This window comes from Pan paniscus, chromosome 3, assembly GCF_029289425.2.
Source record: "Pan paniscus chromosome 3, NHGRI_mPanPan1-v2.0_pri, whole genome shotgun sequence".
Lineage (NCBI taxonomy): Eukaryota > Metazoa > Chordata > Mammalia > Primates > Hominidae > Pan > Pan paniscus.
The window spans coordinates 50,451,507-50,573,402 of NC_073252.2; the positions used below are offsets into that span (position 1 = coordinate 50,451,507).

The following is a 121,896-nucleotide window of genomic DNA, read 5'->3' on the forward strand; positions in this document are numbered from 1 at the left end:
GTTTGTTGATTATTCAAGAAAATACTTATAATTAAAGTCCTTAGGTTAGAAAGAAGTACAAATACTGGGGTCAAATTCTTTGATTAGTATGGGGGAATTGTAGATGACTGAAGCAGGGAGATGTAAAAACTACATAGTAAGATACCAAGGACTCCAAATGAAAAGGAGCTGTTACGTAAGATAAAAAGCAAAATGACTGAGAAATGATTAAGTACTGAAAAGACTGTTGAGTACCTATCAACTCACTCACTCTGGGAGGATCCAGCTCTCCAGGATGATGGTAAGATGTCCTTGACTTCAAAGTAGAGCACCTGGAGAATAAGTTCCACCTCTGTCCTGTCCTGGGCTCATGATTTTTTGGTGCCCCTTCAAGTAGCACTGTAGAGAAGATGGGAAGAAAACTGAGGTGTATACCTGCATGATTTGTATTTGGTATATCTGACCAGAGTCCTTATGAGGAGCAATGAGTTATCAATACACAGTGAATATTCCTTTCTTTTTCAATGTGAATGCTCTAGTTGATCCCTTTGATACAAATTACATTCTTACCCCTCTCTGAACTCATTCTTGTCTGTAGCACAAATTTCTCAAAGTCTTTCACAGATTTTGTCCAAAGCGGAGCTAGCCACTTGAGGCTGACCATAATTTACACCATCAGTTCCATATAGTTTGTTCTTATAAAATTCTAGTGCCATAAAAGGGGAAATTTTAAGCAAGGACAAATAAAGTCTTAGGAGTAATTCTTTTTACAGAAACATTTAAATCTACCTAGCTGGAAAATTATGATACTATTGGCTATCTTAATTCTTCTGAATAAAAGAATGTAAACCATCCCACTATCCTGCTTGTTTTCTCTCTTTATTTTCTCTCTCTTCCTCCTCAAAGCTGCTGATCTTCAATCCATAATTTGACTCTTGTTTTTATGAGATAATCTCTGTATCTTACACTTCCTATATAAGATATTCCCTCTCTGGTCAATGTTTGCTATTCCATAGTGTTCACTAACTATGCCTCATTTATCAATCTGTCTTCAGTGTGTATATTTACTGGATTGTGAGCTTTTCACATCAGAGCATATTATACATTGTGGTAAATTAATAGTATTAATAATTTTACTTAAGGCCCACCCTGAGTGCACACCTTGTGGTTTAATAGTTCATCCCACCTGAGCACAAGGACTGGCCATGTGACTTGCTTTGGCCAGCAAGATGTCAGCAAATGGAACAACAGCAGAGGCTTTAAAAATGTATGTGTATTTCTACTTGTGCTCCTAACAATTGAGCTTGCTCATTCTTATACCTGTCTCTTCATGAGCACATGTGAAGAAGAGTTGAGGCTATTCTAGACTAGTCATCAGCCACTGATCCCTAAATACATGAGAGCTCAGTCAAAATGAACGCAATGGCTTTCCCAGCACTCAGCTATTGGTCAGCACATACAGAGCATAGCTGAAACTACAGGAACTTTCCTGCTGATCTGTAGCCTTGTGAATAATAATAATCTGGTTATTGTGATGGCCCAGCACGGTGGCTCACACCTGTAATCCTAGCACTTTGGGAGGCTGAAGCGGGTAGATCACCTGAGGTCAAAAGTTCAAGACCAGCCTGGGCAACATGGTAAAACCCTGTCTCTACTAAAAATACTTAGCCGGGTGCGGTGGCACATGCCTGTAATCCCAGCTACTCAGGAGGCTGAGGAAGGAGAATCGCTTGAGCCCAGGAGGTGGAGGTTACAGTGAGCCAAGATTGCTCCATTGCACTCCAGCCTGGGCGACACAGCAAGACTCTATCACGAAAAAAAAAGGAATTAATAATAATAATAATAATCTGGTTATTGTTTTAAGCCACTGAGGTTTGGAATAAAGTGTAATGTAGCATTGTTGTGTCATATTGAATTGAACACTTAACTAATTACACATTTTCTGCAAAATTTAGTATTCCATAGGCATTGTTTTATTTAAAGATGAGTAAATAAACCACAGTCAGGTTTCAAGGTAAGTTAGATGTATGTGAATGAGACCACCATAATAGTATCTCATCGCTGACTCATTACATAACCAGAGACTACAATCCATTGCCAGAAAATGAGCTTTTCCGGAGCATAATCAATGCATTTTTTTGTATACCCAGTACCTAGGAGAGTGTCCGGTATATTCACAATATCATAGGCACTTAGTCAATAAGTGAATGAATAAAAAGACAAATTAATTAATTCTAGTCAGTTAGTTTTAAAATTGAGTACAATATTTATTTAATGAATGAGGGAATGAGGATTCAACATTGCTACACAGGAAGTTCTTTGTTTATTACAGTTGCTCCCTGAAATATGATTAAGGAATGGAAAACAATCCAATTAAACTAAGCCTACAAATAAAGAAATATATAGGAATAAAGGAGAGATGGGCAATCCTGAAGAATGGAACATATTTTGTAATGCAAGCATCACAGAGAAAAGAAGAGTTAGGAAGGAAAAACATTCTATTTTGCTAAAACAGCTTCCTCAGAACTTCTCATGCAATGTTTTCAAAATGAGTGTGCATAAAGTCTACCAATGACTTCTTATTTCTGTAACTTGGGCAACATTGCTTTAGAATGAGATGTACGTAGTTGTATTTCTTGTGATTTCAACCAAAACTAATTTTGTTGTTAGTGTCTTTTAAAAATAAATGCAAAAGCTTGCCTTTCCTTTTTCAGATTCCAAATAATAGCAAGATTTTAACAGTTATTCTTGGAGACCAAGTAATGTTGATACATTACTATGCAGATAGCTCCATGTTGCAGCAGTGATGTTTGTGCTTGGATGATAATAACTGTCAAAATGCAAGGGGTTAGTGAACAGGACCCATGGGGAATGGCAGGATGACACTCTATGCAAGACATTTTGCTAATAGGTCTGAGAGCAATTACTGTATGGTTTATGATCACAACACTTAACCCTCTCACTCTCAAATTGTGGGAAGCTTAGCCAGCAAACTGCTTGAGGAAATTTTTGACACTATATAATGTTTTATCAGTAAAGTCTGTTGAGGGAGCATGCTGTGAAGACTGCTAAATATGTCTGTATATCAGAAACATCAACTTGGTCTATAACATAGCTGCTGTACAGGAAATGAGCAAATCAGAGAAGATAGGGGTCTTTTTAATTTACTAGATCCTGAACTAGCTTATTCTGGTTACTTGCATTTATAACTTTAAGTTCAGCTGATCAGTTACTCTTTTCTCATTTTGATTAACTGCTCCTTCACATCAGCGTTAAGATCTCTTCGTGTCATACTTGAGTGTTGTTATGACATTTTGCTAGTTCCTGTTTCGTTTGAAGAAAATGTAATCACATGAGTTGTGTTTACGGAAGATACCATGGGCCCTTTACCCATCATTCAATATTCTTTCCAAAATATTCTAAATCTGCTTTCTGCCTTTCTGTCAAACAATAAGATACCTTGGCTTCTCAACCCCATCATTTTTTGTATACACCAACACATGTTCTGTTATTTATTTGCTCTTCATCTGCTATGAATAAAAAGGATCAAGTTATCTTCAGATTAAACCATAACTATGAGTGTGGGGGTCATAAACAAATGCGATTATTAAAAGGAAGCTTTATAATTTAGAGATCTGGCAAGATGGTAGAGGTTAAATGTGACATTAAGTCACTAAGTGATTTGGAGATAGGCTCTGAGCCCATAGCATTCAGATGTAATACGTTTCTAATTCCAATCAGCATGCCTTGCAGAGATTGACAATTTAAGTTGAAAAATTCACAAAAATTATATTCAAGTTTGATAATTATGTATAATATAGGCATTTTTATAAGTAGCTACTATGAGGTCCTTCTAAAAAATTTATGTTTGGATAAGTGAGAATATAGTTTTTTCCCTAAAATCTCATACAATAAACTTGGCATTCTTTTCTGCAATACTTATACTGCATCAATTTGCAAAATAGAAGGACAATTGCCAATAATAATAAGCTTCATTTTTAATGTTTATTAAAGAAAGTCATTTGACGTACCTAACCAATCAGTTCATAAGAACCTCAGCCAAGGCTTTTTGATACATGTGTGCATTTGTAGTCATTATACATATATAAGTACACTTATTATAATAAATTTCTAGCCTTAAGCAGTAAACTTTTGTTGAGAAATGAGCAGCTTTTTAGAGTTTACACAAAGGCACTGTTTAGTCCAGCAATAAGGGTGACATTTTCTTAGATATGATTTTTAACCCCAAAATGTGAAGTCTCCAGAAGGAGTTGATACTAAATGACTTTGCCTTCCTGGATAGAGCTGTTTGGCTCAGTGGAGGACACGTGCTCATGCCAGGCTGATCAGAATCACTCTCCTCATCCATTCCTACTTGAAATCAAAAGCTACAAGGTGGTTACTTTTTCCCTTGTGATGAAGTCAAAGAAGCTAATCTCATGAAGACAAGAATCATAAACCAATGAAGAGAGGAATAGGGAAAAGAAGGGGAGGAGGCATAGTATCTAACAGTTGGTTGGCTTCATTTTCAATGGTTTTCCACCTCCCAGCTCCAGGCACTTCTGAAGTCTGGCTATCTTTTGTTGCCATGGATTTTAGGAGATATGTACACATTATTTTAATGAAACAACTCCCTCCCATTTAAGAAAATCAACTTAGATTGAGCAGAGAATAGTAGCCTTATCAAGAGAAAAATTATGATATCTGAGATGGAAAAGAACAGGGTGTGATGAAAACCTACAGAAAAGACCTCAGACTCAAATTTGGGGAATGTGGTTATTTTCTTGGAGACAGTACCAACCATGGGGGGTAGAGAGATGGAGTGAGCCAGAAGAATAACAGAATGGACTCCAGAAAGAAAAAACAGTGTCATGAAGGCCATGGATGAGAAAGATCAAGGGGAGTTGAGGGAAGGGAAGTGGTTTAGGCTGGTGAAAGATGAAGCTGGACAATAAAACAAAGTTTAGATTTTAAGATGACTTAATAAACTGTCATGAAGAGTTTGGACATGATCCTGAGAGCAAAGGAGAACACCATAGGCAGGGGTCAGCCACTTAAGATATTTGTAGACTTGTGGTATTCATTATTTTTTATCCAAATAGCATGGGAAGAACAGGTGGGAATTTTAGGGAGAAATAGATACATCTAGTTAGAATTACTATAGAAATGTAGGAACTAAGTGATGAGGAAAAGCAGAAAAGGATAAAAGAAGATTACATGGTTATAAGAGATATTAGTAGATAGCAGACAAATTGGATATGAAGGGTTAGTGAGAGGGAAGGATTTTGAAGGAGAGCTGGCAGTATAAAATTTACCACATTATCAAGCAAAACTAGTGTCTTAGTTTATTTGGTGTTGCTATAAAGGAATACCTGAGGCTGGGTAACTTAAAAGAGGTTTATTTGGCTCACAGTTCTGAAGGCTGCACAGAGCATGGTGCCAGCATCTGCTTCTGGTGAGGGCTTCAAGATGTTTCCACACATGGTATAAGACGAAGCAGAGCCAATATGTGCAGAGATCACATGGAGAGAGAGGAAGCAAGAGAGGCAGGGGAAATGCCAGGCTCTTTTTAACAACCAGGTCTCATGGGAACTAATAAAGTGAGAATTCATTCCCCACCTCCTCACTGCAAGAGGGCATTAATCTATTTATCAGGGACCCCCCTCCACAAACCAAACACCTCCCACTAGGCCACATCTCCAACATTAGAGATCACATTTCAACACGAGATTTGGAGAGGAAAAACATCCAAACTATAGAAAACAGTGTGAGATTTTTATTTCCTTGAGAATCATGTTTTTCTCCCATTTATTCACTTGTATGTTGTGATGAAGTAGAAAAAACAGGAGCTATTTAAGATAAGACCAAAGGACCCAAATCACTATAGAACCTATTCTGTCTGAGAGCACCTGGCTAGTCCCAAAAACTATCCAAGGGGTGAGGTGATCTCTCGTCTAATATAGGGAGGTGTTAACATTCAGAAGCTGTGTTTTTTGTTTTTTAACAAAAGCACCCTAGTTTGAATTCACTTACAAGGCACTATGCTAGGCATTGGAGGATGTATTGGAAGATATATAGAAGACACGTCGGAAAACAAGGTATGAAAAGTAACTACCTTCATGGAGCTTATAGACTACTAGGAGAGACAGCCATTGAACAAGTAATTTAAAAAATTATTTATAGTTTGGGAACTCTATAACAGGTAGTTCTGACTAAACTGTATGTGTTTGAGAAACCTTGAGGAAGTAGTGCTTAGGTGGTGTTATGAACCAAATAGGGTTCCCCTTCCAAATTTATATATTGAAGCCCTAATCCCCAATGTGATTTCACCAGAAGATAGGGTCTTTAAGGAGATAATTAAGGCTAAATTAGGTCACAAGATTGGAACCCTCATCCGATAGGACTGGTGTCTTCATAAGAAGAGACATCAGGAGAGTGTGCACATACGGGAAAGACCATGTGAGGAAACAGAGAGAAGGCAGCATCTGCAAGCCAGAAAGAGAGGCCTCACCAGAAACCAATCCCACTGGCATCTTGATCTTGGACTTTCTGCATCCAGCACTGTGAGAAAAAAAAAAAAATGTTATTTAAGCAGCTCAGTCTGTGGTATTCTTTTATGGTGGCCCAGGAGGTCTAAGATGGATGGCATTCTGAGGGACGAGTAAGAATACACTTGTCACATGGGGGCAGCGGGGGAAGGAGTATATCCTGCCAAGGGAAGAGCATGTGCCTGAGGTGAGAGGCCTTGAGGGTGTTGCAGCGACTGAGCGATCTGTGTGGGAGCAAGGAGTGAAGCAGCAGGACAAGAATGGCAGCCTTGGAGCCCAGGTATGTTGATTGCTTTGCTTTTTATCTAAAAAGTATTGGAAAACCCACTGAAAAGTTTAAATTAAGGGAGTAACATAAACAGATTTTCTACGAAAAAAATGTAATCTTGGCTTCAGTCCAGAGAACGGGTTGGAAGAAGCCAAGACTCAATGCAGGAGGTGAGGTCAGAGGCCGGTGTAGAAATTCGGGAGTGACAATTGTGGTGGCAGTGCAGGGCAGGGGAGTGGATGGACTCTAGAGTTGCTTAGGAGGGGCCATTGACTTGTTTTGTGATTGGTGACATATTTTGGGATGAGCAGACAGGTGTTCAGAATGGCTTTTGGTTTGGGGGCCTGCTTACCTCAGTGGATGGCACTGTGACTTACTTAGGGAACCATAGAGGAAAATACTTTTAATGGGGAATATTCTCATTTTTGTGACAGGTGAAACCAAGAGTCTGGTGGGTCTGGGAACTATGTTTAGGAGCCACTGATTTTTGCATAACAGGAAACTACTGGCTGCAGATGTAGTAAACAAGATTCATCTGCTGAGAGCCAGGCAGCACTCCAGGTTCAGAAAGGGAGCAGCCTCCAAAGCAGGAGATCTTCTGTTACAGACACTGGTCAACATGGGAGTGTGCACTATGATAGGAAGAATTCGGTGCCCTGGGATCACCCTTCATCCAGATACCAAGTCTCTGGTAGCAAGATTCACTTCACCTTCAATCAGGCTGAGGTGTTGATATTCTTTATACCCTAAGCAGGACTCACTCAGCATCTACACCAAGAGAAGGTATGGGTAATGGGTGATTCCTCCTCCCTGAGCCTGCTCTCTCAACTTCCAAATGAATGAAAGTCCCACTCCTCTCTTGTAATTATTGGCCAGGAAGCAATAGTCAGGCAGCTGATGTATTTACATATGTCTGCATAAATTCTTATTTAACAAATGTTTATGCAGTGCATATGCTTGTAACTTATTTTTTCCTCACAAGAATCTGATGAGGTACATAATATTATTATCATCATTATACAGAAAAGGAAACTGAGTCATAGAGAAATCTGTGACTCTTGCTAACAAACTCTAGGTATTAAGAAGCATAGAGCTAGGATTTGTTTTCAGAATGTTGGTCTATTCTTACCATACCTACTACAATATTAATTGATTTTTCCCTTTAATGTGTTTAATTAACTGGAATAACATTGACAATTTATGTTATGGAAGACTCAGATGTAAAAAGGCCTGCATCTAGTCCCTTTTGGTTCAAATGAGCTCCCAGAATTGGGCCCCAAGTAGGTTCCATTATCAATCCCCACATTTTAGCAGGTCCTTCTTAGGTTTTGCAAAAAAAAAAAAAAAAAAAATGTCACATGCCCTTTTAGAGGAATCCCAAGAATAAACCATGGTAAATACAGTTGGTGCCAGACAGCCTACGCTAGAAACTGATTGTGTCTGCTTCGGCAGAGAACACAGACAGCCCTGGCAGAAAAGAAGTACAAGCTGTCCTCCTGTCGCCCCGGCAATGCATCCCAATTTCCACTACCTGCTGTTCCCACCTTCCTTTAGAAGGAGACAGAGAACTCTTGTCAGTCTTCTGCTGGGTTTGTCAAGTCAGGTTACAGAATAAAGCAGAAAACTCCCTTGCACTCCAGACTGCTCTGCAGCTCAGTTGTAGCTGCAGTGTGTGTGTGTGTTTCACACCAAGATGTGTCTCTTAAAGAAAGGCTGTGGCGAGGTACCATGAACTGTTAGTGGAGAGAAGGGCTAGGGCACCAACCATCCACACAACTATTACCCTTAGGGGATGTTAGCTTTCGGGCTGCTATTTTTAAAAGTAAAGTTAAAAAAGAAACTTAAAATGTAAGAAAGTACACAGTTATAATTTGCTCAAAGAGAATAATAGAAGGATAAAATTGTAAAAATCAAATAAAGAAAAAATAAAAACAAACAAAATAAATAATATAGATAGCATAAAGGTAAAAGAACTGTTAGACAAAATAAATCTGAAGCTTAATACAAGCAGCATGAGACGCATGGGTGAGGGCAGTTACAGAGAAATAAGGTATTCTGTACTTCCTCCCTTTACCACAAAAAGCACCTAAACCTGGTGCTTTAGGCCTTGAGGCATGAGACCCTTGGAAGGATTGCCTCAGTAGAAAGTCTCAGGCTAAAGCACTAGAATCTAGCACCCCTGCGTAATTCAGACATGTCTTCATACCCAAGGTTTTGAAGGAGGTCTAATCAACACCCAGATGCCATGGGGCCCCTAGTATCCAGCAGTACAGTAAATACTGATAAAAACCAAATGATCAAGCAGAAATGTCCATTGCCCTCACCTCCATCTGCCTAGAGTTTGCCTTAATTCCACTACTGTTGAAGAACATACGGTTTCCCTCTCAATATTCACTTAGATTTTCAGTAAGAAGGTTTAAAGCCACCTATCCTATCTCACAGACATCAAATTTAGCAATACTATTGTTGGTATTACTGATAATAACTGTGGCATTTGTTGCATGGTATTTGATTCTGTGTGTGGCGGGGGGCTGTATTTTGAACATATTTTTTATCTCTTTTTTTAATTAAATGGCACTGATTTAGGCAACTATGTAGGTAGATTATATTAGTGACCCTGAGTCTTCACCATTCCCTGTATGAAAGCCCTTTGCCATGTGTATTATTCAGGCTTTGATTTAAATATTAATCTCATCTAGAAACAAGCTCACAGATATACCCCGAATAACGTTTTACCAAATGTCTGGGCACCACATGGCCCAGTCAAGTTGACATATAAAATTAACTAGCCATGTGAGTTTGAAGTTACTCCCACAAAAAATATAAACTCTTCCTTCACCCTTTAACTTAGATTTGGCTATGTGACTTGCTTTAATCATTGAATGTTAGCTGGCATGTCATAACCTAAGGCTTTAAAAGCACTTTCATGTTTCTACCTGTCCTCTTGCATCTCTACTATCACTGTGAGATAACATGTCTGGGATAGCCTGCTGGTCCCAAGGGGAAAATGAGTGACTCATGAAGCAGAACTGAGTTGCCCCAGTTGAACCCAGTTCAAATCAGCCAATTCCAGCTAACCCATAGCCACATTAACTAAATAAAGCCTTATGATTATAAGACTCTGAGAATTTGTTGGTTTCATTATGCAACGTTATTGTGCTCCTAGTTAACCATTGCAGCATCCTTTTTTTAGGCCTTTTTAAAAATCTCTTCTATATGTTTAGTTGTTGTAAATTTTCTTATGATATCCAGTTCTTTCATCTGATTTTTATAACAATACCTGAAATTATTGATAGCACAGATGTTTTACATAGGTTTAATAGCAACCTCATCAATGGTATAATGCTCACTTTCAGTACTGAAAGTTATGTAGGACAAGTTAAACAAAGCCAGCCCTCTGTAAGTGTATAATATAAGGGAGCATATACTTTTATGCAAAGACCTAATGTCTGTAACACAGAGATGTAATCCTGTCAGCCTCCTGTTCAAAACCCTTTGATGTCTCTCCACCAGCTTGCAGAATAAAATCCAGAATTCTTAGTCCAGTAATCAGCCCTATGCCATTTCATCCAAACTCCTCTTTTTGTCTTGAGTAACCTAAATGTTGAAAAGAATTAATGAAATACAATTATAAAAGTAACTTACTTTTTAATCTTTCACCATCCCGTTAAACCTGTTTCATATGTGTACTCCTTCCCCTGCTCCTAGATGCAAACTTAGACAACTTCACGACCTTTTTCTTCCTGTTGGATTTTTTCTTTCTTTTACTCCTTTTAAGTTATATGCATAATCTAAATTCTGTGACTAAATTTTCCAGTAAAACAGATGAATCAAAGCTCAAAAGCTAATGTAAAGTCAAATCTCTTTTCTTTACCTATGCTGGATGCTGTGAGAAACTACTGCTTGCTGTAGAAAAGAGAGATCTTCCTTTTTGTTCATTCATTTCCTCCTTCACTAGTCAACTTCTGTTTCTGACCATGACAAGGTGGAACCTGGAGTAGGAAGGAGAGAGAGAGGGTAAGGGAAGTCTCACTGACTGACGCTAAAATAAGATGGCTTCACATTTTCTGGTCCTGGCCAATGTTTACTATTTCTTACTCATATTAAACCTCTCTGAATGCATTTAACCATGGGAGCAAGTCCTCTCCCCGAGGTGCGTCCCCCAGATTTCTTCCAGTTCCCAGTGGTCCCACATAATCTCTCACAGCTGGAGGTTCACTCAGTATGTAAGACTACCATCTTGGGTACAATCCCTTTCAAAGCAACTAACCCACTTTAGTTTCCATGGCCAGTCCTTCAAATCTGCATATATCTGACTAGCTATAAGTGGAGCTGTAACTCCCATTTTGCTGCAAAGACCACGGGGCCAGAGTTCGGTTGCAGTCTGACATATCCCTGATGACAGTATACACACATTAAAACCTCTGAGTGGCCCCCTATTGAAATTCTCACTAAATTGATGTGAAGAAGTAATAATGGAAAAGGGAGAGATCCACCAATGCAGGTTTCTCTCAAGAAATCCTTCTATCTAATTTTCCCACTTTTATTTTTCAATGCTTTTGCAATTTGATACACTGAGAAGTTCAAAAGAGTCAGCTAACTGGTTTTCAGCCAAATCCTTGGAAATGTTTCATCTGGTTCAGCATTCTATTGTATATGAACACCTCAGTCAAAACTTCCAATTTGTCACCTGTTTCACTTGTTTCTTAGTATTTCTCATGTGGCTTATTGTTCACTTTTACATGATTCTTGTGGTTTTCCAAACTTTTAAGCATTCATTCCCTCTTATGAGAGTGTTGTTCTTTTATCTGCCCTTTTTGCATAAGACTAAACTCTAGTCTTCTTTCAAAGATTCACATACTTGTTTTCTCTTTGATCTTCTGGTCAAAATCAATATTTCCTTCCATGTTTTCAGGACATGTTGCATCTTTGTTACAGCTCTTAATAAAGCATAGTTTATATTCGAGTTCTCAACCACCATATTTCATGAATTCTAGGATAAATAGATTTTCACACTAAAACATATTTGAAATTGACATGCATCTTTCAGTGAATACAGTGATACCTTATAATTACTTGGCAGTGTTTTGTTTTGTTTTTCTTCTACTCTGTGTTACATGAAATAATGGTGCTTCTCACAACTGATGGCACCTTAGTAGTTTGCGAATCCCTTAAATTTCAAACTTTGCCTCATTACATTGTATATATTGCCCAGCAATGAATACAGCACCTTGCATAAACTAGAAGCTAAAGATTTAAATGTTGAACAAAATGCGTGTTCTATATAGTGCTGGTATACTGTGATTTTCTTTAGTGTCCAAAACATTCCCTATTACAATTTCACTCAAATTAAAGAGGCTTTGATGGGACAGTCACTACCTAAAAAGTAACATTTATTAGTCTATGTGTTGTGATTGGAGCTATAATGTCATCAGGAAGAAGTTCAATTTGACTTCATTTTCACTCCATTAAAAACCTTGTAACAATGTTCATAAATTAGACCTCCAGAGTCGTAAAAGTATATGTCATAGTTCCAATCTGCACAATTTAGACCACATTGGATATTTAGCATAATTTTAGATTTGGAAATCTCTACCATTTATACACATTAATGTTTCTCATGATTTTAATGAGGGCACACAAATATATAAATTGTATAATTTTGGCCTATCCTGTTGTCAATGACATTCATAAACCAGGGACACGTTGCAGCAATTAGAGTTAATTTGTTTGCTTAAAATGAACACTTTTTTATTGTGAGCTCATCATAGGTTTGCCTTGCCTACATAGAATTATAATTAGATATCATAAATACAGTCAACTAGACCTATTATTTTAGGAAAAAATAAGACCTAAGGGAACAAAATAAACTGAAATAGGAGTATTATGGAATGATTGTGATGCTTAAATGTCTTCCTATGCCCAAACCTTAATTACCAAGATTCTCAATTTAAAATCACTCAAGAACACACACATTTACTAACTTGCAGGCAATTTCACTTGTTTAGACGGGTGTATGAAGACCTTAGAGTGGAAAAGGGAAAACAACAGTAAAGAGATGATAAGCCTGCAGCAATAGGTCACCGTACCATACCTCAAATGTTGCCTTTCCTGAATGCCAATATGAAAACATTTGGGATGGGAAAACGTATTTCATGCATATACCAAGTGAAAACCTTCTCCTATGCAAGTAAATATGTAGGTTTCCACTAATCCATTTATTTATTCTTTCATTAACTTCGTTCTTAAGTATTTTCTGAGTTTCTCAAGAAACAAAAATAAATTGTTGGAATTCTAATAAACTGTGAGGTAGTTCATCAAAAGATTGGTTACAGAAACAATAGTTCCTAACTAGAAAATTCATGTTCTATTGTATAAGGTTGTTGTAAAAGTCATTAGCCATGACTAAGAATAGTTGTTTCCTAAAGTGTCCTCTTTGCACATATATTAATCAATGTTCACAATAACCCTGGAAAAGGTGTTATCATACTCACTTTAGATTAACAAAATTGAGTCAGAACTAACATAGGGTGAAGCTAAGATTTGAATCTTGGTCTTGATGTGTCTCTGTCTTTCATTCAATTTCACCACAGATAAGAAATTTTGCCATAATTCTATTTGTTCTAGAGTAGAACTATTCTTAAGGTTAGTCTTAAGACTATTTTAAAAATTCAAATCCTGAAGGCATTGTGTTTAGACTACATTAGTTATTACTTGGTTTACCAGGATATGCTCTATGTAAAATTTTGCTTTCTTATATGAAAGAATCTTGTAATGATTTAGATAGAGCACTTCAACAATGGGATGAAAATAATTCTAATCCTGGGGCAGGGCCACTGGCAGAGTTGCAGAGTTACCCTGCTTTGGAAGAAAGTTTGGACAACTTAGATCTGTAAGGTCGTTTCTAATTTTCATGGTTCATGACAACATTATATAAAGTAGCTGTGATGAAGTAAAGAGGGTAAAGGAATGAGTCATAAGTTCTAGAGTCAATAGTCAAGAGATCAAGTTTTGGCTTTTCATACAAGCCTGTTTGAGGGTTAACTTATTGATAGCTCTCTGGGTCTCACTTTAGTCAACTAAAAAATAAAATGGGGGGCAGAATTGTGAAGTTCACATAGTCACTATTAAAATTCATTGAGAAGTTAAAAGCAAAATCACATAATAAACTTTAATATACTAGCCACCATACTATGTGTTGATATAAGGCATAGTGGATATAGTAATGCACCCAGAATTATTCTTTAAACTGATCTTTAATAGGAACTTGTCCATTCTCAAGAGAATTAGTCTGTTTCCATTATATAATCCTAAGCCTCTCATATGGTTTTCATCCATTTTTTCTTTTTCATTTACTATTTCAAGTAGAAAAGTCTGTTTTCTTTTTTTTTTTTTTTTTTTGTAGTACCATGTTTGAGATTTCTTTAGGAATACAATATGGGTGCCTTTTGTCAGAATAATATAAATTTCCTTAAAGTGTTTGCAACACATTGTTGTTTTTTTTTTTTTTTTTTTCAGAAGCCTCTCTTTGGGCCTGTGGCTCCATGCTAACCTACAGATAACACTAGAAAGTAACTGTTCCCTATCCCATTTTTACTTGTCTCTTCTCTGTCATGCACCTACTGTTTGAAATGACTTCTTGCTCTGTAGGGAGACCCCCTGAAACTATTGCTACGGAATAAAAGATGAAATGCTCGTGATTATTGTTAAATACAAAATTGCATGCAAGATTGTGTAAAGACAATGCCAGGTTGGGCTGCCAGAACGAGCCAACAGCACGTGATGTGCTTCCCCCTGCAGAGAGCCTATGAATGGACGTGCAGTCAGGGAGGTTTTACATCACCAAGATTCCTATCCCAGAAAAGCAGATGTTCATAGCTCTGGGAATGGAATGTGACCCTTGTGGAGAGCCTATAAACGGATGCATTGGGAGCGGGGGGGCGTCTGTCCATATGGATAAGATAGGGCTATAAACGCCCTCATCTTGCCACGGCTCTTCTAGGCCTCTTTAGGGTTAAGGCATACTCCCTTCTGAGAATTTCTGGTCTAACCGGTTGTCTAGCTTCATGTCCTGTTTCCATGGATTGTTTGTAACGAGCTTTTGTTGCAACTGTTACTGCTGATTAATATCTTGCTAATCATAGATTATGGAAAGATTGTGTTTCTGTTTTAAGGCTCTGTTAGAAATTACTAACGCACACACTATATTGTAAATTCTTATCTCTGTATACTGTACTTCTACATACAAATGTTATGTTAAAGAATTACTTCATCCCCATGTGACCATCTCACCTCATAATCAAATGACCCTAAATCTCTCACTAACCTATCCCCGCCCTCACTAAACTTAATAATAAATGCTGGTATATCCAGTGCATTGTTGGCACCGCAGGACCAGAAGGCGGTGACCCCCCTGAACCCAGCTTTCATTATCTTGTGTGTGTCTATTTTTTCTCAACCTGCCAATCTGCCTGGGAACAAAGAGAGAGCCCCGTTGCATTGTGGGCTGCTGGCCAGATCCCACAATATTGTTCAGTGTGGAATATACTTTAATGTAATGGTTAATTATAAAGAAGGAAAAGTAACTGTTATACCTGCCTATGCTTTAAAACAAGTATACTTTACGCTTAATGATAATTATTGAAATAAAAATTTCTAGCATTTATTTGCTGCCAAACATTATTTGTTTAGAGACCATGTAGGATTGTTTTCTGGATCTTAAGCCTACTCCACTTCTGATAGTGTAAGAAGGGTTTGTGGGGGAAAAAGAAGAAAATTTCTGGGCCTCATTTCTTCCCTACTTTTATATTTACCTAACTCTCATAAGCATTTTATAACTTACTAAAACTTATCTGAATAAGAAACTGAAATATTGTAAATAATAAGAGCCCACAATGAAGGTGTTCAGTCTGTGTGGCTCAACAGGGAATAGTCATTACAAACGAGCAGTGACAAGACTGGAGTAGTGGGGTCAAAATCAGGGCCAGAGCTTAAAGGGAAAAACTTAGCTTATGAGGTGTAGGAAAGCTCAGCAGTGGTCAGGATCAGAAACTCTAAATTGAAAAAAACAGGACAAAATGTCAACATTCCTTAACTTGTATAGAATAAAGCAACCTTGAGCCAGTGAGAAGATAGTACACAAAAGCTGGGAGGGAAACATGTGGGTCATGACAAATTATTAAGAATAGTGTTAAGTTCTAGCCCCTGGTCAACCTGCTTGTATTCACCTATCCAAGACTGTCAGAATCCCCCAGACTTTTGCAGTAGACTAAAACAGACGAAGGGAGCAAACAATATACTTGGATGTATAAAACTGATTATTCCAAGATAATGTCAAATCAGTTCTGCCTTGCCCAAGGGGAGACTGTATTGCTCCAGGAATAACATTCAATTGTGGCAGGGATAAGAGAATTCCCCTGATCTATTCCCCTGATCTATGACAGGCTGTGAGACCATGCACCCAAGTCTCATAAAGAAGCAAATTACCAACCTTAATTCTATATTCCTTGAAGCACTAAAATTAACATTTTCGGGGGAGGAAGAAAACTGAGTATCCTACAACAAAAATCTAACTTTTGTCCTTGCAAGAGCATGCTGACTAACAATTTCACATGCTAAGGAAAAAATTAGCAATAGGAATCTCTTTTGGAGTCTCATAGAACTAGAGCACATATATTCTTCAACCAACTTTATTAATATCTCTAAGGGAACAGTGCATGCTTGACATTGGTTTAAAATGTAGTATCATTAAGTTACTCCAAGTCGATTCTTTCTCATTTCTCTTCTATGTCATTAGTGGTTTGATGGAGCCTGCTAGAATTGCCACAGTGAACAGACTGTCCGAGTCTTAAAAATAAACTCTTGTTGGCAAGGGTTTATATCTGCAATTTGGGGTGGAATTTTGGCACTTGAAAGATCAGCTACTTAAGTGATTTTTTTTTTTGCATTTGTCTGCATGATAAATTTGTTGTACAGAGTTCTCAAATAGAGAGAGAATAATAAAGTGAAAGCCATGATCAGATCATTTGCCTATCTCAAAATCAGCTTTTTAGGATAATTCTTTATTCAGTCATAAATTCTTATACCAAAACATTTTACCACCTTCCTTTCTTTATATTGACATTTTTAATTGTAATTATTTGTGACCTCTTTTCCCTTGTCATTAAAAATACATGTACTTACAAACTGGATTTTGCTTTTAAAGATCTCTTATAGATTAGAATAAAATGTAGCTCTATATTAAACAAGCTTCTTCCACATACACACTTATATAGAAGATTATAAGTGAACTACTATTCAAGCTTAGTTAGTCCAAAATGGAAGCAGTAGTCAATGAAAATATAACTCATTTTATCATAATTAAAATTATATACACATATTAAATATACACATATAAATTATATACACATATTAAATACGCATATTATATATACACATAAAAATTATATACACATATTAAATATTTTTTCCAACTTTTATTTTAGGTTTGGTGGTACATGTGTAGGTTTGTTTCAAAGGTATACTGCATGATGCTGAGGCTTGGGTTACAACTGAATGTGTCACCCAGATATCAAGCACAATACTCAATAGGTAGTTTTTCAAACCTTTCTCTTTTCCCATCCTTCCCCGACTTGTAGGCCACAGTGTCTATCTTTAAGTCCATGTGTACTCAATGTTTAGCAACCACTTGTAAGTGAGAACATGCAGTATTTGGTTTTTGTTTCTGGATTAGTTCACTTAGGATAATGACCTCCAGCTGCATCCATGTTGCTGCAAAGGATATGACTTCATTCTTTTATATAGCTGCATGGTATTTCATGGTGTACATGTGCCACATTTTCTTTTTCCAATTCACCATTGACGGGCACGTATGTTTCCATGTCTTTGCTATCATGAATAGTGCAGTGATGAACATACGGGTATGTAAGTTTTTCTGGTAGAATGATTTGTTTTCCTTTGGGTATATACCCAATAATATTTGAATAATAAAAGGTCACTTGTCCAAGACTGGTCCCCAGCAAGCTGGCCTCTCAGAAAAGAAGCTGATCCCCTACAAATCTCCTAAAAAATTTACTACTGCCCTGTCCTTGAGGAAACAGGTCTTGGTCCAGCAAAGCCTGGGACCATCATCCTCCTCGTCACACCAGAGGAGGAGATAGAGCTTCCCGCAACATAAATGCGGAAGTGGCAAACCCTGCAGCAAGCTTCCCTTGTCATTCAGCTCCACTGTGCGCCTGGGACTGCAGCCCCCTGATTGCATAGTGTTGAGGAGGCTGGTGCTCCATCCTCCAAACATGTGCACTCACTTGCTAGAAAGATGAGGCTGGAGACAAGCTTCCTCCACAATCATACTGCTATTGCATCCCAGCCCCTGCTCAAGCCAGGGAATTGACGGAGGGTTCTGTAATTTTCCTGCTTAAGAACTTCCCCAAACAGAGGGACTAGTCTTTCTTCCAGGGTTGGAAGTCTGGCTCAACTAGTCCTCTGTGTCTGCCTGAGAATGCATAGACAACCAGAGTCCCATCTTAGAATGCTGCTCCAGCAAGTCTGATGTGTGTGCTGTCCAGCCACGTGCCTTGCTGACATGACATTAATAACAGTCACCATACAACTATTTACTGAGCTAAAGGCAAAAACCCAATGAAGTAATTAAATTGTCTTGAATTTAGAACTGGAATTAAAGTCAAAAAACATTAATTAACTTGCCCACATCTTCTTAGATAATATTGATGGGATCAAGTTTTAAACCCAGATTTGTCTTTAAAGTCTTTGCTCTGAATCTATATAGTATTATTTCCATGATTTATACTTTTCAAATAGAGGAAACTTAACAACTTTAAGTCCTAAACCAAAAATCTTTAAATCACTGTGGACTGAACATAAAATTTTCTGAAATGGCTAAAACCACACAAAATGTCCTCAGGGGATAAGTGTTTATAATTTTTCTTGAAAATATAAAGAGGCAGGTGCTCTCATTTGGGGGACTGGAACAAAACAACAAATGGAAAATGACATAAGACACATCTAATTTTTTAATTATATTTTATTTTTTCTGAAAACAGCAGGCCACATTTTACTGAGATCATGGATTTGTTACATGTTACGTTTTGGTCTTCTAATATTCTTCAGTGGATTTTATCTAAAGTAGGTATGTACAGAAAGAGTTGAATAGCAAAAGTGTAAATCATGTAATCATTGTGAGATTTTTGGGTTTGCCACAACTGAGAAATGTTGCTGACGGTGGATGGTCCTCAAGTGTGAAAATGTTCCTTGTGAATTGCTTGTATCCAAAATATACACACAGCATTAAGGGCTGGTTTTTATTTTTTATTTTTTCCAATCCTCTTTTCTTCTCAAGGTGTCCAAGTCACACAGAACCACAGAATCTCACAGGTGTCTCAGAATTCCTTCTCCTGGGACTCTCAGAGGATCCAGAACTGCAGCCTGTCCTCACTTGGCTATCCTTGTCCATGTACCTGGTCACGGTGCTGGGGAACCTGCTCATCATCCTGGCTGTCAGCTCTGACTCCCACCTCCACACCCCCATATACTTCTTCCTCTTCAACCTGTCCTTGGCTGACATTGGTTTCACCTCGGCCATGGTTCCCAAGATGATTGTGGACATGCAATCGCATAGCAGAGTCATCTCTTATGCGGGCTGCCTGACATAGATGTCTTTCTTTTTTCTTTTTTTTTTCAATTATTATTATACTTTAAGTTCTAGGGTACATGTGCACAACGTGCAGGTTTGTTATATATGTATACATGTGCCATGTTGGTGTGCTGCACCTATTAATTCATCATTTACATTAGGTATATCTTCTAATGTTATCCCTCCTTCCTCCCCCCAGCCACGACAGGCCCCAGTGTGTGATGTTCCCCCTCCTGTGTCCAAGTGTTCTCATTGTTCAATTCCAACCTATGAGTGAGAACATGCGGTGTTTGGTTTTCTGTTCTTGCAATAGTTTGCTGAGAATGATGGTTTCCAGCTTCATCCATGTCCCTACAAAGAACATGAACTCATCCTTTTTTATGGCTGCATAGTATTCCATGGAAGATATGTCTAATGTTTAAAGGTTGTAAATAAGGCAAATAACTCATAAATAAAACATGTCCTGTTCTCTTATCTTGATACATATACCTTAATAGCAACAAGATCAATGTATATACAAATGCATATGTATGCATAAAGCTATGTATTTTTATATGACTGCAAGCCAGTAAAATATCAAGAGAGCTTAATTTAATTATTATTGTGCTTTTCTGAATGTTCTCTTTAGGCCTGCTGTGCTCTAACAGATAATAAAATGAAGATACATAATTCACAAATACATGTTTTTAATAAATTTATGTTTACCTTCATTTCAGCAAAATCACCAATTATGTAGTTGTAATCACTCTTTTCACATAATTTGGCAATATTTACAGCAATTACAGATTAACCATTCTTTCTTGGAACATTGTAGCTCTTCGATGGTTTGTTTTAATAAGTTTTCATTTAGAGAAACTTCATTTTGTTAGCAAAGTAACACTTGGGATTTTTTAATGACATTTTAAAAGCATTCATTATATTCTGAAATTAACCATGAATTTTACAAATTATGTTTTTTCATTGCAATAGGGTAGAATTGGATGCATGATTATCATAGAATTTATTGCAAAACATTTTAAATGTATAAGTCACTATCACCTATGCAGCAATTTCACCTCCTCTTAAAGCAATAACTAGGTTCACAGAGTATTTAAGTTTGACTTTAAAATTTTTAAACACTGGAATATTATAAAGAAAATTATAAAATGTAGTATACAGCTATTTCTTTTTCAAATTTCTCTTTAATTCAAGAATACACTTGATATACAATGTCAAGAAAATAGTCTGTAGAGAAATTATTTGGGGGATAATTTGTATCTGATTCTACTCTTCACACTCGTATAAACGTTTTCATGTGCTTCTTACCTCTGCATATTTTAAAATAATGTCATGTGTGTTACTCGGTTTATTTGAAATTTTTTATGATTTAGGAAAACATTTATTTTCCAGATTTTTACAAAAAATCAATTTTTAAAAAGTGAAATACTCAAACTTATATCTGCTTGGAGTTTTTTTGTATTCAATAACTGTGAATAGAACAAATTCTAAATAAATTTTCTTTTCCATGAAAGACCATGATTTACTCTTTACTTGATGATCTTTTGTTATTTAGCTCAAGTATTCTGATATGCCTCATATCTTTTATAAGTTAAGTCAAATTAGTTTAACATTCATGAAACGACATTTCCTCTCATGTCCAAGAATCCTTGGGAAGAAACCCAGCAGGGAGCGAGTTAAGGGAAATGCCTTCATGGCCTGTTCTAGCTCTCCATTGGCCAAGGTTAGTGGAAGCCAGAAAGCACAGATAGAAGCTGTTGTTATGCAGCCCAGAGCCCTGAGATCCCTCTCAATGATATGGTTGGTGTGCTAATTCCTCAGTTGCTGCAGGTGCTTCTGCTATAGACTTACATCTGCATCCTTCTCAGAAGACTTGCCCTTAGGTGACTGAGGTCGCCTTACATGGAGGTGCCTGGGAATTATACATTCTTTCTCCATCTAGGGGCCAATGGCCCAGAACTGACTGGAGAGGTGCTGCAAAGTCCCTGTTTCCTTGTCCCAAGTTGGAAAAGACTCTGCATCAGAATTTACACTACAGAACTTTCCATGGGATCATGCCAAAGCTAGATTTCCTGAAACCACATTTTTCCATAGCTCCTTTTCATTCCATGTCTGCCTCCCTCATTCCCCTGAAGGTTGCTCCTGGGAGCACTCTCTCAATACATCATGTGTACTCAAATCCCCACGTCAGGATCTATTTCTAAAGAACTTGGCCTGGGAAAGCATGGTGGCCTGTGGAATGTAGCCCTGGAGATCAGCCTCCAGAGTAGAGAACAGAGTGAGAAGGGCAGAGAGTAGATCTGAAGGAGCACATGGAAGATTCTGACAAACTGGGATATTGTGCAGCTGTGGGAGGCACTGCTTGTTGCCATTTCTAAGTATGCTACTCCAGTCTTCCTTACTAACACTTTCTACATTTGTTAGAGAGTGAAACAGAAATAGCTAGGTGTCACAGTTCAGGTCAATGAGATGCAGGCAGAAATCTCAAGGGGGACGGCGAGGGGGAATTGTCTCTTCCTAATCAAACAAAGCTGCACTAGGAGAAAGATGTCTGACCCTTTTTCTGTTCCTCTTCTTCAGTCTGGAACACAGGAGCTGGAAGCCTGGAAGGGCAACAGCCATCTGGTGACCATGATCTGAAAAGCATGAGGACGAAAGACAAGATGTTAGGATTACACAATGAAAGAGATTTCAGAGTCTTTTGTGTCAGCCTGGACTGCCTACCCCTCAATATCTGGTCATGCAAGAAAAATAAACCCTTCTCTTTTTATACTACTCTTGGTCAAACTTTCTCTTATTTGTCATCATTTGTAACTTATTCCTATTACAGCAGCCATTAGAAGAATAAACTAGAGTTATACCAGAGACTCAGAGTTTTATTTTATTAGAGCAACACCCACCTATAACAAAAGATTCACACCTTTTACCTCTAAGCATTCAGTCCAGTTTATGGTTTCTGCACCAAGTGCACTGAAAAACAAAGCCTAGCACTCTGGTAGGACATATCAATGTTTTAATCAAGCATAGACTCTTGATTCTGTGGCCTGAGACAATCTATCTGGAGAGTATAAAGGCCACTCAGCATGCAGAACAATTTTAACAGGTGCAAGAAAATTAGCCAAATGGAAATGGGCTGAGGCTGAGGCTAATTCTTCATGTCTTATCCAAAAATTTGTCTGGGAATTATTGACCAGTACAAATGCTCCTGGCTCTGGTTTCAAATCTTGCTCAAGAGAGGAAATAAGTCTTGTCACAACAAAGTATCCAAGTGCCTTTTTGGCAGATATTGTACATGTTTTCCAGGAGGAATAGTTTTCTGGGTCAAGTAACATTCATATTACAGGGACACAGACACAAATGCCTTATTTAAACAGCAATGCACAATTTGATAAGTGCTAATACTTCTGACAAGTGTTAAAGTTTAGGATCTACTTTTTAAGCCCTTGTGGGTAATATCTCTTTGCCTCTGTGACATATATATAATTTTATAGTCAAGTACCAGAAGCTATAGCTCTGAGATTGAATTGAATAAATTGAGGGTAGGAGAATTATGAAAAATAATGAAGTAACAATAACCAAAACTAATTTATCACAGCCTAAATGAATATGCAAAAGATGTAACATTCTAGTTTTCCAGCAGAGGTGATGAAATTGTGTTTAGTCCAAAAAAGATGCTTTACAAGATGTTTTTATGTTCCAAAGTAGACCATCAGAATATACACTATACATACTACACATACATATACATACACACACACTTCATACACATATATGCACCTTATCCCCCTATAATCTTTCATTTATTTTATAGCTTGAACCTACTGTTCTCTCTAGCTTTGAACAGTTCTTTATGACTCCCATTGCTGAAAACAAAATTCAGCCAAAATTTGTATGGGGGAGAATCAACCCTGAATGATGTAAGAAATGTATTCCCAGATAAATTATAATTTCTGGATGTAAAATGTTATTATAAGGAGGAAATTTAAAGTTTATTCTTACCAACTACAGAAACAATGAGTCTGACTTCCTTAGAAGAGTGTACAAATCAAAACTCATTTGACTAATGTGTTTAATACAATCAATGACTACATGGACAAGCAATTGATGGAGAAACACTATTTAAAAAATATTTTCAACTTTTATTTCAGATTCAGGAGGTGCATATGCAGGTCTGTCACATGGGAACACTATGATGCTGAATTTTGGGGTAGAGATGATCCCATCACCCAGGAAGTGAGCACAGCATCCAATAAGCAGTCCTTCTGCCCTCACCCCTCTTCCCTCTGGAAGTCTCCAGTGTCCATTGCTCCCATCTTCACTTCTGTGAGAAATACTCCTTTTTGAGAAAAATGTTTGGTTTAGTTTTATGTTCTCAATACTCAGAAAGTTTTCATGCAGTGTGTAGATATTAGCGAACCACAGAAGAGGGTTCATCTTCTAGTTCAAGTGCATGGGCTACTTCATTTCCTGTTCATTCAGTCATTCGTTCATTCAAAACAGATATTGACTAATTACTGTGTGACTGGCTAGGTACAGGGCTTCAAAGACATAGATGGCAAAATTCCTGAAAGAGCTTACAGCCAACTTAGTAGCAAATGCAAATCTATAAGGGAACAATTACAATTATAAATATATGTACGATAGACACACACAAACAAGGCTGTGTCATTGTACAACTCCAGAGGGAAATGTAGAAAAAGAATGTCAAGAAAAGCTTCACAGAAATATTTAGGCAAAATCTTAGAGAATCAGTGAGAATTTGTCAACTTAAAACTGAGTGTAAGAAGAGAATACCAAATGAAATGCATTGCATAGAATATAAAAATTGTCATGGGAATAATTGTAAGCCTAAGTCTGTGGAGTGAGGCCTGGTCATTAAAATCCTTGTTGGTCACATAAGGATTTGGATTTCAATAAGCAATGGGGCCTTATGGAAGGATTTTAAGTATGTAATATGAGCATTTACGTATTTTAAGAGCATGACTTTGACAAAGGTAGCTATATTGGAGGGGTATGATGGTTGAAACAAAGACAGAGATAGCAGGGCAGTAAAAGAGTCACTTTTTGTATTCAATAACTGTGACTAGAACAATATCCAATAATATTTTAATAATAAAAGGTCACTTGTCCAAGACTGGTCCCCAGCAAGCTGGCCTCTCAGAAAAGGAGCTGATCCCCTACAAATGTCTTTAAAAATTTACTACTGCCCTGTCCTTGGGCAATAGATCTTGGTCCATCAAAGCCTGGGACCATCCGCCTCATCACACCAGAGGAGGAGATAGAGCTTAACTGGACTAAAACAGCTATTTCAGTGATAAAGTGGACAATGCTGTGAAATGTTTAGATGTAGAAGTTGGTGGGGATAAAAGCTGATAAATTATCTTAGATTTCTACTTAGGAGAGTTAGGCAGATAATGGAGCATTCAATAGTATAGGAAATATAAAGAAACAGGCACATGACAAAGAGTAAATAAGATAGTTCAATTACGGTTATTCAGAACACACAGGTACAATTTTCTGGTGAGTACTGGAAAATATAAATATGAACCTCAAAAGAAAGGTAGAAAATGGAAAATAACTTGGAGTAAGAGTAGAATTTAAAATAAAAGGATTGGATGCAATCTCCCTCATGGAATGCATTATTGAAAACAGAAGAGAATTAATGATAGATCCTTAGAAAATGTTCCCATTTAACGGTTAATCCAGGAATTAGAGGACGTTAATTTTAATTACATCATTATATCTACTTTACTTATGTCTTTTTGTGTGCCTTTATTATTTGTTTGAATATTTCAGTCTGGATGAAATTCCATTCAATTGGCCAGTATAATGGAAAAAAAGCCTGAATTTAAATTCCATATCAATAAATGTAATAAATATTTTCAGAGGAGTCTCATAAAATCAATATGAACCTATATTAAAATATTATGCACTTTTTTATTTGCATCAAGAATTTTGAGACTTTTGGAAGATAGAAGTAGCATCTGCATAGTAACTTTATACAGATATATATTTTAAATTTCTCCAAACTATTTTAAGACTCTAATACAGTGTTAACACAATTCTTTACGGTGATCAGACCTTAGATTATCAATTCAAGAATGAAAATCTGGAAAGCTGCCTAGGAGAATATAAAAAACATAGAAACCTGTCTATGAAAAGAATCCCATTTCTAGGTATATAAGTTTTAATGACTATTTACCACTGGGTTAATAGTCTTTTTCATTTTTTTTTTTAATTTTCAGGGTATCTTAAGGGAGATAAAATCTTAAGAAACTAAAGGTTTCCTATTTGGAGAACAATAAGAACAACAACAAAATACAGTGTCTCATTTATTAATTGAAAAAGAAAAAATTAATTGAGATGGTGATTTTGTATATATGACATCAATAAATGTTACTTTATTGACTTAGGACAATGTAGCTTTGTCATTGACAGAGAGTGATAGCTTTGTAAGAGTAACTACTGTCCCAGTTTTACTTTCTTACTGTTAAAGTAGTAGACAGAAGAGAACCTTAAGATTAACATATCTTCTGGCAAAACATTTTCTAAGCCTTAGCATTTGGCACTGTTTTCCAAGTATGTTTCTGCCCAAGAAAATTCAAGAAAATCATTTATAAATTTCCTTTTTATATGTATAGTTTTATATACCACATTGCCTCATTTGATACTCAAAACAACCTATAGCATAGACAAAGAAGATATAATTATTTCAACTTTAGTGATGAGAAGATAATAAAATAAATTAGTATTTTTTCAAAATGTAGCATGTTGCAAGCACTGTGCTATGAGCATTCATCTATAATTGATCTTATCTTCACAGCCAACTATAAGATTAATACTATTTTTAATTTTAGTAGCCAGAGGAAGAAACTGAGTTTTAGAGGTTTGGGAAGTTGTCCAAGGTCACATAGCTAGTGAGTGTTAAAAATGGGACCCAACCAGTTCTGCCTGATGCTAAATTCTATGTTCTTAACTTTTGTTCTTCTTACTGTATATGAAATGGCTTTGCAGAGTTCTTGTCAAAGAAGAGTATTTAGGAAGAGTTAGAGAATATGGATATTGTAGCAATTGTGAATCACTTTGAAACATATGGCTACTAAATGGAAGAATTGGAATTGAATTCAGGTTTCTGACTCCAAATCATGGGACCCCAAGTCTTAATCTCTGTAGGGTACCCTACATACTGAAACACTTGAGTTAAACAGATGACCAAGTTCACAATCATCCATTAACTCCTTAAATCAGATGGAAAAGTAATTGCCAACTTTGAATTTTAAATTTTCATATCATTATATGATTATCTATGCTGACACCTAGAGTAGTTAAATTTATTTAGCACTGATGTGTACTCTATCTAGGATTTAAGGACAGTTGACAAAATTTCACTTGAACACTAAACCCGGAAGAGTCATGGCAATAATGATGTCTTAGGAGTATTTTTTATGTTCCAGGCACTGAAGGTAATGATTTATCAACATTACCTTCTTTATTCTTAAAAGCATCTCCATTGTAAGTTTATTTTTTATATATTTGTCATGTTGTAAGTTTATTCTTTATATATTTAAATTTCAAGAGACATCAGGTTTTCAAGGGAACCAGTGTCCAGGAAATGAAATCAGGCTTCAAGAGTTAATAGAATGTCTAAGAGATTTCCAGAAGCAATACATGGAGTTTACAGCAGAATTTAGTGAGACCAAACTGGCTGTATGATTAAAATGTATTCTGGTCATTCCTAGACTGGGAAGGTGACTAGAACTGAGACATGTTCAACCAAATGTCTCAGCCCAGGCCTTCTCTGGGCAGAATGCATTTCACCCCTGTGCTGGCTGTGCTCGCTAACCAGAACCATGTTTTCTGTCCAATGACCCCCTGAGACAGTATGCTTTCAAGGCCTTCAGCTACAAGGTTTGGAAAGTCCTGCACTTTGAAATATATTGCAAAAATTACACCATTATGAAGAACAAAGAGAAAGCATTAGAACTCCATCCTATCACAAGACAAAACGTGCTGAAAACGTACATACAGGGTAACTGCCTGTTTTTATTCGGTTGCCAACTGTATGATATGAAAGAATCAGTTTGCTCACCTAGTGATTATATATGAAGAGGAGTAACAGCTTCCAAATTAAAATAATACTCTTCCTTTGGTGAGTGTACGTGAGCATAATATTTCATGGAATTTTTTCCCCAGACAGTTAAATTAACTCATTGGAAATGTAGCATACTAAATGATTCCTTCCAAAAAGTAACATGTAATCATTTCTTTTTCAGGCTTGATTAAATTTCCTCTGCCTGTACAAATTTTATATCTGCGCCCAAATTTTATGTATCCATTTCTGATCGTTGAACAGAGCACAGACCCTGCATGATCCATCTCTATTATTAGGCAAACTCAAGTAACAGCAGTTCTAGGGCATTGCACTGTAATTGGGGTTATGTTCTAAGGAATGCTATCTACATAGGCTATGTGAATGGCACATACTCCCCAACAATCATACAACAGGATCTCATTTTTATCTAGTGATAAGAGAGCAGTCTAACTAAAGCAGGTCTTTACTGTAAGTGAAATGCATAGCCAACTCAACCTTTCCCATCCCTGTCCCTAATGACCTTCTCAGTAATGTAGAGAAACCAGATATCCTAAATGATCTTATCTCACCTTATCCTTGATCTCACCACCTAATATTCTAATCCCAGCACTGCATGCTAATAATGTAAGTTGTCCATCAATACACTGAATTATTGTTATTCAGGTTTAATATACAGGGCATTCCTATGCAGAGCTGGAGACCAGAGCAGAATCTAAAGCAGATTCCAGTAGACAAGCTAGAACGAAAGGGAGATTCCAGTGATGGTGGCAAATTAAACCAGATTGGGAGCATTTACATTCAGAGAGTCACCACTTGTTCCACCAGCAACATAGAGACATGCTTAAACTATGAGGACAGGCACAGTAGCCGCCTCTGTGGCAATCCTGCCAGCCCTCCTTCTGTGGTCACTTCCCCAGTCACTGCACTGACCAGCTCTTCAGCCACAAGGGGAAGGAACTGGGGATACCACAGACCATTGCCAGAGCTTTGTTGTGGAATCATAGACAAGTGACAGAAATAAAAACTAAATGTGAAACTCTATAGCACTTATTATAGTTGATTATTGCCTACTCCTTTAGTTTGAAAGCATTACAAGCTATGTAGCAAGTTTATGAAACTCTTTAGCTGGTATATAAACTGATTTGGCATTTATTTTTACTCAAATATGTGTGAAAAACATTAGAGAAAAATCAGCAAAAAAGGATTTTCTCTCTTAAACAAAATTAAAATTAGGGATATTAGAAATTAGCCATATCCAAAAATCATTGTAGTTTAATACTCAGAAATAATGACTGATACTTTTATCTACACCTAACTTTCAGTGAACTCATAGTAAGAAATAAACGAAACCTCGGCGAAGCTATTAGGACATGTCATTTGAGAAAGCAATACCTGACCTTTGGGATTATATGAGATACTCCAGTGTCTTTGTAATAAAGTCCCCTTCTTCTGCTTAACTTTGTTTGAGTACAATTTGTCATTTGCAAACAAAAAGAATACCAACCGACAAACTGGAATAGTGAGATTTCCCATGCAGATTTCTAAGGTTTGGGTCATTTTTTTGAAAAGGGATTGGCACACAGTAGGCATTCCATAAATGGTGGCTGTTAATGGCAGAGTAAATTGATCATCCTAGGTTGACATTATGTGTTTTATCCTCAATGAAATAAAGGCAATGGCTATTTTGTAATGTTGGAACAACAGAAAGAGTGACAGATTGGTGAGGGATGAGGACATTGGATGTAGAAACAAAATTAATGCTGGTGGTCAAAAGATGGCAGATGTTAAAGCTGTGTCACTGTCATGTCCCAGTCAGCTATGCTGCCATGTTAATTCCAGGTGTAGCTGTTTAACAACACACAGTGCCTTCAACTACGGTTGGGGTTAAAGTTATGTACAGAATGAGACTCAAACTGAGTTTAATTCTAAAAAAATTTGATTTAATAAAGGCTCTCTTGTAAAATTTATATATAAAACTAATAAACGTTTAAGCTAACTTCCAAGAAAAATGTTAATTCTTTGTTAAAAATTGGAATAATTGGCATTCTAATAATAAACAATCTATTAAAAAACTCGTTTAGGGTAAGAGAGACTATCCCATAATAGGATTAAGCCAGTCATGTTGAAAATAACCGAACAATATTTCTATTTATTTATTTATTGAGACAGGATCTCACTCTGTCGCCCAGGCTGCAGTGCAATGGTGTGATCTCGGCTCACTGCAACCTCCACCTCCTGGGCTAAAACCATCCTCCCCGCTCCACCCCCCAAGTAGCTGAGACTACAGGCATGCACCACCACACCTGGGTGTATTTTTTGTAGAGCTGGGATTTTGGCATGTTGCCCAAGCTGGTCTTGGACTCCTGGACTCAAGCGATCTTCCTGCCTCAGCCTCCCAAAGTGCTAGGATTATATGTGTGAGCCAGTGCACCCAGCCATATTTTACTTTTATCCATTGATTTAAATGAATGAAAAGTTGAACTATAATTATTTTATAAAGACATGAGGTTAAAAATCAGGTATCTAAACTCAAAAGCAACTAAATATTAATCTTGTCTGTACACAGGACTTAATAATATGATGTAAATATGCATATGAAAATATAGCACATACAAACCTGTCCACATGAATTAGTTCAAACTGTCACCCCTAAAACTGTCTTTATGCTCTGAGAAAAAAAAGTATAAAATAAGAAATACACGCATAAGGGAAAAAATAATGTGTGATAAACCATGATAATAGATAAACGCGGTTATGATCTCTGTCACACATTCTCATCACAGTCATGTAGACATTTGTGGTTTAATTGTGTTACAATCATCTTTATATTAAAAGGTTGAAGACTGAGTGTAGATATTTTTAATCAAAGAATTTTACCTTAAATAGAAGGAATGACATATACTTGTATGCACATGATGACTGACATCTCTAGTTCCTTTCCAAAAATAAAGCATCTGCTGTCATAATTTGAAAAATAAATAAGCAAAATGTCTGGATTTTGGAGGATACATGAGCAACGCACTGAAAGCATCCCTCTACAGTTTACATCTAGTACAATTTCCAATCAGTAGAGGGCTCCCTCGTCTGTGCAAGGCCCACAGTAAAAATGCACAGTCTATATATGCAGCAGTCACACATCATGTGCATGTTCGCGCACACACACACACACACACACACACTCTGTCTCTCTCTCACACACACCATCTAGATTAATAAAGCTGTCATTTTTCATTGTTTTCAAATCACCTTTAATATCAGTTGAGTTTAAAGCTTAGGGGAAGGAACACACAGGCAGCACCCACTGGCAATATGTTAGAACATTCTCTACCTAAAAATACAGATAGGTGTTTACAAGTTTTCTTCATTTCGCTGTGACATTCCTCAGCTCTGATGTGCATTTGGCTGCTTTCCTGAATTCACACATCTCTCTGCTCATGTGCTTGTGCATTTTGCAGAAGTGTCACTACCCAAGCTTTGCAAAATAACGAACTCAATCTTATAAGTGACTTTGCTGAGGCTATGTCTTTATTATGCCCTCCAAAACTTGAGAGTCAAAAATAAAAATTAGAAAAATGAAGCAACTAGTAATGTTTGCTTTTGACTGAAGTCACTGAGTCCAGCTGTATTTTTCCCCACTGAAAAATAGATGAAGACATCCTAACTGGGTTGAGTTTTATTTGGGATTTTTTTCCCCTCTCCTTGGCCCGTAGGCTAGCTGATTCACTGATGCACAGTGAAAATGCCAAGAATACGCAAACCTCTCTGGGGTAGAAATTTGTAACAGAAAGGGAATTTCTGGCAGTGTAAAAGCAGGGCTGGAATAATCTCAGACTGTACCCCCAGGCCAGTTTTCATGATACAGTTAAAAACTGGTTGGGCCGCCGGCAGAATCAACTGTTTAAACATCTTGCTGATTGTTTATGGTAGTTGCCCAATAGATGCTTAAAAACATTGGTTTTCATGGACTTCTGGTGGAAACCTCTTATACCCAGCTGATCCTAGGTTATTATTCATATATTTGCTCAGTAGCCAGATCCAAGAATTCATCTGGAAACTCTCAAAGGAGAGAGAAGAGAAAGAGTCTATGATTTTTCAATTCTAGAATCACCATGTCTGAGAAATTTTTCTTGCTCACTCTTTAATGCTCCCCAGAAGGCCCTCTGCTTAATAATCTCACCAGTTTCTTTATATGTCACATATTTCCATTGTCTACTCTAGCCTGCAGTTTAAAATGGGGACATTTTGAAAGGAATGTGCTGCTTTTTGCCCTTTATCCCACTTGCTCTTGCTGAAGTTCAACCTTGAAATGCCTCATCCCATTAGCTATAAGTTTCCGGGCATTTCCAGAAGGCATCTCACATATGCTTGAAACAGGTCAGTCAGCTCTCAGGTGACAACTACGAGATATAACAACCACTTTGGTTCAGGATTAGGAAGCCTGATTATGCCACAGATCTGAACCTTGTTCAGCAATCCAAAACTCCTGCCAGTGAAGCAGATATTTTGATCTCCTCTCCAAAGCTTGTGTTGATCTCTCCATTGGTTTCAAAACTGGAGTGGAAGAAAGAAGCATGATTAATCCTAACTATCTTGGCTCTCCAATCTCAACAGCTATGTACTATGATCTTCATAAAGAAACTAAGATTCAGAGAGGTTAAGCAACATGCAAAAATCATCCATTAGTAAGCGGCAGCCCCAGAATTCAAATCCATGCTTTCTAAGTCTTAATCCTGTGCTTGTTTCACAGCTCCTGTAACATTAGATAAGAAGCTTACCCTTGCTCTGCAAGGGTTCATATAAAGATTAGTATACTTCTGCCTATAAAACATGAGATAAAAATATAATGGCCTCATAGACTGAAACGATACACAATTCTAAATAAAAATCAATTCTTTTGTTTTGATATTCAAAGTCACCTACTCTTTATGACCACTACCTTCATTGCAAATGCCCCTATTCTGATGTGCTTTTCCATTAAATAAGATTTGCACTATCCTTCTTTGGAGTCTTTGCTCATGCAGACCTTCTCACATTCCCTCTATTTTATTTCTCATTCATCCAATTCTCATTCATGCTTCAGAACCTTGCCTCTAACAACTTTCACCAGTTAGCTCAGGTTTTCCTCTGACAGCTATTGTTGTAAACCTCTCAATTTGCATTTATGCATTCTTCATGTTATTTGGGAATTTTGCAAGTGGATATACCATTTTCACATGTCTGGATAGTAATCTCTTGAGATTATGAGTAGTCTTCACTATATATGTAGATATTAAGTGAGCTTATTTATATCAGATATAGGCCATACAATCTCATCACTTATAGATGCTTTTTCACTGTATTGATAGATTAATGCTCCCCTTTAAACATACCTCTAAACTACTCAAACTCTATAAATGTATCTCCATATATCCCTGCAATTCTCTTTTTGAAACTAGAACAAATTAAGGGAATTGTTTCTAAAAATTTGAGCTTGAGGTAGAAAAGAGGAAGATGAAAAAATAATAAGTAACATTTTAAACTTTTTCTTACTCTGTTCTATATTCAGAAAATGTTTTAATGATACAATTTTGACATCAGTAGCAAGACAAATTTCCTTTCTTTTAATCACCAAGTCAAAGAATATTTCCATTGAGCTGGTTTCAATGAACAATGAACTCATATATTTCCACTGACTAACAAAGAAATATTGACATCAAACGTATATATTTAATTATGGATGAATATCAATACATGAGCATGGAGTCCTTAGGAAAATTACAAATGCCGAAGTACTTTGTAGAGTATTGCATAACTGATTTTATCAGGCAGAATAGCGGATGGATCTTATGCTCTAAATATTTAAATTTTGGGGACAACTTAACAAGTTTTCTTTCATGGTCATCATTTTTAGAAATCTTTCTATAACTTAGGGAAGTGTTATAAATAATACAGAGTGGGAATATCCTAGGGAGAAATGAGAATTTCTGATTCTAAGAGGGACAGTAAATAATTTCATCTCATGTACCAAATCTGAGTGGTTGGCAGTGGCTGTCGAGACTTTAGAGTGCTATGTTGATGAGGATTCTGGGTCTGGGGCCAGGCTCTGTCATGTCATGAGTGATTAGTAATGTTTGCAATAAATGCAGAATTGTAAGGGAAAGCACATGTCATATTTTGCCGCTGGTGCTGTATTGCTGAGATTCTGCCATTTTTTTGTTCTTCTTTGGTGTCCAGGAAGGGCTTAGACCCATGAATGTTAACATTATAATGCCGTATGGGGACATACAGTAAAAACACATGAAAACCTCCATGTTCGGGGTATGCCTATCCTGGGATATGAATGGTAGTAGATCCTAGGCAGTGTTGTGTGAGTAACCAGATTGCCAAAGTGATGGAGCGAGGGACGGGGAGAAGGCATTTGCTGGTTTCCATGCTGTAAAGACTTTTGCCCTGGCTGATTCCAAGCCACCAATGTGAGGTCATTAAACTCAGAGCTGGAAAGACATGTGTATAGCCCAGGCCAGTATGAGGAGGCTACAGCCAACCAGTAATTATAAGTGAACTTCTAGGGTTCAGGGTGCTGAGTAAACCCTGGGCCATAGAATGGAGGATGGACATAGGGATCCAAGGAAGGACCAGAAGGCCATAGACAGATCAGCTGTGTGCAGCTGGGGAACAGTATCAGCTATAAATCAGAGCTCAGGCCAACATTTCAAAGTTAAAACAACATAAGAATCAGTTTCAATGCCACCCTCCAAAAACATACATTTTACCTTATCTACCAATATAATCCATCTTCCAGGTCCATATGCTGAGACAGCATAGTATATCAGTAATGAGCATGTTTTTTGTTTTTGTTTTGTTTTCTTTTTTGAGAGGGAGTTTCGCTTTTGTTGCCCAGGCTGGAGTGCAATGGTATGATCTCAGCTCACCGCAACCTCCACCTCCCGGATTCAAGTGATTCTCCTGCCTCAGCCTCCCGAGTAGCTGGGATTACAGGCATGCGCCAACACGCCCAGCTAACTTTGTATTTTTAGTAGAGACAGGGTTTCTCCATGTTGGTCAGGCTGGTCTCAAACTCCCAACCTCAGGTATCTGCCCGCCTCGGCCTCCCAAAGTGCTGGGATTACAGGCATGAGCCACCACGCCCGGTCCTAAGTGCATGGTTTTTAGAGCCAGACACCATGGGTTTGAGTTCTAGCTCCACCATGTATTAAATATTAGCTCCGAAACCTTGAGAAAATTACTTAACCTCTCTGTGCCTCAGTTTTCTCATCTATTAAAATAGGGATATTAATAGTACCATCGAGTCATTTAAAATTAAATGACTTAGTAACTGTAAACCACATAGAACAACATGTGCATTTACTGCATGGAGACTGATGTGTAAGTGCATAATAAAGGTACATAAAATGTAGATTTGCAACTTTTATCAAAATATCATTTTCAGTATATAATTTGCCCTTGAACTTAGGACAGAGGCACAGGATAGCTATGATAAAAATGCTCACTAGTGTAACTGATTAACTCTACATTTATAAGCATAACAATTTCACTTGTCTTTCTATATCATCCCATTTATCTTGGGAAGATAAGTAGGAATAACAATTATAATAGCAAATATACGCCATTTTTAAAGTTCCATTTTATAGTAATTTAGATTTTTTATGGCAAATTTAGTAACAAGGCCAAAATTGAGATGTTTTTATTCTTACAGATTTCATTTTACATTGAAAAGTGGCACTGTTTTTCTTATGTTGAAGAGTTTACTGAAGAAACTTCATATCAGAGATTTAGTGTTTTAATCTACAACAGATTGTGCATATAATAAAGGACATTTTTTCCTATTGGAAATCTAAAAAATATGTCAATTTCTCAAACATAAATTCATAAAATAAAAATTCTGGCAGTGGTCAAGCTCATTATACCACAGTGATCCTGTTTTCCTCAGCAATAGATTTAACCTTCTAACTTTGTAAATTTCACATTTAGCCAAGTTTTTAGCTAAAACGAGTTGAAATACAGCAGAAAGAACCTTTCCTGCCAGTTCTATTCAGTAGCATGTTAATCATATTGCAGTAATAAGTATGAAACAATGCATGCAATTAGCAGTGGTTAATTTGAAACTACTTCATGTCAGTTTCTTTCAGAGCAATACGTTAGTAGAGTAATTATTTATTACCCTGAGGACATGATCAATGATATCCTTCCATAATAACGTCTGCAAAAAGAGTAGGCATCTTCATTTGCATAAAAAGGAAGCTATAGAAACTGTTTTTTTTTTCAGCTAAATAAAAGCAGAAAACTGTTTCTAAGCTCTTTCCAACCATTTCATTAGTAGTAATGGATAAGCAAATCATTTGTTACACTTCAATATTTTTATGGTAACATAATGGTGAGGGGAAAAAAACAGCATTAGTGATTTAAATCCACGAAGACTATCTTTACTGAGAAAGAGGAAAATGACCCATTTCTAAATGTCATTGTTGTCATTAATGTGTATGTGCTAGTCCCTTCCACACACATGATAATTCACTAGTTCCTTAGCTGGAGCTTGAGGATAGAATTTATGGCAAGCCCTAAGTGATAGCAAACACGTAGTCTACACAGCTGAGCCATGGTTGGGCAAAGGCAAGAAAAAGATGTCAGTTTAACCAGGTGGCCACAATTAGATGGAGCAGTTAAATAATCGGGAAGGTGATATTAGAGGATACCATCTTGGCTTTCAGAGTCCACTGTGTATTAGGCAAGAAATCCTGTATGTCTTCATATCCAATTAATTCATCTTATTATATAAAATACCCATCTTTCTGAGGAGGACAAGAAAAATATCTCACCTTTGGAAGTAGTTAGTCTGGACAATGGAAGAGAGGAGACTGAAAAATGGAATAGGCTGGAAAGGCCTAGTACAGCAGAAATTGTTAGAAGGATGCACAAGTCTGAGAAGGATCCTCCACATTTTACAACCCCAGGGGCCTCCATTCATTTGGAGAATGGCATTCTACCAGTTGGGCAGTTGACAGCCTGCACATCTACATGTGAGGGACCCAAACTGAGACGATGATTTGGGGCAGAGGTCGAGGTCAAATTTCAAAGTAGGAGGACCAAATGAAAGACACAGGCAGGTTTTAGAGTTCAAGTGAGGTAGAGGTCTACAAATTCTATTCAAGATGTCCTCAGTATTTAGCCATTTGTGGAAGGATTTGTAGCTCTAATAGAGTCAAAGACAAAGCTAAACCGGTGAAATTACCAGTCATATTGTACCTTATGTACAGAAAGTCAGCAGAGTACCATGTGTGGAAGAAAGAAATTTTCAAATGTATAAAATGAAAATAGCCAGGTGTGGTGGCTCACGCCTGTAATCCAGCACTTTGGGAGGCAGAGGCAGGCGGATCATCTGAGGTCGGGAATTCGAGACCAGCCTGACCAACATGGTGAAACCCCGTCTCTGCTAAAAATACAGAATTAGCTGGGTGTGGTGGTGCGCGCCTGTAATCCCAACTATTCGGGAGGCTGAGGCGGGAGAATGGCTTGAACCCAGAAGGCAGAGGTTGTGGTGAGCCGAGATCGTGCCATTGCACTCCATTCTGGGCAACAAGAGCGAAACGATGTCTCAAAAAAGAAAAAGTGAAAATAATAATCTTTAATAAAAATATTTGCTTTTAAAAGTTTTGAAAGGATTACATGAGAATTGTGTGCATGGTGCACTTCTATGTTACAACCGCTCAGCTCCTTTTTGTTTTTCCAGGAATAGTGTTCCCTTTCTATGAGAGCCATCCTCCTTCCACACCATCATTTCTGCTGGGTATTGTTATACTTGTATATTACTCAGGCAACTTGATCCTATATTATCAGTGTGGGTATGGGAGCTACCTGCCCTGTCAGGCTAGTTTGAATTCCTTTTTGCAATGTTTTGCATTCAAATAGGGAAAGAAAGTAGCATCTGGTGTGGTACCCGTGAAATGTAAAATGAAGAACTGTCAGCAGCAATGTTACCTATCATATGGAGGAAGATGGTCTGCAGTAGGACAGAGGAGAGCTGGCATGGAGAGTAGGAGAGAGAAAGTCCTGATGAAATTCAGTTCCCTATCATTTTATTTTTATTCTTTTAGGGACAGGGTCTTGTTCTGCCATCCAGGCTAGGGTGCAGTAGCATGATTATAGCTCACTGTAACCTCGAGCTCCTGGACTCAAGCAATCCTCCCACCTCAGCTTCCTGAGTAGGTAGGACTACACGTGCACACTACTATGCCCCGCTATTTTTTTTTTTTTTTGTAGAGATAGGGGTCTTGCTATGTTGCCCAAGCTCTTCTAGAACTTCAAGCAATACTCCCAACTTGGCCTCCCAAAATGCTGGGATTACAGTCATGGGCTGTCCACTTCATCGTCTTATACTTGAGGCCCAGTGGAACCCTTGCTCTTCCTGAAGTTTATTTAGTCAACTCTTCTTTCAGTATTGTTATACACTCCAGTGTCCTTTCAATGAATCACCTTCTCTCCTTAAGCTACTTTGAACTAGTTATCTGAGTAAAGCAGAAGGCACTATACTCTGCTTAGCATGAAACACATACTAGGTCTAAAGAAAAGAAAAGTTGAAGAAGAAAAATAGAAAAAAGAGCAACATATTGAACATAAAATCCTATTAAGCTTATAGATAGTTCTTTATAGATGAGTATTTAATTGCTTTCTAGTTGTTTCAGGTATATTAATCATGCTTTTCTAAATAGTATTTGACTCTTTAAAATAAGATAATATATATTGTATATTAACTTATCTCAAATAATATCCACTACAGTTCAGCCTAAAAATAGTGAACAAAAAAAAGTAATTAATTGATCTAATAATTTGCTTTTGTCCATTCACTTTTTAACTTTTCTAAGACTCTGGGTTACCATTTAATGCACCAGAAGTAATAACTTCCTAATGATGTGTCAATGATAGACAAGATCTAAGGTACCTTTGGGGAGCCATTACCACTTTTCCATCAGATTTGGCACAATATTTGCATGACTCCGTGTGTTACTAATTTGACAAGAATGGTTTCACTTCATGAAAACCTGAAGCATAAAGTAGAATTTGGGGCAGCCTCTTAGTTTATCCACCAGCCAATAAACTTAGTAAAAGCTAGAGTAATAGCCAAGTCCCAGACATCTAAGGAAAAAAGTCCTGAGAATCACGTTGTTGAGATTTTTTAGACTTCTCATCCAGTAAATGGGATAAGTACAGTTAGCTGCAATAGCGAAATGTTTCCTATTTGATTTTATTAAATGATAGATATGAATTAATGCATTAAGATATTTGATTGTGTCATAAAATGTGTATATGAGCATCATGATTCAATTTAATGTACCTATTACTGGTTGATGTGCCATTATATTAGGCTAAATTAAAATATTTTATGGAAAAAAATTACAATTAAAGACTCAAAATTGATTGCATTCATAACTTAAAAGAAGATATTCTGTTCCATTAATATTTTGAATAATTAAAATAATATATCAGAAAACAACGTGGAAAAATTGAGAGGTAGACAAGGTAAAACAAAAAGAAGTAGATATAAAGTCAAAAATAAAGTTCACTTTCTATGTTAAATCAATATTTTCTCTTTAGCTCAAGTTTTTAAGAATGAAAGAGTAACAAAAGTCACATGGTTAACTGCTTGTCTCAGCAAGTAAGTTTTAGGTCACATTGTCATAAAAGACATGAATATCCCTCCTTTCTTCTTCCAAATTACGAAACAAGTTGATTCCAAATACAGCATTTTAATTTTTTAAAATAATGTTGCCATAGATAATAAGATGATACTTTGAACAGACCATGAGAACTCTCTTAATGCAACACGTGCCTTATGAAGTGTGGCCATTTGTCTAGGACTGAGGGATTTCTGTGTCATGAGACTTTCAGTGTTAATATGAGGACAATCCTCCTGGCAAACTGAGGTAGTTGGTCATCCTACGTGAGCAAATTACTTAGCTTATTTGTAAACATAAGTATCCAGAAGCAGACTTTTTTTTTAATGTTGTGATTTACCCTTGAAGACTTAAATTTTCTTCTCTCTCATTTTAAGTAGATAAAGGCTGATTACTATAAAGATATATGGCATTGACATATTGGGATTTTTCTAAGATTTCTTATTTCTCTTAATTCTAAAGATCAGGAAATATTCTACTTTTCCTACTGGTAGTGTGGTCCATGGACCAAAAGCATCAGCCTGACCTAGGAGTTTATGAACAGTTCATAATAATAAAATTAAACCCAGGCATACTGAGAACACAGAATCTATATTACTAACAAATTCCCAGGTGATTCATATATGCAGTAAAGTTTAAGAGGCACTGATCTAAATTCTTTTAAGAATTTTCTAAATGGACTCCAATTTTTCTCTATTGTCAACTCTTTTGAATTCCTGTCTAGTCCACTACAAAGCCAATACAGCCTCATTAGCTCAGCTGCAATTAATTTGAGATGTGTAATCATTTGACCTGGGTTGGACTGACAATTTTGCCCTGCAACCCTTGCCCTACATATGAAAAGGAGTTATCTAAGTTAAGAGGCAGAGTTGGAAAAACCTACCTTTTTAACTTGTTAACAAATTAATTCTTCGCAAAGTATTGAATGCTATCTGGAAATTAAAATAGTCCTAACAGGACCTTTATTTGAAAACTTTTTGTTTGCAGGCAATTCAAATTAGTGAAAGAAAGAAAACTATATGGGATTAAAAAATATTTGCACAGCCATCCCCCAGTTGACCTGATGTTGTGAAGTTTGATTGAACATTTTAGCAACTCTTGTCTAATTAGTTAAGCTCATTTAACCTACTTTCCTGGTACATTATACTGCAAAATTGAGTCTAATTCTTGGAAGAAGCCATACTCTTTTAGGTCTCCATGTTTTCTTCGCCTTCTTGTTTTCTGATTAGGAATCCCCTCCCCACCATCCTCAAACCCCGTACCTGTTTTCTGACTGGAAAACTCATACTCATCCTTTAAATGTCACTTTAAATGCTATTTCCTATGTAATCAATCATCCAGGTTTAGGTTCTCCCCTAGTGTGTCACTCTCTTTCTGTCTTTGAACAACTTTTAACATTTATTACATTGAATTATTAAGGTTTGTATGTGAGAGATCCTCCAAATGGACTATTGAGTCCTGCAGGCAAATTACCTTTATAGGCTTAACAATCAACTCCGACTATGGGCTTAATAGATATTTGTTGAATGCCTGAATGAATGAGAAACTGAGTGAATGAATATGTTTTAAATGATGAAAGCTCACTGAGAGTGAACATTTTGAATGTTCTTATATGTTTATTTCAATGAATTCTTACTGTCCTAGAAGAACCAGAAGAGAGAGGAGATACAGACATGTGTGTCTAGAAATCTGATGCAGGTCCATCATTTCAGTACACATAAACATCTTATGGAAGCTGAAACTGAAGTAACTGATGCTTTTTGCATTATTTCTTCAAAGTTTTCTTTGTTTAAAAAGTCAGCCCATTTGTACCACAAGGCAGATTGTTCTATGGTTTGCTCCAATTTCCACTAGTCCTCTGCTATGATGACTGGGCACACACTGGCTTGGTCTTTCCAGTCTCACTGTAAGAAGATAGACCTTTAATCTCCTAATGCATTACCTGAATGAAGACTGGCAATTGAGATTTGTCGACATTGGCAAAAATGCCATTTAAAGTTTACAAAGAGCTATGAACTTCAAGGATGAAGACTGAAATTTAATTTTAAAGTAAATTACACTTTTGGAGAAGATTAATGCAAATCGTTAGATGTGAATTTAAGTCAAATGCTTGCCCATAGTTTTTGGAAAATACCTACCTATATGTATGTCTTAAAATTAGCAAAAAAGCACCATTCCGGATCAAGAAGTGTACTGTTTTATTTAGGAATCTAAATTAACTATATCTTAGTGTACTTACACCCTTGTGGATTTGGGAGCAGGGACTGAATCTCAAATGTCTTCAGAGAGAAGGCTGATAAAGTAAATGAGTGAAGTGAGCCAGGTGGGGCTTGAGGTAACCCAAGAGTTTATGCTTTGTTGAAGGGGTAACATTTACTGTGTCTCAACAGATTATGATCATGCAGAAATATGACTCTAAGATTGCCATATATTTTAGTTTTTCAAAAGAAGCTGATGTTCTAGACATTTATACAAAATATCCCATCATTAAAAGGTTGGCAAGTAATTCATAATTTTAAACCTATGTGAGTTAAATAGAATATGTCTGCTGAGTGGATATGGCTCACAAACTAACAGTATATACCCTTCGTTATGGAGGAATGTCTCTTTGAAATCTGAATTTAGACTGTTCTGACTCCATAAATAATTGGATGACCTTGCATGATAGAATGTGTTCTGCGAGTAGGTCTTTCCTAGTTGTAATGCCTAGTTGGAAAAGATTGCAGAAGGGTCGTGTAGACTCTGTCTGGAAAGAAACTAGTCAAGGATAAATGCAGTGCAATCTGAAATGGATGGGCGATACATTACCCAAGGTAATTAGTTAAAAATAAATAATCCACACTTCAAAAAATGTATTTCAAGACTCCAGTAATAGTTCCTCTGGGGACATCAAAGTCTGTGTGGGTGTTTCCCCTATGGAAAATAGTTGCTTTAAGTATGGCCACTTTTAATAGGTGATGAAAGTTTCTCTACACCACACTTCACATCCATCATCCCTGAGTCTTGTTTAAAGTTACAGCATGATCTATTTTGTGCTATGGAAAATTTAAAAGCACCTATACCATGTTTTAGGAAGAATAACTAGTGAAAGAGCTGTCTCCTTTCCCTAAGACCATATTGGAAATTCCAGCAATAGCTATCAGTGAAGAACTGTTGTACCCAGTAATAGAAATCTATTAATAGTAGGCCATAGCAAAGGCAGCAGCAAAACACAGCAATAAAAGGCAAGAGAACCCAATATAAAGAGTTTCCATGAATAAGCACACTGGGAAATCTCCCTAACCCCCAGATAACTGGGCATATATTGGCAATCTAATTTCTGGCAATAAAGCTTAAAGGGGAGTAATGCCATAATCATATGTATTTTAAAAATTGTTTCTTGTATTATACTTTTAGGATGATGAGGCTTAAAATATATGTTACACTCTACAACATAAATATTTCATAATATAATGCTCTGAATTTTGTGAAACCAAATTAACAATTTTATACATCTGCAATCTAATGTTGGTATTTACTAATATCAGCATTACTGCTGTCAATTTTACAAGAATAAAGTATAAAATATGTGGCTTGTCGCCCATGTTTGCTTTTTGCTCAATTCATTGGTGCTATTCTTACAGCTTAGCACTCTGATAAACCCAAAACATTCCTTCTTCTCCTTGCCCTTCCAGAACCTCCTCTATAGCATCCCATATGCAAATCTACAAGATCACTTTACTAAAATAAACTGAATGAATGTTATAAGCTATATGAATAGCAAGATATAATATAGAATCTGTCCAAATTAAATGATTTATTTCAAGATGTTGGCATCATCATCTTTTGCTTCTTAATAATCATAATATCCTTACAAAAGAAATCATCACAAAATGGGCACAAATACAGGATTTATATATTTTTAAAGATCATCTCTGTTTATTGCAAAGCACTCACTCTTCCAAGATCTTCCACTGCCTTGTTTCTCTAGCTCTTCTGCAGACAGTCATTCTGTTTTCCATTCCAGTGTATCAAAAGGAACTTGAACACTATTTCTTACATTTTCATAATTTCATAATACAAAACATTTCTTAGACTGACTCAAACAGACAAAGAAGAATTGGATGACCATGATTTTTAATGCTTTCTCATACGTCCACTTGGTCAGAATGCAATTTGACCAATGGACTCTTACACATATGCATGAATTTCTGCTATATTAAAAAATCTGTACAAGAGGCAGTATGGGATATTAACTCAACTTCTTTTTAAATCTTATTGTCTTTGTCTATATTGTTTTGTGATCTATTCTAATAGAAGATAAATAAGGCATCTCCAAGTTGTTATTCAATTAATTATTGTCTATTTTCATATCTTTAGAGAAATTCACTTTTGATGGCACTTTACTGAGAAGCAGTATATGGCTTTGGAAGAGGGAAGCCAGGAGGAACAGTCAACAATACTAGAGGGCTTTACCTCTTTAGAAAATGAGTAGGACAGGGAAAGACACATTCATTTCAGCTTGGATCATTACCACACTGGTTCTGTTCCTCTGTTTCTAGGTGATAGAAACAATTAAAATGGAAATCTGGTTCAAAGGAGATAAAGAAGAATAGGTCATTGCCCATCACTCTGAATATCCAGACACTAGTTCGGCGTGACTCATCTATCCACACTGTGAAACCAGTCTGGAGGGCTGAAGTTCTCACATATCTATAAATGATCATTTGTTTTATACTAAAAGCCTAGTATTATATCAGCTGTATTAATTACCACCCAAATTAAAGTTTAAATATTATTCTGTTTTCATTTTGATTGAGGGAGGGATGGCTGTGGGGTTTCTTTCTATTCTAGCAATGAAGAAAGACCAAGGTGACTTTGGAGAGGAAGTTGCCTTGTGATACTATCATTATCAGTAATTAGCCACAGTTAGTAAGCTTCTATTAATCAAATCCACATCTGGAAAGACTTTAACTAATTCTGTGAGATGAACAGTGTTTGCAAAATTTAAAGCATGGAAGGTAACATTGCATAATTTCGCAAGCCAATGCAGGGCAGAAAAGAGAAAAAACTCTATCATTAAAGCATAAATAACCTTGTTTAATTAAGCCTATTATCTATAAAATTATATATAACATTTATATACGTACATAGAATAATTATAACTATTCCCTTTAACAAAATTGGAAACTCAAAATAAAAAAAAATAACTTCTACATATATCCCTCTCATATATTAGTTAATGAGATGCTATAGCAAATGTCTAAGCATGTTGTAAATAAACAGGCAAAGGTAAAAATCTTAATTTTAAGGGACTGTGAGTGTAAATCCTTGGCATTTCTAGGCATGAGGGGAAATGTCCAAATTCTAAGGAAGAATGTAAGGGGTGAAGATGTGATATTACTATCCCTTTCCTCTGCCCTAGGAAAGGAGAGATGAAATATAAAGAGGAGGTTGGGCAGCTCCTACTCTCCTGTACCTTTAGCCAAGTGTTCTGGGGAAACCAGAGAGGTACCAATCCATTCCAGAAAAAAAAAAAAAAAAAAAGTCTAAAACTTGGAATTTTTACTTTCAAACACAGAGCAATTTTATCCCTGAAAAAAATCTCCCCATTTGACTCATCTTAATATTAGCCAGCTTCACAACCCATGTGTACTAGTCAGGGTTCTCTTAAGGAACAGAATTAATAGGATATATGTATATATGAAGGGGAGTTTATTAAGAATTGACTCACACAATCACAAAGTGAAGTCCCACGATAGGCCATCTACAAACTGAGGAGCAAGGAAGCCAGTCCGAGTCCCAAACCTCAAGAGCAGGGAAGCCAACTGTGCAGCCTTCAGTCTATGGCCAAAGGCCCAAGAGCCCCTGGCAAACTACTGGTGTAACTCCAAGAGTCCAAAAGTTGAAGAACTTGGAGTCTGATGTTCGAGGGCAGGAAGCAGCCAGTGTAGGTGAAAGATGAAGACCAGAAGACTTAGCAAGTCAGCTCCTTCCACATTTTTCTGCCTGCTTTATTCTAGCCACAATGGCAGATGATTAGATGGTGACCACCCACACTGAGGGTGGGTCTGCCTCTCCCAGTTCACTGACTCAAATGTTTATCTCCTTTGGTAACGCCCTTACAGACACACCCAGGAACACTACTTTGCATCCTTCAATTAAATCAAGTTGACACTCAATATTAACCATCATACCATGCTTTATTTAATTTTACTACCTCCTAATCCAAGACTTCCAAGAAACTATATTTATACCTAAATTAGCACAGCACCTACTGTATCTGCTTCCTGGTTTAGATGTAATGAAAAGAGCATAAAGTCTTGAGCCTACCATTTTCTAGTCAGGGAATATTGGGCAATTAATTAAACCTCACTGAGTCCTGTTTTTCTCTTCTACATTTTTTTGCAAAAGCCAAATCATTTTATGCTTTCTAAATTGCTCTACGAAGGAAAAATAGTAATAATTCTCACAAAATAGATACTGCGGGATGATTGTATTTGCTTATATATTTTTTCTTTTATTGTTCTTTTTTCCTTCTGACTCTATCTGAAACTTGCCTCTTTCCCTAAGACACTCTTTTCATCAGAGCATTGTCTCCTTCACTTTTTTTTGTCACCATGACCATGGAGGTATGGCAGATGTCTTCCTTGCTTCTTATAGCTACTTTCAGATTACTGTCTTCCCCTACTCCCTGAAATCCCTGGATTTTAGGCTTATACAATCAGAATATATCACTCCTATCCTTCCTAATAGATTTGCAGCACCTTGGTCCACTTGCCTTCATTCTGTAAAAATTTTAGTCCCCTATTCACTGTCATTTCTCTTAAATATTGCAGCTCTACAATCTTTGATTATTTTAAGATTCATAAAAACAATCTTTTCAATAACTTGTCCCTTCATTTATAAGTCAAATATTTGTTGAGTGCCTCAAATTTGTCAGGCCCTAATTTCAAGGTGGGAGATAGAGCAGGAAAGCAAAAAAAAAAAAAAATCACTGCTTTTAAGGAAATGGCATTCAAGTGGAGGAGATAGATAATAAATAAAACCAAAAAGTAAAAATACATAGTATTTCAGATAATGATAAAGGCTGAGAAGAAGAAAAAGATAAACCAAGAAACATAGCTATGTAATGTATATGTTTGGGGGTGGGGTGATGGGGGTTTGAAATTTTAAGAATGGTCAGAAAAAGTATCACTAAGAAGATGACTTCTGAATAAGGATATGAGGGAATTCAAAATACAAAGGCTTTTTAGCTTCTTGACCTTCTCCCCTCTAATAGTCTGTTACCTACCCTACCTCAGCAGTATGTCCCCATAGACACAACTTATATCTTCTCAATACTAAGAAATGTACCCTTCCGTTCTCTCAGTTCCAAGCCTGCCACTCTGTGATCACCACCTCTATCATTCCAACCCCTACCTTTGCGCATTCTAGCTCATACAGTCCTTCATTCCCACTGGATCTAGGGTTAGTTAGTTGTCTTACCAACTTTTTATTATTTCTCATCCCTCCTTTTGTTTTTACTTCCTTCCTTAATTAGTTGGTATTAATGGCCCACTACTAAAATCACTTTCTTGTATATAATATTAAGCCTCAACTGCCCTGCCTACTCCCTTTATTGTGCCCACTTGGCAGAATCCCAATCTTGATTAATCTACTCAATCTTGCATCTCAACAGCTAAATGTGATAATTACCTCATACATACTTCACTCTCCTCAAACCTGTAATAGTTTCTCTGACTCCCTCAAACTCCATTGAGGATTATGTGTCTTACGTTTCTGAGAAACTTAATTTCTGCATATTTCCAACATTACATTTACCAACCAACCCAAATACAGCTAATATACTCTGCCTTGTTGCTTCTCAGCAAGAATAAACTGTCCATGACTTATTTATTATTTATCTATTTATTTTTTTGAGATGGAGTTTTGCTCTTGTTCTGGTTGGAGTGCACTGGCGTGATTTTGGCTCACTGCAACCTCCGCCTCCCAGGTTCAAGCGATTCTTCTGCCTCAGCCTCCCAAGTAGGTGGGATTCCAGGTGCATGCCACCACACCCAGCTAATTTTTTGTATTTTTAGTAGAGATGGGGTTTCATCATGTTGGCCAGGCTAGTCTCAAACTCTTGACCTCAGGTGATCCGCCTGCCTCAGCCTTCCAAAGTGCAGGGATTACAGGCGTGAGCCACCACGTACAGCCCATGATTTTCTTTAGGATGAACTCCTCCTTTAATAGACATAAATTATTCTCTAATCACATTAAATCCCTCATTTTACTAAATCCCCCATCAGCACACAAACATACTATAATATTTTATATCAAGAGAGAGTCAGGCCTCTGAGCCCAAGCCAAGCCATCGCATCCCCTGTGACTTGCCGGTATACGCCCAGATGGCCTGAAGTAACTGAAGAATCACAAAAGAAGTGAATATGCCCTGCCCCACCTTAACTGATGACATTCCTCCACAAAAGAAGTGTAAATGGCCGGTCCTTGCCTTAAGTGATGACATTACCTTGTGAAAGTCCTTTTCCTAGCTCATCCTGGCTCAAAAAGCTCCCCCACTGAGCATCTTGCGACCCCCACTCCTGCCCGCCAGAGAACAAACCCCCTTTGACTGTAATTTTCCTTTACCTACCCAAATCCTATAAAACGGCCCCACCCCTATCTCCCTTCACTGACTCTCTTTTCAGACTCAGCCCGCCTGCACCCAGGTGAAATAAACAGCCATGTTGCTCACACAAAGCCTGTTTGGTGGTCTCTTCACACGGATGCGCATGAAATTTGGTGCCGTGACTCGGATCAGGGGACCTCCCTTGGGAGCTCAATCCCCTGTACTCCTGTTCTTTGCTCCATGAGAAAGATCCACCTATCACCTCAGGTCCTCAGACCGACCAGCCCAAGGAACATCTCACCAATTTTAAATCAGGTAAGCGGCCTCTTCTTACTCTCTTCTCCAACCTCTCTCACTGTCCCTCAACCACTTTCTCCTTTCCACTCTTCAATCTCTCTTCTCTTAATTTCAATTCCTTTCATTTTCTGGTAGAGACAAAGGAGACACGTTTTATCCGTGGACCCAAAACTCTGGCGCTGGTCACGGACTGGGAAGGCAGCCTTCCCTTGGTGTTTAATAATTGCAGGGACGCCTCTCTGATTATACACTGACGTTTCAAGGGTGTCAGACCACGCAGGGACGCCTGCCTTGGTCCTTCACCCTTAGTGGCAAGTCCCGCTTTCCTGGGGCAGGGGCAAGTACCCCTCAACCTCTTCTGCTTCACCCTTAGCAGCAAGTCCTGCTTTCCTGGGGCAGGGGCAAGTACCCCTCAACCCCTTCTCCTTCACCCTTAGCAGCAAGTCCCGCTTTTCTATGGGGCAAGAACCCCCAATCCCTTATTTCCACACCCCAACCTCTTATCTCTGTGCCCCAATCCCTTATTTCCGCACCCCGACCTCTTATCTCTGTGCCCCAATCCCTTATTTCCACGCCCCAACCTCGTATCTCTGCACCCCAATCCCTTATTTCCATGCCCCGACCTCTTATCTCTGTGCCCCAACCCCTTTTCCCACTTTTCTGGAAGGTAAGAACCCCCAAACCCCTTCCCTCTGTTTCTCTACTCTCTTTTCTCTAGGCTTGCTTCCTTCACTATGGGCAACTTTCCACCCTCCATTCCTCCTTCTACTGCCTTGGCCTGTGTTCTCAAAAACTTAAAACCTCTTCAACTCACACCTGACCTAAAACCTAAATGCCTTATTTTCTTCTGCAATGCCACTTGACCCCAATACAAACTCAACAGTAGTTCCAAATAGCCAGAAAATGGCACTTTGAATTTTTCCATCCTGCAAGATCTAAATAATTCTTGTCATAAAATAGGCAAACGGTCTGAGGTGGCTGACGTCCAGGCATTCTTTTACACATCAGTCCCTTCCTAGTCTCTGTGCCCAGTGCAACTCGTCCCAAATCTTCCTTCTTTCCCTCCCACCTGTCCCCTCAGTACCAACCCCAAGCGTCGTTGAGTCTTTCTAATCTTCCTTTCCTACAGACCCATCTGACCTCTCCCTTCCTCCCCAGGCTGCTCCTCGCCAGGCCGAGTTAGGTCCCAATTCTTCCTCAGCCTCCGCTCCTCCACCCTATAATCTTTTTATCACCTCCCCTCCTCACACCTGGTCCGGATTACAGTTTCGTTCTGTGACTAGCCCTCCCTCTCCTGCCCAGCAATTTACTCTTAAAAAGGTGGCTGGAGCTAAAGGCATAGAGTCAAGGTTAATGCTCCTTTTTCCTTATCCCAAATCAGAAGCGTTTAGGCTCTTTTTCATCAAATATAAAAATCCAGCCCAGTTCATGACTCGTTTGGCAGCAACCCTGAGACACTTTACAGCCCTAGACCCTAAAAAGGCAAAAGGCCGTCTTATTCTCAAAATACATTTTATTACCCAATCTGCTCCCGACATTAAATAAAACTCCAAAAATTAAATTCCGGCCCTCAAACCCCACAACAGGATTTAATTAACCTCGCCTTCAGGCATACAATAATAGAAAAAAGTTGCAATTCCTTGCCTCCACTGTGAGACAATCCCCAGCCTCATCTCCAGCACACAAGAACTTCAAAACGCCTGAACCTCAGTGGCCAGGTGTTCCTCCAGAACCTCCTCCCCCAGGAGCTTGCTACACATGCCAGAAATCTGGCCACTGGGCCAAGGAATGCCCGCAGCCCGGGATTCCTCCTAAGCCACGTCCCAGCTCTGTGGGACCCCACTGAAAATCGGACTGTTCAACTCACCTGGCAGCCACTCCCAGAGCCCCTGTAACTCTGGCCCAAGGCTCTCTGACTGACTCCTTCCCAGATTTTCTCGTCTTAGCGGCTGAAGACTGACACTGCCTGATCACCTCGGAAGCCCCCTAGACCATCACGGATGCCAAGCTTCGGGTAACTCTCACAGTGGAAGGTAAGCCCATCCCCTTCTTAATCAATACGGAGGCTACTCACTCCACATTACCTTCTTTTCAAGAGCCTGTTTCCCTTGCCTCCATAACTGTTGTGGGTATTGATGGCCAGGCTTCTAAACCTCTTAAAACTCCCCAACTCTGGGGCCAACTTAGACAATACTGTTTTAAGCACTCCTTTTTAGTTATCCCCACCTGCCCAGTTCCCTTATTAGGCTGAGACACTTTAACTAAATTACCTGCTTCCCTGACTATTCCTGGACTACAGCTATATCTCATTGCCGCCCTTCTTCCCAATCCAAAGCCTCCTTTGCGTTCTCCTCTTGTATCCCCCCACCTTAACCCACAAGTATAAGATACCTCTACTCCCTCCTTGGTGACCAATCATGCACCCCTTACCATCTCATTAAAACCTAATCACCCTTACCCCACTCAATACCAATATCCCATCCCGCAGCACGCTTTAAAAAGATTAAAGCCTGTTATCACTCGCCTGCTACAGCATGGCCTTTTAAAGCCTATAAACTCTCCCTACATTTCCCCCATTTTACCTGTCCTAAAACCAGACAAGCCTTACAAGTTAGTTCAGGATCTGTGTCTTATCAACCAAATTGTTTTACCTATCCACCCCGTGGTGCCAAACCCATATACTCTCCTATCCTCAATACCTGCCTCTACAACCCATTATTCTCTTCTAGATCTCAAACATGCTTTCTTTACTATTCCTTTGCACCCTTAATCCCAGCCTCTCTTCGCTTTCACTTGGACTGACCCTGACACCCATCAAGCTCAGCAAATTACCTAGGCTGTACTGCTGCAAAGCTTCACAGACAGCCCCCATTACTTCAATCAAGCCCAAATTTCTTCCTCAACTGTTACCTATCTTGGCATAATTCTCATAAAAACACACGTGCTCTCCCTGCCAATCGTGTCTGACTGATCTCTCAAACCCAAGCACCTCCTACAAAACAACAACTCCTTTCCTTCCTAGGCATGGTTAGCATGGTCAGAATTCTTACACAAGAGCCAGGACCACACCCTGTAGCCTTTCTGTCCAAACAACTTGACCTTACTGTTTTAGCCTTGCCCTCATGTCTGCGTGCAGTGGCTGCCGCTGCTTTAATACTTTTAGAGGCCCTCAAAATCACAAACTATGCTCAACTCACTCTCTACAGTTCTCATAACTTCCAAAATCTATTTTCTTCCTCATACCTGACGCATATGCTTTCTGCTCCCCGGCTCCTTCAGCTGTACTCACTCTTTGTTGAGTCTCCCACAATTACCGTTGTTCCTGGCACGGACTTCAATCCAGCCTCCCACATTATTTCTGATACCACACCTGACCCCCATGACTGTATCCCTCTGATCCACCTGACATTCACCCCATTTCCCCAAATTTCCTTCTTTTCTGTTCCTCACCCTGATCACGCTTGATTTATTGATGGCAGTTCCACCAGGCCTAATCGCCACACACCAGCAAAGGCAGGTTATGCTATAGTACAAGCCACTAGCCCGCCTCTTAGAACCTCTCATTTCCTTTCCATAGTGGAAATCTATCCTCAAGGAAATAACTTCTCAGTGTTCCATCTGCTATTCTACTACTCCTCAGGTATTCTTCAGGCCCCCTCCCTTCTCTACACATCAAGCTCGAGGATTTGCCCCACCCAGGACTGGCAAATTAGCTTTACTCAACATGCCCTAAGTCAGATAACTAAAATACCTCTTAGTCTAGGTAGATATTTTCACTGGATAGGTAGAGGCCTTTCCTACAGGGTCTGAGAAGGCCACCGCAGTCATTTCTTCTGTTCTGTCAGACATAATTCCTCAGTTTAGCCTTCCCACCTCAATACAGTCTGATAACAGATGAGCCTTTATTAGTCAAATCAGCCAAGCAGTTTTTCAGGCTCTTAGTATTCAGTGAAACCTTTATTTCCCTTACGGTCCTCCATCTTCAAAAAAAGTAGAATGGACTGAAGGTCTTTTAAAAACACACCTCACCAAGCTCAGCCTCCAAAAAGGACTGGACAATACTTTTATCACTTTCCCTTCTCAGAATTCAGGCCTGTCCTCAGAATGCTACAGGGTACAGCCCATTTAAGCTCCTGTATAGAAGACGCTCCTTTTTATTAGGCCCCAGTCTCATTCCAGACACCAGACCAACTTGGACTGTGCCCCAGAAAACTTGTCATCCCTACTATCTTCTGTCTAGTCATACTCCTATTCACCGTTCTCAACTACTCATACATGCCCTGCTCTTGTTTACACTGCTGGTTTACACTGTTTTTCCAAGCCATCACAGCTGATATCTCCTGGTGCTATCCCCAAACTGCCACTCTTAACTCTTAAATAAATAATCTTTGCTGGCAGGACTATGCTGAATCTCCTTAGGCAGTCTCTAATCAGATATCCTGAGTCATCCCAATTCTTAGACCTTTTATACCTGTTTTTCTCCTTCTGTCATTCCATTTAGTTTCTCAATTCGTCCAAAACCGTATCCAGGCCATCACCAATCATTCTATATGACAAATGTTTCTTCTAACATCCCCACAGTATCACCCCTTACCACAAGACCTCCCTTCAGCTTAATCTCTCCCACTCTAGGTTCCCACGCCACCCCTAATCCCGCTTGAAGCAGCCCTGAGAAACATCGCCCATTCTCTCTCCATACCACCCCCCAAAAATTTTCGCCACCCCAGCACTTCAACACTATTTTGTTTTATTTTTCTTATTAATATAAGAAGGCAGGAATGTCAGGCCTCTGAGCCCAAGCCAAGCCATCGCATCCCCTGTGACTTGCATGTATATGCCCAGATGGCCTGAAGTAACTAAAGAATCACAAAAGAATTGAATATGCCCTGCCCCACCTTAAGTGATGACATTCCACCACAAAAGAAGTGTAAATGGCCGGTCCTTGCCTTAAGTGATGACATTACCTTGTGAAAGTCCTTTTCCTAGCTTATCTTGGCTCAAAAAGCACCCCCACTGAGCACCTTGCGACCCCCACTCCTGCCCGCCAGAGAACAAACTCCCTTTTACTGTAATTTTCCTTTACCTACCCAAATCCTATAAAACAGCCCCACCCTTATCTCCCTTCGCTGACTCTTTTCAGACTCAGCCCACCTGCACCCAGGTGAAATAGCTATATTGCTCACACAAATCCTGTTTGGTGGTCTCTTCACACAGACGCGCATGAAAGAAAAGAAAGAGAGAAAGTGAAAGAAAGAGAGGAAGGAAGGATGGAAGGAAGGAAGGTAAGAAAGAAGGAAGAAAGGAGGGAGTGAGGGAGGGAGGGACAGAGGGAGGAAGGGAGGGAGGAAGGGAGAGAGGGAGGGAGGGAAATGCTTTTCAACTTCATATTCCTCTTCAACCACTATACCATATCTCTGCTTCCATTTATGGAAAAGCTTCAAAATAGTTGTGTGTACTCATTGTCTCCATTTCCTCTCCTTTTTTCACTCTGGAACCCACCAAAATTAGGCTTTTGTTCTCACCATTCCAACAAAAAGCTCTGGTCAAAGTCCCTGCAATGTCCATTTTGATAAATCAAGTCCTGCATTCATAATTTTTATCTTTAATTCAACCTATCTGTGCCTTCCACACAGTTGATCACTTCTTCTTGTAGTACCCTGTTCATTTGGCTTTCAGGACACTATTCTTGTTCCTCTTTCATCTTATTTACTGTACCTGGTTATTTTACTTTTCTGGTCTCCTATCATCTTATAATAATGAAATTTTCCAGGGCTTAATCATTAGACCTCTTTCCTCTTTTTGGCAAAACCCACTGACTTTCATTTCACCCTATGGATGTGAATACTATGCCTATACTGACACTTGCAAAAATTCATATTTCCATTCAGTACCCTTCCTTGAACTCCAGATTCTTACTTTCAACTAGTCACTTTACCTCTCCTCTTAGATATCTAATATATAACTCAAATGTAACAGCTGCAAAGGTGACTTCATTTATTTTCTTCTTCCTTCCAAAACTATTTTGTTTTTCCGAATCAGTGACAACGACTTCCTTTAAATTGCTCAAGTCAAATTTCTTGGGGCCATTTTCACTTTTCTCTTTCTCTCATACTCTAAACTGTGAAGGAAAAAAATGCTCTGGAGAGATTCATCAGGCAAGGAAAACTATTTGGTCCCAGAAATTTGGGAGGCTGAGGTGGGAGTATCACTTGAGCCCAGAAGTTCAAGAGCAGCCTGGGCAACAGAGTGGGACCCTGTCTCTTCAGAAAGAAAGAGAAAAAACAAACTAGCCAGGCATGGTGGCATTCACCTGTGGTGCCAGATACTTGGGAGGCTGTGATGGGAGGGAGGTTGAGGCTATAGTATTCATGTTCATGACACTGCCTTCCAGCCTGGGTTCAGAGCTAGGCCCCATCTCCAAAAAAGAAAAAGAAAAACTTTACTCAAAATTATTGCAATAAGGATCGAGTCCATTGCAAAAGGAGAGATAGGTTGAAACAAAAAGTAGGAGAGATTTTAAGAGATAGTGCAAAAGTACTGGAGAAAGTTAGCCAGGAGGTTGGTCAATGCCAATAGACCATCTGTGTTTGCTAATTGTCATTTATTGCCCCCCTTCCCTTTCACAGTGACTGGGAGATAAGGGCCCTGTGTTTCTAGCTTATTACATTTAAAAGAAAAGGTTTCCAGGTCTTTTGGAGAGACATTCCTTGGTTGTAGAAAATTTACATTTCAAAGAAACAGAGAAGGTATTTAAGATTGCAAAATTTCTAAAGGAAATGCTCAAAGAAAAGGGAGGTCAAGGGCCCATACTCAGAAAAAAACCTGTCTAAAGTTAAGTCAAGATGAAGGGAAGTCAAGGTCATCTTGGTCAATATACAATCAATCACATATCTATCCACAAAATTCACTTCTTACAGGTCTTTGCTCAAAGGTCACATGACTAGGGAGTTTTCTTGACCTCCCTTTATAAAATAGCAATCTCCCTCACATTTTTCCACTACACATGCATACCTGTCCATCTTATCACCCTCAAACTGTGGCATTTATTTATTTAGTTCATTTTTTCTACTTTATAAATTTTTATTTTATTTTAGATTGAGGGAGTATATGTGCAGATTTGTTACATGGATGTTTTGCATAATGGGGGTTTGGAGTTCTGTTGTACTCATCACCCAAATAGTTACCATTGTACCCAACAGACAATTTTTCAACCCTCATGTCTATCCCACCTTGCCTGCTTTTGGAGTCCCCAGCATGTATTGTTTCCATCATTACGTTCATGTGCACCTAGTTGTTAGCTCCCACTTATAAGTTAGAATGAGCGATATTTGATTTTCTGTTTTGGAGTTAGTTCACGTAGGATAATGGCCTCCAGCTCCATCCATGTTGCTGCAAAGGACATGATTTCATTCTTTTTCATGGCTGCATATTATTCCATGGTGTATATATACAACATTTTCTTTATTCATTCAACCATTGATGTACACTTAAGTTGATTCTATAACTTTGCTATTGCTATTAGTGCTATGACAAACATACAAATGCAGGCGTCTTTTTATATACCAATTTCTTTTCCTTCGGGTATATATCCAGTAGTGGGACTGCTGGGTTGAAGGGTAGTTCTATTTTTAGTTTTTTGAGAAATCTCCATACTGTTTTAAATAAATGTTTTACTAACTTACATTCCCACCAAAAGTGTATAAGCAAACCCTTTTTTCTGCATCCACAACAATATCTATTGCTTCATGACTTTTTAATAACAGCCAGAATGCAATTAATAGAAATTGCATCAAATCTGTAGACTGCTTTGGGCAGTATGATCATTTCAACTATATTAATTTTTTAAACACAGGATGTTTTTGCATTCATTTGTATCATCTATTATTTCTTTCATGAGTGTTTTATAGTTCCTCTTATAGAGATCTTTCACCTCCTCAGTTAAATATATATATATATATGTATTTTATTTACTTATTTTTGTATCTATTGTAATAATTGACTTTTTGATTTGGTTCTCAGCTTGAATGTTACTAGTGTATAAAATTGCTACTAATTTTTTACATTGGTTTTTGTATTGTGAAACTTCACTGAAGTTGTTTATCAAGCCTACAAGTCTTGGAAGAGTCTTCTGGGTTTTCCACATATAATAAGATTCTGTTATTAATGAACAGAAATAATATGACTTCCTCTTTTCCAAATAGGATGACTTTTATTTCTTTCTCTTACCTAATTACTTTGGCTAGGACTTCCAGTTCTATATTGAATAGAAATGATTAAAGGGGATAACCTTGTCTTGCTCCAATTCTTAAGAGAAATCCTTTCAACTTTTCCCTGTTCAGTATGATGTCAGCTGTGGGTTTGTCATATATGTCTCTTATTATATTAAGGCACATTCCTTCAATGCCTAGTTTGTTGAGGGTTTTATCATGAAGGTATGTTGGATTTAGATGAGTGCTTTTTTTCTGCATCAGTTGAGATGATCTATGGTTTTTGTTTTTAATTCTGTTTATGTGGTGAATCACATTTATGGATTTGTGAATGTTGAACCACCTTTGCATTCCTGGAATAAAACCCACTTGATCATGATGAATTATTTATTTAATGTGCTGTTGGATTCGGTTTGCTATTACTTTGTTGAGGACTTTTGCATTTGTGCTCATCAGGAATTTTGGCCTGTAGTTTTCTTTTTCTGTTATGTTCTTGTCTGATTTTGTTATCAGGGTAATAGTGGTTCCACGAAATAAGTTAGAGAGGAATACCTCCTACTTTATTTTTTGGAATAGTTTCAATAAGATTAGTAGCAGCCTTTCTTTGTATGTCTGGTAAAATGTGCCTGTGAACCCATCTGATCCTGGGACTTTACTTGTTGGAAGATTTTTTATTACTGAATTACTTTCATTACACATTATTGTCCTGTTAAGGATTTCTTTTTCTTCCTGGTTCAATTTGGGAGGTTGTATGGTTGCAGGAATCTATCCACTTCCCCTGGGTTTTCTAGTTTGTGTCTATAGTGATGGTCCTAGTAATCTATGATAATCTTTTGCATTTCTGTGGTATCTATTTTAATGTTGCCTTTATCATTCCTGATTGTACGTATTTGAATCTTCTCTTTTCCTCATCTTTAAACTAGCTAGTGGTCTATCAATTTTGTTTATCCCTTTAAAGAAACAGCTTTTTGTTTTGTTCATCCTCTTTATCATTTTGTCAGTCTCAGTCTCATTTGGTTCTAGTCTGATCTTTGTTATTTCTTTTCTCCTGCTAGCTTTCAGTTTGATTTGTTCTTGTTTTTCTTTGAGTTGTGACATTAGGTTGTTAATCGAGATCTTTCTATCTTTTTGATGTAGGCATTTAATGCTATAAACTTTTTTTAGGACTCCTTTTGCTATATCCCAGAGATTTTGCTATGTTGTGTCTCTATTTTCACTCATTTTGGAAAATTTTTTTATTTCTGCCTTGATGTCATTGTTTACCCAAAAGTCATTCAAGAGAAAGTTGTTTAGTTTTCATATACTTATGTAACTTTAGGATTTCCTCTTAGTATTGATTTCTAATTTTATTCCACTGTGGTCTAAGAAGATATTTGACATGATTTTGATTTTTTTGAACTTACTGAAATTTACTTTATGGCTAAGCAGATGGTCAATTTTGGAGAATGTTCCATATACAGATGAAAAACATGTATGTTCTGTTGTTCTTGCGTAGAATGTTCTGTAAGTATCTATTAGTTCCATTTGGCCTAGAGTCCAGTTTATGTCCAGAGTTTTTTTGTTGACTCTCTGACCTATCTAGTATTGTCAGAGGGGTGTTGAAGTCCTTAACTATTATTGCATTGCTATCAGTTTATTTTCTTAGGCCTAATAGTATTTGTTTTATGAATCTGGATGCTTAAAACATTAAGTGTTAAGTGTTGGGTGTGTATATATTTAAGATAATTAAATCTTCTTATTGTATTGAACACTTTATCAACATATAATGTTCTTCTCTTTTTTCTTTATACTGTTGTTGGCTTAAATTTTGTTTTGTCTTCTATAAGAGTATCTACCCCTGCTCACTGGTTTTCCATTTGCTTGATAGACCTTTTCCACCTCTTTACTTTGGGTCTTCGGTGTCCTTATGTATGTCTCTTTTAGGCAGAAGATTATAGGGTCTTGTTTTTTCATTAATCAGTTTGTGGCATTTAAAACTATCTGACATATTCAGATACATAATACATTTACTAATTTCTTTCATATTTATCTCCCCCTACTTGCCTGTAAACTTCATAAAGACAGGTACTGTTTTGTCTACTGCTGGTTCTCCAGTATCTAAAACAGTGTCTGATACATAGTATCCACTCAATAATTATTTCTGAATGAATTAATGAATGAAATGCCAGATTATTTCTGGCAATTAAATACAACTTATTTGAGCCCCAAAGTGCCAAATTTCACATTATAAATATCTTTGAAAAACCTGATGAAAACCGTATATTCTTTCTGCAGAATAATTAATACACATGAAGACACACTCACTTGATTTTTTGCTTATAATTTCAGAGACTAGTATGGATTTCATAAAGTCCTAGGGTTTCATATAAACTCTAGGATCTCACTGATTCCAAGGAAACCTCTCTGGACTACCGTGTACCTGTAACTGTCTAAACACTTTGAGTCCCAGCAATCACATAGGCTTACTAATTTGTACACAACATACTTCTACTGCAATATATTTCAACTTAGGAAACAAAGTAATGCATTGAAAGATCACACTCAAATCCTGCTAAATTGTCCACAAATGGGATGGTGTCAAGATTTCTTATAAACTGCTTCAGGAAAAAATGTTTTTAATATTCTAATACTTCGTAATATACTATTGATACAATGTCAAATAAGCATATTTTTTATTTTCCTCTTTGAGAAAAAGTATAGTACATGTGAGATTCTTAATTTCATGTCTATATCTTCAAAGAGCTGCGATCAAGGACAATCATTTCTATTGTACTATTTAATGCTGCTATTATAACTTAAGAATGTATGAAAAATGCACAAACATCAACTTACTGTTCATAAAGAAGAATCTGCTTTAATAAAAACACACCCAAATACGCATGGCTTAAATATCCATTTCCAGAATGACTATGTAATTGTGTCAAGTGACTCAGTATTTAAACTCATTTGTACAAAAGCCTACATTCACTTAATAAAGCCCTTTCTCTCAGTCTGCACACGAGTATTCAACCTGGAGAGGCTTTTGTTTATCTGAGGTACATTCTTTATTACATTCTTGGATAGCAACTTGATACTGATTTCAATAGGCTAGAAAAATAAATTATGGAATATTTAATCAGAATGAAGGTTATATGCCCATTTAAGAGTATGGAGTTGCGCAGGGCAAAATGATGTGTGTGAACAAAGAGGTTAGAGAAATAATGTTTAGGGTCAGTGAAGAACATCCAGGCTATGATACTGTTAAACATCAAAGGGGCCTGATTTTCTCTATTTGAACTTTGAACCAGTGGGTAAAAAGGAAAAATTGTGAAGCAGATACAATCAATGTATCACTTTTAATCCTAATAAAAGCTTAGGTTAGAACACACAGATTAAGTTTGAGACAATTAAGGACTTCCTAATTCTAAAGCCAAAAATTACATAGAATGATTTCCAAATCACAGGCTGTGCTTGACTTTGCCTGTAGGGACTTGATGCTATAAATGTATTACAATGAAGAAACTAACAAAAATATATGCCTCCTGATCAGGTAGGTCCCATGAAGAATAGAAAAAAATGCTTAGCTTTACTGCCCCAGTTTCTAGGACGAGGGAGGTATAGAAGAGATAATTAGCATTATATTAACGTATTCACAGAAAGGGACATCAGAAATGGGTGTTAACATTCACATTTAATTTGAAAGGAGGATTGTGCTATCTAACCAAGGTGGACCACCAAGAGGGAACTTGTAGAAAACAAGAATCAAGCAAAAAGAAACATGAAAACTTATCCAAGAATGAGGGTCAAGGAGATCACTGACAAGGTAGCAGCAGACTAGAACCCTCACCAAGATGATTCTATACTTTCAGGCAGCTTTTCACACATGGCTATGACTAGACCTCATACAACCAACTTTTTCTGCTAACATGTAACTTAGAAATCATTTATTTATTAGAATCATGTTTCTTATTTTGACACAATACTCCTTTGGCTAGAATTTTTATTTCATTCGCTTGTGATCTAAGATCTTTAGCATTCTTTAAAAGCTTCTCATTATACACTTGTTTTTTAAATACTCAAAAATTCTACTAGGTAGATTCATACTTTGAACCTAGGAGAAATAACTTCTATTTTACAGTTCTATCCTGTGTATGCCAATCATTGATTACTGCCAAATTATTTTATACCATTTTTAAATTTAAAGACTGACACAATGCAGTTAAGTGGGAAGACAAAGAAAGCCCAAATAAAGAAGAATATATGTATGCAATCAACTTCTCCACCAAAGGCAACCATTCTTAACATTTTAGTGTAGGTCTTTCCAGTATCTTTTTTGTTCATTATACTTTTTCTTTGAATCAAATGGTAGCACTTTTTAATATTTAATAGCAATATTCAGTATGTATTTTCTTATGATAAAACACATTTTCATTCACAGACATCTACAAATTCAACTAACATTTACTGAACTCTTTCTATATATCAGGCACTGGGTTAAGCACTGGGTCTATGAGGATGAGTGAGGAAAACAGGCCTAGGCATAGCCTTCGTGGTGCCTAAAATTAATGGAGAGAGACAGAATAAATAACTAAACAAACAAACAATCAACAAATACCCTGTGAGCCAACATGCTATTATATATGGTATGTTCTTATTTTATTTTCTTATTGTTTATTGAGAAATACAATTTATTTTTACATATATCTATTATTGGTGAATTGAAGATCTACATGTAATAAACAAAACAATAACTACCTGGTAAATGGAGTAAGTACAGTTTACCCTATCTCTTCTACTGAATACAGCTATGAAACTTGGACAGAATATGTGAAGATGAGAACTCTGAAAAGTAAATAATATAAGGCAGATGAGAAAGATGACCAGAATTTGAAATATCAAACTGGCAGTGGGTTTTACCCAGAAGGCACTGGATCACAGAGATCATAGTATGGAAATCACTGAGAGGGAAAAGTTTAGGAAAATAATCGATAAGCCCAGGCTTATGGATGCCTGGGCTCACTCTCCACCTGTGCATGAATGGATCTAAGCTTAAGCATACCAAAAACCTTGAGAATTAAACTAACAGATAGTCCACTGCCCAGATTCCAGACTGGCCACTGGGGCAGTGCACATAGAAGGAAACGTCAAAATGGGGCATTACTGTTTGTATTTAATCTCACAGTTAATATCGGAATGATACTGCAAAGGCTTTGAAACTGAACTGACAAGGGAACCACAGCCTACAGAAAGTGTGTCAGAACTGGTGAACTGACAAATCCAAATAGCTTGCCAATACAAAAATTATCAACATTCTGTATATAATTCAAACAAGACTCAGAGTCTCACATCATATGCAATGTATCCAGAATACAATCCACAATTACTCAGCATTTGAAGATCCAAGAAAAGCTCACAGAAGCCAGAAGAAAAATAGAACAAACTGCAAGAAAAGAGGTGTCAGCCAGGCGTGGTGACTCACACCTCTAATCCCAGCACTTTGGAAGGCCAAGGCAGGTGGATCACTTGAGCTCAGGAGTTTGAGACCAGCCTGGGTGACATAGTGAAACCTTGTCTCTACAATTTTTTTTTTTTAAAAGATAGCTGGGTGTGGTGGCACATGCCTGTAGCCCCAGCTACTCAGGAGGCTGAGGTGGGAGGATAGCTTGAGCCTGGGAATTTGAGATTACAGTGAGTCAAACGGTGCTACCGCACTCCAGCCTGGGTGACAGAGCAAGACCCTGTCTCGGGGGAAAAAGTAAAAAAGAATAGAGGAGAAAAAGAAAAAATCTATCAACTCAAAATTCCATATTCAGTAAAATCACTCTCTAGCTGAAATTAAGATACACTCAGATGAAGGACAAATAAGAGAATGTATTGCCATAACACCTGCTCACAATGAAGTACTAAAGGAATTTGTTTAAACAAAAGAGAAATAGTTCCAGAAGAAACTTAGAACATCAGGAATAAAGAAGGGGTAGATGTTCAATATATTGACAAATATAATAGCTTATCCTTCTCTTTTTGAATTTGAAAAATATATTTGATGATCAACTTCTAGCAAGACTTAAAAAGAAAATTCTGATGTACAAAGAAAAAACAGAAGACACAAATTACTAATATAAGGCATAAAACAGGGGATGTCACTACAGACACATCAGACTTTAAAAGAATACAAAGGGAATACTATAACCAATCTGTCCATATAAATTTAACAATGTAGATGAAACTGACCAGTTCATCATAAACCACAAACTACAACAGATAACATAGATAACCTGAATAAACCTATTTGTTTAATATCTTCCCCCAAATATCTTTAGACCTAGAGTATTATAAGTAAATTGTATGAAACACGTAGAAAGGAAATAAAAAAATAAAAAGTAGAAATAATAACAAAACTACACAATGTGTCTCAGAAAACAGAAGAAGGAAAAACACCTACTAATCTTCTTTATTTTATTTTATTTTTTTTGAGACAGAGTTTTGCTCTTGTTGCCCAGGCTGGAGTGCAATGACGCGATCTCAGCTCACCGCAACCTCCTCCTCCCGGGTTCAAGTGATTCTCCTGCCTCAGCCTCCCAAGTAGTTGAGATTACAGGCATGCACCATGCCCGGCTAATTTTGTATTTTTAGTAGAGATGGGGTTTCACCATGTTGGTCAGGCTGGTCTCGAACTCCCGACCTCAGGTGATCCACCTGCCTTGGCCTCCCAAAGTGCTGGGATTACAGGCGTGAGCCACCATGCCTGGCCAACATCTACTAGCCTATTTTATGAAGTCAGCACTACCCTGAGAGGAAAACCAAAGATAGTACATATTTTTTCATGAACACATATACAACAATTTTTGAAAAAAAAATCAAATTCAGCAATATAGAAAAAGCATTATACACTATAAGCAAGTGAAGTTTATCCATATTGTGCACTACTAGTTCAATATTCAAAAATTAGTTAACATAATCCACCATTTTAACAATCTGAAGAAGATATGATATCATACTCGATGGTGAAAGAGTGAGTCCTTTGCCTCTAAGATCAGAAACAAGGGAAGGATGTCCACTCTTACCATTCATATTCAATGTTAGATTGAAAGCAGTTTCAAGTTTAACAAAGCAAGAAGAGAAATAAGTCATACAGATTGGAAAGGAAGACAATGTCAAGGAACCTGAAAGCAAACAAACAAAACCCTAGGAATAATAAATGATTTTAGTAAAGTCAGAGGACACAATGTGAACACACTAAGATCTATGGTATTTCTATGCAAAATATTAAAAGAACACTTAAAACTCAACAATAAGAAAACAACCCCATTAAAAATGGGCCAAAGACCCTAACAGACAACTTATTGAAGAAGACATACAGATGGCAAAGTATATGGAAAGATGTTCAATATCATATATCATTAAGGAATTGCATATTAAAACAATAAGACACCACACACCTTTTAGAATGGAAAAGAAATGTAAACACTGATGACACCAAATGTTGGCAAGGATGTGAAGCAACAGGAACTCTAGTCCATTGCTTACCTTGTGATCCAGCAACCATGCTCCTTAGTATTTACTCAAATGAGTTGAAAACTTACGTTTACACAAAAACTTGCACACAGATGTTTATAGCAGCTTTATCTGTAACTGCCAAAATTTGAAAGCAACCAAAGTATCCCTCAGTAAGTGAATGAATAAGTAAATAGTGGTTCATTCAGACAATGGAGTATTATTCAGTGTTAAAAGGAAATGAGCAATCATACCATTTCCATGTAAAGACATGGAAGAAACTTAAATGCATATTAGTAAATGAAAAAAAGACAATCCGAAAAGACTATACAATTGTATGAGTTCAACTGTGTGACATTCTAGAAAAGGCAAAGCTATGGAGACAGTGAAAATATCAGTGGTTGCCAGGGGTTGGGAGGAGGGAATGATGAATAGGCACACTCCAGAGGTTTTTAGGGTAGTGAAACTATTCTGTATGATACTTTAGTGATGGATACATGTCATTATAAGTTTTTTTCAAACCCATGGAATGTACAAAAAGAAGAGTGAACCCCAATATAAACTATGAACTTTGGGTGGCAATTATGTATAAATGTAGGTTCATCAGTCTTCACAAATGCATCACTCTGGTGTGGAATGTCAATAGTTGGTAAGCTGTGCATATGTGGGGACAGAGAGTACTGTATATGGGAACTCTTCTACTGTTTTCTCAGTTTTGTATGGACTTAAAACTGTTTTAAGAAATAAAACCTATTAACAAAAAAACTCAATGGTCACATTAAGATTAAAAATGTCTACTCTTTGAAAGACATAATTAAGAAAATAAAGATGCAAGTCACAAAATAAGATAACATTCACAGTTTATATATACTTCTGTCAAATACATATATATAACTATATATGTTTCTGTCAAATATATATATATATTTGGCAGAAGACATATTTAGAACAGATAAAAAACACTTAAAAGACAATAATAAGAAAAGCAACCCTATAAAATGGGCAAGGGCTGGGCATGGTGACTCTTGCCTGCAATCCCAACACTTTGGGAGGCCAAGGCGGGAGGATCACTTGAAGCCAGGAGTTTGAGACTGGCCTAGGCAACATAGCGAGACCTTGTCTCCACAAGAAAAAATGAAAAACTAGCTAGGCATGGTGATGCATGCCTGTAGTCCTAGATTCTTGGGAGGCTGAGGCAGGAGGATCACTTGAGCCCAGGAATTTGAGGCTACAGTGAGCTGTAATTGTGCCACTGCGCTCTAGTCTGGAAAATAGAGTGAGACCCCGTCTCAATAAAATAAAATAAATAAAATGGGCAAAACATTTGAACAAACACATTACAAAAGAAGATAAAGTGCCCAATAAGCACATAAAAAGAGGCTGAACATCATTAGTCATCAGGATATGAAAATTAAAACCACAATAAAATATATCCCAGAATGGCTAAAATTTAAAAGGCTGACAATATAAAGTGTTCACAATTATAAGGAAAAATACTCTTATACATTGCTACTGGAAATGTAAAATGGTGCAGCTGCTTTGAAAATAGGCTAGCAATTTCTTATAAAGTTAACCATTTATGTATGACCGAGCAATTTTATTTCTAGATATTTACTCACAAAGACTTAAAAACAAATTTTCATAGCAGCTGGACTCAGAAGAGCTAATAAATGGAAAGAATCCAATGTTCATCAACAAGTAAACGGATAAACAAATTATGGTATATAACACAATGGAATATTACTTAGCAATAAAAATAAATGAACTAACAATATATAGAGAGCAACAGAGATGAGTCCCAAAAACATTATGCTATGAGCAAGAGACCAAACACTAAAGAGTATTTATTGTATGGTTTCATTTATGCGAAGCTCTAGAAGAGATAAATCTAATTTTTAGTGATAGAAAGTGAATCAGTGGTTGCCTATGGCTGAAAGTTGGGGGCAATAACAGGATAGGGGAGCAGGGGAATTTTGAGATATTAGATATCTTCTATGTTTCAATTGTGATAAGAGTTACATCAGTATATAAACTGGTTAAACTCATTGGAAATATGCAGAGTGTATGCATTTTATTGTATTTAAATCATTCTGCAACAAAGTTAATATTTAAAAACTCTCAATGGTTTTACCAAGTCTCTTGCTTTCATGATACTAAATACACTTTAAATTTGAGCAACAAAATAATTTATTGGCTTACATAGCCAAATATATACTTTATATACTCATACTATAGGAAAGGCAGGCGGGAAGCCTACCTCAAGTAAAACAAGAATCAGGAACTCAAGTATTGACAAAACTCTCTCCATTTCTCTTCACAGGACTATCTCTATTTCTGGCCTTGATTGCTCAAGATGGCAGAAACTAGGACAGCTGACAACTCCTGGACTTACATTCTCATGGATTCATCAACCAGATAAAGATCTTTCTTTGGGGGTCAAATTTGAAAAATCTGGAGAAGGACTTCAACTGGCTCCACTTGAGTCATGTGGCTATCTCTGGATGGACCACTGTAAGGGTTTAGGGTACTATGATTGGCTCAGATTGAGGTAACTGGTGATTTCCTAACCAAGCATTCTGATGAGAAAGACCAAGTTATATAAGAAGAAAGAGGAAGCTTTTAGAATATAAATTAAAACCAGAAGCAAAAGAGACTTTTTATAAAAAGAAAGAAATAGTATAAACAAGGCTACTGAATCATTTAAAACTAAAAATCCATTCTTATTTATTTTTCCGATAGTGAATATTAAAGAAAAATATTCTAAATTCTCGAAGCCTGTGTCTAGCTGAGACAACAAATTCATAAAGCATTTATTTCCATCTCTAAACATCTTATTTACTAAGAATCTGAATATTTTATACCACCAGAAGTTGATCAGGCTTTTTTACTCGTGTTATGAAAGAAGACAACAGTTGTTCCTATAATCATAAAATTGCTCAGTTCAAATAGAGAGATGAACCCACTGGGGACATCACTAAGTCCCTTCTTACGTTCATATTGTAACATTGTTACACTGTTGGATTCCTCTTCATAAGTTGGGTTACATTCACTGCAGATGGTACATCTGACTTTAGAGCAGGTGTTGTAGCAGGCCTGGCCCACAGCATCCTGATGCTTATCACCTGGACAGTTTCCAGCCACAGATTGGTCTTCGAGTTGTTGGGGAGATTGTCAGAGAGATTGATAGTGTGAGCCATACTGGAATTACCCATGATAAATGACACGATTTCCTCCACTCTTCTCAAAAGACAAGCTGTGAATCACAAGACTATTCAGCTAAACTTGATGAGTACCTCTTTCCACGTGGAAGTTGCCTAAAAACACATTTACATCCAGACTTGGGTCACCTGCACAAATCAGAGCATTTAAGATCCAATGACTCACTCTTGGAATATGGAAATCAACTAACTGAGTATAAGATTTGTAAACCTAAAAGATAGCTTTGGTAATTTTTTTGTTATTTATTTTGCCAACTATTACCTGTTTTATGCTTAGTACTGTGCCAGTTAGGTTAAGCTAAGCTGAAGTAACACATAAAGCCTGAAATATCACGGTTTAAACATAATGCAATTTGTTTACTCATTTAACAGTCAGATGATATTGCTGAAGTGGGAGGGAAGGACCAGTAGCAGAATCTACACCAACCAGTCATTCAGAGACATGTTTCTTTTAATCCTAATGCCTCTGAATTCAATGTGTCCCTTGAATAACTATCGGAAGAGGAAGAAGATGACAGATTATATGGGAGAGATTTTTATGGGGCAGATCTGGCAGTAATATTTACCATTTCTACCATATTCGTTGTCTAAATCTGGATTACACATTCCAAATTTAACTGCAAAGGAACAGAAAATGTGGTTTAGCTGTTTAACCAGGAAGACGAAGAATAGGGAAATAGATATTGGTGATTATTAGCAATCTTTGCTACACAGGCACTGCAGCAATGCAAATGGGAAAACAGTAAGTTGGTTGAAAACTGAAATTTACTGGAATGAAGTCAGTGATTTTTCATCTACAAGGAAGTCTCATACTTTTATTTATTTCTTTATTAATACTGGATAAAATTCTCTTCTTAGAATGGGTAAAACTATTTCTCAAACCACATAAGTAAAGTATATAAAAATCTCCAAAATTTCAATATTCTCAGCTCAGCTATCATAGAGAATGATATGTAATTTACCAACTTAAAACATTCTTTAAACAGAAGGCAAACTAAACTTCAGTTAATAGACTTACCAAGAGAGAAAAGGTTCATTTAGAAAATTCTCAATTGGGCTGGGCATGTTGGCTCACACTTATAATCCCAGCACTTTGGAAGGCGGGGGCGGGGAGATCGTTTGAGGTCAGGAGTTTGAGACCAGCCTGGCCAACATGGTGAAACCCCATCTCTACTAAAAAAACTAAAAAAAATATTAGCCAGGTGCTGTGGCCCACACCTGTAATCCCAGCTACTGGGGAGGATGAGGCATGAGAATCACTTTAGCCTGAGAGATGGAGGTTGCAGTGAACAAAAAAACCCAGAGAAACCAGTAATACCATTTTTTATAATAGCTAAATTACATATAAATTTACAAAAATTAAAAATAATCCACAATCAAGAAAAAATATCTGTATTCTTTACTTCTGTTCTCTTTATTGTCCCCTACCCCAACCCTCTGAAAGTAGCAGCATAGGCCGGGCGCAGTGGCTCACGCCTGTAATCCCAGCACTTTGGGAGGCCGAGGCGGGCGGATCACGAGGTCAGGAGATCAAGACCATCCTGGCTAACACAGTGAAACCCCGTCTCTACTAAAAATACAAAAAATTAGCCGGGCGCGGTGGCGGGCGCCTGTAGTCCCAGCTACTCCGGAGGCTGAGGCAGGAGAATGGCGTGAACCCAGGAGGCGGAGCTTGTAGTGAGCCGAGATAGCGCCACTGCACTCCGGCCTGGGCGAAAGAGTTAGACTCCGTCTCAAAAAAAAAAAAAAAAAAAAATTAAAAAAATCAAAGTAGGAGCATAAGTGATTTACTTATGGCTAGATATGGTGAGAAGCTAGGAGAGCAGTTTACTTCTGAAATGTCGGAGGAGACCTCGATCATGATTCCTGGGGCCTTGATAATTACATGGCAGTAATGTCCATCCTAGCCTGGACTTTATCCACCGTGGTCTTCCTGGACTCAAGAGCTAAATGGCTCCACTCATCCTCCCCATATCAAACCTTACAGTAATGTACTTTTCCTGGCCTGATAGGTAATTTACCAACTTTCATTCATTCATTCATTCATGATAAGTTGTGGGGTTTTTTTAAAAAAATTCAATTTTAGGAAAAAGAGAGAAAGAGGGAAAAAGAGACAGAGATACCAAAGAGAGATATCATTCAAGAAGTGTATATATGAATACATTACAGACTTAGATTTCTTATGCAAATTCAATCCACTACTAACAAAATACAACAGAGTATTATGCCATATTTACCAAGTGCTCATTTTTCAAGAAGCATTATTCTAAATGCTTTAGAACAGCAGTCCCCAACATTTTTGGCACCAGGGACTGATTTTGTGGAAAACAGTTTTCCAGGACCAGGTGGTGGGGGATGGTTTTGGAATGATTCAAGTGCATTACATTTATTGTGCACTTTATTTCTATTATTATTACATTGTAATATACAATGAAATAATTAGACAACTCACCATAATATAGAATCAGTGGGAGTCCTGAGTTTGTTTCCTGCAACTAGACGGTCCCATCTGGGGTTAATGGCGGATAGTGACCGATGATCAGGCATTAGATTCTCTTAAGGAGCATGCAACCTAGTTTCCTCGCATGTGCAGTTCACAGCAGGGTTTCCCCCACTATGAGAATCTAATGCTGCTGCTGATCTGACAGGAGGCGGAGCTCGGACAGTAATGTGAGTGATGGGGAGCGGCTGTAAATACAGGTGAAGCTTTGCTTGCTTTCCCGCCACTCACTTCCTGCTGTGCAGCCTGGTTCCTAACAGGCCATGGACTGGTACTGATCTGCAGCCTGGGTGCTGGGGACCCCTACTTTAGAATGTCTAACGTGTGTCTAACGTTACTTGGCATCACTATTATCTCCTTCCAAGGCCTCCCCTGAATGGCAGAAGTGAAGATGGGACATGTGTTTCCCAGAATCCTCCTTTCTGTAAGATTCCTGGTTAGAGTTTGTAAATTATAGGAAACTGAAACCAATTAGGAAGATGTAGGTGAAGAAGCTCTTAGTCTCCAAAGGCTGATCTACCCAGACTCATAGACTTCCTGATGAATCCTTGACAGCCACCTGCTTTGTTGCTACAGACAGAAAAATTGATAAAATATTCTCAAAGATTCTGAAGAATTGCAGCAACTTCTCTTAGAAGTTTTATGAGAACCACACTATTTGTTGCTTTAATATGAGATCTTCAATGATTGCTTCCCTGACATTGGAGGCAGCTTCTTGCACTTCTAGTGGGGGTTTGAGGGTCAACAATCATGGAAGTCTCTATTTTGATATTAAGCACTTATTATCCAGAAAACATGTGATGACTTCTGTTTTACTGACCACACATTACTTTGATACAAGTAATCAAAATCGTTTTGTAAGATAGACATATTAGCACATCATCTACATTTTTTTATATGAAACAAAAGCTTAGAAATGTAAATATCTTGTTAAAGTTTTCACAGCCAGAATTCAAACTCAATATGTTAACTCCAGAAATTATGCTTTTCCTTATAATGTTCTACTCTCAATAAAGTCAGCACCAATGAAAGATAGAATTTTGTAATAAAAGAATAACTCAACAATATTAAAGATGTACCTTCCTAATCAGCCACCATTCCTCTCCTTTTTCCTTAAAAAAATAAACCCTTTCTAGAGCTTCTTTTCCACAGTATCATTTTATTAATAATTTGCATTAGCTTTCTCATTAATCAGCCACCATTCCTCTCCTTTTTCCAAAAAAAAAAACCAAGAACTTTCTAGAGCTTCTCTCCTACAATATCAATATTAATGGTTTGCATTAGCTTCCTCATCATGTCTACAATCTATCAAATTTATTGGTAAATGTTGAACTTTCTAGACTCCTAGATTTGCTCATAATCACCTTAAACTATTGAATGCTCAAGCATTGTAGTTTCTGCTTAGTTAGTAGTTACAACTCTGAACGCAAAAAAAGAATCTTACTTTTTTCAATAATTGTTTCTCACAGGAAATTGCAATGAGCAATTAAGCATGGTAGAATCGCAAACTAACCTGGAAGATTTCATGAGAAGAAATGTTTCAAAATTAAAAAAAATAAAAAGACAAAATAGAAAAATTTTATCATGTAATCAGGACAAAAAACAGAGTTCTCAATTTAGAAGAGGTATTAATAATTTGGGGGTCACTTTAAATTACCATTCCTTTAGAACATTATTCTTCACTTTTCCATTTCCTTGAAGAATGAAAAATAAAACACATGCAAACTTGAATTGTATGCAAGAAAACCTGTTCATTACAAGCCGTTGATCATGTGTTTGTGGATATAATTTATTATAACAAGATTGTATCCTAGCTCTTCTAGAAGAAATAGACACAGACTTGAAGAACTTTTTTCTCTGAGTCCCATAATTGGAACCTTTAAACAAAGTTATAATTTTAAATTTAAATATTTAAATTTAAAATATTATTAAATATTTAATTATGTAAATATTTAATTATGTAAATTATTTTAAATGAAAATTTCAAGTTTAAATTTAAACTTATTTTAAATTAAATTATTAAAATTATTAAAATATTTAATTGTTTAAATTATTTAATATTTAAATATTATTAAATAAAATTTAAATATTACTCCTTAGATATTACGAATAGAAGCTTCTAGGATGCTTATGACTGTAATTATAGATAGGATAAAATCCTTCCTTCCAGATGAGATGAATCAGTTATTCTAATTTGTTTTCTTGTGCTTTATGATTTTTTCCTTGAAGTCTCATGGCAGACTTTCATTATTCTCCTCATTTTAAAAAATGAGGACATTGAAACCCATACAAGTTTGCTCAGAATGACTGAGAATCCAGGGTAAAAGTATACCCAATTCCATTCCTCTCACTAAATCCTCATCAATAATGCTGTAGGAATACTGAACTAATGGAAAATAGCCATACACAAAGGGAATACAGAGAAAATATTTGCCATGCAACTTGAACCAAAAAAAAAATATTTATTTATTCATCAGTTTATTTCTTATTTGTCACATGCAATCATTTATTCAGTTTTCAGCTCTTTCAAAAATAAATTTGAAGTGGCTTATGCCAACATCACTCCATTAAAGAAGTCCTAGATAAGCTGATGTTAGTACCATCCCACATTCATTAGATTACTATTATTGCCTTTTCCTAAAATTGATTTTGATGGCAAATGTATTAAAGCACTTGCAACATGAATCTAAAATTCCAAATGTTAGTATTTACATGTTAAACTTGAATTAAGCCTCCTATTTCCTCATCCCGATAAAGGAATGAGGCTAGTTCATATTGTGCCTTTGGGAGAACCAGAAAAATTCTTCCTCTCTGGAGAGAGCCAGGCATATGGTTGGAAGGCTGGGCAGGCAGTCAAAGTCATGGTGAGTATTAAGAAAAATGTGCCCCTTCTTCCTAGTGGATATAGGGCCACATCGGGTGTTTGGCTTGGCAAGAAGACTATGAGCTGTGTTGTAGCTCCCACTCACCCCGACACTGGGTGCTTCAGTGCAAGGTATTAATACAACCAGCACAGATACAAGTAGTAATTACATAAGCACCCTTCTTAGCCCTCAGATCTCTGATTCTACATTGCAAAATATCACTTTTTTTTTAAGAATGGAATAGATTGTTAACTTTTATTCTTGTTTTGTCAACTACTTACTTGTAATATTTTAAATTTTACATTCTCTTACCATTTAGAGGACAATTTCTTTGCAAATTAGCCCTTTTCTAAGCCCTTTGATATTCATTGGGAATGTTAGTCTTTTGTTCACTTCTTGCTCCCTCTCTCTACCTGATTTCCTTAGATAATTATCCCAAGTCGTACCTACTTTCCATTTCCTCTCAAACCCAAATTCTTCCATCTTCGTCACTAACAGCCTCTCATTTTACTTAAGTGAAACAATAGTACAATCATAAATGAATTTTAATTTTCTTCTAATTTAGAATATCATTACATTAGTATTCTAAGCATTCCTTTTCTGTGTCAGAATTTTTGAAGTTTACTTTTGAAAACTGAACCACCATGTTTATTATTTGTTTTCTGTTTTTTCCACATGTTTATTATTTGAATACAAATGTATTAAGTGCTCATGTTTGCAGGGTCCTGTGCTACCTGCTGGGGGAACATTGGTGAAAGATACTCATGTGTTCCTTCATAAATACACAATTAGATAGATGGGGAACATTGGTGAAAGATACTCATGTGTTCCTTCATAAATACACAATCAGATAGATGGGGAAGTAAACAAGGACTAGGCAATTGATGATCATATAGTGTAAAAATTTTCCCTGACAGAGGGATGGAGTATTGTGTAAGGACAAATCAGAGACATCCACACCAGATTTGGAATCGGTAGTAGTTTCTTTTCTTTTTTTTTTTTTTTTGAGACAGGGTCTCATTCTGTCCCCCAGCAGGCTGAAGTACAGTGGGGCAACCATGGCTCACTGCGGCCTCAACCTCCCTGGCTCAAGCAATTCTCCAAAGGAGAAGCTCCTTAGAGAAAGGATTGATCCCTCAAGAATGAAGAGGAGATGATTGAGCAGAGATAAAGGAGGTAGGAGTAGTTTGCACATTCTTGGGAGATGGAGGAATGGGTTTAAAGGCCTGGAGATAAGAGACATTGTGATTGGCCTTGAACATAATTCAACAACAGAAGAGAGCAGGCCTTCATGGTGCTAAAGGGAATTCTGTGTAATTGAAGCATGGGACACCATTGAAGAACAGTAATAGAAGAAAAAACAGAAGTAAACAGGGATAGATAACTCAGGGTTTTGGAAGCCATGTATTAATTTTCGTTTTTTACTGATAACTTGATTTCAATATTACCATCTTTTTACCATTTTTTAGCAAATACTTTTCAAGCATCTATTATGTATTAGACTCTATTCTGTGCTAGACATTTAAGATACATCTACAATATGCTAGATTTTCAAGATACATCAGTGAACAATAGAGCAAAATATTCTCTGCCCTTTTGAAGCTTATATTTAGCAAAGAAGATGCAATATACCTAAGAAAACATAGAAGTATGAAGAAAAAGAAAAAGTAGAATAGAGTGAGGGGGTTGTGAGAGGCATGAAGTTGTGTTTGAAATGCACAGCTGTGGATTGGCTTCATTCAGTATCTCTTCCCTGTCTTTCTGTGCTCTCTAGTTTAATTGAGAGCATCACTGTCCACCCTGACACCGATGTTAAAGCTCACTGGTTGCTAAAGTCTTGGGACTCTGCTTCTCCTTTTGTATTCTCATTGTCATTGCTTTACACCACAGCATCCTGTACCCTTATTCAAATAATTCAACAACTACCAGTCTGTTGGTCTCCATTATTTCTCCGTTATAAATTCTTCTTCATCCTTAATCAGAGTCTTCGTTCCAAATGACAAGTAGTCATGCCACTCCTTTGTTCAAAAACTTTTCCCACCTCTATAATGTCTACAGATAACGGTCCTGACACCAAGTATGGCATTTAAAATCCCCCAAAATCTGACCTCTGACTAGCTGTGGATCTGTCTTCTAAAATTTTTCTCCTGTAGCCCACCAAGCTAATAGAGCATTTAAGCATGGACTTTTCCTTCTTTTGGATAATATTTTGCCTATTATAATGTTTTGTCTTTTATGTCTCCCTCTTTCTCCTCATCATTGTATTTTTGTAGTAAAATCTCCTCTATCTCTAAAGCCAGGTCACATTTGCTTTCATTGGTGAAGAGTTTCCTGTATCTTCCCAGTCATTCTAAATAAGTGTTCCATTTTCTGTTCTCCCATGGAATTATGTTTTTTTCCTTATGGCATCCAAGTCTTGTAGTTTCATTCTGAATAATTCTGTCTGTAATTGTTACAGACAGAAGACAGTGCAGTCATTAGACTGTAAGCATGCTCAGGACAGGGACCTTCCCATTGCTCCTCCCCTGGTTTTCCTGCTATAATTATGGCTCAATGTTTTCTGTAGAGTAGGGGCTCCATGAGTGTTGAATTTAAATTCATTTTCTTAAACTCTGGTTTAGGCAATATTTTATTTTGGAGGTCAATGTATTAGCGATCTCATTCATAGAATTAACATGATGGATAAGAACATTTTTAACAAGCATTTTTTAATAATTATAAATGCCAGATTTCATCAGAAGCCTAGAGCAAGTATTATCACTGTGAGACAAAATAAATGCTACATGTGTCAATATTTACACAAGCAGATTACAACAGTGTGGTCTCATCAGTTCAGCTATTGTGTCTTGTGAGCTTAACTAAATTTCAAACTCCATAAGGAACTGCATTTTCCCCTGAAGTTATTAAAGGGTAGATTTCTTTTAATTAAACTCATTTGCATGACTAAATTAGATTTAATTACTCTCATTCATTTCACTAATACCTTTCTTTGATTGGAGAAGGAGAATTTTTATAATTGATTAAAATAGGATGCTCTGGCCTTCTCCATTGATTCTGGAGAATAGTTCTAATTTATGCTTTTAAATGACTAGGGAAACAAATTTTTTTTGATCTAGTGCTACTGCCAATACTCTTCATGAACCTGGGATGGACACACAACCAATCTGCTCCTTAGCTTCTCCCTCTGATAAGCACTGTAGTACGGATGGTAATGATACTTCTTTTGGCCTATCATGCAAAGGCAAATGATGCTTTCAATGTGGAAGTGCTTGAAACATTCATGTAGATTATAAACCATGAATATTATTGAAATCATTAATGTCAGAAATTAAAGCTTTTGTTTTAAATGTTTTCTAAAAATGAAGTTCCTCTTTGCCTTTTGGGTGGTAATCATTGTTTTCATAATTTTAGATTATCAAAGTTTACTATTGTATTCATTCATTCACTCATGCCTGCATGCATTTATTCAGTGTAAATTTGTTTTCACGCAATATTACAGACATGGTGACTGTCATTGGATAGAATTAGATAAACTCTTAACAAGTCTAATAAAACATATTCCTCCCTCAGGTGTTCAGTCTTGAGAGAGAGAGGTTAATATGTAAAGAAATACATTTTGATAAATGGAATAAAAAAATTGCATACAAGGTTCATGGTTGAAAAGGGGGAGTTTTTAACTCAGCTTGAAGGTACCTAAAATAGATCTTATGAGATAAATGCATTTAAAAAGATAGGAGAGGAAGGTTATTCTAGGACAAAGGAATTCTGTGTTCAAAGGCACTCAAGCAAGAATAGAATGACATATTTGGAAAACTCTAGATTACTTTGGCTTAAGTTTTGGCTTAGAGCATGAATTGACAGGGAAGGAGTTTGGAGAATAACCCATCCTGGGGGTGATTTGGCTTAAAGCAGGTAAGTAAAATGAATATATTTATGTATTAGAATGATAATGAAATAGCAATATGGAAAGTAGATTCGAGAGAAATAAGTCCAGTTAGGATATTCTTCAGTTTGAAGATAACATATACCTGCAATAATGTAGTAACAATAAATTTGGAGAGAAAAAAACAAATGTAACGTATTTCATTGGTATTTATTTAGCAGATAGAATTGTCAGGCAGAAGTTTAAGATATCTTCTATGTTTCTGCATTGGATGATATTTTAAGTAGTGGTAGCATTACCAAAAGCTTAAGAAGATAAATATGTTTAGGGGTTGACTAGAAGGAATTCTAATTCAAGCTTTGGGGATGCAATTTTGAAATGAAGACAATACATTTGTCTGGGTCCTAGGATAAGGGTATAGAAAAACGTTCTAGATTTGAGAGTTGTAACTGAGGTTTTCATGTGTTGTTTTGTTTTAAATCTACTCTTTACTTTCTTTTGTGAAATGCCCCTTTCCTGAGTTACTGATTCTAGTTTGACTATTAAAATGCCATGCCTCTCCCTCTGATGGTGGAGGGCGCTTGAATCAAGTCAGGCCAATCAGAAAACAAACATAGGTACTGGTGAGGGTGCTGGAAGAGAGGTGGTCGTGTTTTTTTCCAGTGGGATTACTAGCTGTTAGAATAAGTAAGCCCAGAGTAACTGGTGGTGTCTTTGTTTCTGCATAGGTAAAGTTTGCAGATGAAGACAATACAGAAGTTAAAAAGCAACAAAAGAAACAGTTCCGCTGATATTTTTACACTACTGGATCCAACCAAGCCTTTAATTAACTTTCTCCTTAATGTTTTAGATATGTGAGCTAATAAATTTTGAGTTTCATGCCTTATGCATGTTTTTATTTCTGTTACTTGTATCCAAAAGCATCTTAACGAACTCAGAGGTTTTCACCAAGTGAGTTGTAATTCACATTGGGAGGAGGAGTGTCATAGCTCAGGTCAGGGTGTGGTAAGTGAGGAGAGAAAAAGATTAAGATAGACTAATCAGAGGAAACGTGAAAATTGAAAGATAGATGGAGGGAAAGAATCCCACAAAGAAAAGTAGATCAATTAAGAAGCCTAGCAAAGGGTAGTATGATGGAAGCCAAAGAAGTAAAGAAAACATCAAGAATAATGGAATGTCATAGGGAAGAGATGAGATCATATTAAATAAGACAAGATATATCAAAATGTCTGTTTGATTTAGCAATCTGAAGGTCATAGATGACTTTAGTAAGAACCATTTCAGTAGAGTGGTGGGTGCAAGACAGATGGAATACGTGTGAGAAAGTGAAGTCAGAGAACTGATTTTGTCTCTCAAGAAGATTATGTGTAAAGGGGCAGTGGGAGATTGGGCTTTGTCTTCAGTGAAATGCATAGTCTTTCTAAAGGCTAGAAAGAGGTTTTTTTTTCCTACCTCTTGGGAAAAGCAGCACCTGTATAAGTGCTAAGAAAACGCACTATTTTTTCTTCTGTCCTTTCTTGTTTAAATATGGTACTTTTACATGGCTTTTACAAGAAAACTTGTGGTGATTACCAACATAAAATGCCAACTAGATAAGAATAGTGACAAATACAAATCAGAGGCCTGCTGGTTTCTTTCACTCACTTATGTAAGTCCTGGAGGTTTCCCATATTCGGATGCTTCAGTTTTCTTTCATACTAAAAAGTAGAAAATCTTATTTTAACCAAAAAATGCATACTGAGACATAGAAAATCATAAGGTATGCCCTGTATCCATATCATAACACATATGGGAGCTAATGACTGGCTCCTGCAAATATTTTCAAAACAATGCTCTTGATTTCAAAACCTGTGCTTTGTTACTGAACAGAACGGTTTTCCCAACAGAGGATTGTCATTATTCATTTTAAGAAACCCGTGTTTGCTGAAGTTGATATAATATGACTTATCTCAATAAACTACACTCAAAGCTTTGCATTATTTGGTGCCATTTCTACTCATTAAATGTCATATTTTTAATCTCTCTATTACAACGTATAAGTAACATTTATCAAACCACCCAGGATATGAATCTATTTGTCAGTTTCATGTTTTTTAAAATATAATAATAGTAAATATAGAAAAGAAACATTTAAAAATTTAAAAATAAAGCACTGTATTGCTTCTTAAGTAAGGCATCACATTGTTAATAAGTGGCCTATGTACTCATTAAAAAGAAAATTCTCAAATATTGCAGTAAGTAATAATGTACTAATAGTCGTGTCTGTCTCTTCCAGCCTATAAACAAAATCTAGGGTATAAGCCAAAATAACTCACCACAATGGATCAATTTTTGGAGAGTTAAAAAGCCTATCAGCATTCTGGATGTAGACACCTGATTCCTAATCAGGAAGTGCTTTGAGGTGAGCACCTTCCCTTTCAAGCCTGCATTTGGGTATTTGGCGTGGGTGTACAGTCATAAAAAGGAATGTGTCATGAAAAGAAATGGAAACAAACAAGCCACAATATCAAAAGGAAGAAAAAAAATACTACAAACCACACTTTCACAGTCCTCTATTTATACTAGCACATTCTGGGAAAATCACTCAAAAACCTGTTACTAATCATTTAAACCTTAGGCTGTCGACATTTTTCTGCTTTGCTAGCCAAATAGTCATGTGCAGCAGCCAGAGGGTTAAAGAGCCAGATTTCCTGTCCCATACTGTAGCTTTGTGTGAGCAATATGGAGGACCCCATCATCGCTGCAGAGGCTCCTGTTGAACATGAAGAGGTCTATCCAGGCAAAAATATGTGCAGCCTTCTGGGCCAGATTTGCTCCGGAAGGGCTTCTGAGTTGGCTGTGCAGTGAACTAAGCTGTCCAGACCTGCTGTTCTGCAAAGGCCAAGATTCTCCCTTTGTGCGTCTAGTTCTTCAGCCACCAGAACATACAAAGCCTACTTTCCCTGGGTCCAGACACCCTACACCATCATAAAAAGGTCTTTGTTTTGTATCAGGAAATAAAATACACAATTTAATATAAATTTGATTATTTATATTTTGGTAGACTGAGACAAACATTTCAATATTCACATTGAAATAAAATAAGTAAAACCAAACAAATAACTAGATAGTTCTGGGATTTAGACTGTGGAAGGCAACAAAATTTTCTATTACTTGATTTAAAAAAATACTTACAGCCTGTCAATTATGCAACAGTTTTATTTCCAGTGGCCTAGGCACAGTGCTTTATTTGTATTATTTTAATGGAAGATTTATGATATGCTGATAATAAGCACTATATCTTATGTCTTTAATACATACATTAGGAGAGTTCATTGTCAAGGGAATGGGAAATTAATGCTCTCAAGACCCCGGTCACACATCATGATTGTACTTTGTGACTTGGAGTGACAATTCTTGATTTTAATTTTCTCCAGGCTCTGCTCATTTGACTTGTGCTCATCCCTGCTTAATAGACAAGATAAATACTTAAAGTCGGCAATATTTTGTGGACAATTATTAGTATTTTTCACTTCATAAAAAATCAAAGTTCAAATTCAGTTTGACAAGAAACCCACTTACACTACCTCCTTCTATGAAGTTCCTCATTGACAGTCTGAAAATCGAGTCTCTTCTGCAATAAGAGACAACAGAAACCTATAAAAACAAGCAAGAAATCTGTGTCACACACAGTCTATAGCCGAGGACTGCTCTCTTCAATACTCATGTGATTCATGACTCAGTCAGTCATCGCGAACAGAAATTTGAAAGTACGCCTTGCAGGTGAAAACAAAACCAGTGAAACATTTGATTTGTCTTTGACATCTAAACATCATATCTTGCTTGTTTGGAAATCTGACTAAACGAGATCGACGATACGTCCTGTTGCAGTCAAAGCTCAGTGATCTAGAGGAGGCGAAGTTTGACTCAGGATTAACATAAGCCACTGTGGGTCCTTGGAGTCAGACTCAAAAACTTAGATTCCATCATGCCCTTAATTATCAAATGTGTTTCCTGCGAAGAAAGGAGTACTGTTTAAAATGTTTGATAATCTGACAAGGCCATAAGGCTTAATGGAATCGATGATTGCACACAGATGGACGATTAACTCTCGAGGTTTAACGTTTAAAAAAAAAAAAGAAATTGTGCTGGATTGCTACTTAATGGAATTACACTGCCCATATGGAAAAGAACTATACCCTAAATATACCCAGAATGATGGAACAGGTGGCAGAATCTGGGCAAGACTGCTTGGAATGCACAAAAGCATTCTGAACTTGTAACTGCCAGAAAAGATTCCTGGAGAAAAAAAAAAAGAGGGGAATCTTTGAAAGTGTGTTAACTTTTCTACATTTTGGAAATATGAGTTGCAAAAATAATTAGAAAACTGAAACCCAAAGTACATTTTTTCTGGTAGGTCTTTTTTCTATACTATCTTTTGGAAACCTACACACTATGACTGAGGTAATGTTACGATGCATGAATTAGTATTTAGCTCCAACATAAACTCAGCAAGGGCAGAGACCATTTCTTTCTTAGTCATAGCTTGATCCTTCAAAAAATATACTTGAAGAAAGGAAATTAAAACTATTAGCAAAAATAGTTTTAAATGAAGATTGGCCATCGTTTCTGAATTTCATATTCTTTACTAATGTTTTACATCCCCCCTTCCATGAATAAACAAGGGCTGCATATGTGAAAATAGTGGCAGGATATGAACACAAGTAAGCATTTACATATAAATGAGCAAATGATAAGGTAATATAATTCCAATTAAGAAACTACTGCTGATAGAAGGTAATTTATTTGTGATGTTTTGCTCCAACTCGGCAGGGTTTTTATTTTAAATATTAAAAACCTTTCAGATCACACATACTCCATCCTTCATGGACATGGAGGGGCACGAGGATAGAATTTGGAAGGGCTTAGTAATAATAAATTTAGCAGGGAAGTGGCCCTGAGCACTTACTATGTGTAAGAATTTATTTATTTATATGCATCTTTTTATTTAATTCTTAATATAGCCCGTTGTGTTGTTTCCCTATTTTACCAATGAGGAATCTGACATTAAGTAGCTTCCTCAGGTCGCAGAGCTAGTAACTCATAAAGTTGGAACTAAAATAAGAGACCAGTCTTGTCGAAGTCCTTTCACATATAACCATTTTTGTCAATGCCTATTCAGCATGATCTCTCCTTGCTTCTGTGTTCCTTCTCCAGTTTTGCACATGCCTGAGCATTCTTGGACTCTTTCTTGTGCCTGATGCCTTCCATAAACATTATGGATCCACACTGTTTGCCAGCTCTCTGTTATTAAGATCTTTAGAAAAGTCATAAGGATAGAAAAGACAAGAGAGCCCTACCCACAACAAAATAGTTAACCACAAAAAAAAAAATACTAGATGATGAAATGAGTGTAAAGAAGCTTTGCAACATTTGGTTTCTCTTCCGTAAAGTACTAAGTTCTTTTTTTAAAATTAAATGTTAAATTCTTTAGAAAATTTTGTTGGTGTCTCTGTTTTATTGATGCATGTAGCATATGCTTGTTATGCCTATTGGATAATTCAGGAAAACTCTATCCCTGGGTCTACTAAACAATTCTTGCTATGGACTGAATATTTGTGTTCCCCAACCCCAAATTCATATGTTGAGACCCTAATCCCTATTGTAAGGGTATTTGAGGATCAGGCCTTTGGAAAATAATTTGGTCATGAAGATGGAGCCCTCATCAATGGGATTAGTGCCTTTATAACAAGAAACATGAGAGATACGATCTCTCTCTCAAACATGTGAGCATGCATCAAGAAGGTGGCCATCTGCAAACAAGTAGGAAGCTCCTCACCAGACGTCAAATTTGCTGGTACCTTGATCTTGGACTTCACAGACTCCAGAACTATGAGAAATAAATGTCTGTTGTATAATCCACCTAATCTATGGTATATTTGTTACAGCACCGCAAGGGAAAACCATTCTGAAAAACTGGAAAATAATTACCTTGGTTAAACCAATCACTGCGTTTCGTCATATAATTTTGGCAAATTAATACTTTTAGATCTCTGTTATGACTCTACCATGGAAGTGGAACACACTTAATTGTTCTCCCTGAAAGTAATTTTGACATAATCCCACAGACCAATTGCCTACTAAAATTATAGACACAACTTCTTCTAACTGCTTGCTCCTTAGCATTCCATATGCTTAGGATTCTTTATACATTTTTATGTATGTGTATGGTTAAAAATTTTTTTTTCAGACTTTTTTCCCTACCCAGAGAAATTTTATCATTGACAAGATACAAGATAAAACAGAGAACAGACTTCTGGTCCAGTGAGAAGACCTCCTTTTAGTCTTTAATATTTTATTTTCTGCTAATTAGTTGTAAACTTTTTTCTCTTATATGTTCCAGGCTTCCATTTTTCTCTTAGGATACTTACCTTCATTATGTCATAGGAATTACAAGACAAATTAAGAATGAAATATGGAAAATTACTTGAAAAAATGTAGAGTAAATAAGCCGTTGAAAATTGGGGACAATATGCTTTCCTTCCTCGCTGTGTACTGCACAGTATAGATGTTCAGTCAGCCTCTATCACAGATAAATGAAAATAGTTCTTATCCAAATAGGTTGTAAAAAACTTGAGAGTAAGGGGCTTACCTTACAGTGGGGCCACAAAAAAATGTTGCTTTTGATAAGTGGTTATACAAAATACAATGACTAGAGTAGCACAGAGCGCAATGAAATCCAAATATTTTAGGTAGAAAATATATGCACTTTCTTTTGCACTTGGACTATGGACATAGTGTCCTTTGTTATTGTGGGGATTTTTTTTTTTTTTTGGAAAACAAAGAGTATTTTATCAAGATAACATAAATTATTTATGCTACTATCAAAGTTATTTTGTGCCTATCTAGAAATCTTGAATTTCTAGAATTCTAGAATTTCTAAAACATTTTGAATATCAATTATAGTCTTATTTTTCAATAATTATTATAGCTTCCAGTTCTACATAAGATATTACTTCCATTTCCCAGCAAACAGCTTACTGTTTTGATGATGTAGAGTAAGGGAAATACATTGGTAGAAACTAGTGTTGAATCATATCTTTATCTTTTTAGCAATTGATAGGTGTACTTTTAATAAGATATATAGAATCACTATTTAATATCCTTAAAACATTTCATATTTCATCACATTGGACATACTTTAAACATTTCTTATTAGTGGTTTTTAAATGATGAGCTTGTTTTATTTATTCATTTTTGATACAGTGTATTTTTTGCCGGATAGATACTCAGTCTTATGATTGAAATGAAATCTTAAGAACTTATCCTAGTCCAAAGTGGCTGTCTCAAGGAAACTATTATGCTACAATATTTAATGCAAGATTAACTAATAAGGAAAATCCTAAGGCAGCCTGTGAGATGGAAATCACCAGAGGACTCTTCTCAAGAGTAAATGGGTTGGTAGAAATGCTGCAATAGCTCAGATAGAGACAACGGCAATAATAGTATTCCTTTGAGACTGATAGCAGGCTCTCTATTTAAAGGCACAGTTTTCACACTGGGAATTTCAACACATTTTGCTTTTGTTTCTGTAGATCTAACCAGGTCCTGAAAATGATCCTAGTCACTTACTTCTTGGTTGGTCCAAGAACATGACTGCCTCACTAAAGGCCAAATAGAAGAGAAAGAATGGTGATTTGTCTACTGGATGGACTTCAAAACTAAGAAAGTAGAAGTGGTTGTTTATTGGTTTTATAGAAATATCATCAGAGAAGATGAGAAATTGCAGGCTCTGGAGAATACACACACACACACACACATTCAGTCAGTCAAGGAACAGAGGGTCAAGTAGAATGAACAGTACCGTCCAGGTTCCCTATCATTTATAGAGCATTATCAGACATGGCTTTTCTTAGCAGGGCCGAGGAAAGAATATTTACAAGATCACAGCTACTCAAAACCCAACATGGCAACTTCTAAATATACGCCGTTGGAAAGTATAGGAGTGGAGAAAAATACAAGAGCTTAAAAATGTTGGTTTTTGATGCTTTTGAACCAATTCTCATGGCGATTTACACCATAGCCTGCAAGACATATCTCAGGCATTTCTTGTGCAGAATAAGACTTTCCCAACAAATAGCATAATAGCTTCAAACCACACATGATGGAAACAACTTTATCTTGATTGTTCTTCCTTCTAAGACATCAAAGGTGGAACAGAGCAGAATAGTCATGACACAGATGAAAAAAAACAAAAACATAATCATCAGTGCTTGTTTTTACCATCCTCCACCTAAATGTTTTCTTACACTGTTTTCTTTCTGCCTTCTCCCCTCTCCAGGCTCTGTTATCCTCCCTACACTCCAACTATACTACTCTAATTGTGCATTCTGAATGTCTTTATGCTTTGGTTCTAAATCTCCTAAAACAGGTCCTGATATTTCATATTTAGATGTGTATGTATATAGTCTCATTTTTTTACTTACCAGTGTTCACACACACACACACAAGATACAGAAAAATGAGAAGAAGGAATATCTCAATTAAATCATGATTAGCAACTTTTCAAAGACAAGGTTGTAAATGTCAGATCCAGGGAAGTTGGCATAATAAAGTGTTCCTAATTTTAGTTTCCATTGAAGGTGAGCAGTCTGTGGCTAAAGATTAACATCCCTCTCTAATCAGAAATATCTGAGACACTTTTTATTCAGGTATGCCTAGTCCTTTTTCTGTAGATGATTCTAGTATAGCTTTATATTTCATGAAAGTCAGTCTATGAAACCTATTTCTGAACCCACAGTAGTAGTCCCTTAGATAGGACTTCTCTTCACCCAATCACCAATACATACACAATTCCAGCATTCTTTAATTCAAAATCTGGATTTTTTTCATCATGTGAATCCAGTGAAACTGGTGTTTTACAATAATCTACCCAAATTATATGTTCAATACCATTCACGTACATCTGAATGATCTGTTCTATAACCATGAAGGATATCCGGAATGCATTGTTACAGAGAAGCAAGACAAAATCAAAATACTATGAGCCCTATCACCCCTTAAGGCCCAATTTTAGGCACATTAAAGGTTTTGTATGTATTTAAAATATTCATTATTCTTTATTAAATCACTTTCAGAATTCCTTATTTTCCCATAGCTTCTGGGAACCAGTTGCATAAAACTTAGCACAAAATTCTTGTACAAATTTACCCTTGTGCCTTTACTGCCAATTATTACATGTCCTGTTGACATCCTAAACCAGACATGCCATTTAAATAGTAAGCTACATAAGAAATATACAGACTTTTATCTTAATATAATGTCATCTATATGTTGCTGTGAACCTGGATTTGAAAATATAATAGGATGGTCATTCTAAGGCAAGAGCGAGAGGGAAGTATAAGGTTTTTACAGGTACCTTCAAAAGCCTAATTCAAGCTTAAATGTGGTGACTGACAAGTGTTTATTTTATTCTTTAACTGAAAGCCATTCTGGAGTTTATTTTGTCATTTTAGGGGTCTTCTTTTTGTTAATTAAACCATCCTTTTGGAGAGTTTTTAAAATATTTTTTTCTTTGTCAGCTATTGGTTATTAAATTGTAGTCCTCAGCTTATGACTGCAGTAACAGATGTCTCCCAGTTGGAGTGGGGTCAGAAGGTTCCTTTTGAATGAATGTAAGGAAAATACACCAGTACAATAGAGCAAAAGGTATGTATGTCCCAGACAGCTGAAGAAGTCTGCTCGGGATACAAAGTAGAGATAGGGCATTAGTGCACTTAATCACTTTTGTGTTTGGCCTAAAATAATTTAATGATTAACTTAGAAACCAGGGAAACAGTCATAGAAAGTTGACAGTTTCAGTATGATATTGGCTTGGGTTTGTCATATATAGCTCTTATTATTTTGAGATACGTCCCATCAATACCTAATTTATTGAAAGTTTTTAGTATGAAGGGTTGTTGAATTTTGTGAAAGGCCTTTTCTGCATCTATTGAGATAATCATGTGGTTTTTGTCTTTGGTTCTGTTTATATGTTGGATTACATCTATTGATTTGCGTATGTTGAACCAGCCTTGCATCCCAGGGATGAAACCCACTTGATCATGGTGGATAAGCTTTCTGATGTGCTGCTGGATTCGGTTTGCCAGTATTTTATTGAGGATTTTTGCATCAATGTTCATCAAGGATATTGGTCTAAAATTCTCTTTTTTGGTTGTGTCTCTGCCAGGCTTTGGTATCAGGATGATGCTGGCCTCATAAAATGAGTTAAAGAGGATTCCCTCTTTTTCTATTGATTGGAATAGTTTCAGAAGGAATGGTACCAGCTCCTGTTTGTATCTCTGGTAGAATTCGGCTGTGAATCCATCTGGTCCTGGACTTTTTTTGGTTGGTAAGTTACTGATTCTTGCCTCAATTTCAGAGCCTGTTATTGATCTATTCAGAGATGCAACTTCTTCCTGGTTTAGTCTTGGGAGGATGTATGTGTCGAGGAATTTATCCATTTCTTCTAGGTTTTCTAGTTTATTTGCGTAGAGGTGTTTATAGTATTCTCTGATGGTAGTTTGTATTTCTGTGGAATCGGTGGTGATATCGCCTTTATCATTTTTTATTGTGTCTATTTGATTCTTCTCTCTTTTCTTCTTCATTAGTCTTGCTAGTGGTCCATCAGTTTTATTGATCTTTAAAAAAAAAAAAACCAGCTCCTGGATTCATTAATTTTTTGAAGGGTTTTTGTGTCTCTATCTCCTTCAGTTCTACTCTGATCCTAGTTATTTCTTGCCTTCTGCTAGCTTTTGAATGTGTTTGCTCTTGCTTTTCTAGTTCTTTTACTTGTGATGTTAGGTTGTCAATTTTAGATCTTTCCTGCTTTCTCTTGTGGGCATTTAGTGCTACAAATTTCCCTCTACACACTGCTTTGAATGTGTCCCGGAGATTCTCGTATGTTGTGTCTTTGTTCTCGTTGGTTTGAAACAACATCTTTATTTCTGCCTTCATTTCATTATTTACCCAGTAGTCATTCAGGAGCAGGTTGTTCAGTTTCCATATAGTTGAGCGATTTTGAGTGAGTTTCTTAATCCTGAGTTCTAGTTTGATTGCACTGTGGTCTGAGAGACAGTTTGTTATAATTTCTGTTCTTTTACATTTGCTGAGGAGTGCTTTACTTCCAACTATGTGGTCAATTTTGGAATAGGTGTGGTGTGGTGCTGAAAAGAATGTATATTCTGTTGATTTGGGGTGGAGAGTTCTGTAGATGTCTATTAGGTCCACTTGGTGCAGAGCTGAGTTCAATTCCTGGGTATCCTTGTTAACTTTCTGTCTCGTTGATCTGTCTAATGTTGACAGTGGGGTGTTAAAGTCTCCCATTATTATTGTGTGGGAGTCTAAGTCTCCTTGTAGGTCACTAAGGACTTGCTTTATGAATCTGGGTGCTCCTGTATTGGGTGCATATATATATTTGGGATAGTTAGCTCTTCTTGTTGAATTGATCCCTTTACCATTATGTAATGGCCTTCTTTGTCTCTTTTGATCTTTGTTGGTTTACAGTCTGTTTTATCAGAGACTAGGATTGCAACCATTGCCTTTTTTTGTTTTCCATTTGCTTGGTAGATCTTCCTCCATCCCTTTATTTTGAGCCTATGTGTGTCTGTGCACGTGAGATGGGTTTCCTGAATAATACAGCACACTGATGGGTACTGAGTCTTTATCCAATTTGCCACTTACTGAATGGGCAAAAACTGGAAGCATTCCCTTTGAAAACGGGCACAAGACAGGGATGCCGTCTCTCACCACTCCTGTTCAACATAGTGTTGGAAGTTCTGGCCAGGGCAATCAGGCAGGGGAAGGAAATAAAGGGTATTCAATTAGGAAAAGAGGAAGTCAAATTGTCCCTGTTTGCAGATGACATGATTGTATATGTAGAAAACCCCATCGTATCAGCCCAAAATCTCCTCAAGCTGATAAGCAACTTCAGCAAAGTCTCAGGATACAAAATCAATGTACAAAAATCACAAGCATTCTTATACACCAATAACAGACAGAGAGCCAAATCATGAGTGAACTCCCATTCACAATTGCTTCAAAGAGAATAAAATACCTAGGAATCCAGCTTACAAGGGATGTGAAGGACCTCTTCAAGGAGAACTACAAACCACTGCTCAATGAAATAAAAGAGGATACAAACAAATGGAAGAACATTCCATGCTCATGGGTAGGAAGAATCAATATCGTGAAAATGGCCATACTGCCCAAGGTAATTTACAGATTCAATGCCATCCCCATCAAGCTACCAATGACTTTATTCACAGAATTGGAAAATACTACTTTAAAGTTCATATGGAACCAAAAAAGAGCCCACATCGCCAAGTCAATCCTAAGCCAAAAGAACAAAACTGGAGGCATCACACTACCTGACTTCAAACTATACTACAAGGCTACAGTAACCAAAACAGCATGGTACTGATACCAAAACAGAGATATAGACCAATGGAACAGAACAGAGCCCTCAGAAATAATGCCACATATCTACAACCATCTGATCTTTGACAAAAGTGACAAAAACAAGCAATGGGGAAAGGATTCCCTATTTAATAAATGGTGCTGGGAAAACTGGCTAGCCATATGGAGAAAGCTGAAACTGGATCCCTTCCTTACACCTTATACTAAAATTAATTCAAGATGGATTAAAGAGTTACATGTTAGACCTAAAACCATGAAAACCCTAGAAGAAAACCTAGGCAATACCATACAGGACATAGGCATGAGCAAGGACTTCATGTCTAAAACACCAAAAGCAATGGCAACAAAAGCCAAAATTGACAAATGGGATCTAATTAAACTAAAGAGCTTCTGCACAGCAAAAGAAACTACCATCAGAGTGAACAGGCAACCTACAGAATGGGAGAAAATTTTTGCAATCTACTCATCTGACAAAGGGCTAATATCCAGAATCTACAATGAACTCAAACAAATTTACAAGAAAAAAACAAACAACCCCATCAAAAAGTGGGCGATGGACATGAACAGACAATTCTCAAAAGAAGACATTTATGCAGCCAAAAAACACATGAAAAAATGCTCATCATCACTGGCCATCAGAGAAATGCAAATCAAAACCACAATGAGATACCATCTCACACCAGTTAGAATGGCGATCATTAAAAAGTCAGGAAACAACAGGTGCTGGAGAGGATGTGGAGAAATAGGAACACTTTTACACTGTTGTTGGGACTGTAAACTAGTTCAACCATTGTGGAAGTCAGTGTGGCGATTCCTCAGGGATCTAGAACTAGAAATATCATTTGACCCAGCCATCCCACTACTGGGTATATAACCAAAGGATTATAAATCATGCTGCTATAAAGACACATGCACACATATGTTTATAGCGGCACTATTCATGATAGCAAGGACTTGCAACTAACCTAAATGTCCAACAACGATAGATTGGATTAAGAAAATGTGGCACATATACATATACATATGGCTTCATGGAATACTATGCAGCCATAAAAAATGATGAGTTCATGTCCTTTGTAGGGACATGGATTAAACTGGAAACCATCATTCTCAGCAAACTATCGCAAGGATAAAAAAACCAAACACCGCATGTTCTCACTCATAGGTGGGAATTGAACAATGAGGACACATGGACACAGGAAGGGGAACATCACACACCGGGGACTGTTGTGGGGTGGGGGGAGGGGGGAGGGATAGCATTAAGAGATATACCTAATGCTAAATGACGAGTTAAATGGGTGCAGCACACCAACATGGCACATGTATACATATGTAACAAACCTGCATGTTGTGCACATGTACTCTAAAACTTAAAGTATAATAATAATAAAATACAAAAAAAAGAAAGTTGACAGTTTCATCCATGTAATTTTCTCTTAAAATGTATTTCACTCATGTTAGCAAATAATACTAGGTAAAGCACTGTCCTTTCACATCCCTTAGAAACTGTTGCTGTAAAATTATTTATTAGCAAAATTGAAACCATCATTTCAGATTTCACTTATACATTTTCACATAGCTCACCTTCAGTGTGATCCTATATTTATGCCTGTCTAAGCTCAATATCTTTCAATATTTACTTATTCAATTTAACATTTACTGAATACCTTTTTGTGCCATAAAACATACTGGAACGTGGCATCTGCCTTGTGTCTTGAGGATGCTATATAAAGAGATAGATAAATATAGATATAGATGGGAGGATTGATTTAGAAAAATAAATGCAGAAATGAATATGTAAAAATAAATATAATAAGGTGATAATACAGTGTGGATATTTAGAGAGTACAGAGCTTATTTTGAAATGCTTTTTATTTTAATATATTTATCTTGTTATTTAACAACTATTTATTTGTAAGCCTGGCATTACAGTTGTCATAATTCTTACATATTATAGAAACTTCAAAACAGAAGTGATTCCTAGATTCTGTTCAGTGTTAGAAATTGTTATTAGATTGAAGACCAATTCATGTCTTATGGAACAGCTCCATTTTCAGAAACGCACAAAAAATGTCTACCAATCAAATCCCAAAGAAGATCCATCATTCATTTATCTTGAAAAAAAAAACTTGCTCAATTTAAGCTCTTTTATACTATACTTTTTAATTCTATAATTCCAGATTATTTCTATTATTTTCTTCTCCAAATATAGTTTTTTTAATTTACTTTTTTAGTTGTTTTGGAAATAGCTGTGTTTTCTTTTCGACAATCTGAAAGCTGATTCAGGTGCTTTACTCTCAAATGAAAGGTCAGCATTTCTAGATTTCCCTCATGCAATTTTCTAACATTGTTACCTATTTTGTTTCAATGTTAGGAGTTCTCTGACAAAGAATTTTAAAAACCAACCAATCCTAGGACATAGTGCGAAGGGAAAGAGGAGAGAGGCTAACTCTCTACAATTTGCAATGAAATCTCTGCTAAAGCTTCCTAGAAGTTGGTATGCCCAGTCCATCAGGAGTCATATTGTCTGATACTCTCCTAACTGAAATCTCGACTTCTTTATTACTTTGTGAAGCTCCTACAGCCACGTTAGATGAATTATCTGAAAAGCTATTAATAGGTTCATTCTGAATCCACCAAATAATCACATGTCCTGTCACAAGTCCATCAACGCAGGACTCATTGAAAATTCAAATCGTAAATTGTTTGCCAGGGAAATATGTGATCTATTTTCAGTGTGTGCTGGTGTTCAGTAAGATGCTGCAAAACTAGAAATAGAACACCGATTTTTAAATTGAACATAATATTTTCTTGAGCCACCACTAGACTCAATGCACTGCAAACAATGCAAATACGAATAAGACAAGCCTAACTCTCAAAGGTGGAGATTTCGAACTGATAGCACAGGATGTGTTTTTAAGACATGTGTTAAACAATCCTGTACATAATAAATGGTAGAGAATTTTGGTAAAAGGAGAATGAAGGGCTCATGGGTTCAGGGTAAAAAGACAATTAAAGAAAGCTTCAAACATAGGTGACATTTGGGTTTGTCTTCAGGGAAAGACAGTGAGTGGAGAATATTTCAAGCAGCAGAAATCAAATGAGCAATAAAAGTAGAAAAGTGCAAATGCCTGATAAACATTTACTGAATGCAATGGGCCTAGTAACACTCAAATCTTTTTTCTTTTTTCTTTTTTTCCTTTTGGCAGTGGTAAGGATTTCCCCATCTTAAACTCTGAATTTTGGGGATGTTGAGTGTATTTTATCACTTTTTATAACTGATTTCCACAGATAAAGTGGTTGTTTCCATATCTATCCATCTGCTAATCAAGGATCATTTTGGAATTAAGTGTAAGGAAAATTTTTTTAAAAAAGGAGACCATGAAACTGTGTTACATCTTGAAGTGCATTAAAATATAAAAACAAAAAATAGGAACACACTCCAAATGACTCATTTGTTTTTTCAGTATTCCAGAACTTAGTGACAATAACTGGCAGTAGAATAATTTCACAGTGTCATCCTGGTGGAACATAGGGTTCTCATAAGAATACATTTCTATCTCCTTCAACATCACTATTAAAATGACTTATTTGTTTCTGATTAATTAGGACCTGGTTTCTTCCTTCTTGGCATTGCGTTTTTCCTCCTGTTCATCTTCTGGACAGGCTAGATCTGCGTGGGCATGTACCAGTTTGTGAGATTCTGGATCAGAACTCAGTGGCTTTGCAACAGTGATAAACCTAACTTCTGGTAACTGTGAATTTGTGTTCCAAAGTGCCACAAACCGCACGGTAAGATGCCACAAAAAGGAGCAGTAACTAGGTCGAGTTTTTGGCAGTCTCCACGGAGCAGTAGCTCCAATACTGGCATGCCAGTGATTAAATAGAACTAAGAAATATTTTTTCCTTATCTTCCTTTAGCAGAACAAAAGAGCTCAGATTAACTGATGAGGAGTGCAGAAGGAAAAAGAAATCTTTTTAGAGAAGAGGAGTGTAACTGCCAACTATCTAAAATCTAATCATTTATGTCCAGTATGAACAGAACGCAAATAAGGGTACATACCATGGGTATAGCCAGAATGTGTGTGTGTGTGTGTGTGTGTGTGTGTGTGTGTGTGTGTGTTGGGGGAGGGGTTTCTGTTAGAATGGGGAAGAGGTGTGTCTTCTCTTGCTTTCCCACAATGCTGTCATAGCCTATGGTTTGCAGCTGTCAACAAAGTCTTCAGAATAATGCCATTTCCCTAATGCTGTCATAGCCTATGGTTTGCAGCTGTCAACAAAGTCTTCAGAATAATGCCATTTCCCTAGTACTTTTCCTTAGATCATCATTAGGTAAGTGCTAAGACATTTGCTATTTTGGAAAAGCAAAGCAATATGCTAGACTTGGTAGTATAACATTGAACTCCAGGAGAGGCTAAGCCTCCTTCCTGGGAGCATGATAGGAAGTTCACTGTAGAGCACACTAATCATAAGTGTCATTGCTGTTCATGCTTTTCATATTTGCCCCATGCAAAGATGTACCCAACTCCCTAATTCTGAGTGTACTCTTTCCAATGAGTTCATGACTCCCAATAATTAAAAACTAAATATGCAAGAAAGCAAAAGACTAAAACAAAACTGGTGAGCAAACAATTGAAAAAAAAAGCATTGAGAAAGCTAATTGACATGCTTTGTAAAATGCCAGAATTATTACCTTTCTGTGTGTTTAGAAAAGAAATTATCTTAAAATGTAACACTTCTTTCTCTATTCATCCTAGTGAATCCAGTCGACAGGATTTAGCGCTGGGAAGAAACCCAGAAGGTTTGAAATCCTGTAAGAAAGAAAAGTGTATTTTTAGAATTATGGTAACAGCTGCTAAGAAATGTATTTCTATTTTGTAGTTAGTCTGAGCTGCCTAACATAAATGTGTGGTAGAAAAAAGATAACAGAGATAAGGCAAGTGGAGAGAATTATAGCAAAGTGAACACTATCTTTGGTTGTTGTTGAAGGAAAAATTGAGTACTAAAGATGGCATTTTATCAAAATAAAACTATATATTGTACATCTAAGAGCTAGAATTAGATGTCTATCCTCTCCCTCTCTCTCTCTTTTTCTCTCCATTCTTCTCCTCCCGTCCTTGTATTTCTTATCTATTTTTAAATCTTTTCCTAATGGAATCTTAGGGAGTATTAACATAATAATATTGATCTCATTAAAAATCACCTTCTAATGTTCCCAAATCTGCTACCAACAGTCAAATACACAACCTATCAAAATTTTACATTAAAAATAACAAAGATATTTAAATAAAGCTCTAAAAAGTCAATTATTTTGCAAATGGCTAAATAAAAATTTTATTATTGTTTATTTTCTCGCGCAATTTTTGTTTCTTAGATTTTATTTTTAAAGTATAGGGTAAGTACAAATAGAAATAAAAATGCATTGCAATTTCTTCACATAATGAAATGGGTATAATATTTCATATTTTGTCTGCCTGTGATTGGGTTTGTTAAAAAATAGTGACATCGGCCATGCGCAGTGGCTCATGCCTATAATCCCAGCACTTTGGGAGGCCAAGCAGGTGGATCATGAGGTCGGGAAAGCGAGATCACCCTGGCCAACATGGTGAAACCCTGTCTCTACTAAAATACAGAAAAGTTAGCCAGGCGTGGTGATGCACGCCTGTAGTCCCAGCTACTCGGGAGGCTAAGGCAGGGGAATCCCTTGAACCCATGAGGCGGAGATTGCAGAGAGCCGAGATTGTGCCACTGCACTCCAGCCTGGTGACACAGCAAGACTCTGTCAAAAAAAAAAAAAAAAAAAAAAAAAAAAAAATATATATATATATATATATATATATATAGTGACTTCACATATTTGGGAAATATTATCAAACATAATATATATTTGTGTTATGTTTCTACCTCTTGGGCTTATTTTGTCCTTGGATTTGATGGAAAGGGCCACTTCTCCAAATGAAAGAAAATGGATGCTTTTTCTTTGAGGACTTTTCAATCTAGTCTCCACTGGGAAACAGCCTGGGCTTGGTATCAAAATGACATAATGTGCATGTTGTTTGTTACCTAGGGGCTGCTATAGAAATTTAATTTATTGTCTCATAAATTAACTACATTAATAACATACATATTGTTGTTATGGTTAGTAACAATTATTAAATGAATACCTGGGAGGGTCAATGTTTTACAGGTTGAAGAAATCTCAAAAAATTCTCTTAATAATTATTCCTTGGTCTAGAATAACACATTTTAATTAGTCCTTAATTTTGCTCTCCTAGATTTTCTTAGAAATATTCTATGGCTTTTTCTATATTCCATACACACATATAAAAGCCAGCACACCATATTTTTCTCATTCATATCCTAGAAGATGAAACTTACCATCATTATCAATGATTACTCCTTCTACTCCCTTCCCCAACAGCTCAAATTTATGTGCTTATTCTCACTCCCTTTCTCTTTCACTGTGTCCTTCTTGTGCTATGCTGTTCTGACCACCATAATTTTTCCAAGGGAAAAATAAGTGGCTAAATAGTATTGGGACCTTTCAAATATTGAGCAATAATGATACATACATCTGCATGTACAAAATACCTATTTTCAGAAATACACTTTATGAATCAGAGAGAAGAGGATGAGAAAATAATATTCATCATGGTGGAAAGTTTGAACACTGAAAGATTGGTTGAGAGATCAGACTTATTTGAAAAGAGCAGATTTTTTAAATGGTGACAATTCATTTAAAATTGCCACTGTTTAACTGTTTTTCTTCTCTCCCTAAATCCCTCCTCTTCACTGTGATGTATTCCATAAATCTGAAAGGGTACTCCTCAGAGGACTCAAAAGCCTTTTGCAATTTGTTTAACACATAGCCCACCTCCAACCCCCATACCACAACTTATTCCAGATTTTACAATGTTATTTTTCTCCTCTACTGGCAACCATTAAAGAAAAATAATTAATAATAATGTTGTTTGTATTTGACCATGATATATGCCCAGGAGCCACTTAAAAAAATACTGTCATCAACATGGTAGCCTGGGATAAGATTATTATAGGGAATCTTTGCACTTTATTGTTAGAACCATGTCTTACTCTTCCTTATACTCACAGCATCTATCAGAAGGACTAACGTGCAAGAGATAGTCAAATATCTGTTGCACCAAATTTTATTTAATTTTTTATTTCTATTTTGAAATATAAATTGAACATTTCAAGTTTAATTTTCCCAATCAGTACTGTTTACTGAATTCCAAACATTTTCTCCCCAAATTAGTTACATGATCTAACAGAGACCAAAAAAATAAAGTATAAAAGCTGGTCAACTGAAAGCCAGTTATGGACATTTGGTTGTTAATCAAAACATTATCTGTTATGTATTGAGTAATTCTATATGTTAGGGACTGTTTTAAGTGTTTTACATATTTAAACTCATTTAATCCTCAAAACAAAAGTATAAGGCAGGTACGATTATTATTTCTAATTTACAGATAAGGAAATTCAGGCACAAAAAAGATAAGTTACTTGCCCAACAGAGAGAGTCAGGATTTGAATCAATGAAACCTAAATAGAGAGTGAACAAATTTAAAACTAGACTTTCAGGTTTATATGACAACCTGGGACAAATTTGATTTTGATTTCCACAGTAGATAGTAGTATATATTTACATGTTATAACAGATTTGGTTTCCACAGTAGATAGTAACATATATTTATAATACCAAACAGGACACAAAGTTTAATTATTTAAACTTTCTTTTTCTATACTGTTCTGACCACCATAATTTTTACAAGGAAAAAAAAAAGCAGCTGAATAGTATAAGGACCTGTGGAATATTGAGTAATAATAATAAATCTGCATGCACTAAATATATATTTTCAGAAATACACTTTATGAATGAGATAGAGAGAAGAGGATAGGAAAATAATATTCATCATGGTGAAAAGCTTGAAAACTGAAAGATTGGTTGAAAGATCAGATTTATTTGAAAAGAGTAGATTTTTTAAATTGCCACAATTCTCTTCTCCCTGAATTTGAGTCTCTGCTACTTCTCCCATCAAGAGAATTCTATTTCTCCATTTCTTGAATTGAATCTTGTAACTTGATTTGGCAAATAGAATGTGGTCAAAAGGATTTGCCAGTTCTGAGCCTAGGTTTCAAGGAATTTTCCATGATTCCACTCTTGCCCTTGGAGCCCTACAACTACCATATATAATCAAACCCTGCCTACCCTGTTGGTTGTGAAGAGAAATGTGGTCCAGTAGCACTATCACTCCACCCAACAACCAGCCAACTCCCAGAAACAGAGTCACCTAGATGACCTGCTAACTAAACATAAATGCATGGGCAGGTCCAGTCAAGATCAATCAGGCCTGGATCAGATCAACACAAAAGTCCATCTGATCCACAGACTTGTGAAAAGTAATACATTGTTATTATTTTAAGGATCTAAGTTTTAGAGTGGTTTGTTTTGCAGTAATAGGTAATGATACAGCATGTATTACAATGACTTAGATATTGGTAGTCCTGCTTTAATGTGAAAATGTGCTTGGTATTTTCCTGGAATGCCATGACTCAATATCACTCATTTTTAACTGTTTAAACTTTTTTAACAAATCAAAATGAAAAGAAAATTTGCTTATCTGAGAAATTTCAGCTTTGCTGTCTACAGCAGTGGCATTACCATAATGATTTGTCATGCAATTTTATTTTCAAAGCCCAAAATTAATTACAAACATGAAACAAATCATAGTGTTAAGACATACATTAAAAACAAATTATGATCTCAAAATGCATAATTTACAGCTTGGAAAATTAATTGATTAAACCCAAAGTGCATAAAAATAATTGGAAAAACTGAGGACTGAACAAACCATTGACAATATTATCTAACTGAGCAGAGAATAATGTATAATGAGCAAAACTCACAGCCAAAAAAAAAAATCAATAGTCTAATTAAATCATAAGAACCTGGGTGAAGATAGGTTGAAATTCCAGTTTGGGGATATCTCTATATTACAGTGATGGGCACAAGAAATCAAATCCCATCTTTCCAATGAAGTCAAAATAGAAACTATAATATTGGCATCAAAATCAATCATAATTTTTTAAAAAGATGTGCAATAGATTTTACATATTAAAGCAGCACTTTACACACATAAGTAATTTAAATGTGCTCTATCAGTTATCTATTACCATTTATTCTATTCTTTTCATGTTCTTTTGACCTGGCTTTTGTGAAATATATACATATAAAATGTATTCAAGATATTATCTATAAATCAGAAATGATAAGAAAATAAAGCAAATAACACAGCATTTTTTATACCAAAGAATATTTTGTTCTAAACTTTTTAGATTATTTAATACCCATTTTAAGAATGATGAAGATTTGAATTTTAATATTTAGAACTAATATTATAGGCATTTAAACATATATGATGGTCAAAGAGTATGTTTCAAGCTATTGTCTACATGTTAAAGTTTTTAGGTAGTCAAATTTCCATTTTATGGTGTATAAAATGTGTTATGAACAACTTCACAGAGAAGTTCAACACAAATAAAACATTTAATAATCATTGTTTTCATAACAACCTTCAATTCTGCTTATATTTAATATTGAAAAATTGAAGTAGACTAGGTTATTCAGTTTATCCATAAAAGTTTCTATGGGCTCAACTTTTTACCAAAAAATTAAAACTCCATATTTGGATCCCCTTTGGTCAGAGTTTGGCAGCTTTTCAGAGGAATTATATCACTAATTCACCCATGCCTTCATTTGGGTTTGCCCCATAGCACTTTTGGAAACCAGATCTTATATTCAGGTACTTTATTTGGGAATGATTCAGGCAGGAAAAGTGAGTGAATGGGGAAAGTGAGCAACGAAGGGTGAAAAAAAAATCAATAAATAGACACGGATTTACATTTTGCCATTGTTAGCAACTGGGACTTAAACTTTCTGGAATTGAATTATGCGGAGAGCAGTAAAATCCTGTGAACTAGCTGGACTCTCAGTCCCTGTGGAAAAACTTGATAAACTCTAAGTGTTATTTGAAGTCAAGAGTTATAAGAAGATAAAAGAAAAGAATGAATGACCTAAACAACAGAACTAAAAACGTGATCTACACATTCTAGTAAACTACTTGTTTGTTCATTTATTCATTTACTTATTCACAAATCCTATTTTCTAAGTACCGATTATAAGGACACTTATCAAAGTCTTTGGTGATTAACGTAATCTTATTCTTGCATAGGAGACCTGTAAACACATATTTTGCACTTTACTAAAATATGTAGAGTAATGTGATTCCTGAATTTATTCATGCTATCATTCAAACATTGTTTAGTGAATAGCTTTATGGTTGTGGGTTGTTGTTAGAAGTGTTATGAAGGTAATTCAGGAGAGAAAGGATAGTGTTTTCCAGAAGTAATGTTGATAAAATTGGCCATCCATATGCAAAAATAAAAAGCCCTCAAACTGTGCCTCATACCATACACAAAAATTAACTAAAATGGATTATAGATCTAAATGTAAAACTGCAAATGATAAAAGTTTGAGAAGAAAACTTGAACGAAAAATCTTTGTGACTCTGAATTAGGCAAAGTTTTTTCAATATGATGCAAAAATAATGACCTCTAAAAATTAAAAGTGATATATTATATCTCATTGCAATTAAAAGCTTCTGCTTGTCAAAGCAACTTCAAGAAAATGAAAAGCCATAGACTGAAAGAAGATATTTGCAAAGCATATATCTGATAAAAGACATATATACAAAGTACATAAAGAACCCTTAAACACAACAATAAAAAGCAAACAACCCAATTAAAATAAGCAAAAGATTTAAATGGACACTTTACTAAAAAATATATAATAATGGCAAATAAGAACACAAAAAGAGGTTCACATGATTAATCAACAGAAAAATGCAAATTAAGACAATAATGAGATACGGCTACACACCAATGAGGGTGGCTAAAATAAAGACTGATCATATTATGTCTTGGGGAAAGTGCAGAAGAACTAAAACTTTCGTACATTGCTACTAGGAAAGTAAAATGGTAAAACTACTTTGGAAAACAGTTTGTCAGTTTCTTAAAAAATGAAAAATATAACCCCCATATTATCCAAACAATCCAAGTCTAGATATTTTCCCAACTCAACAGAAAGCATATACTTATGGAAAGACTAGTACGTGAATGGTCATAGTATTAAGAGTTTTATTTGTAAGAGCCAAAAATTGGAAACCATTCAAATATCTATTGACAAGTGAACAAGTGAACAAACTTTGGTATTTTCATACAATGAAATGTTATTAATACTTAATAATAAAAAGTAATGAACAATTAATCCACACAACATGTATAAATCTTAAAATTATTATGCTAACTGAGAAACTTCAGTATCTACTATATGATTCCATTTAGCATCTACTATATAGTTCTATTTACATAAAACTATAGAAAAGGCAAATAATCTATAGTAGCATAAGTTATATCAGTGGATTCCTGGGGAGAGGGAAAAAGAATGGGGGTGGGTGGAAAGGAAAGACTTAAAAGGAACACTAGGGAATGTCTGAAGGTAATGGATATGTTTCTTATCTTGATTGTAGTGATTGTTTCACAGGTGAAAACGTTAGTCAAAACTTATCAAATTGTACATTGTAATTTATTATACGTTAACCATACTTCAATAAAGCTGTTAAATAAAAGAACCCTGTTCTGGTATAGGTTGTGTCAAGCATATATGGAAATTGTAGCCTTATTGGTCATAAGCATATTAATTGCCCAAACTGAAAAAATCTAGATGTGACTAAATCTGAGTGCAGGGCAGAGAGGTTGTCCTGAGAAGGGAGTACCAAATGATACAGTTGAAAGAAACATGACAGCTAGAAGATAGTGGTAAACTAGGACTGAGGGGATAGATGAATGGCCCCAGGAAAAAATACAATCTAGCTGGGACACATGGGATTCGTCCCTCTCCTGACATTTAATATTTTCCTCTGTGCCATCTTTGACTGCTGTCGCCTGCCCTACATTACTGCTACCAAAATTCTAAATATTGCCATTTCAAGTGAATGATTGTTTTTTTCCAATGTGCAAAAGAATATGCTGGCAATATGAACATTTCCACAAGTGCAAATAATGAGTTCTTTGTTTTAGAATTTGAAATCAAATTTGGTAAGTAAATGTGTTAATGTTCAGGGAACTTTATGTCTTAGATGATCATGCTACTATAAAGACACATGCACATGTATGTTTATTGCGGCACTATTCACAATCCTATGCAGCCATAAAAAACGATGAGTTCATGTCCTTTGCAGGGACATGGATGAAGGTGGAAACCATCATTCTGAGCAAATTATCACAAAGAGAGAACACCAAACGCCTCATGTTCTCACTCATAGGTGGGAATTGAACAATGAGAACACTTGGACACAGGGCGGAGAACATCACACACTGGGGCCAGTCGGGGGTTGCGGGCGGGGGAGAGATAGCATTAGGAGAAATACCTAATGTAAATGATGAGTTAATGGGTGCAGGAAACCAACATGGCACATGTATACATATGTAACAAACCTGCAGGTTGTGCACATGTACCCTAGAACTTAAAGTATAATAATAGAAAACAACAACAACAAAAACCACGTTTGATCACTCAACTGTCAAGTTGAATACTTCCTATCCTCCTTTCCAAAGCCAGCAAGTTAAAACTATTTAAATGATTTCCTGAAACACTGTGGTCAGTAGTTGCCTCTGCAGAGAGTGTTCATTTAACACAGGACTGTAAAACTTTAAAACCAATCCATGCTTCTTCCTGACATATAGCTTCAACACCCGTTTCTCTTACAGCTAAAGCTCTTTCTTCAATTTAATTCGCCTTCAGACTCTTTTAGACAGAGCGTTATACCATATTTTGCTGTTAAATCATGAAAAATGATAGAATCTCTACCCTTTTGCAAGAGTCATTGTCAAATTATGCCCTCCAATAGGTAATATACAGCTTGAGTCAGTAATTTCAACTGTTTGTATGCATTTCAGGTTTGGCAATTACCCTTCCAAGCTGTAAATTGCCTATTTTGAGAGCATAATTTGATTTTTAATGTTTGTCTTAACAGCCTGATTTGTTTTGTCTTTTGATTTGTTTCACATTTTAGTAATTAATTTTAGACTGAAAATGTCTCTCCTAAAAGGAAGGTGGAGTTTGGAAGCCTTTGAGAACTACAGCCATTTGATACTGACATAAATTTCTGTCTAGGGTCATAGACCTTAAGCAAAAAATGCCAGGCTCCTTTTTCTTTTCTTTGGAAAGAAGTCATCACTTCTTTTCCAGGAGATATGCTATTTTGAGTTTCAAATGCACACTCCATAACCCCCCAAATATAAATACACATGAATTAGCAAAATTGGCCCTAAGAAATATACTCAAAACAGAAGTGATATTTTTCAAGGCATCAGTCTGAAAATAAAGACTAAAATGTGTCTTGGGGTTATATAAGAGTGTTCTCAAGTGTCTTTTGAATTCATTCTGCATCTTTAGCCTACTGACAAAAACTGTAAGGTGAAAGCAAATCTCTGGTTCCCAGACACTGCAAAAATTCTGTTACAGTTACTTGGGAAACACTAACACTTTTGACTTAGATCTATAGCCTTTAATACCCTCAGTAACATTTTTAGTTAGTTCTGTGGGATGCAACAAGTTTTTCCTCTTATACATTTTTTTGAGAATGAGTGTAGCAATGAAGAAGGTAACCAGAAAGTAAGATGTGTAAAAGCATGAGAAGGAGATCATAGCTGATGGAGAAGGGAGAAATAAGGGACACTCAGGAATAGAAATTAGAAATAAAATTGGAGGGTAAAGCTCTCCATGACTTGTAAAACATGTGAGAGAACCTCTCCAAATCATTTAATAATTCCCTAATGACACCAAATTGCCAAACTATAAAAAAGTTTGATTTCTGCTCTATTTTTGCAAGAACATAGAGTACCCAATGTCTTACAACTGGTGGGCAAATTGAGTTAGAGGTTTGTTTTTTTTTTTACATTTAATGTCAATAACACATTCATGAAAGACAGAGTTTCTTTCCATTTGCAATATGTAAAATGTGCATAAATTATAAAAACAGAATGATGTCTGAATGTATCGCCTGTTCCAAGTGGGGAAAACTTTCTATATTTCAATTACTATTTAGAAGTATTGGACAATGTAGATAGGAGAGAAGAGCAATTAAATGGTTAATTATCAGTCTAGAGCACACATGTTCTCTTGGAACTATGTGTTGGATATTTAACCCTTCAATTTACCGAATTCAAACATTCCAAATAAAAAGTACTTGTGCTTGGGGAGTTGGGAGTGAATTTGAGATCTTTTGGGGGATGGCTTTTTTCCACACCTACTTGTTTTATGACGATTGTAGATTCATACAGAGTTGCAAGAAATAATTTCGAGGAATCTCATCCATATTTCTCCAGGTTTTCCCAAAGGCAATATCTTGCAAAATTATAATACAATATCACAACTGGGATACTGACATTGATGTGGTAGAAATACAGAAACTTCCATCGCCACAAGGATTCTTCATGTTGCACTTTTATATTCATACCCACTTTTCTTCCACTCACTCCACCCCCTCTTTAATCCCTAGTAACCACTAATAATCTTCTCAATTTCTATAACTTGATCATTTCAAAAATATTACATAAATGAAATCATAAAGTATGTAACTGGAATCAACTTATTTTCACTCAGCATAATTCTCTAGAGATTTACCAGGTTGTGGCATGTATCCGGAGCATTTTCCTGTTCATTGTTGAGTAGACCACTACGGTATGGATGTACCATAGTTTAGTCATTCTTCCATTGAAGGACATCTAGGTTGTTCCAAATTTTTTCCTATTATGAGTAATGTTGCTATGAACACTACTAATGTACAGATTTTCACGTGAATCTAAGTTTACATTTTTCTGGAATGAATGTCTAGGAGTACAATTGCTGGGTTTTATGATAATTGCACGTTTAGTTTTTAAAGAAACTGCCATACCATTTTCCAGAGTGGTTGTCCACTTTACATTAATGCAAGTAAATATGAATGATCCTAGTTTCTCTGCATCCTCACCAGCATCTGGTGTTGTTACAATTTTTTGTTTTAGACGTTTTAATAGGTGTGTAGGGATATCTTCTTGTGGTTTTAATTTGCATTTCCCTAACAGCTAATGGTGTTAAATATATTTTCAAGTAATTATTTTTCAACTTTATAGTATTTGGAAAAATGCCTGTTCATGTCTTTTGCCCCCTTTCTAAATGGATTGTTTATTTTCTTAATTTTGAGTTTTGAGATTTCTTTATATGTTCTAGACATAGGATAGATACTAGATTCTTGGGAGATTTGTGATTTGCAAATCTTTCTCTTAGTTTGCAGATTGTAACTCTTTGCATATCCCCAGATCCCAAAGACATTGTTTTAAGTTTTATAGTTTTACATTTTATATTTAAATCCATAATCTATTTTGAGTTATTTCAGTTTAGAGATGAGGTTTAAATTGAAGTTTTTTTTTCTTTTTTGCTGGAGATTTTAAATAGCTCCAGTACTATTTGTTGAGACTCTATCTTTGTTGATGGATTTGTTGAGACTCTATCTTTCTTCTATTGTATTTCTTTTACAATTTTGTTAAAAATCAGTTGCATTTATTTATATAGATCTATATTTTGGGTTCTGTATTCTGTCCCACTGTTCTATGTGTCTATCCCTCTGCTAATACCACACAGTCTTGATTACTGTAGCCATATAAGTCTTGAAATCAAGTAGACTGATTTCTCCCATTTTATTCTACTTTTTCTAAATTGTTATGGCTACTCTAGTTTCTTTATTTTTCATATAAAATTTGAAATAATCTTACCTATATCTATAAAAGTATTGTTATGTTTTGATAGAAATAGCATTAAATCTGTATATCAATTTGAGGAGATATGAAATTTTTAGCATACAAGTCTTTCATATCTTTGGTTAGAGTTACACCAAAATATTTCATTTTTTGAGCAATTGTAAAGAAAACTGTATTTTTAATTTTACTGTACTTATGTCTATTGCAAACAGAAATTTGATTTTTGTAAGTTAACTTAGTATTCTACAATCTTGCTTAACTCATTTATTAATTCTAGAAATTTTTTGTACATTACTTTGTATTTTCTACATAGACCATGCTATCTGCAAATAAGTACAGTTTTCTTTCTTTCTTTCTAATCTGTATGACTCCTTCTCCTTTTGTTTCCTTCCTGCAGTGGTTAAAACTTTCCATACTATGCTGAATAAGAGTGGTGGCAGCAGATAAGTCCCACTTATTAACTTGGGGAAAGCATTCAGTCTTTTACTATAAAGTGTAATTTTAGCTGCAGATTTTTTTGCTTCACATATTTTGCAGCTCCATTGTTTGGTTTATATACATTTAAAATTGCTACACCTTCTTGATAAGTTGATCCTCTTTATCATTATGCAATCTCCCTTTCTGTGTCTGGTAATTTTCTTTGCAGCGATGTCTATTTTATCTTATAATAAATAGAAATATTCCTGCCTTATTTTGATTAAGGTTTGCATGATGTATTAGTCTGTTCTCTCATTGCTATAAATACCTGAAAATGGGTAATTTATTTAAAAAAGAGGTTTAATTGCCTCACAGTTCTGCAGGCTGTGCAGGAGGCATAGTGGTTTCTGGGGAAGCCTCAGGAAACCTTTACTCATGGCAGAAGGCAAAGTGGGAGCAGGCATCTTTACAGGGGCCCAGGACAGGGAGAAGAGAGAGAAGGGGAGGCTACATACTTTTAGATCACCAGATCTCTTGGTAACTCCCTCTTGCCACATCAACACCAAGGGGGATGATGCTAAACCATCAGAAGGTACCCCCATGATCCAATCACCACCCACCAGGCCCCACCTCCAAAATTGTGGATTACAGTTGAACACGAAATTTGAGTGGGGATACAGAGCCAAACCATATTACATGATACAGATTTTTTCTATTACTTCACTTTCAACTTATCTATCCTGTTATGTTTGCAGTGAGTTTCATGTAGGCAGCATATTGTTGATTCATATTTTTAATTCACTCTGCCAATCTCTACCTTTTAATTGTTATATTGAGACTATTTCTATTTAAAGTAATTATTTATATGTTAAGGCTTAAGTCTGGCGTCTCATTTTTCATTCTGTTGTTCTTTCTGTTTTCTTTTAAAATGTTACTCTCTTCTTTTTCTTGCCTTTTTGAGGGTAAACTGGAAGTTTTTAAAAACTCTATTTTTATTTTATCTGTATGTCATTTGAATGAATCTCTTTGTATAGCCTTTTTACTGTTTTCTCCAGGTAGTATATATATGCTATATATATATTATATGTATATATTGTATAAATATTCTATAGATAGATGATTGATTGATCAATTGATCGATTGATTGATTTCTCTAGTCATACTTTTACCATAAGCCTAGTGGTCACACACTCGTAGTTTTCCTTTACCTGAATATGTTTTCATTTCTCTTCAGTTTCTGGTAGATAGTTTCACAGAATACAGAATTTTCTTTTCTTTTCTTTCAGCACACAAACATGGAAATGTTGTGCCACTTCCTCTGTCACAGGTTCTGAAGCGAACACCATTGTAATGTCAGTTTTTTAGTTTTTTTCCCCTATAAGGTGACATTTTGATCTTGATGCTTTCAAGATTTTTAGTTCTTGTCTTAAGTTTTTAATTATTTGTTTATGATATGCCTTGATAGGAGTTATTCAGAGATTTATCCTAAGTTACCCTCAGCCTCTTAATCTTTAAGTACATATCTTTACCCAAAATATGGAAAATTTTCAGCTGTTATTTTTGAATACTTGTTCCATTCCACCCACTTTTTCCTCCCCTTCTAGGACTCTGATTACATAAATTTTAGATGTCTTGTTATAATTCCACAGATCTCTGAGGCTCTTTTTATTTTGTTTAGCTTCTTTTCTCTGTGGTTCACATCAGGTCATTTCTGTTGTTCTAATGTTCTTTCCTCAAGTACAATGAGTCTTTCCTCTGATCCTTTTATTCTGTTATTGAGTCCACTCGTGTTTTTATTTTGGTTATTGTATTTTTCAACACTAAATTTTTTACCTAGTTCTTCTTTATATCTTCTATTTCCTTATTGAGAATTTCCATTTATTTTATTTGTTTCAAGTGTGTTCATAATTCCTTGTTAAAGATTTTTTTTATTGTGACTGCTTCAAAATTTTTGCTAGATAATTGTGAGATCTCTAGCATTTTGGTTTTGGAGTCTATTAATTTTTTATTACATTTAAGTTGAGATTTTTCTGATTCTTGGTATGATTCACAATTTTGTAATGAAACTTGGACATTTTAGATATATGTTATGAGACTGTATATTTTATTTAGACTTTCTGTTTTAGCTGGCTTTCTCTGATGCCACTCCAGCAAGAGAAGAGGTGAAGGGGAGTGCCTCATTATTTCCAGATGGGGTTAGAAGTCCAGGTTCCTCACTCAGCTTTCACTGGCACACAAGGAATGGTGGAGCCCTTTTTGCCGTTGGGTGGTGGTGGGAGTTTGACGTCCTACTAAGCCTTCACTGTTACTTCTCTGGCTGGGAGAGGTAGGAGTGCCTCACTACTGTTCCCCAGATGGCCAGACATGGGAGTGATAGTGAGATTGCCTTCTTACTGCTGGGCAGTAGAGAAAGTCAGTGGGGGAATGATCATCTCATTGCTGTTAAATTAGAGCAAAATTATAAGCTTCCTACTCAGCCTTCTCTTATACCACCCCAGTAAGAAAATTGGGGTAACTTGTTTTATCTTGGCAAAAATGACCGTGTAGGGTCCCCATGTGATCTTTGCTAGTATGGGTGGAGTGGGGCCACAGATTTTTCTATGGTGTTTAGCTGAAGTACAGTAGCTTTTCTCTAAAACATTTTTGTTATCCTGCTAAGCACCTTTTCAGGATTAAATAAAGAGAGAAGGCTTTCGTTGGAGCTGGGTGTTTTTTCTTTGTTGTTTTTGTTGTTGTTGTTGTTTGTCTTCTACCATTTGTGTTTCTTGATTGCTGTTTACTTCACGTCCAAGTCTAGGATATACGAGGCAATAAATACCTACCTACATACATACATTCACATGAAACTCACCACCATGTACTTCCTTGGGACTCAAAGTCCCTAACTGGTCTGCCTTCCTTTCTCCACATTTCAAAGTCTTCTATTTGTTTTGCAAATAATTTCCAGGGTTTTTGTTTATTTAGTGAGAGGAATAGGAAAAAGTAAATCTATTATATTGGAGGCTATTTTTAAAAAGCAAGTACTGAACACCATTCTTTCTTGTCGGTTTTAAGTTACTAAAGGAGTATGAATCCCTTTACCAAATTGTTTTGATGGTAAAATCTAAAAATCATTTTGGTCATAATACATTAATCAAAATAGATGCAAATGCAATAATTGCAAGTGAGAAATTCGCATTAATTTATTTATATCAATAATGTATTCATATTATTTTGTCTTGAAATGGAGATAATTTTAGTAATATTTTAATACTTGATATTTAAGCTGAAAATTAGAAATAAAAATAAGTCAGACCAAGTTGCCACAAATAAAGCAAAACAGAAAATTATCCCTTTACCTGGGGCTAAAACTTTTCTTCCTCCTAATATTTTCTAAATTTCTTATATCATTTGTAATATATTCATAACTTAAGCAAAATAACACACTTTAGAATTTCAAGAGCCTAGCAATATAGATGAGGCAAAGACACATTTTCTCAATCAACTTAGTGTTTGGATAAATCCTAATACTCTGAAAACCTAGTGTTAAAGTGAAACTGCACTGTCCATTAAATTTCATGGAAGATAATATGAAGAAAAAAACAATAATTTGTGTTATTTGTCACAGATATGAAATAATTATGAGATTTTACAATCTTGTAAAATATGCCTCTACAAACTGCATAACTTCTAAAAAGAATGTATAATTTCACAATATCTTAACAAGTATTATTTCAAAGTCCTCCTAAAAACAAACACAGATGTCTAAAGTGATTTCAACAGCACAGGCCAAATACCCTACAATTGATAGCCTAGTTTAAGTATCTGCTCAAGGAGTTTTCCATTTAGCTTAACTTCTGAAGGACACGAAAGTTCAAATAAAAGGGAAGAATGAAAACAATTATGCCAAGATACACCATGTTACTACAGAGAAAAGAGAGCCAGGATCAGTTTAAAGAGGTACCTGTATTTAATATAGTTTGTGTAAATAACACTAACTTACTGCTATAGCCTGAACCTTTGTGCCCTTTCCATCCCAAAATTCATATGCTGAAACCTAATCCCCAATGTGATAACTTTAAGAAGTTAGAGCCTTCTAGAGGTGACTGGGGCATGAAAGCAGAACTCTTGTGAATGGGATTAGTGTAAGCTAGTTTGCTCCTTTCATCCTGTGAGGACACAGTGAGAAGTTGGTAGTCTGCAACCTGGAAGAGGGCCCTCACCAGAACTTGACCACATTGGCACCCTCATATTGCACTTCCTACCCTCCAGAAGTGTAAGAAATAAATTTCTGTTGTTTATAAGCCATATAGTTTATGATATTTTGTAGCAGCCTGAATGTACTAAAACACTTATATCATGACTATATAAGTAGTTTTCCAATACATGAAGCAATGTAAGCATCACCTTATCCTCTTCTAACTCTATTGTCTTACATAAATACAGATGTTTAGCATTTTTCACTTCATTTCCTCTATATATTTCTTGCCTCAGCTTAATGGAAGAGGCAATGTGCTATAAGGAAGCCATGCAGTAAAAGTTCAGTGTTTCGAAAGGTTTACCTCCTGCTTCTGTGCAGATTATTTTATCATTAGCAAGCCAAATAAGCCATTCTCTTTTGTTAGATAAAATGGGATTGATAATAATAATTAATGATAAAAATAATAACAAAAACAACTGCTACCAAAACAATGGTCTGCCTGCCTTAAAAGCATTAGCTTCTCAAATTCTAGAGCATACCACAGGTTGTTCTTTTTATGGTACATGCTTATAAAACAATCATCTTGATTCTTAAAAATGAAACCAGTCTCATCCATATCATTGTCACTGATACAAGTGCATTTTATTTGCACTTATGTAGCATGAAATAGTGCATGAAAGCCTTTTATGGTGATAAAATAACTTCTTAACTAGGGTGAAAAAGGAAAACTGTTAACTTGGGTTCACAGGACTAATGCTCACATATAATTGTATCTATAAATGTCCTAGATGCTATGATCCCTCCCATATGTGTAATCCTCCTGTTGATGTCAATCCAAAACACTATGCCCATGTTACGGTATCTCCTCTACATCCTTATTGTAAATTCACATTCTGAGTTAGAGCAGCTGAACATCTAGTCCTCAAACAGCTGACTCCAATTTTTCCTTCCCTGTCCATTCCTACCCTCACTGTCATAAGATGGGCACATTCTTTGCTCCCAAGAAAGATGCTTGTCCCTTGTTTTGTAAAACACAAAACAAATAAAGAAACAAAAGAAACTAAATAACACCTCCTTGAAGATAAGATATACTAGAGAAATGTTGTTACATTGAACTAAATTGCATTCCACAGAAGATAGAAGAGGGTATCATGAATGTATCAAAACAACTAAGTTAAACATAAAATAAACTACAAATCTTTTTCATGCCTGAATCTATCTCCATTTTTTTACTTTTCTCTCCTCACCAAAATACTGAATGGGAATGAAACAATTCAGATATCTAGATTTATATATCTATAAAATTTTAAATTTTCTATCAGTACGAATAAATTAAAGCAAAGCAAATAATCGGCAGAATTTTTGAACATGTACTCTAGAAGTGTTTTGTTATTTCTATATCTGTACATTTTATAATTTATTGAGTTTCAATATTTTATTGAAAAATATATCATGATTCAATCCAGCAAAGTTGTAGACGGTGGCATGCCTCCAACATAGGACTCACTGATTAGTTTAAGCACATCAGAGACTGTATCTTCAGTTGTCCCTCAGTATCTGTGAGGGATTGTCCCAGGACGTCTGTCCTATCCTGCGCTGCCCCTGCAGATTACAAAAACCAGTGATGCTTAAGTACCTTATATAAAATGGCGTTGTATTTGCATATAACCAACTCACATTGTCCCCTATAATTTAAATTATCTCCAGGTTATTCATAAAATGTAATACAATGTAAATGCTATGTGAATAGTTGTTATACTGTATCATTTTTTATTTTGTGTTAGTTTTACTGGTGTACTTTTTTTTTCTGACATTTTCAAAGGCATGATTGATGGAAAACATGGATACGAAACCCATGGATATGAAGGACTGACTATAGACTTACAATGCTTGAGTATACTATAAACATAATAATGCTTCAGTTTAGAATTTTGATTTTAGCATCTATTTCCTAAGATGAGAAGAAAAAAATGTATCTTCCTTTGCTCTGAGTGGTTTCATCTTTTCTTTGACATTTTGATAGCAAAAAAGATTTTTAACTCAATTTAATAGTTGTAGGAATATGTCTACTAATAATTGTACTGACTTCTCCAGAACAAAATGAATTGTATATCCAACTCTCTTCAAAGTGTCATGCTTATCTCAGTGTGCATGTGTCACTATAAGATGAGAAAGCCTGTCAACACCAACTTCTTCCTTCTAAACAAGAACACTAGGATGTTCATTTCTCATTGAAAATTTGGATTTCTGAGCTGTCTCCTTCCCTTAACTCCTACCCTCCAACACAGAACATGCCTGACATCAGACCCTTACTCCTGAGCCTTTTCCCACTTCATTCACCTGACAGCCTCCTCCACAACAGACATCTTATCAGACGTGACTGATTGCTATAATCTGTACTCTGGGCAGCCATTAAGCAAATTACCTGAATCATTGCAAGGATTAGTCTCATTAACACATGATTAGCATCAAATTAAAATAATGAGTGTTTAACTTCTGATGTCTTCCAGTTGTTTGAACAGCTTGATCAGCCACACCAGGCTGGCAGGGAGGTGGAGGTGTCAAAGAGCCACAGAAAAAAAGGGAGGCAGCACTGTGCAAGACATAGTACAGCTCACCAGTAGAATGAGGTAAGATCAGACTCAAACTGTCTGGATGAAAGGTTTCTTCCAAACAACAAAGATGCCCGGTCCAAACAGAGGTCTCTCTCTCTCTCTCTCTTTCTCTCTCATTGGCACTGTACTCCTAACCATCCATCTGAATCAAGGCTTTACATACTAATGGTGCACAATCTCGCCCGCTCCACATCCTGGATATTTTATTTCCGCTGGGCTTCCCTGTCTCAGGAGCACAGAATGCAGCTTTTCTCTTTCCTTTTCAAAACTTTATCAGACTTAAGACCCCTACTGTGCTGGGAGTATGGTAGACTGAAGATTAGAGCACAGATCCTCCCGAGTTCCCATATTTGTAGCTGGAAATGGCTGATCAAATATCAAAACAACAGAAAGTTTGCATCAGCTCTGGAAACTGTGAAGAATATCATCCACATATAGAAAGTTAAAATAATCTGCTAGATCCTACATAGACTGGTCCCAACTTACGATGGTTTGACTTATGGTTTTTTGACTTTAAGATGGGTTTATCGGGGTATTAAATGCATTTAGACTAATGATACTTTTGATCTATGATGGATTCATCCAGATATTACCCCATTGTAAGTCAAGGAGCATCTGTGCCCATGTCGAAGATTTGATGGAAGCCTAAAGGACCAACTCACTTTTGTCCTACCTGTGGAACATCAGCACTTATGGAAAGTAGGCGGGTAGCTTACAGTGACCCTTCCACTCCAAAACTTAGGGCACCTTATCTGTCTGGTGATGGTCAAGACAATCAGAGAGCCTGGACGAGCTCTTTTTGCCTGCGCTAGTGAATAAAATAAAGAGCTGTTGTGATAAATTTCTCTATCATTCCCTTGAAAAAGATTAATATGAGGAGTGTAATGTTATGGAAGAAACAATCTAAGATCGGGAAAAAATGTGAAGATAATAATCATTGCTAATATAAACACCCACAGTTAGGTATTTCAGGAGAGGAAAACAACAAATCATTTCCTCTACTCATCTTAGGTTCTCCAGCAGAGGCCCTGTGAATTAGACTAGCCAAAGACAGATTAATTAGAGACAAATAGGCAGAAGTTTTCTCAGTGGCCTTTAACAAAAAAAAATAAAAATAAAAAAAAATTGTATTCCAAAGAGGCATATTTTGAAGTGATATATTCCAGTACCCCTCAGAATACATTTCTGTCGTATGAAATAATCCCATGAACCATAAAGGAACAAAAACACAGAATGTCTGTAGATCAGACTTTATTTGCAATATTAAATGCTAAGAAAAACAAAGGTTTACAGAGCTTTGGGCAGAAAAGATTGAGATCCAAGGCATTTTAGTTAGAAAAGCTCATATTTATATGCTAGAGCGACAGAAAGTTGTTTTTAGATACACTAGACTGAGAGGCAATGTCATATAAAATTCTTTGTGAAAAAAACTATTTGACTAGTCACTTAAGTCAACTAAGAAATAAATATAAATAACTCAGCAAATAGAATTCTTAGCTCTATAGAGTGATTAGCTTTAAAATTTCAAATGTTGTACTTACAAGATAAAAATACAAAATATTAAGCTAATAATTAATAATAACCTGGATCTGAAATCTGAGATTATATCAGCAAAACAGTGTGAAGGAAAAATAGTAATGTGAAAATTATGCCAAATGTAGCATCTGAGCTGGAGGGATGTGAATGATAATAGTTACTGTTTTACTCTGTTCATAGGTGATGAGAGAAAAATTGACCCAAGTAAGTTTTAAAATGCTTAAAATTTAGAAAATTGAACTTTCTGTGTATCTGTATTAGTCAGGGTTCTCTAGAGGGACAGGACTAATAGGATAGATATATATATAAAGCAGAGTTTATTAAGGAGTATTGACTTACACGATCACAAGGTGAAGTCCCACAATAGGCCATCTGTAAGCTGAGGAGCAAGGAAGCCAGTCCAAGTCCCAAAACTTCAAAAGTGCAGCCTTCCGTCTGTGGCCAAAGGTCCAAGAGTCCAAAAGCTAAAGAACTTGGAGTCTGATATTCGAGGGCAGGAAGCATCTAGCATGGGAGAAAGATGCAGGCCAGAAGACTCAGCCAGTCTAGTCTTTCCAAATTTCTCTGCCTGATTTTATCCTAGTTGCACTGGCAGCTGATTAGATGGTGTCCCCCAAGATTGAGGATGGGTTTGTGTCTCCCAGCTCACTGATTCAAATGTTCATCTCCTTTGGTGACACCCTCACAGACACACCCAGGAACAATACTTTGCATCCTTCAATCCAATCAAGTTGACACTCAATATTAACCATCACGGAATCCTTTCCAAATCCCTAAAAGAAAAAATAATGATAATATAGTCAATATAATAAACAACAGTTAGAAAAGAAATAGGTGAGCAAAATAGAGAATCTCTGACAAGATCAGAAAGAATAATATAGTTAGTGTAAAACGGTTTAGTAGTTCAATTAAAAACTAAAGTTTCTCAAATTAAAACATTATTTTAAAATCTTTACTTAATAGAAAAAGACCAAAAGTCAAATGTCAGAGAAGTAGTAAGAAATGTTTTAAATGGAAGAAATATATCATAAATACAAAGAAAAATAAGGAAATAATAGCAATCATAATGTAGAATAAAATATAATTTGAGATAAAATTGGTGAAGAATCACACCAGGAACATATCAGAAAAACCAAAAGAATTCACAGACCATTTGAAATAAGCGGCTTGCCACTGGAAACTCCATGAGACTGCCAAAAAACTGAGTGCCTGAAGTGTGAGGGGGGAAATCCATCTCCAAACATACATCGGCCCTGGAGAACCTGAAAATCCAGAAGACGGGAAAAGAGTTTAACCTTACCTAGAGCTGAAATGAATTTAGAGAGCCCAGTGAAATAAAAAAGTAAAAGAAGAAGTGGGAAAAGAACTGCAGGCACTCTTGTTCCCCAGGGAAGCCAAGGATAGCCATTTCTGAATTTATCTCACAGGGGTCCTTGAGGAGGGCAGCCAGTGGAATTGGGGAAGGTCCACAGGGAGAAGCAGACTTCCAGCTGAACTTTGTAATAATTTCCAAAGATGACAAATTTTCCTGGGCAGAGTCCAGGGGGTTGGGGTGTGGGGAACGGGAAGTACAGATAGGAGCACAGAAGCCGCAACAGGAAGGGAAGGGTGAGGACTGGAAGCCATGCTTGCTCTCTCAGCAGGGAGTCTTGTAGCCTGGGGCAGGATCTCAGCCCTGTGCACCAGAGGCCTGGGTATAAATTGGGCACTGTTGGCTGCTGGGGGAGTATGGCAGGAATGAGACTGGCCTTGCTGGTTTCATGGGAGCTGGGTAAGGCCTGTCACTGATGGCTTTCCACCACTTCCCTGGCAACCTGTAGGAAGCAGCAGAGGCAGCCATAATCTCCCATGGAACATAACTCCATTGGCCTGAGACACACCCCATATCCCTCAAAGTGGCCACTGCAAGCCCAAGGAGAGTCTAGGCTGAGACCTGCCTAACCCTGCCCCCACCTGATGGTTTTCTCTACCCTTCCTGGTAACCAGAGACAAAAGATATAAACTTGTGGGAGCTCTATGGCCTCACCTATTACCTGAGACGACTGAATATTTACCCTGGCCAACTTAGGGCAAGCCTGTATCCCCCTTCTACTACCGCAGCTGATGCTCTCTTAAAAGTGCCACCTCCTGGCTGGAAGTCAACCAACTCAAGCCATTACAGCAACTTAGAACAATCCTACTCCAAGAAAGGAGAAAACACCACCTGTAACACCCTGGCTAACCAGAGGTCCTGAGTCTGTCCACATGACAGCTTCACTGCTAGCAAACCAGCATTCGAGAAAACCTGCACACTAAACAAACTACAACCAGCACTCTCACAGAGTCCACTTTGTTTCCCTGCTACCTCCACTGGGGCAGGTACTGGCATCCACAGCTGAGAGACCTGAAGATAGGTCTTCACAGGATCAAATCACAGAAATCTTTGCAGACACTCCCCAGTACCAGCCCAGAGCCCAGTAGCTCCACTGGGGGACTAGACACAGAAGAACAATAACAATCACTGCAGTTTTATTCTCAGGAAGCACCATTTCTAGGGGAAGAAAAAGAACACCACATCAAGGGATCACCCCATAGGGAAAAAAAATCGGATTAGCAGCCCTTGAGTCCCAGATCTTTCCTCTGAAATAGTCTACCCAAATGAGAAGGAACCAGAAAAACAATTCTGATGATATGACAAAGCAAGATTCATTGACACCCCAAATGATCACACAAGCTCACCAGCAATAAAAAACAAACAAACAAAAAAAAACAAGGTAGTCAGGCAACAACTAGCAGGATGAATAGAACAGTACCTCACATCTCAATAATAACATCGAATGTAAAAGGACTAAATGCTCCACTTAAAAGATACAAAATGACAGAATGGATAAGAATTCACCAATCAAGTATCTGCTGTCTTCAAGAGACTCACCTAACACATACAGACCCATATAAATGTAAGGTAAATGGATGGAAAAAGATATTCCATGCAAATGGACAACAAAAACAAGCAGAAGTAGCTATTCTTTTATCAGACGAAACCAACTTTAAAGCAACAACAATTTAAAAAGACAAAGAGGGACATTATAGAATAATAAAAGGACTAGTCCAACAGGAAAATATTACAATCCTAAATACATATGTACCTAAAACTGGAGCTTTAAATTTATAAAACAATTACTCCTAGAATTAAGAAATGAGATAAGAGGCAACACAATAATAGTGGGTGACTTCAATACTCCACTGACAGCACTAGACAGGTCATCAAAAACAAGTCAAACAATGGACTTAAACTATGCCCTAGAACAAATGGACTTAGCAGATATATTCAGAACATTCTACCAAACAACTGCAGAATATATGTTCTTTTCATCAGCACATGGAACATTCTCCAAGATAGCTCATATGATAGGCACAAAACAAGCCTCAATAAATTTAAGAAAATCAAAATTATATTAATATGCTCTCAGACCACAGTGGAATAAAATTAAAAATCAACTCCAAAAGGAATCCTCAAACCATGCAAATACATTGAAATAAAATAATCTGCTCCTGAATTATATTTTGGTAAACAATGAAATTATAATGGAAATTTCAAAATTACTTGAACTGAATGATAGCAATAACACAACCTATGAAAACTTCTGTGATACAGCAAAAGCGATGTTAAAAGGAAGGTTCATAGCATTAAATGCCTACATCAAAAAGTCTGAAAGAACACATATAGAAAGTCTAAGGTCACACTTCAAGGAACTAGAGAAATAAGATCAAACCAAACCCAAACCCAGCAGAAAAAAAAAAAAAAAAGAAATAACAAAGATCAGAGCAGAACTAAATGAAATTGAAACAAAAAAATACAAAAGATAAATAAAACAAAAAGCTGATTCTTTGAAAATATAAACAAAATTGATAGACCATTAGCAAGAATAACCAAGAAAAAATGGGAGGAGATCCAAATAAGCTCAACCAGAAATATAACGGGATATATTAAATCCAGTAACACAGAAATACAAAAGATCATTCAAGTCTTCTATGAATACCTTTACACACACAAACTGGAAAACCTAGAGGAGATGGATAAATTCCTGGAAATATACAAACCTCCAAGATTAAACCAGGAAGAAATACTCTGAACAGACAAACAACAAGCAGCAAGATTAAAATGGTTACAAAAAAAAATTGCCAACAACAAAAAAAAAGTCCAGGAGCAGATGGAATCACAGCTGATTTCCATCAGACATTTAAAGAAGAATTGGTACAAATCCTACTGAAACTATTCCAAAAGCCAGAGAAAGAGGAAAGCCTCCCTGAATCATTCTATGAAGCCAGTTTCACACTAATACCAAAACCAGAAAAGAACATAACAACAACAACCAAAAAACTACAGACCGATAATCCTGACAAACATAGATGCAAAAATTCTCAACAAAATACTAGCTAACCAAATCCAACAGCATATCAAAAAGATAATCCACCATGATCAAGTGGGTTTCATACCAGGGATGCAGGGATGGTTTAACATCTGCAAGTCAATAAATGTGATACATCACATAAACACAATTAAAAACAAAAATCGTAAGACCATCTCAACAGAAAAATAAAAAGCATTTGACAAAATCCAGCATTCCTTTATGATTAAAACCCACAGCAAAACTGACATAGAAGGGACATACCTTAAGGTAATAAAAGTCATCTATGACAAACCTATAGCCACATTATACTGATTGGGGAAAAGTTGAAAGTATTTCCGCTGAGAACTGGAGGAAGACAAGGATGCCCACTCTCACCACTTCTATTCTACATAGGATGGGAAGTCCTAGCCAGAGCAATCAGAAAAGAGAAAGAAATAAAGGCATCCAAATCAGCAAAGAGGAAGTCAATCTGTCACTTTTTGCTGATGATATGATCCTATACCTAGAAAACCCTAAAGACTCATCCAAAAAGCTCCTAGACCTGATAAACAAATTAAGTAAAGTTTCAGGATACAAAATCAATGTACACAAATTGGTAGCACTGCTATACACCAACAGCGGCCAAGCTCAGAATCAAATCAAGAACTCAACCCATTTTACAATAGCTGCAAAATAAATAAAATGCTTAGGGATACACCTAACCAAGGTGGTGAAAGACTTCTACAAGGAAAACTACAAAACACTGCTGAAAGATATCATAGATGACACAAACAAATGGAAACACATCCCATGCACGTGGATATGTAAAATCAATATTGTGAAAATGACCATACTGCCAAAAGCAAACTACAAATTCAATGTAATTTCCATTGAAATACCATCATCATTCTTCACAGAACTAGAAAAAAACATATCTAAAATTTATATGAAACCAAAAAAGAGTCTGCACGACCAAAGCAAGACTAAGCAAAAAGAACAAATCTGGAGGTATCATATGACTTGACTTCAAATAATATTACAAGGTTATAGCCACCAAAACAGTATGGTACTGGTATAAAAATAGGCACATAGACCAATGGAATAGAATAGAAATCTCAGAAATACAGTCAAATAGTTACAGCAAACTGATCTTCAACAAAGCAAACAAAAACATAAAGTAGGGAAAGGACACCCTATTTAACAAATGATGCTGGGATAATTGGCAAGCCACATGTAGAAAAATTAAACTGGATTCTCATCTCTCACCTTACAAAAAAATCAACTCAAGATGGATCAACTACTTAAATCTAAGACCTGAAAGCATAACAATTCTAGAAGATAACATTGGAAAAACTCTTCCAGACATTGACTTAGGCAAACATTTCATGACCAAGAACCCAAAAGCAAATGCAACAAAAACAAAGATAAATAGATAGGGCTTAATTAAACTAAAAAGCTTCTACACAGCAAAAGAAAGAACCAGCAGAGTAAATAGACAACCCACAGAATGGGAAAAAATCTTCACAAACTATGCATCTGACAAAGGACTAAAATCTAGAATCTACAAGGAAGTCAAACAAATCAGCAAGAAAAAAACATGTAATATCATCACAAAGTGGGCCAAGGACATGAATACACAATTCTCAAAAGAAGATATACAAATGGCCAGCAAACATATGAAAAAATTCTCAACATTACTAATGATCAGGACAAAAAAAGATAAATAGATGGGAGTTAATTAAACTAAAAAGCTTCTGCACAGCAAAAGAAAGAATCAGCAGAGTAAACCGACAACCCACAGAATGGGAGAAAATCTTCACAAACTATGCATCTGACAAGCAACTAATACCTAGAATCTACAAGGAACTCAAACAAATCAGTGAGAAAAAAAAAAGTAGTATCACCAAAAAGTGGGCCAAGAACATGAATAGACAATCCTCAAAAGAAGATATACAAATGGCCAACGAACATATGAAAAAATTCTCAACATCACTAATGATCAGGGAAATGCAAATTAAAACCACAATGTGATACCATCATACACCTGTGAGAATGGTCATAATTAAAAAATCAAAAAATAATAGATGTTTGCTTGGATGTGGTGAAAAGGGAACAGTTTTACACTGCTGGTGGGAATGTAAACTAGTACAACCACCATGGAAAACAGGGTGGAGATTCCTTAAAGAACTAAAAGTAGATCTACCATTTGATCCTGCAATCTCACTACTGGGTATCTACCCAGAGAAAAAGAAGCCATTATATGAAAAAGACACCTTCACACACGTGTTTATAGCAGCACAATTCACAATTGCCAAAATATGGAACCAGCCCAAATGCCCATAAATCAATGAGTGGAGAATGAAAATGTTATATATTCACACACACCATGGAATACTACTACTCACCTATAAAAAGGAATTAAATAATGGCATTCACAGCAACCTGGGTGGAGTTGGAGACCATTATTCCAAGTGAAGTAACTCAGTAATGGAAAAACAAACCTTACATGTTCTCACTTATAAGTGGGAGCTAAGCTATGAGGGTGCAAAGATATAAGAATGATACAATGGACTTTGGGGAAGAGTGAAAGGGGGTTGAGGGATAAAAGACTACACATTGGGTACAGTGTATACTGCTTGGGCAGTGGGTGCACCAAAGTCTCAGAAATCGCCACTAAAGAACTTATTTATGTAACCGAACACTTCCTGTTCTCCCCAAACCATTTTTTTTGAAATTTAAAATTTGAATATTTAAATGTACTTACTCTGTAGAAGGGACTTTCTATGCACTGGAAACAGCAATTAACAAAACAGAAAGTGATCCCTGCCTTCATGGAACATCTTACTGATTTGAATAGATGATGATGATCATGATGATCATGATGAATACAGATACATAGATAGATAAAGAGATGGGCGCAGTTCTGCAGGCTAGAAGTCCTAAACCAAGATATTAGCAAGCCATGTTCCCTCTGAAGCCTCTAGGAGAGGATTCTTCCAGGTCTCATCTCAGCTTTTGGTAGTTCCAGGCATTTCTTGGCTTGTGGCAACATCACTCCACTCTGCCTCTGTCTTCACATGGCTGTCCTCCCTGTATGACTGTGTCTTTTCTTCTTCTTATAACAACAAGTCATATTAAATTCGCCCCCTCCCCCGCCCCACCAATAACCTCATCTTAATTGCATCTGCAAATATTTTATTTCTAAATATGATCACATTCACAGATACAGGAGTTAGGACCTCAGAATATTCTTTGGAGATACAAAATCTAACCCATCATACCTCTCAAAAAGCTAAACAAAAAAAATAAAGCAAAAACACTGGATTAAACCAAAAGAATAAAAATATAAGTAATAAGTAAACTTGAATCAAAACCTCATCAGCTAGAAAATAAATGTACAGTAAAGAAAAATAAATAAAACCAAAAATCAGTGCCTTAAAAACACTAAAAATTCGACTGACTTCTAGTAAGACTGAAATGAAAAGAGAGAAATCACAAAAACCACACAAATAATAAAGTGATAGTAAGGATACAGAAAAAATACCTTATGCCAATAAATAAAAAAATTAAATGAAATTAAGAAATGCCTTGAAAAATAGCACCTTAAAATTATAAGAATAAATTAAGAATCTAAATAGTCCTACATTTACAAAAAATTAATTTCTAATTAAGACTCTTCCCTCAAAGCAATCTCCTGGCTCATATGACTAGTAAATTCCTGCACAGATTTAAAGAAGAACAAAAGTCCAACATTACATGAAATCTTTCAGAAAACAGGAAAATTGAAAACACCTCTCAAATTAATCTTGATACTAAATCCCAAATAAGACAATAAAAGAAAGTTAAATGACAGGTTAGTTTCTCTAATAAATGCAGATGTAAAAATTCTAAATAAAATATTAGCAAATCACATCCAGTGATATACAAAAAAGAACACACATCACAGGCAAGTTGCTTTTATTCCAGGAATGCTGGATTTGTTTAACATTAGATATCAAATTAATGTTACTCACTACATTAAGAGAATAAAGGAGGAAATATACAAGATCTTTCCAATAATCATTTGATAAAATTTAACACAATATGAGATTTTAGAAATCAGCATACTAAAAAGTAGAGAAACAATTTTTAATCATAACCATACTTGTTGAAAATTTGAGATTACTCTGTAGATTGTGAATTAAATATTGATACCCACTATTACCAATTTTATTGAATGTTGTAAAG

General features: G+C 36.4%; 1 long non-coding RNA gene across 1 annotated transcript; it reads right to left on the reverse strand.

Moving 5' to 3' along the window:
* Positions 1–30,767: 30,767 nt before the first annotated feature.
* Positions 30,768–118,428, reverse strand: LOC100981752 (uncharacterized). Its single transcript, XR_158564.5, has 4 exons — positions 114,450–118,428; positions 113,639–114,072; positions 93,369–93,486; positions 30,768–32,087 (listed from the first exon to the last, which is right to left on the reverse strand). It is a non-coding gene; the product is annotated as an uncharacterized LOC100981752 (long non-coding RNA).
* Between the last annotated feature and the right edge of the window lie 3,468 nt (positions 118,429–121,896).